This window comes from Bombus vancouverensis, chromosome 17 (assembly GCF_051014615.1).
Source record: "Bombus vancouverensis nearcticus chromosome 17, iyBomVanc1_principal, whole genome shotgun sequence".
NCBI classification, from domain to species: Eukaryota; Metazoa; Arthropoda; class Insecta; order Hymenoptera; family Apidae; genus Bombus; species Bombus vancouverensis.
The window spans coordinates 7,698,302-7,842,480 of NC_134927.1; the positions used below are offsets into that span (position 1 = coordinate 7,698,302).

The 144,179-nt window shown below is 38.6% G+C and overlaps 8 protein-coding genes and 1 pseudogene across 9 annotated transcripts; 3 read left to right on the top strand and 6 right to left on the bottom strand.

The window, feature by feature from the left end:
- Window positions 1–6,266: 6,266 nt before the first annotated feature.
- On the bottom strand, window positions 6,267–112,652 carry LOC117159300 (phospholipase B1, membrane-associated-like; annotated as a pseudogene).
- LOC117159289 (putative fatty acyl-CoA reductase CG5065) lies at window positions 13,758–18,096 on the bottom strand. The gene is made up of 8 exons (XM_033339008.2): window positions 17,951–18,096; window positions 16,202–16,486; window positions 15,782–16,098; window positions 15,428–15,675; window positions 15,008–15,191; window positions 14,551–14,733; window positions 14,203–14,457; window positions 13,758–14,131 (listed from the first exon to the last, which is right to left on the bottom strand). Exons 2-8 carry the CDS (start codon window positions 16,445–16,447, stop codon window positions 14,053–14,055), a joined length of 1,512 nt encoding a protein of 503 aa, XP_033194899.1. The 5' UTR covers window positions 16,448–16,486; window positions 17,951–18,096; the 3' UTR covers window positions 13,758–14,052.
- On the bottom strand, window positions 31,207–32,598 carry LOC143303926 (uncharacterized). Its single transcript, XM_076626134.1, has one exon. It carries the CDS (start codon window positions 32,596–32,598, stop codon window positions 31,207–31,209), a length of 1,392 nt encoding a protein of 463 aa, XP_076482249.1.
- LOC117159287 (fatty acyl-CoA reductase 1-like) lies at window positions 47,769–53,034 on the top strand. Of its 2 annotated transcripts, XM_033339003.2 has the most exons (9): window positions 47,769–47,917; window positions 48,675–49,006; window positions 49,097–49,413; window positions 49,513–49,760; window positions 49,987–50,170; window positions 50,444–50,629; window positions 50,721–50,975; window positions 51,047–51,081; window positions 52,433–53,034. In XM_033339003.2, the coding sequence occupies exons 2-9, from the start codon at window positions 48,761–48,763 to the stop codon at window positions 52,558–52,560; spliced, it is 1,599 nt and encodes a 532-aa protein (XP_033194894.1). In that variant the 5' UTR covers window positions 47,769–47,917; window positions 48,675–48,760; the 3' UTR covers window positions 52,561–53,034. The 2 variants fall into 2 exon arrangements, with proteins under 2 accessions (XP_033194894.1, XP_076482291.1); XM_076626176.1 differs by lacking the exon at window positions 51,047–51,081 and having other exon boundaries at window positions 52,433–52,568.
- On the bottom strand, window positions 66,614–70,933 carry LOC117159288 (putative fatty acyl-CoA reductase CG5065). The gene is made up of 8 exons (XM_033339007.2): window positions 70,872–70,933; window positions 68,798–69,086; window positions 68,393–68,709; window positions 68,046–68,293; window positions 67,631–67,814; window positions 67,172–67,357; window positions 66,823–67,077; window positions 66,614–66,751 (listed from the first exon to the last, which is right to left on the bottom strand). Exons 2-8 carry the CDS (start codon window positions 69,041–69,043, stop codon window positions 66,673–66,675), a joined length of 1,515 nt encoding a protein of 504 aa, XP_033194898.2. The 5' UTR covers window positions 69,044–69,086; window positions 70,872–70,933; the 3' UTR covers window positions 66,614–66,672.
- On the bottom strand, window positions 71,070–72,878 carry LOC143303957 (uncharacterized). The gene is made up of 2 exons (XM_076626177.1): window positions 72,057–72,878; window positions 71,070–71,915 (listed from the first exon to the last, which is right to left on the bottom strand). Exons 1-2 carry the CDS (start codon window positions 72,397–72,399, stop codon window positions 71,905–71,907), a joined length of 354 nt encoding a protein of 117 aa, XP_076482292.1. The 5' UTR covers window positions 72,400–72,878; the 3' UTR covers window positions 71,070–71,904.
- Window positions 85,275–87,065, top strand: LOC143303958 (uncharacterized). Its single transcript, XM_076626178.1, has 2 exons — window positions 85,275–86,097; window positions 86,239–87,065. Exons 1-2 carry the CDS (start codon window positions 85,755–85,757, stop codon window positions 86,247–86,249), a joined length of 354 nt encoding a protein of 117 aa, XP_076482293.1. The 5' UTR covers window positions 85,275–85,754; the 3' UTR covers window positions 86,250–87,065.
- LOC117159302 (putative fatty acyl-CoA reductase CG5065) lies at window positions 87,194–91,540 on the top strand. Its single transcript, XM_033339018.2, has 8 exons — window positions 87,194–87,280; window positions 89,035–89,356; window positions 89,445–89,761; window positions 89,861–90,108; window positions 90,340–90,523; window positions 90,798–90,983; window positions 91,077–91,331; window positions 91,403–91,540. Exons 2-8 carry the CDS (start codon window positions 89,111–89,113, stop codon window positions 91,479–91,481), a joined length of 1,515 nt encoding a protein of 504 aa, XP_033194909.1. The 5' UTR covers window positions 87,194–87,280; window positions 89,035–89,110; the 3' UTR covers window positions 91,482–91,540.
- Window positions 112,653–130,513: 17,861 nt separating the features above from the next.
- On the bottom strand, window positions 130,514–133,189 carry LOC117159290 (putative fatty acyl-CoA reductase CG5065). Its single transcript, XM_033339009.2, has 7 exons — window positions 132,917–133,189; window positions 132,512–132,828; window positions 132,165–132,412; window positions 131,750–131,933; window positions 131,290–131,475; window positions 130,942–131,196; window positions 130,514–130,870 (listed from the first exon to the last, which is right to left on the bottom strand). Exons 1-7 carry the CDS (start codon window positions 133,172–133,174, stop codon window positions 130,792–130,794), a joined length of 1,527 nt encoding a protein of 508 aa, XP_033194900.1. The 5' UTR covers window positions 133,175–133,189; the 3' UTR covers window positions 130,514–130,791.
- Between the last annotated feature and the right edge of the window lie 10,990 nt (window positions 133,190–144,179).

A 144,179-nucleotide genomic window follows, 5' to 3' on the forward strand; every position in this document is an offset into this window, starting at 1 on the left:
CAACAAACGTAGCAATAGAAGACTGTCATGGCACAATCACCACCTCAGCAGTATACTGCCCTCCCAGACACTCCATTGCCAAAGAAGACTTTGATAACTTCCTGGACACCCTGGACGATAGATTCATTGCTGGAGGAGACTATAACGCCAAGCACATCCAATGGGGCAGGAGACTGGTTACAGCAAGAGGCAAAAACCTCTTAAACAGCATAATAAACAACAACCTCAATTACCACACCACATACGAACCCACATGCTGGCCCACTGACACCAACAAAATACCCGACCTTCTCGACTTCTTCGTAACTAAAAATATCTCATCAAGACACGTCCAAATCAACTCCTCGGCTGATCTCTCCTCTGATCATTCCCCCGTAATAGCAACAGTCAGTTCAACAATCATCGAGAATACACCTAATGGCTCCATTCACAACCAACACACCAACTGGCAGCTCTTTAGAGAAGTCTTTACACACTCAACTTCAGCCTTAACTCCACTAAAAACAAAGGAAGAAATCGAAGCAGCCACGGAATACTTAAACACGAGCATAAGAAACGCAATCCGCCTCTCCACACCGACAAAGCCATCTAACAGCAAACAAGAATATCTCCAATACATACTAAAAAAAAATAGCAGAAAAACGTAGACTAAGAAGAGTATGGCAGACCCATAGAACACCGGATGACAAACGCAAACTAAACAACGCAACTAGAAAGCTATCCAAAACCTTAAAAAATTATAAAAACGACTGTTTCCATAAATACCTCGCCAGCATATCCCCCACAGCCGACTCCAACTACTCACTATGGAAGGCGTCCAGGAAACTCACACGCCCCCCACAAATAATCCCACCTATCCGCCGTCCGCAAGGTGGGTGGGCGCGAAGCCCTATAGAAAAAGCCGACCTGTTTGCTAAATACTTGTCAAAAGTATTCAAACCCCATTCCCCCAAAGCCGCCGCGGACGTTACTGAATACTTGCACACCCCCTTCCAAATGTCCCCTCCTATCGAACCCTTCACTTCTGCAGAGACTATAGAAACAATCAGTCGCCTAAACCCCAAGAAAGCAGCAGGACACGACCTAATAGGCAATAAAGCAATCAAGGAACTTCCCATAAAAGGGATAGCACTCATCACATCGATTTTTAATGCTATCCTTCGCCTGGAACACTATCCTAAGGCCTGAAAAATCTCATTGATTACCCTCATCCCTAAACCCGGTAAACCGATATACGAAACCAGCTCCCATCGCCCAATCAGTCTTTTACCTACCCTGTCCAAACTATTCGAGAAGATGCTCACGAACCGACTCCTTCCAATCCTAGAGAACTTGAAAACACTCCCAGATCACCAATTCGGCTTCCGAAAACATCATTCAACAGTAGAGCAAATCCACCGCATAACCCATACGATCAGCCAAACACTCGAAAAGAAGAAATATTGCTCAGTGGTGTTCCTAGATATCCAACAGGCATTCGACAAAGTATGGCATGAAGGGCTACTATACAAGCTTAAAAAGATCCTACCTCACCCCTACTATTCCATCCTAAAATCCTACCTAACCAATAGACAATTCATGGGTAAATGCTTAGACGCCACTTCCGCAACATTCCCAATAGAATCCGGCATACCCCAAGGTAGTGTCCTCGGACCCCTACTGTACTCCATCTACACTGCCGACCTACCTATATCAAACGATATAACAATAGCGACATTTGCAGACGACACAGCGCTATTAGCTACCCACGCAGACCCGGTAATAGCCTCATCCACTCTCCAGCGAAGTCTCGACTCCATGGAAAAGTGGTTTCACAAATGGGGCTTCAAAATGAACGAAAAGTAATCCTCACATGTAACATTCACGTTCCGAAAACAAACCTGCCCCCAGGTCACCATCAACAATGCAACAGTTCCTAGCAGGGACACAGTCCGATACCTGGGCATGACCCTGGACAGGAGACTAACGTGGAAGAAACACATCTCAGATAAAACGAAGCAACTAAATGATAAACTAAAAAAACTCTATTGCCTCACGGGCCGACGCTCCAAACTAAACATACAGAATAAAATTACCCTCTACAAGACCGTAATAAAACCTGTCTGGACCTACGGAATCCAACTATGGGGAACAGCAAGTAACTCCAACATCGAAATACTACAACGATTCCAATCGAAAACGCTAAGATCCTTAATAGACGCACCTTGGTATGTTACCAACGAAACCATCCATCGCGACCTCAAGATACCCACAGTCAAAGAGGAAATAGCAAAATACAGCGACAGATATAGCAAAAGGGTCAACAAACACCGAAACCCCCTAATCACTGGACTACTTGACACGACGGACCAGATTCGCAGGCTGAAGAGGCACTACCCGCTAGACCTAAATGCTAGATTCATTTAGTTATCCAAACTAAGCATATGCACTTACCTATAATACCTACAAATCTTACTCGAAGAATAGGGTCTGCGTGTGGCGAGCTACGGGACAGAGACCGTTGGAATGTTTATTGTCGAGTGTTGCAGTTATTTCCTTTTTAAGGAGAGCTATAGAATTACTCCATGCCTTTGTTAGACAAAGCGTTCATCGCTTGACCGCGGCTACGTTGGGCGACAGATTGTCGCCTCGAGCCAAAGCTCACTATCACTAATCTCGAACAATTACAATCGGATTGAATATCTACGATTGTTTAATTACAGCTATAGTAGACTCTAGATTACAATGTTAGGGGATTATCCCGAAGTTTCAAAGGGGAGGATTCGATGCCCTTTCATCTCCGACATATTCAAGAATATGGGTTTTTCAAGACCTAGCGCGTTTTATTTTTGTCTGATATTCCAGTCGCGCTACAAGTGCCATAATTAATCTTTAGACTTTCACACTTGTTAGTTTGTATCATTACGTACAATTTTTATGTTTTAATATATGGTTATTTAGAATATCGAGAAAATTAGGAAATTATAAATAAAAAATATATTGCACAATGCTGCAATGCGCGATATATGATGTTGCGAATTGCTTGTAATAATTAATAAATAATACCCCCATTGGAAATCTGTGTGCGTCAGTGTAAGCTTATTTTCCTGGAAACGTCAAGGAGGAAATGTAATGTGTAAACTATTCAAATAGGCTCTCGTCATGAATGTTTTTACATTTTTTGTGCACTGAAATGTTAAATCACGTTAGTTTCTTATTTTACAATTCTGAGGAAGAATAAAGTGTTCTGATTATGAATGGAAAAGAAAAATTATAAATGGTGTTTTGTATTGCATTTTGTGGAAAATTGAACCAATACGTCAGAAAAAAACTTTGCTCGTTGCTAAAGATAATAAACGATAAAAAGCATGGTTTCACTAGAAGAGATATTTCTTTTGCTACGAAGATAATTATATTGTGTGTTTTGCAAGTGTATAAATCATTCATGTATAATGTATGATACAAATCATACCATGGGTTGAAATAGATCAATTGCTGAAATATAATTAAAACCTATTAAATAATAACATTACCATAAACCTATTAAACCAATAACCTATTAAATAATTAAAACATGCCCAGTGTATTTCATGCTTCATTAAGAAAATTAAAATATAGCAACATACATCAAGATTAATATTAGTATTTTATCGAAACAAATAATGTGAACATCTTCTCATACAGCTGCTTTTGTACTTCGGACACAGTGATGAGGTGGGATGTGTCGTGGTAGGGTCGGAAGGAAAACTCAGATTTATTGAACGATAAATGTTTATTCACTGTAATGTCAATGAGTACACTTGGAGCAGGACACGCGATTATAATCGGTTCGCGAATGCGCGGTTATAAGTTAGAGCTTGGATAGCTACGATTCGAGATACGCTGCGAGTGCGGACAATGATTGCACGAGATGTCGAGAGCTTAGATAATTATTCGACTCGAACCGTGTAAGTATAACGATCGTGGTATGTTGACTCGCTGTAATAGACTGACTTTTTTGTCGCGATGCTGCTGCGGAGGAAGACTGCGTTGGGATATGTCTAAGGATGCGAAGGCATCGGATTCGTTGAGAAAAGCTTTGGTTCGGAAAGTGAGGGAAATGAAATGTACGTTAATGTTTATTGGCTAATTCGTGTTGGTCGTTGGAAAAGGATGCTAGCTGCCCTTGAGAGGATGTCGCTAGCGGGAAGCATCGTACGTGAGAGATAGCAGATTTCTCGTGTGTCCCCGTGGTAGGTGGTCGACTTCGAGACTGATAAACAAAGACTGTTTGTCTCTTTGGAAGACCTTTGCTAAAATAAATCCTAAGATTTATAGCGGTCCTTAGGCTAGCTGGAAATATTCGGTACGAATGTATCGACATCTGGCAATCATCTTGTCCGCAGGTATAGGGTCTTTGTGTCGTGCGTCACGCGACGTAAACTGTTGGGAAGTTTACTGTCAAGTGCCGCCACAGTGACATAATCAGGCTTGGACAGATATGGAAAAACAGTGAATATAGGGAGCAAGGAAAGATCTCGTTCCGCGATATAACATAGATATGAAATTATGTAAGGAAAAAGTACGAGTGTGCCCAAAATTATTTGTAAACTATATAAATGTGGGAAAGTATAGTGATAGTAGGTTTGGTAACGCTATGATTTGTTTCGATATCGTTCACTTCAACACGAAATCAAGTATGATGCTCCGTCAGTCTATATGCACGCAGTCACCATTCGTCACTCGTCACTCACTACCCTCGTTACAACGGTTCCAACGCACTTTTTCACGCTGACCGCACTCCTTGACAACGCTGACAACATTCCTTGATAACTGACTAATGGCTACCTCTTATACCATGGCTCCGGTATACCCGGCACGCACATATTCCACAAACGTGGATGACCCATGGTTAAGTAGACCTTCTTAAACCCAGGGTTTTCGCCGATACTACACGAATCTGAGTAATTCCGCTAAAATGAAGGTCGAATTAGCTCCACAAATATGCTATGGCTTTTATTCATACCGATGGATTTTAATACCATCAGAAGTTATATTTATTTTATATATTTATATATATTATATTTATATATATTTTATATATTATATATATATATTTTATATATTTATTTACATAGCTATTTAGCACGTCTGAGGCACCTAGATTTGTAACATGAAAACAGCTATATTGTATAGGATTACCAAATGAATTATATGTTCGTTGCCCTGAATAGAAAAAATTAATCTGAAGGAGTTTTTAGTTATCTGTCTGTAGTAATCCAGCAGTCTGTAGACATCTTTAGAGAAGAAACTATTTAGAAAAAGTTTCCAAACTGTTTTTAATCCTAACTAGTTGAGAAAATAGTCCTTGGCAGAAAACACGTAGTGTTTTGCTGTCATGCTACCATTGTCTGTCTATCATGAGTCGTAAGTGGCCTAATCACAATCATACAAACAGGTCTTGACTTTTGCGAGGTAAATACGTCCGCAAACTGAGTTGTGAAAAATCAACATAGAAGACAACAATGTTCTCGTTCTGGTGAAACTACAGAACCGTTACATCCTCTCCGATTTTGATGATTTTTGAACACGTTGCCAGGTACGTGATTTTTAACAACCTGTGGTGGATGGTGTAGAGGATTAATAAAACGGGAACGAGAGATTGCTGTTGCAGCCCGTCAAATATATTTGAAATAAATTAAATAAATTAATGAAATTAATTAAATAAGCTCGAGCAGCGAAAAATGCGTTTTTGTAAGCGCGCTTACATGACCGTTCCAGAAATTGGGTGGTGTGTTGGACATGAGGTGTGCGGAAAAGACCCATAGGTACAAGACTTGAGCCATATTCAAATTAACGGAGAAAAAGAAAATTTATCCTACTCGAATCTCGAACACGAGATTTACATTACTGTATATAGGACATGACTGTATGTAGATTCGTCTAGTAAAATAAAGCAACATTAAATCTGGTACTGCAGCTTGTTATGTTTTTCTAGAAAATCTATTTAAAAACTATTTGCTCGTTTTATTTGATACTATTTGAAATTGGAATAAATAGTTTGGATGGTTCAAAAGCAATAAAAAATCTCAGAATCTTTCTGCGACTGTAAAACTATGTCATACAGAAAGATAACTCTATGGAATTATGGTACAAGAACAAAGAAATGTAGAAAAACAACTTTCTTTTTATTCATTATACATAGTTATACCGTATTGATACACACAAATTGCTTATACTTTTAATTGAATTGCAAGATAAATATACATCCTACTTACAGAAACTGTTTTTAATTTCTCTAACTGTCCTTAAATTTCGTTGTTCTGTGAATTTCTATACGTCATCAAGAACGGTTATTTCGAAGTAGGACATTTTATAAATAGCTTAATGTAAGCTCTACTCTTGTTACCAACTGGTTTCAACAAATTATTCCACAGATTATTTGCATCTTGGTAAACACAAAACATTTCCGATTAATAACATAATGCTCATTAATTAATTGTATAGTTTCATTTGTTATACTCTCATAGTGCTTGTAGTTTTTGACTCCAGTAAAAGCAATCAGAATTCAGATATAAGAGATGGGCGAATCCATCCTCGGCCAGAGGTGCATTTTTCAGAATCGGTAAAATTTCTACAGTGAAGTCATTCCTGTGAAATTCTGGATAATCAGCAACTTCTTCGTCTATCTCTTACCATTTAAAAAGACGAAGGAAAATGGCATATTCTTCACATACATCTTAGAATCGATATCAAACGGTACCTGAAATTTGTTGGGAAATGATATTGCATAAATGTGAAGTTATAAAAGTAGGCTGATTGTGGGGCGAAATGTTGCACCGAGGAGACGCCGCGTCGCACAGCGCTGAGACAGAGGTAGAATTTCTTTTGCTAGTTACCAAAGTTTTGCAGTTTTTCGGTATAAGTATATCACATTTTGCCTTCGAAATTATATTTCGTGATTGTCTGGATTATCATTATAGTGGACTCTAAACGTGTTGGTTTATACAATAACGAAACGAGTTGATACTTGTGTCGTGAAATGTATTTAAAAATATTTTTAAATATATAATACAGAATACAGAGTCAATTGTCGTTCGCTCAAAGTCACTAGCTATAAGAATACTTGCTACTCGTACGCTAGGTAATGTTTACGTTCGCTTGATACTAACTATTCTAAAGATCGCGTTCGTTTATTCATACTGGTCGGAGGAGTACCGGAAAGTTTAAGTTCGACTTCAGTTGACGGTGGCACGTAGCGGTGATATTGTTTTGTCCGGAATTTGTTTATTGCTACGTTTTGTACGTTAAAACGATGTCAATGTTCCGAGGCAAGACAACAACATGAGTCGCTCTCGATTCGCATCGTCCTCTGACTCATGTGCCGCTACATCATAGTAACTTTAAAGTTTGTAGTTTTTCATAGTATAATTTTTGTTACACATGAGCAGATTATGCGGGGTAACCCACTGCCAAAATTAACGATTTTTGATACACGACATGATAATGGAAAGATTCTCTCCAAGGTATTTGGGATACATGCCGCATTCCTAATCGAAATAGGCGACATATTGATTTATTAAGACCAGAGGCGAATTTAAACCGTTTCACACCGAAGGAGCACTGTCGATGATTCTTCTATGGTAAAAATGAAAGATGAAAGCAGGGGTATTTACACCATTTCGACACGACATTTTTACGGAATCGGGCGACAGCCGCATTGCTATCTCCGCGTTCACGCATCGTTCGAGTAACGGTAGCGCTGATCTTCGTAATAAGAGAAACGAAATGTTAGAGCTCCTGCATAATACCAAGCACCCGGTTAATCAGTGCGAAGATCTCATTGTGTATATTATTACGTGTAACCTCTATTGGCAAATTCGCGCTGAGTTCGAGATCTCATTAGGCGCTTTCTTGGTGTCCTGTGTTAGGTGACGACATTTAGCATACCTGCGTACGGGACGATTTTTTATTATTATAATTTAATTTGTACTTTACAATATGTCCAGCTGGACATTTGATAACTTTTTCTAGCTTAATTGCTAAATAACATGTGGATGGCTAGCTCCAGCGGGCTACCATCTTCGAGTTTGTCTATTTTATTTTTTTAGTGAGGTCAGTGTAGTGTTTTCTCTTTAGTCTTCTTTTTATGAGAGTTTTGCCCGCTTCAGCAGCCAGCTGGATTGGATATGTTGCCGTTCTTGTGTTCTCATTATGCGCGTCACTTACTCCGCCATCGAATCGTTCCGCTCGACTACCGATCGAGGCGACCACATTTGGCATACCTGCGTACGCGACGATTAGAGAAAACATTATTCCTCTTTACTCGAAAATTTAATGAGACGGTTTTCGGTATGCTGTTACGGATTGTTTTGCGTAAGCAAATTTAATGTCTAATCTATGACTTTTCTTACAGAACATCGCGCAGGATGGTTTACGTTCTCGAATGCCATAATCTTTTTCTCTACGACTTGTATGAGGTAAACTGCTAACCTACTTTCGTTCCTGTAAAAAAGAAAGCGCGATTTTTTTATTCTCGAGTTTCATCCTATTTTAGCTTTAAGAATCTGTATCGAAACTTACGTGCCCGATCAGACGAGTATCGATATTTTCGTAATGTTTCAAGTTCAGTACTAGTTTGGTATCGATTAAAAAGAAATCAATATCGATAACCGATAAGGATACCTTTGCCTTTGATATGTATCCACAAGAGATTGAAATTCGTAGATAGATATCGGTAGCATCGATACCTGTATCGGCCACATCGCTGAATATATGTTCTAGAAATACGAACTGGACGTCCGAATAAGCATTCAAAATATACGTTTATAAATATATTAACTACTTATCAGTGTCTTTCCATCCAAATCTTAGCCCGGCTTGTCAATAAAATCTTAATGTCAATTGAATTCATAGATGATCAATCTACATCGGTCTCCAATAACTTTTTCAATAAAGTTACTCACCAATATATTACAAGAATGAAATACGCTTAAATATAAAATAAATAATCATTGCCTTGCATAATAGTGCATTGAATCTTACCTATGATTGCTTATCTGCTGTTTCTATAAACACATCATAGCTGCTGTTCGGGATTTGGAGTGGCTGTCAGTTTATGACTCGGACAACACATATCCCTTTTTTGAGAAAGTCCAAATTGCCTATCTCCCCAAGCTGTAAACCTTATGGGGCTGAACTTATTAAGAAGCCAAAAAACACCTTAAGTGCCCGATGGAACAGGGCAAAGATAAACAAATGGCAATACTAGAGGATATGCGCCCACGAGAGGACAATAACCATGGACAACCTGAGGCGGAAGTCCTCGTCAGCCTCAGTCTTCATCAGAGCGTCGTATCTACTAACCGGATGCAGCCTCATCAAGATCGTACAACCGTCGTGATCAAAACGTCAAACTATTCGTGTATGTGATTTTCTTCGTTTTTCTTAATTTTTGACGCGACACAACCGCAGCGTGTTTTGTCAAACTGCTTCGTATTTATATGTTAATTGACGTAGGTTTGGGGTTGATAATTAATCGATTCACACAAATCCGATTTTTCTCTCTATATTTCTCCGCCTCGTACAACACGCCTTAACACACAGGATACACTTAGTCAATTAACACATGGTCGTCTTCTAAGACAAAAGAGCGTCGTTAGTCGAAGTCGTACCAACTTCTAGTAACTAGCGATCATGTCAACTTAACTTTTCTCCCCATTGATCGTAGTTTCTACAAGCTCCATAGATTTGGTAAAATACTGAGTCTTAACTCTATTTAAGCCTTTGGTGAGTATGTCAGCAATATTCTCGGGACTAGTTGTATATGTATAATCTTATATTGCCTTCGACACGCAGTTCTTAACATAAAAATAATGTACCTGGGCATGCTTAGAACTTTCAGTAACTACATTATCTTCGGACCATGAAATAGCCCCGATGTCAACACAAAAAATCTGGCAAGGAAGATATGATAATTGACCCAGCTCCCTTAACAGTAAGGAAACCCACGCAGTTTCCCTTGCTGCTTCTTGCATCGCCACAAACTCCGCTTCGCACGTCGATTGAGCTATAATTGGTTGTTTCTTAGACAACCAAGATATTGCACCACCTGCGAGTATGAAACATACCCGCTCCTAGATTTCCTATCTACCGTACAGCCCGCAAAATCTGAATCACAAAACACCTTCAAAGATTGTCCTGTCCTTTGTTACACTAGTTTCAAGTCCTTGGTTTTTGGCAGGTACTTAAAAATCCGCCTCACTGCTTTCGAATCGGATACAGTGGGATTTGCGCATCTTTGGCTTAATTTCCCTATTGCACACGCGACATCAGGACGACTCCCAGTTGCGACATACATTATATACCCCACAGCTTGTTCGTAAAACTTATTATCGAAGGGGTGTTGACACTCCAACCTCATGAGCAGTGTCAAACAGATCCAGCATTTGACCTATCTGTACGCATTAATCAAATACGACAGTGGTACTATTTGGCTTACTCAGGTGGATGGATAAAAATTGAGTATCTGCACCTAGCATTCTAACGTCTAATTTGTCCTTAATTCTAGATATGAACAATTCGATCTTATCCTTCGTTCCAAACACGAGAATGTCATCCACATACACAGCTACAATCAGATCCCTGGACGCATTCACATACACACACTTATCACTCATACATGGGTTCAGACTCATACCTTTCAAAATACTGTTGATGTACCTAAACCACATTCTCCCGGCTTGCTCCAGTCCATACAGGCTCCTTTTGAATTTGCACACAAATTGAGTCCTGTCTTTTCCTGGAACTCTAAAAAATTCTGGTTGCTCCATATATATATATATCCTAACCTGAGATTACTGTTGAGATATGCACACTCCACATCGATCCGCTCGTAAACCCACTCATTCTCCGCATACAGAGCAAGCAAAATTCGTAGTTCTGCGTTTTACTATTCGACTGAAAGTTTCTGAGTAATCTACTCCAGGTCTCTGCCAGAATCCCCGAGCTACAAGCCTAGCCTTAGATCTATCAGGGTCTCTCTTTATGACAATCAGCTTCTTACAGTCTATAACATTTCTGTTCAAAGGTCTTTGCACAATGTCCCACACATCTTTATCTGTTAGATTGTCTAACTCCTTCATTATTGCATCATTCCACTTTTCAGCATCTGGCCCCCTCAGGGCTTCGTACACATTCACAGATACCCACATGCTTTGAGTTTTGCAAACGGTTGCAACATGAGCGCAACTATCACACGTCTTTGGTTTATGTAATCTTGCCGACCTCTTGGACACAGTCGGTACACTCACAACCTCCCCCCGATTATTCTCACTCGTCAAATTGCCCATGAAATGGTCATTCTCCCCTTCATCGTTTTCATCGTCAACTCCCATTACAAGTTCAAAATCTTCTACGTCCCACATCATTCTGAGGATCTCCTTTGTATATTGCGCGTGTCCATATTAACACTCTTGTAGGGGAACGTATTCTCTTCGAACTTGACATGACAAGATATTATCACCTTCTTGGTCTTTGGCAGGTAAATCCTATAGCCTTTGACCTGTCTGTCGTATCCGACAAATATCTCCTCATTTGTCCTGCTATCGAATTTTCCACCGCTTGGACTTCTCAGGTGCCAGACTCTGCACCCAAATACTCTCAGTCTGTTGATCTCCCCTTGGATGTCAGATCCCTCACCTTTCCATAATTCCAGTGGGATCTTGTCTCCGATAGCAGCGGATGGGCATAAGTTTCTTATGTGACCCGCAGTGTTCACAGCTTCTCCCTACAGATAGTCAGGGAGCGCTGATTGGATGAGTAAACACCTAGACATCTCAACCAGGGTTCTATTTGCTCGTTCGGAAACCGCATTTTGCTCAGAGTTCCTAAGGACGGTCTTCCTGTCCTAAGATGCCTTTCTCTTTCAGGTAATTCTCAAAATTTTATCCTGTGTACTCACCTCCGTTATCAGTTTGGAGGGCACTTATTTTGGACTGGTGTAAAGCCTCCACTTCCATCTGGTATTCTTTGAAACACTTAAGTACTTCGTTCTTCCTACTGATGATCCTAACGTACATGAAACGAGAGAAATCGTCAATGAAGGTCACAAAATTATTACCCACGCCTAGCGACTTGCATTGAGTTCTGCCACTAACGTCGCTGTGAACAATCTCTAAGGGGCGCTGAGACATGTGGTGAGCTGTCCTCGGAAATGGTACTTTGGTCATTTTTCCTTTCACGCAGACTCCACATAGCTCCTCATGTTTCCTCGAGTTCTCCTTCACGCTCATTACAGGGATCTTTCTCATTGCATTTCCATGCAGGTGACCTAATCTCTCGTGCCACGATACAATACTCTTGTATGCCTTTGCTTCAATGACCTCAATGCCTCCGTCATCTTTCCCAGGCACCTCCTGATCGCTTTCCACGTAGATGTTTGCTACGTGCCCTTCAGATGGTATTGTCTCGAGGTAGTATACATTGTCTCCTACCCTTGAGTCGAATACAACGTCTCCATCATCAAGTGTTCCAACGGCCTCATCTCTCGTACACACTGTGGTGACACCCTTCATTGCCAATTGCCCGATCGAGATTAGATTCACATCTAGCTCAGGCACCCATAGAGCGTTCGAAAAGGATAGGGTCCAACCGCCACAGTCATCTTTACAACGATCGTTTCCTTTCGCTAAACCTTCAGGTATCCCTTGCCAATCCTGATCTGCCCGGTTGCAGGCGCGAAGTCCACGAACCGATGCCTGTCCGGAGTCATGTGATTCGAGGCACCCGAGTCAAGGTAACTGATCCTATCTCTTTCCATGAGGCTGATGGACGATGGCTGATGGCTGAGGCTGATGGCTAACGTAGAGAAAAGATCCTTGGACCTCGATTTGTCTCCTGATTCTCTCTCCTTTTTGCTGTCTTCTTCTTGTCTCCTTTTCTCTCTTTGGTTTTGCTCCTCCTTATCTCCCTTCCCTTCTTGGAACTGGTACGAAATGCGGCCCCGTTTTCCATATTTGTAGCACTTCTGGTCCTTTGGGTCTCTGTGCTTTGGCCTCGCGCCATCTTTGTTCTGTTGAGGCTTGGGCCTCCATTGTTTCCAGGCCGCCATTGCGCTGTTATTCTTAGCCGAGTCCGCAGCCGCATCGATCTTTCTTTCTTCGAGTAGAAGATCGGATTCACGACCCTCGCGGTTAGATCCATATTGATCCTTGTTGCTCTCATGTACGTCGCGCAATTTGGATCCTCCACGAGGTCTGCCAAAAGAAAGCATGCCATAACATGGTCCTCAATTTTTATACCTACACTGGACAACTTATCGCACAGGTCCTGCATCCTTCCGCAGTACGTGGAGATATCCATGCTGGGGTTTTCTCGATAGTTCCCAGTTCCCGCATGCATAGAACGATGTCCATTGACGTGGATCTCGGGGCGAACATGCCGGAGAATGTACGCACGTGCTTTGTTGTCCATTTTCATGCAGTCTGGTCTCAACCTTTCTGCTGCCATAAATCCTGGTTCTACTGCATCCCAGCAGCCCAGGAAAACTAACGAGGCTTCCGTCATTGTGTTTCAATATTCATAATTGCCCTTTCTCAGGATCGGGTTCATATCCTTGTCCACATCATTCCATGTCCCATTCCCTCCTGGTCGATCATGGCGTGGTCTCTTCTCGGATAGTCTCAGAATACGCAAAAACTCAAAAATAGTTCTCCTTATTATCGCAGCTTACTGCCGTGGGCCCATAACCTGTTAACTGTTGTAGGTTTCGGGTTGATAATTAATCGATTAAACACAGATTCGATTTTTCTCTCTATATTTCTCCATCTCGTACAACACGTCTTAACACACAGGATACACTTAGTCAATTAACACGTGGTCGACTTCTATGACAAAAGAGCGTCGTTAGAAGTCGTACCAACTTAGCTTGTAGTTACTAGCGGTCATGGTAACTTAACTTTTCTCAACAAAATATAAATTTATTTAGAAATGAGACGAGTGAAATGACAAAATGAACCGGATTATGAGTCCCTTCTTCATAAAATTGTATTTATATTGTTTTTTGTTAAAAGAGAAAATGTAACTTTTATATAGTCAGTACACAAAATATAATATTATCCATAGTAAAATTATTATACCGGATATTTTGGTGACCTGATGTATCCAGTATAACCTGAAATAACCGAAATTATATGTATTTATATTAGTTCCTATTTTTTTATATTAAGATATTTTTATACGCACCTTGCTAACCGTTGTCGAGCTATTGACTTAAACTCTTGTTTTAGAATAAATTTCCTAATTCCCATCAGGTAAATTGCAACATACTTCTCCCAATCCATATCCCGTAAATCTAGTTTGACCATACCGCTGTCGTTCAACATTTTTACTTTCCTCGCTAAGTCGGAACAGTTATCTCTTTGGAAAGTCCATTCGTGCGTGGTGAAATATGTTACCGATGTGAACAGCTTATGACCATTTTTGAGAAGTTTCATCATTCTGAAATATCATTTTTAATTATTATTATAGATGAAGACAGAGATTATCCCAGAAAGATTGTTCTCGTTGTTCGAGGATCGCGAGAATACTCACGTTGGTTTACTGCGCCAAAGTCTTAAAAAGATATCAATGACGAATGCAGGCAAAACATACATTACACTCAGGACGTTGTAAATATATCTGTTAGCTATCATTGGACAACCCGGGTACCATAGCGTATCGTTCAGTGGCGTTTCTATGCTACACTTCACCACGGCATCTTTTAACTGACCCCATCTTGTCAATTGAAACATTTACATTTGTATACTTGTTGGAATTATACTTAATGCAAAGTTTATTATCATCCGAGTACCTCGGGAAATATTATGGAATTGATATAAATATTATTTTATATCACTACTGTTCTAAATTGAAGTATTGAGAGCAAAAGTGGACTTTTGTTTTCTACGTTTGTTTGTGCATTATCTACATTACTTAAATAAACTGAATTTTTTGGAATATTGTAACAATCGAATTACATGAGTTGAAAAAGATTCGTAATAAACTTTACTTAAAAGGGTTAGCGTTACTCGTGCAGTTGTAAACTTTAACTTCGTGATCACGACGTAGCGTGACATGCCATGCTGTACATATTATCGTGTCAACTACGAAATCGACAGGCACTACATCCAATCTTGCATCTTTTCTAGCCAGTATTGCTGTTGCACATCCTTTACTGACTAGCAGAAGGATACCTGGTAACATTAAATTGGTTTAGAAATTATTTGTGATTTTCTATTTCCAGATATGTAGCGCTTATTAGATTGGAAAGAATTCTCGTAATTGTGAGCAACAACAAACTTGAACTATAATACTTATGATCTAGTGGAAATCCCTCATTTTACTTCCCACAAATCCAAAGATTAACTTCACTTTTCTGAAATCTGCGGGGTATTGAACATTTATCATTGTAAAGGATTTCTGAAAACACCTGTTATTGCAGAAATATTCTCTAGCCAACCAGGACATGGTTCTTCCAATGAGGCACCAATTATGCTTGGCCGCACTATCGCAACTGGCAGATCTTTGCACTTGCTTGCTACAATCTGCTCTGCCAAATTCTTACTGAATGTGTATGTGTTTGGATGAGTTTTTAAGATCCTTTCCTCTATTTGGTTGATCAACATTTTGTCGAATTTGTCACACGTATCGATCACCTCTGAAGGTTTCAAGCTCGTGCTGCGGAGATAATAATATGTGAACATATTCTTCACGCTATAATTACAAATATTATATCCCATGTTGTTCCACTGTGGAACAACGTTTGCTCATAACTTATTCTTACGTATAAACTTTCTCCCCGATCTCATGTAGATTCACGTTACTAAAAGCTGTGCTAACGTGGACGAAGCTAATAGGATGCCTCAGTTCGTTCCAAAGTTCGATGACACGAGCAGTACCTTTCGTATTCACATTAATAGCCACGTGTAACGGCTCGTTGAATCTCACAGTGGCCGCGGCGTGAAATACTATGTTTACTTTTTCTAACAACAGATTTCTATCTTCTCGCGAAAGACCCAAATCTGGCAGACTCACGTCACCTTTCACGGGGTAAACTCGGCTCAAAACTGATGGGTTCTTTGCTTTCACGCCATCGTAAATCTGCAGACGAAAAGATACAAGCTCAATTCCAGAAAAGAAAGTTAGCCAGTTTGGTTGCTGACAGGCTGAAGCATTGAAAGAAACAAGAATTGTATTTACGAACGGGATCATCTATCAGCTTCTTAAATCGTTGTTCTAGCGCTTCGTTCGTTTTTGGACGAATTAGTATAAAGATAGCAGTGATGCGCGGACACACGCGCATCAGTTTTTCCAGAAGACCTATTCCCACGAACCCGGTTGCTCCAGTCACAAGAATCCCATTACCGGCGTAGAATTCCTCGAGAGTATTCATTTTATTCAACCTTTTGTTGATCCAATTTTCATTCGATTCTTTATTGATTGTATCCATGTTCCAGAATCGTCACACTTTCAGTCCCAATATTTGCCACTGAATTATCAAATAGGAAGTGGAAAAATTTTTAAAATAATGTAGAAAATTTATTATGGTTAATATCTCAAGCTTAAACAACCTTTTTGTAATTTCCTTTGACTTCTTTATTTTTTGTTTTATTTATATATGTGTGAATATTGTAATATACAGTGATCGGTGATTTGTGTGGAAAATGTGTGTGGTGCATGCGAGACAGTGTTCGACCAAATTTAGTAGTACTTCAAGAATAAGTAGTGCATATGTGATTTTCTTGTGTCATCCGTGAACGAGATGATTGCGGTGCACATGTGAAATATGTATAAACATTGTTTATATGTGCTCTTATTTATTCATTATTTATGGACGCAAAAGGACTCATACTTCCGATATGCCGTCACAGGTTTTAATGAGTGAACAGGTTTAATCTATAATCGATGATTTTTTTTAGAAAATATCGCGCAGAATGGTTTATGTCTCCGAACGTCATAGTCTTCTTCTTTATGACTTGGACGAGATAAGCTGCTGCCCACCGATCGTTCGTATAAGAAACAAGGCGCACTCTTTTTGTGCTCCATTTGCATCTTACTTAGCTCCAGGAATGTGCAATAATTTTATATTATCCTTTTTGTGTATATTATAGTGCATCAATTTCTACGTTATTTAGTTTTGTAACTTTCTGTTTGATCTTTACAATACCAAGCCTTTTATTGTACAAGTTGTGTTATAGTGATTTAATATGTTAATACATGTATATAGTATACAAGTGTAGAAAATTATTATAATTAACTAACTACAATTTTGTAAAAACATTGAACATAAAGCCATTTTAACTCTTGAATTTCTATGAAAGGATGTTTATATTCAATGGAATGTTCAAATATTCAAAAGGATGTCCTTATTCAAAGAGATATTTTGATACAGCATCTAAATAATTAACAAATATATTTCTAAAGAAAGTGATAAATAAAATAAGAAATGTATTTTATCACGATGTAGGATATTTTACTTCAACTTACTAATGTAATTGCGTAAATATATAATCTTTCCATTACCATTTCATAGTTTTTTTATATGTAATCTAAAAACAAGAGATTTTACCATTTAAGATGTAAAATGATTAAAATATCTCGCACGGTTGTTGTAGTCACCGCAAAGCGTATTTTCATCTTTCATAAACCCGAAAAGTCGAAGACAGCCCTAACAATAATTTATGAAAAATCGATCATAAACTCAAGTTTTGTCAAAATTACGATTACATCTACTGATTGGCTGTAAATTATTGAATTATCACAATAATAAACCATTTTGCTGCGTAAAATGTAAAATACAAAATAAATATTTGAGAACTCAGAAACTTCGTTTAAACTTTTGTAATAACTAATAACTCGATGATAGTTTTTGATATATATGATATTGGTAATAATGAATGACAGTTAGTGAAGGACACAATTTAATACAGAATAACAAGGAATTGCCTGTTACCTGATAGTATTTTCACTGTGTATTGTTTCCCAAAGATCGAACAAAAATGCGACTTCACGATAGTAGATACCGATACGTCCGTCACAGTACTGTAACGATATTCTATGTGTCGCTCCTCTAAATACTCATACTTGTAATAACATCGCCCTACTACTGCAACTGGACAATGCTATGCAAGAATCATTTGATTAATATATTTATCTCAAAAATCAAACAAGAAGTAGGCTTGAGTGGTTTTTGATCGTAATAGGTCAACAGGAATTGATTTTTTGTCACTGATTGCTGCTACAGCTTGCATTTTAATGACATTTGCATTACATACAACTTCTTATTGGTCAGGATGAAGGAAAAAATATTTGCATTACAAATTCCATTTCTGATAATTACGGATTATTTTTTCTGGTGGAGTTGAAAAACAATAACGCAGAAGCAGTGTAAAAACTATTTATATAGTGCATAATCTTAACAAAATTGTAATATAACATCGTTTATTACAAAATTTTTTGCGAATGAAAGATATATACATATTCTTACAAATCCTCAAAGTAATTTTAAAAAAAGTATTGGATAATCTATTCGTATTATGAAAATATTAATAAATATCTGGTTAATGGTACACATATATGTGTAATACATATTTGTCGAGTTAGCGCTTCATAGAATGAAACGTACATAAATGTAAAAAAAAATAATCTGCATCAAAGCCTAAAAAAATGGGTTTAAAGACAATTTCTTCCTGATGCAAGGTAACTATCCAACGCCCAATGATACACGATACACAATGTTATACAATACAATGCTAATCCACGAGCGTTGATCTTGTATCGTGTTTGGAAACGTTTATAAACAGCTCCGTAATATAAACATTATTGAAAATATATGGGAAAATCATTTAAAGAAGGCTTTCTTTTAAAAATGGAAAAATATTTCAAGTAGAACACTCATCAATTTGATAACGCCATTTGATTTGATTCAACGCCACGAGAGTTTCAGACCATAATAAAATTAGAAGCAAACTTCGCTAACAAAAAAGGCTGCGAACAGTCAGACTCAGTCATAATAGACTTAAAAGTCTATTATGAAAACAATTATGATGAGGTTATTAGATGTATGAACAGAGGAACGCGTGGATAAATTGTAAAGTAGGAAATATATTTTAATACAGAAGTGTACAAATAGAAATATAATTTGAGCTGGTCCCGATCCGCACGCTAGCAGTGTTACCCTATAACTGAAAGCCCCGAAGCCATCGTCGCCTGTCTACTGTCTATGGTCTGCCTTCGTCCCAGTTTATTGTTTATACGCTGTCGATGACTTCAGTGCTTGAGAAAACTACAAAGACCAGATGTAGAGTTTTTTTTAGAAGTGGTGACCACTTCAACAAATTAAAAATAGACAAAAATATGCTAATAAAAATTTTAACATATAGGGAAAAAATACTACATTAAATAAGCAATTGTTTGAAGAGATTACGTCAGTCATGTATATTCATATCTATCTATTACGTCAATATTACCATCGCCAACGATCGACGCTAAAAGCACCTTACTAGATGAGTCGACAATAGCCGTCAATGCTCTGAGAGTGTTTATTCAAACTAATAAGCATTTGATATTTATACATTTACATTTTTGCTGATTTGACTACAGATCATACCATTATATATACAAGGTGTTCGACTACAGATGTGAAAAAATTTAATTGGTGATTCTTGAAGTAAGAATAAAATGAAAATCAGGAAAAAAATATTACGTTTTAGACTTTATCCTTGAGTTTTTGGCAATTAAAGATTCGTCGAAACATTCCTGTGCGCGCACTAACCTCCTTACACAAAGGAAAATAGATCAGCCTAAGCAGCGGGGTGCACAGGGTGCTCAAATCGAACGACACATGGGTACTAGTTTACCTCCACAAAGCGTAGAGAACAAGATTATGACATTCGAAGTCATAAAACACCCTGCGTGACGTGTTATTTTTTATAATCTATGATTTTTTTTTACATCATAGATTAAACATTATACTTGCCTCCTTATTAACATCAATAACAGCATATCGAAAACCGCCTCATGGAATTGTAGAGTAGAGATCCTTACTGTTTACTTTCATTCTTTGTCTCCATAAGTAATTAATAAATAATAGTATTTAATAATATAAGTAAAATAAATAATATATAATTAATAATATAAAAATAACAAATAATATAATATAAATAAATAAAATATCATAATAGTAGTATTAGTAAATAATAAATAATACAAATGTTTAGACAAATTTGATACACGCACCGCGATCGTCCCGTCCGCGGGTATTCGCAAAAAATCACATACGCATCAAGTATTCTTGAGATACTGATACTGCATATTTAAATATTCGCATACATACACATGAAATAAAAAATAAAAGAACCAAAGGAAACTACGGAAGAGATTGTTTAAGCTTATACTCGAAGGATTAATGAAGGTATTGTTTTATGAAGTAATATGTAATTTGGGACCTTTTAGTTTTTAATTCTTTGAACACTGCAACTCTTTTTTATTTTTGTATTCTTTGTTCTTTTTTAAATCTTTCTTATTTAATTCCAATGCGAGTGATTTTGGTGTGTAGTGTGTGTAGTGTATACAGTGTGTTGCATGTATCGTGCTTACTGTGTACTTTGTTTGTAAGAAAACAGAGGTTACATTGAACATTTACTGTAATATAGTACGATTACTATTTTCGTTACGATTTTTCTGTGAACAACATATTTAATGTTGAATCAATAATTTTTCTTAAAACACATCGCATAGAATGCTTTACGTCTCTATTTGGTTGAAATACAAAAGTGTTGCCAAAAAATCGACCTTAGCCTTGAAATTCAGGATCAAAAGGTAAAATTTTTCTGCTTGCGTCGTATTCTCCTGAGCACAGGGACCAACTTTGCGAAAACAACTATCAACCACACTCGTCCATTCGCATGGAAAATGATGTTAAAGTTTCTTATAAAAGTCAGCACAAAGTGGGAGTGATTTTCTGATCGTGAATCTAAACGAGAAATTATAAATGGTGTTTTGTATTGAAATGTGAAGAAAACGGAATCAATACATCAGAGAAAAACTTTGCTCGCTGCTAAAGGTAATAAACGACGGAAAGCATGGATTTATGACACTAAAAAAGATATTTCTTTTGCTATGGAGGTAAATCACTCATGCATAATGTATAATACAAATCATACCACAAGTTGTAATAGATCAACTGGTGAAATATAATATAAGCATAACCTATTAAACAATTAAAACATGTCCAGTTTATTTCATATTTCATTAAGAAAATTAAAATATAGAATAATACATCAAGTTTAATATTAGTATTTTGTCGAAACAAATAATGTGAACATCTTATGCAGCTGCTTTTGTACTTCGGACACAGTGACATAAACAGGTCTGGACAGATCTGGAAAAAATGAATAGAGCGAGCAAGGAAATATACAGGGTGGTTGATAACTGGTGGTACAAGCGGAAAGGGGGTTATTCTACGCGAAAAAAGAAGTCGAAAATATAGAATAAAAATTTTTTGTTTGAGGCTTTGTTTTCAAGAAAATCGACTTTGAATTTTCGCTCGGTACGCGTGCGGTACGTTATAATGGATCTCACTGTAGGAAAAATTAAAAAAAAAATTTTTTTTATTCTATATTTTCGACTTCTTTTTTCGCGTAGAATCACCTCCTTTTCGCTTGTACCACCAGTTACCAACCACCCTGTATAAATCTGAACAATTTCGCTAAAACAAAGGTCTAATTAGCTACACAAGCATGCTAGGGCTTTTATTCATACCGATGAATTCTAGTACTATCAGCAGTTAATATTTATCTTATAATATTTATTTGCATAGCTATTTAATATGTCTAAGGCACCTGAATTCGAAACATGTAAACAGTCATATTATATAGAATTACATGATACTGAAACACCCAAAATATTTTGGGTTCAAAAGAATTACATGTTTGGTGCCCTGAATACGGAAAATTCATTTCAAGGAGTTTTATTCAGCTGTCTGTAGACATCTCTAAACAAGAAACTGTTTAACGGAAGTTTGCGAACTGTTTTTAGTCCTAACAGGTTGAGAAAAATAGTCATTGGCAGAATGTGCGTAGTGTTTTGCTGACATGCAGCTGTGACAGCGACCATACCCAAATCACGTCATTCCACTACCAGGCAATGAACTGTTAGACTTTGACCTTGCCTTTGTACATGGCCCAACACCAAATTTTCCCCATTATGTAGGGCACTCAGTATCCTCTCCTTGCCCCTCAACTCCTATAAACTCAACATATAAATACTGCGAGCATTCGACCACGAGACTAGTTTTGGAACAGTCTTAGCCGCGATTTGAACAACTATTTTAATACTTTGTAACTTCGCTACTTCATTGTAATATTGTATTTAATCATTTTTGTGAATAAAAGCATATAAAAATATAAAGGGACAGTCAAGTTAAGCTATTGCTCAGCTCTTCCTTTTTTATCACGAATTTTACGTGACACGGCCATTGTCTGTTTCGCCCTCGTTCTTACGAGGCAGGTGAAAGCGGATAAAGTACCAATTTCTCTGCCTGTGACGTTCATAGCATGCCACGCATATGTATAATGCCCTTCTTGTCTTCCATGTTCTTTTATCACAACTCAACTTGCGGCCGATTTCTTCTACGCTTTCGGTATTTGCGTGTCAAGAACTGTTTACATAACCGTGGTCCTGATTACACGTAATCGATATCAATAGTATCGTTCATTCGGGCGCATAGTTTCAATATATATAGTTTATAACCTATATTTTGCATAACGTTTTAACCTATATTTGCAAATACAGGATAAATTATTTCGTTCTAATCTCTTATGTTTTTGTCTTCCTCATTAACATCTAAACGTTGGTAATGAAAAAAGTTAATACGCATATATATATATCATTAATTTGCACACATACGCAATTTATTATATGTCGTAGAAGTTTAGTAGTATTCCGTGTAGATACATCTTCTGACGATAATCTGCTCGAGGATTACAAAGGTCTATTCTAACTAGTTTGTAGCGGCACATGAGTCTTAGGACGAGGCGAATCGAGAGTGACTCATGTTGTTGTTTTGCCTCGGGGTATTGACGTCATCTTGACGTACGAAACATAATGATAAACAAATTCCGGACAAAATAATATAGCCGCTACGTGCAACCGTCAACTGGAGACGATTTTAAAGTTTCTAGCACTTCCCCGACCAGTATAAATAAACGAACACTCTCTCTAGGACAGTTAATATCGAGCGAACGTAAGCGTGACCTAATATACGTATGTAGCGGATCGGTATCAACAGGACGCCGACAGGTCGAGGCATCAACGCGGCGCAACACCTCCCGGGCGATCCGAGGGTACCAACCGCCAACACCAGAGGGCTACGACGACAACGAGTCTGTCTATCTCGCTAGCAGTCGAATATACGGGCACACGATACAAATACCGCACCAAGCGAGACTCCCTCTACATCTAAGGCAGGGACTACCGGGCATAGCCTTACTGACGAGTCCACCGGTAGTCGCGGGACGAAACGCTCATTCCCTTTTCACCTAGCTCGAACCACCCAACCTCCTACACGTATATCGAGTGTCATTGAGTGAGCGACGATTAACTCTGTACTTGGAATAATTTTAAGTACATTTGACGATATCAAATATCAATTTGTCTTGACATCAACACGTTAAATCATCCACTCAAAAATTTTATGTAATGTATAGCAAAGTATATTAAATAAATATTTAAAATGGATTTAAATATATAAAAGTATTTATTCTAAACAATTTACAGTCCTATAAAATTTGACATTTTCGCATCTTTTTCATACTGTTATAAGATATCAATAAGCAAAAATAATAAAGTTTTGTCCATAATTTGTATTATTTTCAAATGTCAAGTAAAAGATATGAACGATTAAAATGAGTAATAGATGAAGAGAAGAAAAGAAAGAAAAACGCTGAAATGGAATTAAATCGATTAGAAAGAGAAACATCTCAAGTTGCAAAACATTTAATCAAAGAAAATGTACGTAATGTTTTGAAAAACGCATTCGCTCAAAAACAAATAGATGTTCTAATGAGTGATAAAAAATAGAATCAAGTGGAGTGTTAAAATGTGTACTGCCATACTACTAAGCAGCGTAAGCCCAAGAACCTATCAGGTTTTGAGGAAAAATCGGTATTCATTTCCAGCTTTATCTACGCTTAGAAAATGGGCAATTTAGGTGGAATTTGGCCAAGGTATTCGACGTTTAATTTCCGAGAGGAAATGTTTCGACGAAGCATACATTTGTGAGAAGATGGAAATAGACGAAAACAACGAACAAGTCGTCGGGTCTCACAAAACTGTAAAACTTGGTATTGTCAAAGGTCTATTAGACAATTGAAGGCGAATTATTTTCTATCATTGTGACAAATTTCTCGCCAGAGGTATGGTAAATGACGATATATTTCAATTGTACAAAGCATCGCGACGTTGTTGTTACATTTTACCTGCAACGTAGACCAACTAACAGTAAAGTTTTAAATAAATTGAGTGTTGAGACAGAGAAATCTCAAAATTCTTATTTTGTACATCCATCTGGTAACGACATATAATTTTTGTTTTTAATGATGCGTCTCATTTGTTAAAACCTAGAACAAACTCCGTACATGGGAAAATAATTTCTTAGGTCGTGATTTTTTCTAAATGGGGAACATATTGCAAAGGACTGTATTGATTTGAACGTTATTTTCAAAATTAATTAATAGCACTTAGATGTCTGTGACTCAAATTAGGCAAAAAGTACCCACTGTTGTTAATCCTTTTTAGGAGATAACTGTCGGAGATGCGGCAAGCAAGGTTTTTTGATTCAAAACAATAACGGTTGTTTGGTTCCATTCCAAAAAAGAATTATTTTAAAAAACATTTCTCTTCGTGAGTTGCTACCGCATCCATAGAACAGCTTAATTCAACTACTTTGAAAATGTGTTTAATTCTAATAAATCTATTGACACAGGATTGCTCAGAGAATATTTTTTTGACATTTATGAAGTATGGAAGTTATGGTACATGTCAGGGAAACATTTCGGTGATTCCGGTTATTGTTTAACAGGGCAAACACTGAAAAAGATGATGATTTGATCTTAACTGATGTAAGCGATAGATCTGATATAACAATGAGCTACACTTTGGAATTTGACAGAGAAAGTCTTTAGCTAGACGTTGACGAAGACGAAGACTAAGAAGATTCAGTGAATCAAGAGATAAACCATAAGAATAGGTAGAAACAAGGAAAAGTTTTATGTGAGAAGATTCAAATTCATTCTGCACCATAACAATACATTTGTCGGAGATGAAAGGACACCGGAACCTTTCCTTTGGGACTTTGGGAAAACCCCATAATACTGTAATCTAGATTTCACTATAGCCGTTATAAAGCAATTGTCGTCATTCAATCCGATTGTATTTGTTCGATACTTGTGATAATGAGCTTGGGCTCGAGGCGACAACCACTCGCCGAACGTAGCCGCGGTCAAGGGATGAACGTTTTGTCTAACAAAGGTATGGAGTGTAGGCTGTGTTGTTGCTGCCAGGAGAAAAGAGGGTTTGCGTTTCGTCCCGGGACTACCAGTGGACTCGTCAGTAAGGCTATGCCCGGTAGTCCCTACCTTAGACGTAGAGGGAGTCTCGCTAGGTGCAGTATTTGTACCGTGTTATATATCGTGTGGTATTGTTATCGTGGTCGTATATTCGACCGCTAACGAGACAGACAGACTCGTTGTCGTCGTAGCCCTCTGGTGTTCGCGGTTGGTACCCGCGGATCGCCCGGGAGGTGTTGCGCCGCGTTCCAACACTCCAAAGGTCTCTGTCCCGTAGCTCGCCACACGCAGACCCTATTCTTCGAGTAAGATGATTGCCAGATGTCGATGCGTCTCCGCAGTACATGTTCAGCTAGCCTGAGTGCCCGTTATAAATCTTAAGATTTAGCTAACCAAAGTCCTTCAAACAGACAAACAGTCTTTGTCCCAACTACGAGAAGATAGAGGAGACTTATTTTTTCAACGGACGACGTCTCCCACTAGCAACTTCCCGTCGAGGGCGACTAGCATCTTTTTCTAGCCACCGATATGGAGATTGACCAATTAGCAGCAACGCCAATTTCCCTTACTTTCTGAACGCAGGCTATCCTCGACGAATCCAATGATTTCGTGTCCTTGGACACACCCCATTATAGTTTTGCCCTATGGCATCATCGGGACGGTCATTCGGGAAAGTCATTCTGTCTCGCGATCCCGTCGACTAAAGAGTAACGTCTTTACTATCAGCAATTATTTCACGTTTTACCAACAAAGAGTCAGACTTAGATTTTGTGAGAACTTCCACCTATCATCCCGTTGACCGCGGATTCGTTATCGAACCTGAGACCATTGTCACTAGTGTCGCGAGCGCCTTATCGCCGTGGTTAATTGTAAATCTGTGTTATCCATACTTGTGTTAATAAACCATACCTTTGTTATACCGCAACGGTGGCTAACTTCAATGAATATTCATCAAACACCCACAACACTATCCTCAACGCCATCCCGACATATATATGACAACTGCATGAGGCGTATGATTTAATATTCGCGTAAAGGTCATTAATTAAAAATACATGTACAAATACGAAACAACTACCAAATATACATAACCAGTTGCTGCATTTCTGATTGTATGCTGATAAGAAAGACAGTTATTGTTGGGTAGATGATACATTTACACTGTACATGTGAATGTGTGTGTAAGCGTTAGAGGGCGTCCAGGCTTAGTAGAGACAAAAAACTGTTGTTAGATGTTAGAAGAATGTGGAAGAGTCGGTTAACAACAAGCGTGCGTGCAAGAAGGTTATCGAGATCTTCAGAGTGTAAGGTATATGTATAGCTGTTGTGTGTGAAATAAAGTAAATGTTTTGTATTTCCGAATTCTTTCTTTATCTTAACAGTTATATATGTCGGAGATGAAAGGAAAGCCGAAGCCTTCCCTTGGAAATTTTGGAAACATCCTCTAGTACTTTAGTCTAGATTTTATTATAGCTGTAATTGTTTAAAATTTGTGATAGCGAGATAGGGTTCGAGGTGACAATTGGTCGCCGAACGTAGCCACGGTCACGAGATAAACGTTTTGCCTAACGGAGGTCTGGAGTGGTTGTATGGGTTTTCCGAGAAGTGTGATTGTGGCGGCATGCGGCCTCTTGAGCGGGCCTAGCCACGTGTGAGGTTACCTCGGAGGTGTCGAGACAATGGAACATACATTGTATCAATAACCAAACGCCAGGCAGAAACTGCTTAGCAACAGCGTTCTTGCAGACGAGGCTGGTGTCACGTAAAATAACAAAATAAAAAAGGAATTTGAGGTGAAAAATAAAAAAAGAAAACTTTATTTTGTTTTCTAACATCAATACACTTTACAATCTACTTCCGAACTCTAGGCGTGACTTTCTGATTGACTCTTATGATTTTTCTTTCGATCGGATCCGATTACTTTCTTTTGTCATCCCTCAACATCCCCACCGTCCATGCATTTGCTAGGCGTCCGCGATCGTTGCCACGTGCTCTTTCTTCTAGAACCTTCGGTGGAAGGACCGTTGGGATGTTGATGGCTCATTGGGCACTTCAGCGATATACGTTGTCGCCGAGTGCTTTATCTCTATCGTCAGTCCGTCGAATTTGAAGTATGCCGGTCGTGACATACCCCCCTGGTTAGATTGATCTTGGTCCTCTAAGATCGTAGTAGAATGGAGTTATTTAAATGTAGATCAAAGGATATGTTTACGCTTTTTTTTCAGGGATCGCTATGAATTGATTTTCTGCATGTGATGGTACAAAAGTTATTTCGTTAATCTTAAATATAGCAATTTTACAATATTTGTTAGTTAGCTAATAATTTCAGAGGTGTAATCATGTTGTAGTTTTCGATCGTGAATTAGTTGGGTTTGTTTACAAAGCGTAATTCCTATCCCGTGAATTTAAGGCAACTAATTAAGGGTATTGTTACTAGTGCTAGGCATTATCCCGAAAAAAGTACGCTTTCAATCGGTTACCATGTATCTTTTTGTTAGCATTGTCGATAGAAATAATGTAATAAGGAGTTTTCACATCGTTAATCCTGTAGGGTCCTAACCATTCAATGTCCAACTTATCTCTTTTATGGTCGTTGTGAATTAAAACAAAGTCTCCTTTCCTAAACACAGTCTGAGTTTTAACAATCTTTCTTTCTTGGTCTCGCTTGTATCGTTGCTTATTCTGAATAAGTGTTTTGTGAGCTGTTTCCCAATATTTATTCAACTGTTTTTGCCAAAGTGAGTACATATCATCATAGGTAAGTGTGGGAAATTTGGATATTGCGGAAGGTAAGTTAGCTTTTCGCCCAAAGGTCAATTCAAAGGGAGAGAATCCTGTTTCTTCATGTTTCGCGGTGTTGTACCCTAAACAAATGAAATTAAGTACTTCATCCCATTCTTTGTCATTGTCGTGTAATGCAGTACGAATTAAATCTTTAACTGAGGCATGCGTTCTTTCGAGGGATCCGTTACTTTGTGGGTGAAATGAAGTTGTTTTGATGTGTTTGATTTTAAAAGCTTCTTCAAATTTCGTCATTAAATCACTAACAAAATTTTGTCCCTGATCTGTTAGGATCGTTTTTGGTGCCGAAAATATGTAAATATAGTGTTCAATGAGCGCGTTAATTATGGATTCAGTTCGTTGCGTTTTAAGGGGAACTAGTATCAGATATTTCGTAAGTTCATCGTGTATTGAAAGTATGTATTGGTTTCCGCGTTTGGTTTTCGTCATCGGTCCTATGATGTCCATAGCGATTTTGTCGTTAGGGTTAAGTGGCGTGTCTGAGATTTGTGGGGATTCTTTGGGTCTGATACGTGTTAGTTTCTCCTTTTGACGTGAGTCGCATGTTTTCACAAAGTTTTCTACTCTTTTTAAAAGTCCGGAAATTTTGAATTTATCCTTGATCCGTTGATACGTTTTCTGTATCCCTAAATGTCCTACGGTGTCGTTATGGTTTTCCTTTATTGCTTGTATTATTTCGTTTTCGTCTAGTTTTAAGATGGGATTAGGTGCATAAGTAATTTTCTTGTACGTGTCGTTAAAATATATTAGCATGAGTTTAATCTGTGTTTTCTCTAATTCAGTGAAATCGTTATTTCCTATACCGATTTTTGTTGTATCTTTAAGAATTTTGTAAAGTCTTCTGATCCAAAGTGCCTCGTCGTATTCTCCCAAGTCGTTTCGAGTTAATTGGTAAAATGTTTGGTCATTCGGTTTAATTTCTAAGAGTTTCGGATTCTCGTTGTTGTCTTTCCATGCGTTGAATGAATTAGTGTGAGCAATTACTAGGTCGAGGTAAACTACTTCGTCGCGAGTTACTGCGTGAAATCTAGATAAAGCGTCTGCAGCTGTGTTATCTTTACCCTTTGTATATTCGATTTCATAGTCATATTCTTCGAGTCTAAGTCTCCAACGAATCAGTCTGCTAGAAGGGTCTTTGCAATTGTGTAGCCACTTAAGAGCTTGGTGGTCGGTTCGAATAATGAAGCGTCGTCCTAACAAATATTGTCTTAATCTTTTCACGGCCCATACGATGGCTAAGAGTTCCTTTTCTGTCGTGGTATAGTTTCGTTCGGGTGGATTCAGTGTTCTTGAAATGTAACAACAAGGATGACCGTCTTGCGACAGTATTGCTCCTAGTCCTTCGTTACTTGCGTCGGTAGTTAAGGTAAAGGTTTTGTTAAAGTCTGGATAAGCTAATATTGGGAAATTACAGAGTTTGTCTTTTAAAGTATCAAAGCTAATCTGGTGTTTGTCGGTCCAATGGAATGGTGTGTCCTTTTTTTGTTAAGTCTGTAAGGCTTTTCGCGATTTTGGATAAGTTACGAATAAATTTGCGGTAATAAGCTGCTAAACCTAAGAATGATTTCACGTCCGTGGCATTGCGGGGTAATCGAAAGTTTTTTACAGCGTCTAATTTCTTGGGGTTGGGTTTGACTCCTTCGGATGAAACTACATGGCCTAAGTATTCTAATTCCGGTTTTACGAATTCACATTTGCCCGTTGCAATTTAAGTCCTAATTCTCTGAGTCTCTGAAATACTATCGTGAGGTTTTCGTTATGTTCTTGAATCGTTTCTCCGAATATCACTATGTCATCCAAATAAACAAAGCAGTATTTTCCTACAAGTCCAGTTAAGGCTCTGTCCATGAATCTTTGAAAGGTAGCGGGTGCGTTTTTAAGTCCGAATGGCATTCGATTGAAATGAAAATGCCCTTGCGGTGTCGAAAAAGCGGTATATTTTTTAGATTTCTCGTTCATTGGAATTTGATGGAATCCTGAGGATAAATCAAGTGCCGAAAAGAATTTTGCGTTTCCTAGTGTGTTAAAATGTCGTCTATATCAGGTAAAGGTCAAGCGTCTTGTTCTGTGAGTTTATTTAGTTTCCTGAAATCGATAACTATCCTCCATTTCTGTTTTCCTGAGGCGTCTAATTTTTTCGGAACTACCCATACCGGAGAGTTATAAGGGGATTCGGATTCTTCTATAATATTTTTCTTCAACATGTCTCCTATTTGTCGCGAAATCTCGTCACGGTGACATTCCGGTGGTCTATACGATCGTGTGCTAATAATTTTGTCTTTGGTTAACGAAATTGTGTGCTGAGTTAAATTAGTACAGGGTAAAAGATCGGTTTCTAAATTAAAGATGTCAATATAATGGAGGATAATCTTTTCGATGGATTCACGGATTGGTTTTTCAATGTGATCTGTTCTCACTAGGCTTTTTAGTTTTGATACGTTGGAAAAGTCATGAGAATTTTGAATATTGCTAGAAATTTCAATGTTTTGCTCACCAGTGTTCATAAAACATACTTTAGTTGGTTTGCCTTCCAAATAGATTGTTTGAACTCTGTTTTCTCCAGGAGTCAAATGTATTGGTTTCTGAAATAAAATGGTTTTGTCGTTTAATCGGATTTTGTCATTGAATATTGAATAGTTATACTTCTCTAAACATGGTAGCCCAATTATTCCGTCTTCGATAATAGGGAAATTGTTCGGTACTATGTGAAAAATGTGATTTTGTCCAAAAATTCGTTTCGTTACGTATTCGTTAGTTTCGTATTTGTCTCGTCCCATAGAAAATTTTTGTTTAGGCTCTATTTGTATCGCGTTGACAGTTTTGTTACGTTTCACCAGGTTTATCCCTGCTCCTGTGTCGACCAGAAATACTCGCTCTTCGGTTCGGGTTGACAAAGGTATTGCGAGTAGTCTCTCCGTGGCGATGTTGACTCGTATGTCTCGTACGGTTCGTCCACCTCCTGGTTCGATATTGTTTCTTGTATTTCGTCCCATTCCTGGACTGCCTGAATCCTTGCGGGTGGTCGATCGCGCTGGCTCGGTGGTAGAAAATTTTGACACTTGTTGGCAATGTGTCCCAGCTTTCCGCACTTGAAGCACTTCATCTGCGCGCGTTCAGCAGGTGATCTATTTTCTACTTGGTTAAATGTAGCAGGTTTCTGAGCTACTGGCGTGTTAGGCGATCTTGATGGTGCATTAGATCGTCTTACCTGCATATGCTGGTTGTCGGGGCGATTACTAACCGAAGGTAAGCGATTACATGACCAATTAGGTTGTCGTTCTTCTCGCAAGTAGCGTTCTACATCGGCTGCCTTTTTTTCAGCTTCCGGAAGATTCAAGGGTTCACTGCTTAATAGTATTCGCCCTATGTCGCGTCTGAGTCCCTTTAGGTACACACGAACAGTCTTCTTCGTGACTTCTTCAGTCATAATTTTACGTGTTAGTGGTTGTGGGTACTCATTGGTTACTGCGTACAGCAAACGGTTGAGTATTCTTCTAAACCGAATATTAAAACTTTGCACTGATTCCTCGCGTCCCTGTCTCAACTCTCGTAATTGTTCTTGGTACTCATCCGAAGTCACTTGTGCTGCTAAGTTATTTCTCAGTGCGTCGTACAGATCACTGTAACACTCAATAGGAATGTTGCGAATACTTTGGGCTGCTTTCCCCACGATTTTTTCCACTTTTATTGCTTTTAGCCATAGATCTTGCTCCGTACAGCGATCCTTCATACTTCTCCCTTCTTTGATGAAGTCTTCAACTCCTACATCATCATCTCCGTTGAGCGTTGGGATGTAGCGTATTGCATCCTTAGCTCGTAGAGTGGGAGGAGCGGGCGGAAAATAGCCTCTTTCTTTCACCTCGGGTTGTTCGATGTCGAGGTGGACAGGTGGGGTGTCTGGAGCTGCTAACCCTGACAATTTGCGTGCTTTTGCCATATTCACGGTGCGATTGATTGCTGTCGACGCACTTTCATTGTCTTCGGTGATAATGGAAGCAAATTCATCGGTCGCAGGGGATCCGAACCCAGTCCGTAGCGCTGCGACGGTTTTCCCGAGATTCTCGATTTCTGCTGCCCTGTTTCTGTTCTCTTCGTCATTTTGCATAGACAAACGTAACATTTCCTCTCGTAAAAGGGCAATGTTCTCGTTCTGTTTTTGAATACTGTCCCATATTGCTCGCAACATTGGGTCAGTTGAGGTTGAAGTTTGAGATTCGTTTGCCTTAGACATTATTGCGCTGATTTATAATTTTCAGACGAAGACGAGTCTTGGCTACTGAAGCTAAATTTTCTTTCACGGTAACGTACAATGGAATTCAGTTTACCTTTTATTGTTACTTCACTTGGTTCGTGATAGTTACTTTGTTGTTGCGGATGACCGTAGTCCCAAATAATTCGATCTTCCGTAGATGATGAATGTCTTTTGGTTTCCGAACAAACACTTTTCACTATCCTGGCAGGATCGCCAAAATGTCACGTAAAGTAACAAAATAAAAAAGGAATTTGAGATAAAAAATAAAAAAGAAAACTATTTTTTTTTCTAACATCAATACACTTTACAATCTACTTCCGAACTCTAGGCGTGACTTTCTAAGACTGACTCTTATGATTTTACTTTCGATCGGATCCGATTACTTTCTTTCGTCATCCCTCAACATCCCCACCGTCCAAGCATTTGCTAGGCGTCCGCGATCGTTGCCACGTGCTCTTTCTTCTAGAAACTTCGGTGGAAGGACCGTTGGGATGTTAATGGTTCATTAGGCACTTCAGCGATATACATTGTCGCCGAGTGCCGCCACATCTTTATCTCTATCGTCAGTCCGTCGAATTTGAAGTATGCCGGTCGTGACACTGGCATTCTTGCGATTGCCTTGGAAAGTGACACATCGAACATTTCTCGTCAATCGTATTTTGCGCCTAAGATTATTTTTTACGCTTAGTAAAGAGTTATCTCGTTGGCCGTGGATTCGTTTGAACCAACAAAAGCATTGTTAATAGTGTACATAAATTCATTATTCGTAAATCATATTATTCATTAATTTCATTGTTCATCAAATTTATCATTCATTAGACTTAATTATTTGTTAAGCTTAGTAATAATCTTGTATATACGTATACATATAATCGATGAAACGATGGCTAGTCCACGCGAAGAGTTGTCACGCTCCCAAAATTCCGATCTTAACCCGACATATATATGTGGACTTGAAAATTCGGATCGACGGGCGCGAATTGAAAAAAAGATGTACTATTGATTGAAAACAATTCTAGTGATAATTTACATAACAATATATCGTTAACTTGAATCAGTTATGACTGTATAAATATTGATTTACAATAATTGGGTCTTTTGAGTTCGCAATGAAAGTAAACTCATGCCCGAAAAAGAGTCCGCAGAACAATATTTCCTGCGACAGAAACACGAGTTGATGCTTATAGTGACAACTGCAATTTTAAAGCGTTCGGTCCGATTGCTGCTTTGATGTCACCTCGATATCAGCCCAATAACTATAATCAGTCCTACTGCAGAGCAATTATTAAACACATATAAATGAAATTGCCAAACAAATTCTTTACAATAACACTAGTTAATAATGAACTTTGCAAGAACGATCGTACCTGTAGAAGACACAAAAGATTTCATTCCGATAGCTCCATGCAATCCTTAGTAACTGACATACATACATGAAAATTGAATTTTTGCAAAAAAGTTTTTAGAAAAAACAAATGAAAGAAAATTGTCTAAGCGATACAACGACAGAACATTCCCTGCAAGATGCAAAAAATCCCGATTGGTCAAGTAGTTTTGAAGCAATCGGCAAACATACATTTAAAAAAAAGGGAAACTACGTCGATTGTGTCGAATTGGTACATCTTTTCTCTTTTCCCAAGTCGGCATAAAAATATAACACACCTTTACCAGTTGTTGGTTCCAGCGAAGCGAATATTTTCTTTGCCGACTGTAACGAATACACCAAATTCAAACGTTTGAAAGACGAATAGTTTTAAACGTAACTAAGAAGTACGACTAACTTAATTAGAAATCAACGACAAGAAGTTTGCAACTTTTTCATCGTATAAAATAAAAAGGAAAAGACAAAGTGGAAAAGCATTTATTGTTTTCCAATTTAATCCAAAGAAGAAATGATAAGACATTATGTGTCTCGAATATCGTCTAAATATCTTTTCTATAAACACATAATTTTATTCTCATTTAGAAATGAAATTGTATATGTATTTATTATTTCATACGTAAGAGAAATTTTGCTCAACACTACCGTGGGGTGACGAAACTCCCTGCTCGTACTAGTGAATTTAAATTAAGGGGGGGTAAGGTTATTTCGTACAAAAAAAGGCATGTTTTTGTGAATTTTTTCTGACGATACAGTTAAAACTTCTTCTTTAAAACCAATAGTACATTAAAGTATGACATTCGAAGAATATTGTATACAATTTTCACGGAGAAATATTAAAAAAATACGGCAATGGCAGCAATTATTGTTGTAAATTCGACCAATTGCGGGGAGACGTAATCGCGAGGAGAGACGTCAACGGGAGTCGTAAATTCCCGTTACGATTATAACAATCGACACCACGAATTGATCGATCCCCTGATTTCCGTTGAGATAATAGGGGTGATTGAGTTTGTATAACACTGTGATTCATAGAATTATAAATTATATATTTCCAACACTTAGATTACACTGTCGAAGAGAAATAAATAGTTAACAACTTGTCGCACGAAGATGCGATAGATATGTACGCTAGAGCAGGGCTCTTATAATGGAAATTAATGTATTAATGGACTTAGCACTATAATATATTTAGGAGAGGAGATGTATATTCGACAGCACCGAGAACCGACAAAAGATTTGCGTGAAGTATGCGACTCTCGCGCTATGTGTAGACTGCCGCGTTAGGCGTTAGTTTTTAGACTGACTGTCGCTCTTTTTTTAATACGGTCGAAAAGTTCGATGTGGGTGTGCCCCTGTGTCTAAAGAACGCGGATTCGTTGTTCCCACTTTCGTTAGGAAAAGTGAGGGTAACGAACCGCGGTGTTGATTGGTAATGACCTGCCCTACTGCTCGAAGGGATGAGTAGGAAGTCTCCTACCATCGTCGTGGATAGATGACCGTATTCGTGAAGAAAACCCAGCTTGTTTTATTAGAAGGCTATTCGGATTTTCCTAATGGGCGCATACCCGCTTTCTCCGTGTTTTAAGTGCGCCTAATAAACCCAAGGACCTTTCTAAAAACCGACTGTGTTTCGAGAATATTTTTAGGCTTTAAAAATTCTTCCAGACAAACGGATTGAAGACACATGGTGAAACAATACAGGGAAGTGAAAGTTATGGTGGGTCCTTAGGTTTATTGAGGGTCGAAGTGACGTTACGCAGGCCGGTTGTTGTCCTGTCGCGCGGGCTGGCGTGCAGATGTTTTAGGCGGCGTAACAATTGTTTCGGAAACAAGTATAATTGCGGTGCCCCTCAGAACTTGGTGCTGGATCATCAGAAATCAAAAAGTTAAAGTTCATTCGTTAGGCAACAGTTTTCCCCAGCTAACGCTGCGAAGATTTTTTCGAAATTTCAATTTTTCACTTTTTTTAAACACTTTGAAGGGAAAAACGCGATTTTGTGCGAAAATTTGCGACTAATTTGTTATTTTAAAATAAAAATAATTAACAAATTTGAAAAAGCTCTACAGCGTTACCTCGTAAATTATATACAGAAATAGTCTTCAAAATCTCAAAAGGATCGGTGCAGTAGTTTTGAAGTAATTGAGATTGAGGGCACCGACTTTGAAAACCTGAGTTGTGGAGAAGACGCTTTAAAGTTTTGAATGCTAAAAAGTCTGGTATAAAACGTTCACAAGCGAATTTTATCGGTTTACCTCTTCACTAGCGTAACAATTGTTGAAAAGACTAATAAAAAATCAATTATCACTTTTATTTTTTTAGCTAACGCGCTATTTGTTGAAGTGCCTTCGTATTTACGTTTATGCGGAGGTACAATTTTTCTAGGTCAGATCTAGTAACTTTTTTAGGCATTTTAGTAATAATTTAACACAGAACTTAATGAAAATGGAATATTTACTCCTACACTAAATTTTTTACTTTACACTGACAAAATATACAGTACAGGTATAAGATTTGTACTTAAGTTGTTAAGTACTATAAATAGATCTGGTGGTAAGATTAGGTATTATTTAGAGAAAAAAACGTCTGCGAAGTAAGAATAGCACGCTCGGGCCGGGTAGGTAATATCATCCGACATGTATAAAAATACTCGTAACTTCGTCAATTTTGCTCCAATCGACTTGAAATTTTGACACAATATTCTTAAGATATTATGCATTCAATTAAAAAAATAAAAAAATGCAAAAAGAAATTTTAAAACCTCCCCCCCCAGGGGGTATTCTGGTCTAGAAATTTGAAACAATCGAAAAATTTGTTTTCATATTTCCAAAGTTTAGACATTCAAGAATATGCACTTAACAGGATTTTTCAAAATTTTAATTATTTTATGAGTTACTGCCATTTTTGTGACGCGGCATCTGCTCCGGTCCGACCGGGACAAATGAGCAATAGACGGTAGACGCTGCCCGAGTACCTCATATGAAAACCCTCATAAAATTTTTATTGTAGTTTATCCCTTCTTTAAGGTATTTTTACTTCAAGGCCATAGAAAGGTATTTTGTCGGAATCTTTTCGTCTTAGTATTTATTTCAAGTTAGTTTTGAGCCAGCCTTCAAGCAACGTGCACGTACTAACTCTGACAACGTTTTATAAATATTTAAAGTAGAAATTGTTTTATATATTGAGATTTTAAAGTAAAATGGATAAAAAACATTCAAAATTCAGCTCTAAACGGGCATGCAGACCGAAGAAGAGAAGATTTTCCAGTAATCAATTTACCGTAGAAGAAGAAACCAATTTCACTAATGCATTTGCAGCAAAATTGAGAAGTTCGCAAGATGAAGAAGTTTTAATTAATAACAATTAAAACGAAAAAATAAAAACGAATAAAACGTTAATATGAACTTTTATTCCGAAGCACATCCACGCAGGAACGCAGACAATTCAAATTTCCACTTTCCTCGCAGTATGTATTTTTAATGAAGCTTTTATACCCATATTAAAAATCTTAAGTATCATGGGAATCACAATTGGCCCAGAAGCTCCTGCGTTCGCAGTCAGGCGAGGCGAAGTTCTCATCAAGCTCTCTGAACTCCGAGCTTCAGAGGCATCAAAGGAAGTATTATCAGTCTTTGGTAACGGGTGCCTTCCTCGGCGTCTATTTATCGCCACACAGTACCCGGGCACACCTAGGGCCATAGGGGCTGAGATTCCGCCCAACCATCGCGCAAGGCAACCAGTGCCTTGCTACCTCGATTAGCTAAGCCCGCAGGGGCTGTCGCGCGTCTCAGGTCGAACGGGGCACATTCTAAGCCCTACCGCCCCTCCAGGACGGTTCCGCAGCAGGTGGGACGCTGCTCACCCGCCGAAGGCCATTCGGGGCGAGCCATTATCTCTTAAATCGGCCCTCTTGCCAGCATCTTGGCCATCAACCACTGCCACCACGAGTCCAAACCCATAATTGGCCGAGCAGAGGGGTCGCTACTCCTTTCGGCCTTACACTCAGCCGCCCGTAGTACCATCCTAAGTCATTGGTGGGACTATCGTGTGGATGTACCGTCACGTCACTGCCGGCCGGCGACCTGCGCACCGTACTCGACAGATCCAGATAGGACTCACGTAAGCGGGGCCTCAAGGCACAAAGTGCCCGGGAACGTATCTCGACGGTCCTATCCTTGGCATCAGGATCGTGGGTGCGCTACTACCCAAGGCCACGTAGAGCGAGCATAGACGAGCCACTCGCCTACACTCCAGGCGACCTTCCTTGCGGCGTACATAGAGGCCTCACGTAAGCGGGACGCTTGTCCCGACGGTCCTATCCTTGGCATCAGGATCGTGGGTTGGGGTTAGGTTAGATTTACATACATAGACTTACATAAACAAGTCCTCTTGCGGGATCTGGGCGCTAGCACTCAAAAGGAGATACTCCCACCGGAGAGTATCTGGGAGAAGATCCGACCGAGCAGGCGGCTCCAAACGACATAGGAACCGCTGAGGAGGATACGTGGGACCAGTGGCGATCGCAGCTGATCGACGAGGGGTGCGAACATCGGGGCGCGGAGGCGGTCCTCCCAAACTGGGTGGCATAGAGAAGCCGCCACGGCCTCGCGCTCAGATACAGAATGACCCAGGTGCTCATCGGACACGGCACGTTCGGCGAGTCCCTGAAGAGAATCGGACGAGAGACGAGAGACATCTGCCACTACTGCGGAGAGGGCAAGGACACGGCGCAGCATACCCTGGAGCTCTGTCCGGCGTAGGAGCTGCCCCGCTACACTCTGCGACACGCCATAGGAGGAACATTGACCCCCCTTCCCCCGCGATTGTAGAGGCGATGTTGAGAGGGGCACAGGAATACGAGGCCGTCCGCCTCTTCTGCGAGCGAGTTATGCTCGCGAAGGAGCGAGCGGAAAGGGAGAGAAAGAAAAACTCTCACCTTTGCAGGATAAGACGATGGAGAAGGATGGCAGTCAGACGACCTAGAGCCGCTCCACCGCCATCCCAACGGACCACGCCTGGAAGGAGCGACATCGCTAGGGGCAATGACCCCCCCTCCCCCTAGCTCCAATTCAATAGTCAGGAGGTACTAGGATTGGCTCGAACAAGAGGACGCGAGAAGGGGGTGCAACAGAAGTTAATTCATAAGAGGTTCCTGGAGCACCCCTGTCACACGCTTAGGATGGCCATCATGGAGTTTTAGTCGGTAGGAGTACGACACTACTCTGCTGTTACGCGATTACTGCAGCAGCGGAGTGTCCATGAGGATTTCTCCACGTATAAAAAAAAAGTATATAAAGTATAATATATAAAATAATTGCGAAAATGCATAATCTCTCCATTACATAATATTACTTATAAATACTTTAGTTTATTTGCCTATGTTTCAGTTTATTTTACTAAATGCAAGGAGTCATTGCTATTTCAAGCGTAAAATGACTAAAATATCTCGCATGTTTAATTTAGTCGCCCCGGTGTGTTGTTTACACTTTCATGAACACGAAAGGTTTTCGAGATGAATATATTATTCGAATCAGCAACGCATAACATTACCCGGTTTCAGTGGTAGGGTGACGTTATTAAAAGTAGGAGTATCTAGAATAGCGACACATCGAATATCGTTACAGTACAGTGAAAGACGTGTCTGGGAAACAGTAGCAGGTAACAGACGATTTCTTGTTATTCTGTATTCAATTGTGTCTGCCATTAGCTGTCATTCATCATTACCGATGTCATATAGATCAAAACTATCATCGAGTTATTAATTACTACAATAGTTTAAATGAAGTTTTTGAATTCTGAAATTTTTATTTTGTATTTTACATTTTACGCAGTAAAATGGTTCGTTATTGTGATTTTTCAATAATTTACAATCAGTCAGTAGAGGTAATCGGAACATTCGCCTTCGTGTCATAGTTGCATGAGACACTGGCTATTTTTTGGCAAATATTGAGTTTAGTATCGTTTTTCACAAGTTATTGTTAGAATTTACTTCGACTTTTCGGGTTTATGAAAGGAGGAAATACGCTCCGCGGTGACTATATTAATCATGTGAGATATTTTAGTCATTTTATAATTTAAATAGTGAATGTTTGTAGTAAATTAAATTGAAACAAACGCAAATGAACTGAAATATACATATGTAATATTGATTCTATATAAAAGAAACTATGAAATGGTAGTGGGGAGATTATGTATTACGCAATTATATTATTAAGTTCAAGTAAAATATCCTACATTGTGATATCATATATTTCCCCTATTTTATTTATCACTTTCTTTATAAATATAGTTGTTAATTATTTACATGCGACAGAATATCCCTTCGGATTACAACGTAAACATCTTTTCATAGACATTCAAGTATTAAAAAGGCTTTATTTTCAATGCTTTTATAAATTGTTATTAGTTATTACTTAATAATAATAATTTTCTTCACTTGTATACTATGTATATGTGTGTACAATATTTAACGTATCAACTTTCTATAAAACAGCAACTTCTGAAACAAAAGGCTTGATATTGTAAAGATCAAGCAGAAAACAAATTACGAAAACTAAATAACGTAGAACGTAATGCAATGTAATATACACAATCATAACAATATAAAGAAAAACTCTCACCCTTGCAGGATAAGACGATGGAGAAGGATGGCAGTCAGACGACCTGGAGCCGCTCCACCGCCGTCCCAACGGACCACGCCTGGAAGGAGAGACATCGCTAGGGGCAATGACCCCCCCCCCCTCCCGTGGATATTATCCGCGGAAAGACCGACATACTGGCCGACAGACCTGAGCAAAATACCTGACCTACTAGATTTTGCAGTTACAAAGGGACTAAACGCAAATAAACTGAACATAGCAGCCAACCTCGAGCTTACCTCTGATCATACACCCATAATAATTGCATACAGAAACAAACCAATATTTTATAACAATTCAGAGACACTATGTAATAAAACCACCAAATGGCAAGCATTTAAAGAAATAATTGAGAGCAAAATTAACTGCACCATTGAAAACACCTGAACACATCGAACAAGCAGTAACAACATTTACAGAAACTATTCAGGAAGCAGCATGGGCAACCACCATACCTGAAATAATCAACAGACAAACAAAAACAGTTCCACCAGACATCCTCGAAGAAATTATAGAAAAAAGAAAAGCAAAATGGCAAAAACATAGATCAAAAGAAAACAAAAAAACACCTAAATAAACTTGCAAAGGAAATAAAAAACAAAATGAAAGAACACAATAATAACGAGTTCACAAAGTTCGTTGAGTCACTATCTGCACACGAGGACTACAACTATGGAAAGCAACAAGAAAAATAAAGAAGACAATAAAACAGGTACCAACAATCAGAAGAGCAGATAACACATGGCCAAGAGGCAACAGAGAGCAAGCTGAAGAATTATCCAACCACCTATGCAGCACATTTACCCCACATAATATCAACAACAGCAACCACAATAATCATACGGACGAGGATGCGCTAACCACTAGTACACCAACTGACAATCACTACACCATACCCAGAGCAACAGCACAAGAAATCGGAAACATAATTGTGAAAACAAAAAAATAATAAAGCACCAGGAATGGACCTAATTAACGAAACCAAAGAGCTATGCGCCTTGGTTTTATTTTGCGTCGGGGCGTATTAATTTAACCATGATGACTGTTAGTAGCGATAGCAAATTATTTATTTGCTCTGACTGTTTCTCTATTAGCTTTTCAAGCCTAGAGAAGTTGTCTGTGTTAGGTAAGTTGGGGACGCTATTTTGGGAAAGATCCCTTTGGCTATTCGGATTATTTTGGATGCCTTGTACTGCTTGGGCATAGGAGGTTGAGGTAGTGATGAAATTAGTAGGACTGGGTGTTTGGTTGGTTACCACTTTTGCTCTGAGTTTAGGGTACCTGTTTGTGTACAGGGTTTTGTAGGCTGAGCAGCCTTTATAGTTGACAGGATGGTCACCTTGACAGTGGATGCACATCGCTGGGGTTTCCGGTGATTTAGTGCACTGGTCGGTGGAGTGTGTGCCTGCACATTTAACGCAGCGGAAGGTATGATTGCAGTATTTCTGCGTATGACCATACCTTTGGCACCTTTTGCATTGCACTATCTCTTTTTTCACAAGCGGTGGTTCGAACTTTACTTTCGAGTTCATTAGACGACTGATGTTGTAAATTTCCTTATTGTTAGGCTTTTGTTTTATATCTATGAAAAATAAGGATAACGGGTCTTTCGAGACTCTATGCCTTATATTACTTACGTTGATGACTTCGTGGCCGAGTTTTGAGAGTTCGTATTTGAGTTCGTCTATGTCTGCTGAGTGGTGGATGTTGCGTAGGACCACTCGGAAAGGTATTTCTTGTTTGAGTTGGTACGTGTGGAAGTTGGCGTTCAATGTCTTAAGCAGTTTGGTGATTTTCTGTATGCGTCGGGGGTTGTCGGCAGAATTTTTACTTTGTTGTTGTAGATCTTCAGGTTGTAGTCGTCCTTGGAGATATCTCTCTCTAAGGACTTGATCACTGTTTGTATGCCGATGACATCATCCACAAATATTGGTGGGGAGGGGGCATTCTCTGTGCTTGTTGGTTTGGCGGCGGGTCTGCGATTTCCATGGAGTCGTTAGTGGATTGCAATACGGCGAACCTGTTCTGGGTATTTATTTGTATCGTTGGTTGTTCGTTCCGGGTGTCGATCGTGTTTGGTTTTGATATTTCTATTGTAATATTAGCATCGTTGGTGCGGAGGGTTCTGCTGCACGTCTGCCACGGAGGAGGTAGCGCGGGGTAGTTGTGAGTTCAGGAGAGCCTGGTCGCGATTGCTGGGCCATCATCGAGCTAGTCAATTCAAAATGAACAACTAGTCGTGAGGCTATGAGGCTAGTATTCGGGTTGGGGTTAGGTGCGTGGGATTTTCTTCTCCCTAAGGGGTAGGAAATACTTGGCTGTGTTCACTTTCGACGGTTGGGCGATACGTGTTGTTTTCGGACTTCACTGGGCACTAGAGACACGTCTGCACGCTTCGGCACTCAACAGCAAACTGTATGTGGAGGTTAATGATATAAATATGCGCATTAAATTTTTTCGTTGCTATCATTTATATATTAATGAGGAAGTACAAAACACATCTCAGATAAAACGAACAACTAAAGGACAAACTAAAAAAATTCTATTGGCTCACGGGCCGACGCTCCAAACTAAACATACAGAATAAAATTACCCTGTACAAGACCGTAATAAAACCTGTCTGGACCTACGGAATCCAACTATGGGGAACAGCAAGTAACTCCAACATTGAAATACTTCAACGCTTCCAATCGAAAACGCTAAGATCCTTAATAGATGCACCTTGGTATGTTACCCACAGTCAAAGAGGAAACAGCAAAATATAGCGACAGATATAGCAAAAGAGTCAATAAACACCGAAACCCCCTAATCACCGAACTACTTGATACGACGGACCAGATTCGCAGGCTGAAGAGGCACTACCCGCTAGACCTAAACGCTAGATTCATTTAGTTATCCAAATTAAGCACATTCACTTACTTATAATACTTATAAATTATACTTATCTATAATAAGTATTAACTTATTATAAATAAACAGCCATGTCACTGCGCCACGCCAGAAAAATTACTGAAAATTCTCAACGCGAGAATTGATTGTAATTTCAACAAATAAATAAAAAAAAAAGCTACACACACTACACACCCGAATCACTCGCGTTGGAACTAAATAAAACATTTTTTATATAACAAAGAATACAATAATAAAGGAAAGAAGTTCAAGGAACTAAAAATAAAGAAGCCTAAAAATACGTACAGCGAAATAACTTAAATCTATACTACAATTACGATTAACTTCAATTTTACGTTTATACAGTCCTCTTAACCCCTTCCCGTACTTTAGCGAGTCAGACTCGCGATGAAGATTTTGGCCCAAACATGAATATCGCGAGTCTGACTAGATACTTGGGTCAAACGTAAACATAACAAGCCGAGCTCGCGGATTGTTTTTTGCCCGTTACGATCGTGACTGAATGTTAGTTCCTGTTTACGAGCATCAGTCTGGTCTGTTTCGTCGAGCTAAATGGCACGGGAAGGGGTTAACGTCTCTCTTCGACGATGTCGAAATGAATTAGCCCTTCCAAAACTGTTCTATCCTCTTTCTAAAAGAAAGAGGTTGGGCTCTGCCCAAATTTCTAAAGTCACTAAAACATGTTACATAACAAGGTAATAGTGGAGAGTTCTTGCAGAAAGAAAAATGTACAATATTCTTGGCCAACCCGTTTACTTCTTTTGTATGATTTTTTCGAAATTGGTCAGGAATAGACACGTTAACTGAGGTGTTTCTTTGGGTATGTCTATTGAAAAAACGTATAAGCTGCTCACCAGATGTGTTTAAAAATGGTTAGAACTGCCTTCCAAGGATAGTATCATCTCGGCAACAAAAGCGAAAATTTTAAAAGAGCTATTTAATGCGATACATATAATTTTTCAATTGACATTTATTATTACTCGTTACTGCATAAAACGATACCTTAATTAATTCTTCGAGTATAAGTTTAAATCATTTTTTTGCAGTTTTTTCCGTGTTTCCTGATTTCTTATTTCATGTGCATGTGTGTGGATATTGTAATATTTAGTGATCAGTAGTTTGTATGGAAATCGTTTCTGATTTATGCAAAACAGCGTACGGCTACGTTCAGTAGTAGCTCAAGAATACTTAATTCATATGTAGTTTTTTCTGTGAACATTGCTATTTTCATTACGATTTTCTTGTCAGCAGTGCGCACACTCGAGGTACGTGTGCGATTTCCCAACGTGTGTGAATTTTCTACAAATATTGTCTATATGTGTTTTTGTTTATTAATTATTTATCGAGACAAAGAATTAATGGAGACACTAATCCTCTCTATTCGAAAATAAAGCGGTTTACGATATGCTGCTATGGATTTTAATGAGTAAGCATAATCGATGATTTTTCTTAAAAAACTTTACGCAGGATGGTCTACGTCTCCGAATGTCATAGTTTGTAGTACAAAATAAACTGCTGCCCATCTATCGTTCGATTTGATGATCATCGTGTACCCCACTGCTTGAGCTGACCTACTTTCGTTCGTGTAAGGAGATTTACTCGCGCACAGTGATATTTCGGCCGATTTTTAATTGTCAATAATTCAAAAATAAATCCGAAAACGCAATTTTTTTTCTTTTTGATTTCCGTCTTATTTTACCTTCAAGAATCAGCCTTTATGTTGTTTTATATTGAACATCCTGTATATACTATAAACAAAAGATGGTCGGGCAACAAATAACAGCGCGTACGCTGTCGCGGATGCACAATTGTATATAATTATATACATTATACATTGGTAGAATTCATTGGACTGGCATCGATAATTTTTTCTGAATATCTCAGAAATTATAGCCGTCTAACAGTTACATGTACAGGAAATGGTTGTTTAGAGTCGTATTCCCGATAATGTGTTCAAAAGTCATCGAAATCATAGAGGATGTAGCTATTCTACAGTTCCAAGTTATTCGTTTCAGGAAAAGGCGGATGAATTTCTCGAAATGCTATTTCACGGATATGAAAATGATTTTTTAAATCATTTTGTTACGACGTATGTATAACAAGAAAAGTAATTTAAGAGGACGGGACAATGACAGTGATTTTGAATAAAATAACATATTGTTGACGTTAGAGCGAGCGTGTATCTGTAATTAGGTTTGTGATTATTAAATAGGAATGGGACTATGCTTCATTTTCAGACCACCGCGACGTAAGGTGGCCGATTATGCGCAAGTAGAAACTAACGTCGAATGAATGCATTGATTATTTGCAATATGATTCGTGAGTATGTCGACGCTTTTTCCTGTTATTTTTTTCTGTTATTCGTACGACATAATAGAGTGATTAAATAAAATATCGCTTCTGCCCGCCTTTCGCCCTCTTGCTGCTCGCTTTCCATCAGCTTAACATTTTCCACGCTCTACCAGCGCATTCAATGCTGCGCTCGCTCAGATTTTGTCATTCATAAAATTTATTAAAAAATTGCGAAACAGAGCAACACATCCCGTAATATTTAATACATATTTATGTTGTACAGGGTGTACAGAGAGTAAAGTGTAAAGAGAATCTATCGTATAGTAATTTTACACTTTCGGATCGGTGAAGATTTGTAAAAAATAATTTGTTCAAAAACGATCTTGACCATGAAATTCGAAGTCTAACGTTTTTATTGCCATAGCATATACTCCGTTCGTCACGAGGAACAAGAGTCTCAAAAGAATCATGGGTCGCAAATGACCCCTTCTCTGAGGAACAAATGTTAAAGTGCATATTGACATTTACTTTTATTGAGAAAAATATCCTACTATCCATGAAGCAGCAGAAAATTGTAGGTGTATCAGAATACAGGTATAACAGAAGACTTTTACATGCAAAAAAGGCTGAACAACACAACGATTTTCAGCGACAAAGTGAACTACTTGGTGATCAAGAAATTATTATTATGTTATTTAAATCCATATCAAAGATCAAATCCGCTACACGTTCCTAAAGTAGGACAGATTAATCGTCCCCTTCGATCATGCATATTTGCCAATGTGTTTATATAAAATATGTTGTTCAATCAATCATCGGTGAATAGAAGACAAAACTTGCAATTATATAAAATTTGTCGTGCTCCTGCATTCCAAATATGTATGCAACACGGTAAAATTGTTGCCATTGGATGCTACCTAAGTTGCAATTATGCTTTTGGACTATGTGAAAAATGCAGTACCACCTTATCAATAAATGCCAGGAATTGAACTCTCGAAAAACCAGATGCAATAATGCAAAAGATTTAATCCAGAATGGAATTATGTGCCACCATCAATACATGTGCATTATATTTGCTAATTTTACGTTTACGTCTCAAGTTTTATTAAAATCGGAGTCTGCCCAACCACGACTTTTCCTGCTAGTAAAGTCTTCTTTTGATTCCTTTATGTCTTACAAATATGGTGACACTGAATTGATCAAATTGATGAGTGCTCTATTTAAGTTATTTTTCCATTTTTTAAAGAGTGCCTTCTATAAATGATTTCTGTTCTTACGTGTTCTTACTCCTCTTACGTGTTTCCAAACATGATACAAAACCCACGCTAATGTATTAGTAGTATTGTGCTTTGGATTTGCTTACATCAGGATGAAATTGCGTTTCAAATACATCTTATACTATGAAGCACTAATTGCACGAATATATGTTACACATATAATTTTTAACATTAGCTAGATATTAATATTTTCACAACAGGAGCTGGTATCGAATCTTTTTCTTCTTCTTTTCTTGAAAATTTGTTTGCAGATTTTAAGAATATGTATATATTTTTCATTTGCTAAAAATATCCTACTAAACGACGTTCTATTATAATTCTAATTTTTGTTATAGTTAAGTACTGTATGAATATCTTCTTCGCTGATTGTGTGTTGGTGTTTTTTTACCTCAGCAAAAAAGATCGTTCGTTATATGAGATGGAGTTTGCAATTCAATTATTTTCACCTTCAGCTTAACCTATAAAACGTTATGTGCAATGAAAATGTCATTAAAATGCAAATGTATGAGCAATCAGTGATAAAAAGTCAGCTGTGATCGATATTTCATGTTTAAAGACCATTCAAGACTCCTTCTTCCTTGGTTTTGGAGATAAAAAGCGTTAATCGAATCATTCATGCATAACATTATCCACTTTCAGTAGTAGGGTGATGTTATTAAAAGAGTCAGTATCTTGAAGTGTATCACATCGAATATCGTTACAGTACTGTGACAGACGTATCGGTATCTGCTATCGCCAAGTCGCATTTTCGTACGATATTTGGTAAACATTACGCGGTGGAAATAGCATCAGGTAACAGGTGATGCCTTGTTATTCTGTATTCAATTGTGTCTTTCATTTATGTCTTTGATTATTATCAATATCATATGTATCAAAAATATCATCGGGACATTAACTACTACAATAGTTTAAATGAAGTTTTTGAATACTCAAATATTTTGTATTTTACATTCTACACACTAAAATGGCTCATTATTTTAATTTTGCAATAATTTATCACCAGTCAGTAGAGGTAATCGGAACATTCGCCTTCGTAACCTACTTGCACGAGAGACATTATTTTCTGGCAAAAGTTGTATTTAGGATCGGGTTTTCATCACTTATTATTAGGATTTGCTTCGAGTCTCGCGTTTATGAAAATTGTAATACGCTCCGCGGTGACAACATTAACCGTGCGATATATTTTATGCATTTTACATTTTAAATAGTAAGTTCACTTGTTTTTAGTAAACAAAGTGAAGTATACATACGTAATAGTAATTACATATAAAACAAACGATGTAGTAGTAGAGGGAGTATGTATTTACGCAATTATTTTATTAAATCTAAGCAAAATACTCTACATCATGATAAAATATATTTCTCTTGTTACATTTATTACATTCCTTATAATTATACTTGTTAGTTATTTAGATGCAGCGTCCAAATATCTCTTCGAATAACAACATAAACTAAGATTAAGATTAAGAGTGATTGACAGTTCCTTTAAATATTTACGGATTTCATATCCTCTGGGCTGTTGGGTCACATAATTCTTTTACTTTTTCCAAATACAGTTTGTCTGCAATCTATGGCAAATATGATATCTATAAAATCTAATCTATGGCAAATATTAGAACTGAAAGTGTGAAGACCCTGAAACATGGATACAATCAATCAAGAAACGAATGAAAATGGGACCAATGAAGGATTGAATAAGACGAATTCGCTCGAGGAATTCTACGCTGGTAGTGGGATCCTTGTGACAGGAGCGACCGGATTCCTGGGAGTAGCTCTACTGGAAAAACTGATGCGCGTGTGTCCATGCATCGCTGCCATTTTTGTACTAATTCGCCCAAAAACTAACGAAACGATAGAACAACGATTTAAGAAGCTTATAGATGATTCCGTTCGTAAATATAATACTTGTTTCCTTCAAAGTTTAAGCCTGTCAGGAGCCAAATTGATTGACTGTCATTTCTGGAATTCTCGTTTTCAGGTTTACGATAACATTAAAGCGAAACATCCCTCAGTTTTGAGCAAAGTTTACCCCGTGAAAGGTGACGTGAGTCTGCCAGATTTAGGTCTTTCGCGAGAAGATAGAAGTCTGTTGTTAGAGAAAGTAAACATAGTGTTTCACTCCGCGGCCACTGTGAGATTCAACGAACCGTTACACGTGGCTGTTAATGTGAATACAAAAGGTACCGCTCGTGTCATCGAGCTTTGGAGCGAACTAAAGCATCCGCTTAGCTTCGTCCACGTCAGCACAGCTTTTAGTAATGCGAATCTACATGAGATTGAGGAAAAAGTTTATACGTAAGAATAAGTTATATGAAAACGTTGTTCCACGGTTTACGAATATTATATTTGTAATTATAGCTCGAAGAATATGTTCACTTATTATTAATTTTGCAGCACGAGTTTGAAAGCTTCAGAGGTGATCGATATGTGTGACAAATTCGACGAAAGGTCGATTAATGAAATAGAAAATAGGATTTTAAAAACATATCCAAACACATACACATTCAGTAAGAATTTAGCAGAGCAGCTTGTAGCAAGCAAGTGCAAAGATCTGCCAGTTGCAATAGTGAGGCCAAGCATAGTTGGTGCCTCTTTGGAAGAACCATGTCCTGGTTGGATACAGGGTACTTCTGCATTTACAGGTACTTCCATAGATATTTTTCAATAGTAATTGTTCAATACTCGTCATATTTCGGAAAAGTGTAGTTAATCTATTGTTAATCTAAAATGAGAGGATTTCCACCAGATCATCATTATTATAGTTCAAGTTTGTTGTTGTTCACAATTATGAGAATTCATTCCAATCTATTTAGTGCTATATTTCTGATAACCGAAACTCACAAATAATTTCTAAACCAATGTTACCAGGTCTTTTTCTGCTGGTGAGCAGAGGATGTGCAACAACAATACCGGCTAGGAAAGATGCAAGATTGGATGTAGTGCCTGTCGATTTCGTAGTTGACACGATAATATGTACTGCATGGCATGTCACGCTACATCGTAATCTTAAAGTTAAAGTTTACAACTGCACGAGTAACGCTAATCCTCTTAAGTAAAATTTATTACGAATCTTTTTTAACACATGTAATTCCATTGTTACAGTATTCCAAAAATTCAGTTTATTTAAGTAATGTGGAGAGTTCGTAAACAAACGTAGAATACAAAAGTTCACTTTTGCTCTCAATACTTCAATTTAGAAAAGTAATGATGCAATATAATATTTATTTCAATTTCATAATATTTTCCGAGATACTCGTATGACAATAAACTGTGCTTTAAGTATAATTTTAGAATCAATAATAATGCAAGTGTTTCAATTGACAAGGTGGGGTCCGATGATAGATGCTGTGGTAAAATATAGCATAGAAATGCCACTGAACGATACACTATGGTATCCAGGTTGTTCAGTCGTAGCTAATAGATATATTTACAACGTTCGGAGTGTAATTCCGCATGTTTTGCGTGCATTTGTCATAGATGTCATTTTAAGACTCCGAGGTAGTAAACCAGTGTGAGTATTCTACTCATCCACGAACAACTAACTATCTTTCGGGGATAATCTCTGACTTCGTCTATAATAATAATTAAAAATGATATTTCAGAATGATGAAACTACTCAGAAATGGCAATAAGCTGTTCACATTCATAGGACATTTCTCCTTGCTCGAATGGACTTTTCAACAGGATAACTGTTCCGACTTGGCCAGGAAGGTGAAAATGTTGAATGACAGCGATATGGTCAAACTAGATTTACGGGATATGAATTGGGAGAAGTATTTTGCAACTTACCTGATGGGAATTAGGAAATTTATTCTAAAACAAGAATTTATGTCAACAGCACGACAAAGATTATCAAGGTGCGTATAAAAGTATCTTGGTATAAAAAAATAGGAACTTCTATAAATACATATATTTTCTGTTATTTCAGGTTGTACTGGATACATCAGATCACCGAAGTATCCGGTATAATAATTTTGATATGGATAATACTATGTTTAGTGCACTGACTATTTGAACATTACTTTTTTCTCTTTGAACCAAGAACAATATAAATAGAATTTTATAAATGACGGAATCATCATTCCTTTCATTTTGTCTTTTCACTCGTTTCAATTCTAAATAAATTCATTTATGACATTGCTTAATAAGGATGTATGTATTTGTCGGGTTTACATTAGACTTAGAGTTAGGGGCGTGAAACGAATCTTCGTTTGGATTACACGTCGTCGTTATGCAATAGAGAAGACATTGACTAGTGCAAATACGATTATTATAGAACTGGACAAGTAACCGTGGTAATTAGATACTCGAGAAACTAATGACAATGATCTTAGGTTCAATAACGAATCCGCGGTCGACGGGATGATAGATGAACGTGCTCACAAAATCTAAGTCAAACGCGTAATATTCACTGTTACTCTTTTCGTCGATGAGATCGCAAGTGAGAATGAATTTCCGTCCCCATGATGCCACAGAGGAAAACTATATGGGGTGTGTCTAAAACTATATGGGATTCGTCGAGGAAAGCTTTCATTCAGAAAATAAGGGAAATTGGCGTTGCTGCTAATTGGTCAATCTCTATATCGATGGTGAGAAAAAGATGCTAGCCGACCTTGAGGGAAAGTTGCTAGTGGGAGACGTCGTTCGTTGAAAAAAATAGATCTCCCCTATCTTATTGTAGTTGGGGCAAAGACTGTTTGTTTGAAGGACTTTAGTTAGCCAAACCTTAAGATTTATAACGGGCCCTCGAGCTAGCTGAACATGTACTGCGGAGACGCATCGACATCTGGCAATCATCTTACTCGAAGAATAGGATGTGCGTGTGGCGAGCCGCGGGACAGAAGCCGTTGGAATGTTTACTGTCGCGTGTCGCCACGAATATTTCTTTTAAGGAGAGCTATAGGATTACTCCATACCTTTGTTAGACAAAGCGTTCATCCCGTGACCGCGGCTACGTTCGGCGACTGACTGTCGCCTCGAGCCCAAGCTCATTATCACAACTCTTGAACAATTACAATCGGATTGAATAACTACAATTGTTCAATTACAGCTATAGTAGACTCTAGGTTAGAATGTTGCGGGATTATCCAAAATTCCAAAGGCTCCGGTGTTCTTTCATCTCCGACATATATTTTTAAAGTTTGAACTATGATTTAATTATAGTCTGAATTTAAACTTTGCCCTGTGCATTGGTACTCGTATAAATAATATCTTTAATACTGAGGAATTTCAATGCAGTTATTATATATTTGCCTTATGCATTGCTTCAATTTTTATTCTAATATGTTATATCGACCTTTTTATTATATCGTAGGTAAAACAAACCGGCATGATGGACACCAAAGAAAATTGTTGGAAATTTTTCATCAATCGAGTTCGAAATTTGTTAAAATGCATTCTTTGCTTTTCTCCCGTTGGTGCAACATTATGAAACAGGGCTAGACAGTTTCCAGCAATCGTAAACAACACTTCGATCAATTGGTTTCAAAGCTAGCCACAGGATGCTTTGAGATCCGTTTCCACCAGATTCTAAGAAGTAAGACAATTTAGCACATTCTTTATAAAGCTTAATAAGTCATTTAGTTAATTTAATTTATGTTAAGACATCAGTGTGAATGAAAACAGATATTATATTTTACATTTTATTAGATTATTTATTACATTGAAATGTTTATAAAATCAATTTATCAAGGGTATCTCTATATCGCATCTCCGATATTTGTATTGTATTATTTTTTGGAAAAGACGATAGAAGGTGATTTTTGGAAAAGGTATAAACATAAAACTATTATTAATTTCGTAACATTTTATATGTAATAATAATTTACGAGTACATTACTGAATCGCATTTAAACAACTTGTTCACATTCGCACGCGCAATACTATGTGAAATAAATAGGATAGAATTCCATTCTCTATCATTTGTTTGTCATTATTGATACCATGGCCGTTTGGACAGTCTATAGATTACAACAAATAGACTTACACTACTTTCAAAATAAATCATTATTAATTTTAATAATTTTAAAATCTAAATTTAAAAAAGTTAACAAATTTCTTAACCTACATTTTTAATAATTTTTAAATTTAAAATTTAAAAATTTTTTAAATCTAAATTATAAATTACTTATAAATAAGAAAAATCACACTAAAGTATATGTAAATTTGTCGTTTCCCTAACTTTTCCCAAAAATGGACTTACACCACTTTCAAAATAAACGGTTCGTAATCGCTTCATTCGATTATTACTTATGAATAAACTTAATCTGTCTTCCTGATATTATTTTATTTTCATCTACTAAGTTTATCATTGTGATATTTACTGATTGCAGGAATTAGAAGACCTTCTAAAAAAATACAAGCCATCAACTTCTTTGTTCATGTCATACGTGCATACTAGCGTTAATGATATATCTTCGCTTTATTTACAAAACGAGAGAAGATAAAACTATACGACTCCAAAAACGTTTTTGGAGTAATAACCTAATTATTATATATATAATACACAACAAACTTTGGATAAGTGCCTGTAAATACCTGGTTGTTATCTCCAGCGCTAAGGAGAATTCCTTCCAAGGTGTCTTCCAATATCTCGTGAAACTCAGTAGCATAATTTAATCCGAATCCGAAAGTTTTTCAGATACTACTAATTCAGTGATGAAACACTCTAACATTTGACTTTTTATAAATTGTAAGATTTTTCTGTTTAAAATAGGCGTAAACACGATATATCTATTTCGGATCGCATTTAATAGGCAAAACAAAATAAGTTGGAGTCCTTAAGTAAGCAAATTGCGTTGCCTCTATTTTGGTTATATGGCTCATTGCTGCTGTTCCCCATAGTGCTGTTCCGTACGTCCAGATTGGTGTTATGACCATTCTATATATTTTTAGTTTGTCTTCTATGCTTAGTTTGGATTTTCGACTTGTTAGCCAGTACATTTGTCTCCTTGCCATCTGTATTTTGTCTATTGTTGCTTTAATATGCTGTTTCCATGTGAGTCGTGAATCTAAGTGGAGTCCTAGGTATTTGACTTGCCTTGTTTGTATTATGTGTGTGCCATTTAGTACAATGTTTGGTTGTTTCTGTTTTCGCAGGGTGAATGTAATGTGTTTGCATTTTTCGGGGTTTGCTTTGATTTGTTTTGCTTGAAGCTACTTTTCTATTTTTGTGATATGTTCTTGTAGTAGTGTAACTGCTGTTGCAGGGTTAGTGTGCCTGACTAGTACAGCTGTGTCATCCGTGAATGTCAGTATTTTCCTGTTGTTAGTTGTTGGTATGTTGGCCGTGTATAATGTGTATAGAATTGGTCCTAGGACGCTTCCTTGCGGAACTCCTGCCTTGATTTCTTTAGCTTCCGAGTGTGTGTTTTTGATTTTTATTGTGAAGCTTCTGCTGCTTAGGTATGATTTGATTAGTTGGTATATCTGCCCCGGGAACTGTTTCCTGATTGATTGTAGTAGGCTAGTGTGGTTTATTTCATCGAATGCTTTTTCGATGTCCACAAAGAGTGCCGTGCAGTATTGTTTTGTTTCCAGCGCCTGTAGGATTTCATTGACGAGTCTGTGCGTTTGTTCTATTGTGGAGTGTTTGTTTCTGAATCCGAATTGGTGATCCGGTATTAGTTGATTCTTCTCTATTCTTGGTTTTATCCGGTCGTAGATTATTTTCTCTAGTATCTTAGAGAACACCGGAAGTAGTGAGATTGGTCGATAGGACTTGGTTTCGTGTGGGTCCTTGCCTGGTTTGGGTATTATTATGATTTGTGCCAGTTTCCAGGCTTTTGGAAAGTATTGTGTTCTTAGTATTGCGTTTACTATTATTGTGATTTGTCTTATCGCTTTTGGCGGAAGGTTTTTCAAGATTTTGCGTTAATTATGTCGATTCCTGGTGCTTTATTGTTTTTTGTTTTCTCAATTATGTTTCTGATTTCTTGTGCTGTTGCTTTGGGTATGGTGTAGTGATTGTCAGTAGGTGCACTAGTGGTTAGCGCATCCTCGTCCGTATGAATATTGTGGTTGCTGTTGTTGATTTTATGTGGGGTAAATGTGCTGCACAGGTGGTTGGAAAATTCTTCAGCTTGCTCTTCGTTGCTTCTTGCCCATGTGTTGTCTGCTCTTCTGATTGCTGGTACAATTTTTGTTGTCTTCTTTATTCGTTTTGTGGCTTTCCATAGGGAGTAGTTGTAGTTCTCGTGAGCAGATAGTGGCTCGATGAACTTTGTGAACTCGTTGTTTTTGTGCTCTTTTATTTTGTTTTTTGTTTCTTTTGTGAGTTTGTTTAGGTGTTTTTTGTTTTCTTTTGTTCTGTGTTTTGGCCATTTTGCTTTCGCTTTTCTTTTTTCTCTAATTATTTCGAGGATGTCTAGTGGAACTGTTTTTGTTTGTCTGTTGGTTGTTTCAGGTATAGTGGTTGCCCTTGCTGCTTCTTGGATAGTTTCTGTGAGTGTTGTTACTGCTTGATCGATGTGTTCAGGTGTTTTCAGTGGGATGTTGCAGCTGATTTTGCTCTCTATTATTTCTTTGAATGTTTGCATGTTTGAATGTTTCTTTGAATTTGGTGGTTTTATTGCATAGCTTCTCTGTGCTGCTATAAAGTATTGGTTTGTTTCTGTATGTAATTATTATGGGCGTATGGTCGGAGCTGAGCTCGAGGCTGGATGCTATGTTTAGTTTATTTGCGTTTAGTCCCTTTGTACCTGCAAATTCTGGCAGGTCAGGTATTTTGCTCAGGTCTGTCGGCCAGTATGTCGGTCTTCCTGTGGATAATATATTGAGGTTGTTATTTCTAATGTATTTTTCCAAGGTTCTGCCTCGAGGTGTGGTGATTCTTGATCCCTATAGTGTGTGCTTTGAGTTATAGTCTCCCGCTGCAATATACTTGTCACCTAAGTGTCGGAAGTAGTCTTCCCACATTTGCGTTGTGATTTTGTGTCGCGGCGGTACCTATACTGCTGACAACTGCAGTTGGTTGCTGTTAGTGTGTACGGTAACGGTAGTTGCTTGTATATGTTCCTTACTGACCTGGCTGTATAGGTGATGTTTAATATCGTTTTTTATTACTACTGCCGTCCCTCCGTGTGCTTTCCCTGAGGGATGCTTGGTGTCGTATATGGTGTAGTGCGGTATTTTTATGTAGATTTTTATTGTGAGGTGTGTTTCTAAGACGAGTAGTGTATCGATGTTATTGCTATACAGGAATGTTTTAGTTTCTAGGGCCCTTTGTTGTAGCCCGTTAGAGTTCCAGGCTGCTATTTTAAGCGTGTCTATTTTTATTTTTTGCTCATCATGTTAGTAAGTAATTGTAACATGACTGTTATCTGCTGTGTTTGCTGTCTGAGGAGTTCGTTTTGTTCGCTTATCATTTTTATGAGTATTTCGGTGTTTTTTATGGAATGTTTTATTAACTCTTTGATTTCTGTAGTGTCGTTGCTGTGGTTGTTCTGTTCTTGATTGTCTAAGGGTGACGACCGGTTGACTACTTGCGCGTAGCTTCAGTTTCTAGCGGTGTTGATGTTAGTGTGGTTATTGTCCCTTGCGTGCTGTGTTTTTGGTGTTGACGTAGGTTCTGTGTTGTCCTGTTGCGTGTGGAGATTGTTGTGTGTCCTGTTACGAAGCGGCGGAAAAAGTTTGCCTTGAAGTTGCTTTCTTACTAGACAGCCTTTGTAACTCGCTGGGTGATTTCCACCGCAATTGTAGCATTTTACGTCGTTTATTTTTCCCATGTGTGGGCAGTTCGCTGTTAGGTGCTTTTCTGCGCACTTGACACACGCCGGGTTGCAGGGTTCCTGTTGCAGTAATTTTTAGTGTGTCCATATTGTTGACACCTCATGCATTGTGGTGTGTCTTTTTTTGCCTGGGTGGCTTGACTGTGATTAGTGTGTTTAAGATTTTTTTTAATATCGAAAATTTCCTTGTTGTTATTTTTAGGTTCTAATTCTATTAAGAATAGCGGTAGTGGTTGCTTCGTATCGTACCTTGTAATATTGTTTATAGTTCTTGTTTGGTGGCCCATCAGTGCTAATTCGTCACTTAGTTTTTTTGTGTTAATTTTTGGGTGCAGTCCTCTTATAACTACTTTGTAGCACCTTTCCGTTTTGAGCTGGTACGTGTGGTATATGGCATTTTTTCCCCTTAATTCTTTTATAACTTTTCTGTAATTTTCTGGTGTGTTTGTTTGGATTTTTATTTGTTCTAGTTTTGTTTGTTTTATTGTGTAACTATCCTTTCCAACAATGTTGTTAAGTTGATCGATAAGCGGGTCTATTATTTGCGCCTCAACAAATATTGGTGGAGGTTTTGTAATGTGTGTTGATTGAGTTGTGGTATTGCTTGTTGGGTCGTCGTCTAATTCTTCTGTTAGCGAGCTGAAGGAGTTTCTTAGCGGTAATTCTTGCAGCCATCGCTGGTGTTCCATATCTGGGTTGGCTGTTATTTTTCTTTTTTTGTTATAGCTGGTTACCTTTCAGCTTTCGTCCTGTTGAGTTGTTGCTTTGTTGTTTTCCATGTCAACTTCTATTGTGGCTGAGCAGTCCTGTCCTTGGTTTGTTGGTTGACGTGTTTTTAATGTATCTGCTGTTTTGTGTATGTAATATTGTTCTTGTTTGTTTATAATTCTTATCGGTGGAATATTTCCCATAGTTGGTTTGTGTTACGACCGTTCGCGGAGAGACGCGGACGCGAGGAAAACGCGTCAGCGAGAGGCGTAAATTCTCGCTACGATTCGGTGAATCGACGCCGCGAAGTAGTCGTTCCCCTGTTTCGGTTAAGATAACAGAGGTGGTTGATTGAATATGACACAGTAGTAAGTTATATTTCACCGTTTATTCCACAACTTATAACGAGGATAGTTACACTGGTGCGTGTGTACGAGATGATTGAGTGACTGATCTGCGGGTGTGTCTACCCGCTCGAAGGATGTTGACCGTTCGAAGGATGTAAAATCAGTACCGTCTTGGGAGACGATGATGTGTCGGAGGAAAGCTAGGGATGGGTGTGTCTAGCGCACGGGACCATCGGATTTGTTGGTGCCGATGTTATTTAGGAGAGTGAGGGAATAGGCTTCGTTTTTAATTGGTTAAACGAAGGGTCTTAACCGCCCTCGAGAGAAAGTAGTTAGTGGGAGGAAAGTTGCAGCGTGCGTGAGAAAAACCAACTTTCCCTTGTCCAGCCGTGGTAGACAATAGTCTTTAGAAATTCCTCGGAACCAGATGTTTGTTTGAAGGACCTTAGCAGGCAAGTGACTCGGGTTTATGACGGATGCTTAAGGCTATTGAGGGTACGCCGTACGGAAGAGCGGACATCTGGTGTCCGTCTGGCCCGCGGTGTGTGACCTGGGCCAGGCAGAGAGTCGCCCGGCGTAACAGTTTGCTAGCCTTCTTGATATAGGACACGGGTTTCCACCGTTTGGCTATAGGCGTAACCGTTCGTAGTTTTCTCTTTCCCACTTGCCGCACTTTCTCCGGAGCACTGTTTCACACGCCCATTTAGCTCGGCCGCTCGGGCAGAACTGCGCGATAAGTTGACGTCGAGGGAAGCACCCGTAAACTAAGACTGACAATTATAATATAATCTTTGTTTTCGTCGATTCTACATAAATAGAGTCATCAAGCATGTGTTACGCACCTGAGAAAACCCCTTTATCATCTGAACATGAACCATTAAAATCACAAAGTTTTTAGAACGAATACTCTACTCTTTCAATTATAAGACTATAAAAGCCATTTCCAATCTCCAGAAACCAATTCTTCTTGTATTATTCCTCAAAGAGTGAAATTTATTTTATTTTGCGGAATAATTACAATCCTTAACACTTTACAATTAAAATACTGATATTTTCTACAAAGTTAAGCGAAATTTATCCTACGTAGTAAACACTTTCGAACTACCTTTGAGATATCAAAACTTATTTAAAAAAGAAAGACGAAAATCTCCGTAAGATTTATGACGTGGCACATGCATGGCCGTAAAAATTGTAAACATTCTCGTAGAATATGATGTTCTATGATTTTACATGATTATAATTCATAGCGGTTTACCACAGACGATTTATAATAGTTATTTACGATTTCTTTTTCTACAGGCAAAGGTGAAGAACACCGACGCCGCGGGCGTTCGAACTTTACATTTTCTTACATGGAATGCTCCGGAAGGTCATTAAAAACGAAATGTATGTCTTTGAAACTTGTGAGAAGTTGGATGTCATTGCTAAAATGTACGGAGGTACGAAAAGCAGGTTTTTCGCATATGGAAAGAAATATAATGGTTTTACAGAAAAATGTTTAGATTTACACATGCGGACTTTGGAAAGTCTACAAAATAATAAATAAAAGGATAGTGTTACATCCTGTGACTCTCTACACGAACCAGGCCCCACGCCGCGGGCAAGATGTCTGCCAGATGTCTACACACTCTTATTGCATACCCTCAATAATTTTAAGGACCTACCATAAATCTTAGCATTTTCATAGTTCAGGTCCTTCAGACCAAACAAGTGTCTTTTCACTTCAAGTGTTACTTAAATTTATGGTTTACTCCGTGAAGGTACGGGAAATTTGGTTTTTCTCACGTACGGTGTCTCCCGCTAGCAATTTTCTCTTGGGGGAGACTAGAACCCTTCCTTGTCCACCAACCTTTTTCTTATCCAATTAGAAGTAACGACTATTGCCCTCGCTTTCCTAGCCAAAATTACAATCCACCAAACTAATGGTCCCGTGCGCTAGACACATCCATCAATAGCTTTCCTCCACCACATTATCAAATCGACTGATTTTCCATCTCTAGATAAGTGAACATCCCTTGAATGCTTTTCCACCCTTAGATCCGTCATCTATTTAACTTATATCCATATGCACCGTGCGTAAATGTCTATGTCTATAAAGTTGTTGGAATAATGTGTATATTGTAACCTGTTACTTCAGTGTTATAATCAGTTCAACCACTTCTATTACCCTAAACGAAACAGGGGATCGAACACTACGTGGCGTCGATTATCCAATCGTAACGGGAATTTACGACTCCCGTTGGCACACTTCCTCGCGAACGCGTCTCTCCGCGGGCGGTCGAACAGATAGAAATCATTAAACTGTCTTTTCTCACCCCTTTGTTATTCGACATTCGTAATGATAAAAGAAGCGCGCTAACGAATTCGTGCTAACGCATTTCGAAATTTCGTGAAACTGTTCGCCTAGAAATTATGTAAATTACTACTTGGTTACGTGATAAGCTGACTGTGAGCAGTAATATTAAGTACTATATCAAGAAGAATCTCGACAGAAGAAGTCGGAATACAACGATAAATACAAGAATATTATTATTCAACACGTATATATCACATGGTGACCCCTTATATATGTAACCAGTGTCGAGAAGACACGTTCTTTCTATCAAAAATAGTTTCTTAATAATTTTATAACGAACTGTTAAGGAAATGATACATTTACACTGTACATGAGAGTGTGTGTGTAAGGGTTAGAGGGCGTCAAGGACTCAGTGGAGACAAAAGACTGTTGCCAGATGTTAGAAGAATCTAGGCTAGTCGGTTGGCAACCAGCGTGCGTGCAAGACGTTCTTAGAGAGGAATATAGGTGTATAACTGTTGTATGAGAAATATAGTCAATAATTTGTATTCCCAAATCCTCGAATTTCCTTAACATGGTAGCAGAGCGTGGTTACTAGTTTTGCAAGATATTTAGTGCGTGGTTACGATCTTGCGAGTGAGTTTTCAGTAAAGAAAAAAAACTTTCAGAAAAAAATATACTTCGAGCACGTAGGAACGCTTGAGTAAGAAAAGAAAAAAAGAAGAATCAATTAAAATGGAGAGATCGGAAATCATGATACCTATATTCGATGGTGAGGATTATGGAATGTGGAAGCAAAGAATCACGATGTTTCTCAAATATAAGGAATGCGAGGTTGTTACAACTAGAATGAAGAACGAAAGAGACGATGAAGACTGGGACAAAAAGGATTTGAAGGCGATTAATATAATTTATAGTGCAATATCGAACAGACAATTGGAGTATGTTAGGGAAGGAAAAACGGCGTATGATATAATAAAAAGGTTCGATGAAATGTACTTGAAAGAGTCGACGGCACTGCAGATCGTATGCAGAAGGAGATTGGAAAACATAAGACTGGAGAACTACAGTGATTCAGCATCATTCTTTAACGATTTCGAAAAATTAATCAATGAATTAAAAAGTGCGGGCGCACAAGTAAGTGAGAGGGAAAAGCTGAATTACATGCTGAATACGTTACCCGAAGAATACAGCTACATAGCGGACATAATAGACGCATTGAAAGAAGAGGATCAAACGGTAGCGTATGTAAAAAATAAAATAGAGGTAGCAGAGAAGAAAAATAAATCCAATCGAGGAGAAAGGCAAACCAACGCCTTTTCTGCAAAAAAGGAAGGATGCTTCAGATGTGGAAGATTAGGACACTTTGCGAGAGAGTGTCAAAATGGCGTCCAAGCGGAAAGCAGCAACGGCTATTGGCATGGGCCAACACGTGGTCGAAACAGAGGAAGAGGGAACAAAGGCAATACGAGCAGAGGACGTGGAAACTTTCATCGTCAATCAACAACCGGCACGGGCGAGCATGGAAACTCAAGAGCAGGCATATGGATAGCAACGGCGCACACAGCAAACAGCAGTGAGGCGAATGAGATAAGTAAGAACGAAATAGTGTGGCTATTAGATAGCGGTTGTACTGATCACATAATTAATGATATAAATTATTTCGATAAATCTATCGACCTAAAAGAACCGGTAAATATATATTTAGGCGATAATAGACCGATGAAAGCGACAAAAGTTGGGAATGTTATAAGTTATTTTGAAGCATTCGGAAAACAAAATGAAATAAATATGAGGAAAGTATTTTACGCGAAAGAAATGTCCGCAAATTTGATTAGTTTAGGTAAACTAACAGACAATAAGAATACGGTTATTTCCAAAGGAAATATTGCGAAAATAATAGATGAGGATAATAAACTTACAGCTGTAGCGTTCAAAGAAAATGGGACATATAGAATAAAAAGTATATTGAAAGGGAAGAAGCACTTAGTAAACAGCGCCGAACGTAGTGGTATGAGTAAAAAGGAAAGATGGCATAGGATGCTAGGACACGTAAATTTTAAATATTTAGAGATTTTGGGTAAAGAGCAGCTAGTGACTGGCATACCGAATGAATTTGAAAAGGAATTTTTGAAATGTAGGGTGTGTATAGAAAGCAAAATGCATAACTTACCTTTCAAAAATAATCGAACTAAGGCTAGGGAAATAATGGAAATTATTCATACGGACGTATGTGGTCCCTTTAAGACCACCGGATTCAATGGAGAAAAATATTTCATTTCATTTATCGATGATTATAGTAAAATAGCTAGGATCTATTGTATAAAATCAAAAGATGAGGTCTTTGATTCTTTCGTACAGTTCGTAAATGAAGCCGAAAATTTAACGGGCAAGAGGTTAAAAATATTAAGATGCGATAATGGTAAAGAATATTTAAATAATCGAATTTATAAATTTGCTAGGGATAAAGGTATAAGAATAAATAATTGCCCAACATACGTACATGAATTAAACGGGACAGCGGAAAGGTATAATAGAACAGTGATGGACATGGCGCGTTGCTTGTTAGCGGAAGCGAAAGTACATAAAAGGTACTGGCCGGAAATAGTTTGTACAGCGGCATACTTGAAAAATCGAATATTAGCGAATACTATAGAAAGAAAGACACCTTTTGAAATATTCTTCGGGAGAAAACCAAGTGTTAAAAATCTACATCTATATGGAAGTAAAGTTTTTGTAAGAAGGCCAGAACAAAAAAGAGCTTCCAAATGGGACAAGAAGGCAGATATGGGAATTCTATTAGGATATAGTGAAGTAGGATACAGAGTCTTATTAGGTGGGAAAATAACAATAGCTAGACATGTAGAGGTCATTGAGACAGACACTAAATGTATCGGTTTTGAGGAAAATTCATTAGAGGCAGATAGAAATGATAGCGAAGATAACTTTCATTGGATGGTATGGATAAGGAAGAGTTAGAAGGTAGGAAAGATGAAAATAATAGTAGTATTGAAAGCTCAAACACTCCTAGGAGATCTACACGTATTAAGAAAACTCCAGTAAGGTATCCAGAAAAGGAAAATATTTGCGAGATTCATGCAAATTATTGTAAAGTAGATATCCCTCGTACATTTGAGGAGGCGATTTGTTGCGAAAATAATGAAGTTTGGAAACAGGCTATGGATAAGGAAATAGAATGTCTCTATAAGAATAAAACTTGGAAATTGGTAGAAAGGGTAAAAGGCAAAGAAGTATTAGATGTAAAATGGGTTTACACGAAAAAATCAGAGGACAGGTATAAGGCTAGATTAGTGGTAAGGGGATTTCAACAAAGAAACGTAGCCTATGACATATATTCTCCAGTGGCGAGTAATCAGACCTTTAAGATATTGCTATCATATTGTTGTCAAAATGGATTAATAATTGAGCAAATGGATGTAGAAACTGCCTTTTTAAATGGTGAAGTAACCTCGGAGGTATATGTAAATCAACCAAAGGGATATGCGGACGGAACGAATGGAGTTTGTAAATTATCGAAAGCGCTTTATGGGTTAAAAGAAAGTCCGAGGGACTGGTATGAGTGTTTTGATAAGTATGTGACGAGATTAGGTTTTAAAAAGAACAATATAGAGCTGTGCCTATATACTTATGGAGAGGGAGAAAATGTTGTTTATTTGTTAATATACGTAGACGATTTGTTGATTTGTAGTAAAAACAAAGGGAAGATACAAAGTGTAAAAAATTATTAACTGATAAATTTGAAATGAAAGATTTAGGTGAAGTAAAAGAATATCTTGGAATAAATATAGAGTATGATTATTTAAAAAATGAAATGAGATTAAGCCAAAAGAAATACATAGAATCATTAGCAAACAAATATAAATTACATAACAGCAAATTGTACTGCACACCTATGGAGACCAACTTAAAAATTGGAAAAGCTGAGATAAATAGAGAGGACATTGGATACAAGAATTTAATTGGCGCATTGCTGTATATTAGTGTAAATACCAGACCCGATATAAGTTATAGTGTGAATTATCTGAGTAGATTTCAAGATTGTTGTAACGAGACACATTTTAAATATGCCTTGCGAATATTGAAATATTTGTACCGGACTAGAGATTTAGGGCTACATTATAAAAGAAATGAAAAATGCGAAACGATAGATTGTTATGTGGACGCTGATTGGGCAGGAGATCATATAGATAGGAAATCGACTTCTGGGTATGTAATTAGATTGTATGGAAATGTAATTGAATGGAAGTCTAAAAAACAAAGGTGTGTGACAAAAGCCTCGACGTATGCAGAGTATGTAGCTCTATCGGAAGCGGTGAGCGAAGTAATGACTATCAGAGAACTAATGAAAATCTTCGATGTAAATGTAGACGATAACCCTGTAAAAATCTATGAGGATAACTCTGGAGTAATGAGTATAGCAAAATACGGAACTTTTACAAAAAATTCTAAACACATCGAAGTTCATTACCACTACGTTTACGAGTACGTAAAGGAAAATAAGATAAACATAATAAAAGTAAGTACAGAAGAAAACACTGCGGATATTTTTACGAAGGCACTGTGTAGAGAGAAATTTGAAAGGTTTAGGTCATGGATGAATGTAAAATAAGAGAAATGTAAAGAAAGCGATAAATGTCAAATATTTTGTTAATTCGACAAGTATGTAAATAAAATTAAGTGTACAGTATAAATGTAAGGAGGCGTGTTAGGGAAGTGATACATTTACACTGTACATGAGAGTGTGTGTGTAAGGGTTAGAGGGCGTCAAGGACTCAGTGGAGACAAAAGACTGTTGCCAGATGTTAGAAGAATCTAGGCTAGTCGGTTGGCAACCAGCGTGCGTGCAAGACGTTCTTAGAGAGGAATATAGGTGTATAACTGTTGTATGAGAAATATAGTCAATAATTTGTATTCCCAAATCCTCGAATTTCCTTAACACGAACAACGAGCGAAGGCTAATACATGATGAATGAATGATAACCTCGATAACATAGGTGAATGACAAGGTTATTGGAGGTGAGTGCCCCGAACATCAATTCCTACGTATACTATTTGCGACTTGTTATGTAAAGTAACATTTTGTCCAGTTCTCACTGCCACGTCTGTTTCCTATTTCGTCGATGGTGTTATATATTTTAACGCCGACTGCTCAAAGAACTACAAGGTTTGTGAACAAACAATTCAGAAACGAAAGTGGGCATTTAGAACTATCTTATTGTAAAAGATATTTATTTGCTATCATCATTTTTTAAATCTCAAAGGAATTTTCAATGATGAATTATTGTTGTTATAGTATAATTATGTCTTAACTTTTGTTTGGTGGAAAAAGAAAGAAATTTTAATCATTATACGGAAAAATATTTATTTTCAGTGAACTGATTTAATATAGAAATTATTAGTAGTTGTTACGTCGCGTAACACGCCACATGGCCGAGGCCACGCCCCGGGCAATGTGGCAACCAGATGTCTTCGGGTACTCGCAGCGTATCCTCCATAGTTTTAAACACCGTCCATCAATCTCATAGATTTCCTAGAAAAGGTCCTTGAAACAAAACAAATATCTGGTTCCGAAGAATTTCTAAACACTAATGTCAACCACGGCTGGACAAGGGAAAGCTGGTTTTTCTCACGCACGCTGCAACTTTCCTCCCACTAACCACTTTCTCTCGAGGGCGGTTAAGACCCTTCGTTTAACCAATTAAAAACGAAGCCTATTCCCTCACTCTCCTAAATAACATCGGCACCAACAAATCCGATGGTCCCGTGCGCTAGACACACCCATCCTTAGTTTTCCTCCGACACATCATCGTCTCCCAAGACTTTACTGTTTTCGCATCCTTCGAACGATCAACATCCTTCGAGCGGGTTATTCACCAATCTCGTACATACGCACCAGTGTAACTATCCTCGTTATAAGTTGTGGAATAAACGGTGAAATATAACTTACTATTGTGTCATATTCAATCAACCACCTCTGTTATCCTAACCGAAACAGGGGAACGACTACTTCGCGGCGTCGATTCACCGAATCGTAGCGAGAATTTACGCCTCTCGCTGACGCGTTTTCCTCGCGACCGCGTCTCTCCGCGATCGGTCGTAACAGCAGTAAATATTACTATTTTTCTCTATATAATCATTTTGTTGTTTAGCATAACGTAAAGACACGCCTCAGAATTTTTATGTAGAAATCATCTTTAAACAAACACTTAAAGGTGATGTATTAACGTTCGCAGATGTTATTGTACTAGAAACATCGAGGAGTAAAGGTGTTGTCATGTATGATAAATCAGAAACCGTGTGTATATAAATACATACATCCTTATTAAGCAATGTCATAAATGAATTTATTTAGAAATGAAACGAGTGGAAAGACAAAATGAAAGGAATGATGAATCTCTCATTTATAAAATTCTATTTATATTGTTCTTGGTTCGAAGAGAAAACAGTAAAATAGTCAGTACACTAAACATAGTATTATCCTTAGCAAAATTATTATACCGGATGTTTTGGTGATCTGATGTACCCAGTACAACCTGAAATAACCGAAAATATATGTATTTATAGAAGTTCCTATTTTTTTATACCAAGATACTTTTATACGCACCTTGATAATCGTTGTCGGGCTGTTGACTTAAACTCTTGTTTTAGAATAAATTTCCTAATTCCCATCAGGTAAGTTGCAACATACTTCTCCCAATTCATATCCCGTAAATCTAGTTTGACCATATCGCTGTCATTCAACATTTTCACCTTCTTGGCCAAGTCGGAACAGTTATCCTGTTGAAAAGTCCATTCGTTCAAGGTGAAATGCACTACCGATGTGAACAGTTTGTTGCCATTTTTTAGAAGTTTCATCATTCTAAAATATTATTTTTAATTATTATTGTAGATGAACACAAAGATTGTCCCAGAAAGATTGTCCTCGTTATTCAAGGATCGATAGGTTTACTCACATTGGTTTACTACCTCGGAGTCTTAAAAAGATATCTATGATGAACGCAGGCAAAATATACGGAATTACACTCAGAACGTTGTAAATATATCTATTAGTTATTATTGAACAACCCGGGTACCATAGCGTATCGTTCATCGGAGTTTCTATGCCACATTTCACCACGGCATCTTTCATCTGACCCCATCTTGCGAATTGAAATAATTACATTTGTACAATTAATCGAATTACGCTTAAAGTAAAGTTTATTACTATCCGAGTATCTCAGGAAATATTATGCAATTAAATAAGTATTACATTACATCACTATCTTCCTAAATTATCGTATTGTGATCACAAATGGACTTTTATTTTCTACGTTTGTTTGCGCATTGTCTACATTCCTTAATAAACTGAATTTTTTTGGAATACTGTAACAATCGAATTACATTAGTTAAAATATATTCGTAAGAAATATTACTTAAAAGGGTATGCGTTGCTGGTGCAGTTGTAAACTTTAACTTCATGATCAGGATGTAGCGTGACATGCCATGCAGTACATATTATCGTGTCGACTACGAAATCGACAGGCACTACATCCAATCTTGCATCTCTCCTACCTCGTATCGCTGTTGCACATCCTTTACTTACTAGCAGAATGACACCTGGTAACATTAAATTGGTTTAGAAATTATTTGTGATTTTCGATTATCAGAAATGTAGCACTAAATAGATTGGAATGAATTCTCATAATTGTGAACAACAACAAACTTGAACTATAATAAGTATGATCTGGTGGAAATCCTCTCATTTTAGATTAACAATAGATTAACTATACTTTTCCCAAATATGACGAGTATTGAACAATTATCATTGAGAAATATTTATAAAAATACCTGTTAATGCAGAAATATTGTGTATCCAACCAGGACATGGTTCTTCCAAAGAGGCACCAACTATGCTTGGCCTCACTATTGCAACTGGCAGATCTTTGCACTTGCTTGCTACAACCTGCTCTGCTAAATTCTTACTGAATGTGTATGTGTTTGGATATGTTTTTAAAATCCTATTTTCTATTTCATTAATCGACCTTTCGTCGAATTTGTCACACATATCGATCACATCTGAAGCTTTCAAACTCGTGCTGCAAAATTAATAATAAGTGAACATATTCTTCGAGCTATAATTACAAATATAATATTCATAAACCGTGGAACAATGTTTTCATATAACTTATTCTTACGTATAAACTTTTTCCTCAATCTCATGTAGATTCGCATTACTAAAAGCTGTGCTGACGTGGACGAAGCTAATCGGATGCTTTAGTTCGCTCCAAAGCTCGATGACACGGGCGGTGCCTTTTGTATTCACATTAACAGCCACGTGTAACGGTTCGTTGAATCTTACAGTGGCCGCGGAGTGAAACACTATGTTTACTTTCTCTAACAACAGATTTCTATCTTCTCGCGAAAGACCTAAATCTGGCAGACTCACGTCTCCTTTGACGGGGTAAACTTTGCTCAAAACTGAGGGATGTTTCGCTTTAATGTTATCGTATATCTGAAAACGAGAATTCCAGAAATGACAGTCAATCAATTTGGCTCCTGACAGGCTTAAACATTGAAGGAAACAAGTATTATATACGAACGGGATCATCTATGATCTTTTTAAATCGTTGTTCTATCGTTTCGTTAGTTTTTGGGCGGATTAGTATAAAAATGGCAGCGATGCCTGGACACACGCGCATCAGTTTTTCCAGTAGACCTATTCCCACGAATCCGGTTGCTCCAGTCACAAGGATCCCACTACCAGAGTAGAATTCCTCGAGCGAATTCGTCTTATTCAATCCTTCATTGGTCCCATTTTCATTCGTTTCTTTATTGATTGTATCCATGTCTCAGGATCTTCACACTTTCAATTCCAATATTTACCATAGACTGGCATTCCCGACAGACAGTAAGTGGAAACGTTTTGTAAATAATATACCATATTAGTTATAATTGGGATTTTGTTATATATTACCTTCTAAAGAAATCTACGTAATTCAACAATTATGGTTTCCTTATGCATGAATCAAGTAATTGCGTTAAGTTAATGATCCAGTGTAATGTACAAATATATTTCTATGTGGGGAAGTCGTTCATCAAATAAAGAGAAAAGTTAAAAGAGCTATGCGACGCTGCAAATACAATTTTTCATGCGACTGTACATTAATCTGTATTATTGCATATTACTCCATAAAACGATATCTTAGTTGATGCTTTATTAATACTTAATCTTTATGTAGTTTTCTTTCACGTCTGCATTTTTTATTTTATGTGTATGCTTGTGAGTATTATAATATACCGTGATCAGAATTTGTGTGGAAAATGTGTGTGGTTCATGGGAGACAGTATTCGCCCACATTTAGTAGCACCATGAAAATATGTAGTACGTGTGATTTTTCTGTCACAACCCGTGAATGCGTGCGTATTTGAAATCTGTGTAAACATATTTTATATGTGCTCTGCATTCATTATTTATTCAGGAAGACAAAAAGAGAAAAATTTCCGATATGCTGTTATAGATTTCAATGAGTAAACAGGTTTAATCTATAATCGATGATTTTTTTTAGAAAATGTTACGCAAGATGGTTTACATCACCGAACGCCATGGTCTTCTCCTTTACGACTTGCACGAGGTAAGCTGTTGCGAACCTATCGTTCGTGTAAAAAAGAGCGCAGTTTCTATATTCTCTATTTTCATCTTATTTTAACTTCAGGAATGTACAATACTTTTATATTGTTATGATTGTGTATATTACATTGCATTACGTTCTACGTTATTTAGTTTTCGTAATTTGTTTTCTGCTTGATCTTTACAATATCAAGCCTTTTGTTTCAGAAGTTGCTGTTTTATAGAAAGTTGATACGTTAAATATTGTACACACATATACATAGTATACAAGTGAAGAAAATTATTATTATTAAGTAATAACTAATAACAATTTATAAAAACATTGAAAATAAACTTTTTAATACTTGAATGTCTATGAAAAGATGTTTACGTTGTAATCCGAAGGGATATTCTGTCGCATGTAAATAATTAACAACTATATTTATAAAGAAAGTGATAAATAAAATAGGGGAAATATATGATATCACAATGTAGGATATTTTACTTGAACTTAATAATATAATTGCGTAATACATAATCTCCCCACTACCATTTCATAGTTTCTTTTATATAGAATCAATATTACATATGTATATTTCAGTTCATTTGCGTTTGTTTCAATTTAATTTACTACAAACATTTACTATTTAAATTATAAAATGACTAAAATATCTCATATGATTAATATAGTCACCGCGGAGCGTATTTCCTCCTTTCATAAACCCGAAAAGTCGAAGTAAATTCTAACAATAACTTGTGAAAAACGATACTAAACTCAATATTTGCCAAAAAATAGCCAGTGTCTCATGCAACTATGACACGAAGGCGAATGTTCCGATTACCTCTACTGACTGATTGTAAATTATTGAAAAATCACAATAACGAACCATTTTACTGCGTAAAATGTAAAATACAAAATAAAAATTTCAGAATTCAAAAACTTCATTTAAACTATTGTAGTAATTAATAACTCGATGATAGTTTTGATCTATATGACATCGGTAATGATGAATGACAGCTAATGGCAGACACAATTGAATACAGAATAACAAGAAATCGTCTGTTACCTGCTACTGTTTCCCAGACACGTCTTTCACTGTACTGTAACGATATTCGATGTGTCGCTATTCTAGATACTCCTACTTTTAATAACGTCACCCTACCACTGAAACCGGGTAATGTTATGCGTTGCTGATTCGAATAATATATTCATCTCGAAAACCTTTCGTGTTCATGAAAGTGTAAACAACACACAGGGCGACTAAATTAAACATGCGAGATATTTTAGTCATTTTACGCTTGAAATAGCAATGACTCCTTGCATTTAGTAAAATAAACTGAAACATAGGCAAATAAACTAAAGTATTTATAAGTAATATTATGTAATGGAGAGATTATGCATTTTCGCAATTATTTTATATATTATACTTTATATACTTTTTTTTATACGTGGAGAAATCCTCATGGACACTCCGCTGCTGCAGTAATCGCGTAACAGCAGAGTAGTGTCGTACTCCTACCGACTAAAACTCCATGATGGCCATCCTAAGCGTGTGACAGGGGTGCTCCAGGAACCTCTTATGAATTAACTTCTGTTGCACCCCCTTCTCGCGTCCTCTTGTTCGAGCCAATTCTAGTACCTCCTGACTATTGAATTGGAGTTAGGGGGGAGGGGGGGTGTCATTGCCCCTAGCCATGTCGCTCCTTTCAGGCGTGGTCCGTTGGGACGGCGGTGGAGCGGCTCTAGGTCGTCTGACTACCATCCTTCTCCATCGTCTTATCCTTCAAGGGTGAGAGTTTTCCTTTCTCTCCCTTTCCGCTCGCTCCTTCGCGAGCATAACTCGCTCGCAGAAGAGGCGGACGGCCTCGTATTCCTGTGGCCCTCTCAACATCGCCTCTACAATCGCGGGGGAAGGGAGGTCAATGTTCCTCCTATGGCGTGTCGCAGAGTGTAGCGGGGCAGCTCCCAAACCGGACAGAGCTCCAGGGTGTGCTGCGCCGTGTCCTTGCCCTCTCCGCAGTAGTGGCAGATGTCTCTCGTCTCTCGTCCGATTCTCTTCAGGAACTCGCCGAGCATGCCGTGTCCGGTGAGCACCTGGGTCATTCTGTATCTGTAACAGGCCGCACATGGCATTAGCAGCCACCGACACTTTCAGGATCAGGGAGTCGAAGTGTGGCTCGAACGTCCACTGGCTGTCCATGACGAGACCCAGATATTTCATCTGCGATCCCACTTGGACGGTTTCGCCTACCATGTTTATGCATAGGCCGGGCAAGACCAGCCTCGCCGTCCGCCATATCCGGGGGTAAGCTCCCTCTTTCAGGCATCTTGTGTAGAGGCGCCGAAGTCTGGGGACCATGACTCCCATCACTTCTGCCCAGATCCGACCAGAGATTCCGTCCGGGCCCGGCGCCACGTCGCGGGAGGCCATTCTTCTGGTCGCCTCCCATATCTCTTCCTCTGTGACTTCCCAGTCGTCCCTCCGTCCATTCCAACGTCCGTGTCGTTTCCCGCGGCCGTTCTGCCGCCCTGTCTTCTTGCGGGGGGAAAAGCGTCGCGATGATCCGCAGCAGCAGCGCAGGTTCCATATCCATCGTTGCCAGCGGGCCCTTCCACCAGCTCCGCTTCGCCCCCTCCTCTGACGATTACCCCTAACTCCTTATCTTGCGCCACTGTTGCGTCTTTTTTCGCCATTGGGCGCAAAAATGGCCACTTCTTCCGCACTTGCTATTCCACCAGTCGCTGTCACTTTCGAATGGCCCGCGCGGCGCTTTGACGCGCATGCCAATATAACTGCGTCCGTGTAGTTCCTCGGGTAGCCCGTGTAGCGGCGCTGTTGTCACGCGTCCTAATATGGCTACCCCACCGTCATAACCTCGCACTCGGTTTATCTTCGCCTTTAGCGCCATTCCACGCCAGATTTCATGGGTTCCTACACCCGCTTTACTTTCACGGGCGTTAATCCTTCACTCTGGTTACTTTCCTTGCCTGAATTCTCCAGTTTTCCGGAGATTGCGAGTACGCTCACGGCTCCGTCCTCCCTACGTCTGCTCCGCCACACAGTTACCACGAAAAACCTGCTTCTTGTCATACTTTATATACCAAGATTATATTATCAAGTTTATCAAGCTGTGTCTTCGCCCTCGCTCGTTGTTCGTTATAAAATAGTAAACAAAATATTTTTCATAGAAGGGACGTATCTTTTCGACACTGGATGATACATATTGAAGGGACCACCACGTGATATATACGTGTTGAATATTAAGAATCTTGCATTCATCGTTGTATCCTGATTTCTTCTGTCGAGCTTCTTCTTCATATCTTATCTAACATTACTACTCACAGTCAGTTTATCGTGCTATCAAGTAATAACTTACATATCTTCTAGACGAACAGTGTCATGAAATTTCGAAATACATTAGCACGAATTCGTTAACGCACTATTTTTATTATTACGAATGTCGAATAACAAAAAAGTTAGAAAAGGCATATTTTAACGGTTTCTATATTTTTGCAAATCATCGTATGAAAGGTTCCTTACCTTATACGTCTTATTTTGCAGATATTTTCAAAGATTACATTTGTCAATCTAAACATTTTTCATCATTATAAAATCATTAATTCAAAATTATTATATTTTTTTCCATATGCAAAAGAATGCTTCTCGTACCTCCGTGTCTCTTCTTAGCAATGACATCCAACTTTTTTTCATTATTCGGAGAAAAACTAGATATACAACGTGTTATTATCACTTAAAATCATAGAATATCACAAACTACGAGAATGTCTACAATTTTTACGGTTACACATGTTCCACTTCATAAATCTTACGGACCTGTTTGTCTTTCTTCTTTAACCCTTTCGCTTCGACAGTCCAGTCCGCCGAAGTACTGTCACTGAACAGAAACGCGCGCCAGAAATGCCCACAGTGTGTGTGGTTGCTGTATAAACGTTTTCCTAAACCTTAAATAACAACAATTCTTGTAAGAATCGTATATAGCAGTTCACTGTTGAGTGCCGAAGCGTGCAGACGATTGTCTAGCGCTCTGTGAAGTTCGTAAACCAACACGTGTCGCCCATCCGTTGAAAGTGAACACAGCTAAGTGTTTCCTATTCTTTAGAGAAAAAGATCCTACGCTCCTAAACTCTACCCGAATACTAGCCTCATAGCCTCACGACTAGTTATTCATTTTGAATTAATTAGCTCGATGATGGTCCAGGAATCACGACCAGGCAGGAGCAACTCCATAATTGCTCCGCGCTACCTCCTCCGTGGCAAAAGTGCAACAGATCCCCCTCGTACTAATGGCGCCAAAAACTCCAAAAAGCGAAAAATAGAAGCATCAAAAATAAACACAAACGCCACTCAGAACGAACAGTCAACAAACCAAGTAACCACATACAATCGATACGCCATATTGGAATCCACAAACAACGCCATGGAAATTGCAGACCCACCAACAAACCAACACACCCAAAGAAATTCCCCCCCCCCCCCACCAATACTTGATGATGATGTCATCGACATACAAACGATGATTAATTCGATAGAGAGATATATCTTCAAAGAGGACTACAACCTAAAAACAAATGTAATATCGTAGAATAGCTTTGATTGGAGATCGGCTGAAATTAGAAAACACCGTGTACGCCGTCTTTTTGTGGTTTGTTTACATCCAAGAGCGCCTAGTAACAGTGACGCGAGAAAAGATAAGCAGCGTCAAAACAGAAGTACGGTTTCATATTTCAAGGAGTGGCAATCGAGAGGCCAGAGTATGGCAGCCGAAAAGTGTGTGTATGTGTGTATGTGTGTATGGGTGTGCGTGTGCGTGTGCGTGTGTGTGTGCGTGCGTGCGTGTGTGCGTGCGTGCGTGTGTGTGTGTGCAGGACCGAGCAGGAATACATTGGCGAGGGTCAGAGTTGATCGAGACGTCGAAGCATAGAGTCGTTAGAATTGAGTTGCGAGTGGTGTCGAGTGTTAGAGTTGCTAGTGAGAGAGAGAGAGAGAGAGAGAGAGAGAGAGTTACCAAATAGTTGTCAAGTTATTTGTTGTAAATACGAGCGTTGCATTTAGTTTTCCTGTTAATCAAACATCGTTTCTCTGTCTAACTAATATCTGTATTTTCAATCCATTATTAATAAATTATAATTAATCGGACAAAATTACACCTTTAATATATTCCGATATTACACAAATGATAACAAAGTAAAAATCCTGCCGACAAACCCTGATGCATATAGAAGGCTCACCAAACTATTAAAGACCATGAACGCCAATTTCCATACATACCAGCTCAAACTCGAAAAACCTCTCCGAGTGGTTCTACGCAACATCCACCACTCAGCAAACATAGATGAACTCAAATTTGAAATCTTAAAACACGGTAACGAATTTATCAACGTTAGTAACATAAGGCACAGAGTCTCGAAAGACCCGTTATCCTTATTTTTTATCGACATAAAACAAAAGCCTAACAATAAGGAAATTTACAACATCAGTCGTCTAATGAACTCGATAGTAAAATTCGAACCACCGCTTGTTAAAAAAGAGATAGTGCAATGTAAAAGGCGCCAAAGGTACGATCACGCGAAGAAATACTGCAACCATACCTTCCGCAGCGTTAAATGTGCAGGTACACACCCCACTGATCAGTGCACTAAATCACCGGAAACCCCAGCGAAGTGCATCCACTGTCAAGGTGACCATTCTACTAACTACAAAGGCTGCTCAAAATAAAAAAAACCTTATATATATGTCGGGTTATCATTAGGATTTAAGGCGCGTAATGATTCTTCGTTTGAATTAGCCATTGTTTTACAAAACAGAGAATATATTTACGCGAATAAACAAGATTTTACAAAATATTATGAATAATGAGTTTCATAAATGATAAGATTAACAAACGATAAGTTTAATTAATAATTAGATTAAAGAATAATAAGTTTAACGAACAATAAGAGGAACGAATAATATGTCTTACGAATAATGAATTTAACGAATAATGAGATTAACGATTGATAGGTTTTACGAATAATGAATTTAATTTACGCTATTAACAATGTTCCGGGGTTCAAACGAATCCACGGTCAACGGGATAACTCTTTACTATGCGTAGAATAGTTTTAAACACAATAATACGATTGCTGAGACACTTGGCAAATTGCTCGATGTATCACTTTCCAAGGCGATCACACGAATGAATAGCTGATGAAAATCTTTTTCGCTATACGACTGCATTTGTTTGTTATATGCTCGCTGGAGACATCGAGAAGGTTCCAATCGTTGTTGCTAGGCAATTTCTGTCAAAAGTTTGTTGTATTCTCTTTGGAAACATCGAGAAAGATCCAAACACCGATACTAGGCAGTTTCTGTCTGGAGATTGATTCCTAATACAACGTGTGTCCCATTATATCGGCATCTCTAAAGTACAATTCTATGTGATTTCTAGGGAAAACAATACAACCGATCCACACCTTCGTCAGGCAAAACGTTTATCCCGTGACCGTGGCTACGTTCGGCGACCAGTTGTCACCTCGAACCCACTTTCGCTTTCACAAATATCAAACAATTACAAATGACAATTGCTTAATTACAGTTATGATAAAATCTAGGCTAAAGCATTAGAAGGCTTTCTCAAAATTCCAAAGGGAAGGCTCCGGTTTTCCTTCCATCTCCGACACGGCTACTCTGACTATCACACGTCCTCGTGTGCAGCTAAAATACAGAGTTTTTTTTTTAACATTAGAGTCGGTGTAACTGATATTATTTACCATTCGATTAGATGTTCCATATAAGTCAATGGTCCAGTTCAACAACAAAGCTCTGTTCTAAGATTTGGCAAGCAAGGAAATGAAAGAGAACTCAAATTAGTGTTATAGTTTGTATTCAAAGTGCCAGTTGCACTCCGTAAGTCACCAGTCAGACCGCAATGACACGACAGATCATTTTCGATTCCGCACAAAGATCTCAATTTGTTGGATCATATCACCACGTTGGGTGCATTACGAAAGGCACCAGATACCACACTGGGCGTATTACAAAAGGCGCAGGGCACCAGTGAGCGTATTATAGAAGGCGCAGGGCACCAGTGAGCGTATTATAGAAGGCGCAAGACACTACACTGGGAGTATTACAGAAGGCGCATGCACTACACTGGGAGCATTACAGAAGGCGCATGCACTACACTGGGAGCATTACAGAAGGCGCATGCACTACACTGGGAGTATTACAAAAGGCGCATGCACTACACTGGGTGTATTACTATGACCACAATACGGTGTTAATGATTCCCAGAGATCAATGTGCTGGCATCGTTATTATCACTGTCGCTGTCATCACCGCAGACGTCCAACTCAGCAGGAATGCAACCATCTGGCATCTTTCTCAACTTGTCGTGTCTATCCTTATATGACCGTTTGCCATCTAGAGTTTTTAAAGTATATCTATCCTCCTCTAAAACTTCCGTTATCACGAATGGACCCTTGAATTTCGGATCTAGCTTCGTTTGGTTTCTCTCCTAGTTCTTACGTAACACAAAGTCACCGAGATTAAACCTAACTATCTTCGCTTTCGTTTTGTCAAACCTGTCTTTATCATAACTGGCGCAAGTCTCTATGTTCTGTATCGCCTGTTGCCTTACATTGGAGATGTCTACTTCCTTTTCCTCAATATTATCAGGCAACGATAAGCCGTAGGGCCTTTCTGCCTTCCCAATTAATAATTCCAGAGGACTTGATTTGGTTACACGATTGGTGGTGCAATTCAAAGCTAGTTGTATCTCGCCAATCGCGTCTTGCCAAGATCGCCCGGTCGTTTCCACCGTCGTTAACATATTTTTCAGCGTACTCATAATACGCTCTACCTGTCCATTGGCCCTACTCGCACCGGTTGCTATTAAATGGAGTCTAATGTGTCTATTCTGGCAGAAATTTTGGAAATCTTTACCCGTAAAACATCTTCCTTTGTCCGCTATTACCCGGCAGGGATTGCCGAATAAAAATATAGCGGACTTAAGTGCTGTAATGGTGTTAAAGGAATCTAATTTACGGGAATGATTTACAGGTATACAAATTTTGTAAAAGCGTCGACCAAAACAATGATATACTCCTTCGAGTCACTCTTACCGCTTAGTTTACCCGTTATGTCCACGTGAAGTGTATGCCAAGGTATACTGGTCTTAGGTATAGGATGTAATTCAGCTTGTATTTTACCTGAACTGGCCTTCGAAACTTGACAAGCGTGACAGTTCTCTACGAATTTGCGAACATACTCCGCCATTCCTTCGAACCAGTAACGCTCGCACAGTTTCTCAAGCGTTTTATCCCAACCTAAGTGCATAATTGACTGTTGCACATGGGTAATAACAGACCATCTAAAACCTCTGGGGACAATGGACAAGCAGAGAGTTCTGCCTTTTCTCTGTATTTTACGATGAAGGGTACCGGACCGTAATTCATACGTATTCGCGATATCTCCCGTGAGCTCCTCGTTCTGCAATTTATTGACGATCCCAGAAATTTGGGAGTCGCGACGTTATTCCACTAATAGCCAGTCTTCGGAGATTTCGGTCAGATTGATTTCCTTCTCTATGACTTCGTTGATCGTAAGGTGATCCAAGTCTACGGGATTTCGCGAGACAAAATTTACGTGGGCCATTCGTTTACCCTCCCGGAACAGAATGTCAATAGTAAAAGTTTGTAAGTAAGCCCACAACCTGTAAACCCTGTCATTCAAATTTACCTTACTACTGGATGCCTTCAAAGGATTACAATCGGAGACGACAAGAAATTCTCGTCCGTGGAGATAATGACGGAAATGCTTGACGGCGTTCACAACTGCTAACGTTTATAGTTCGTAAGAATGATACCTAGATTCCGCAGGGCTACTTCTTATATTGTAATATTCTATTACTTTATTTTTACCTTCAATCTTGTGCATTAAAATAACTTCATATCCATCCGAACTAGCGTCGATACGAAGTTCTATCGGATAGTTCGGGTCGAATACCATTAACACCGGCGCGTCGGTCAGGGCGGAAATTACCTTCTGCCTTGTTTTTCCATGCCTATCTGTCCAAATCATGTTTTTATTATCGGAAGTAAGCGCATACAAGGGTTTCATTACCCGTGAAAATTTAGAGACGAATTTTCGGAAATAAAGGGCTAAACCTATGAACTACCTGAGCTGTGTGACGGTCGTTGACGCAGGTAAAGAACTCAAAGCGTGCATTTTACCCTGATTGGGACGAACTTCTCCGTCGTAAATTACATATTCCAGATAGAGTACCGATGCCTTTAGAAAAGAACATTTTGAAAAGTTAAAGGAGAATCCGGCTTTTACAAGGGTATCTATTACGGTGTGCAATCCTGTTAGAGCTTGATCTATCGAGTCGGCAATCATTAGGACATCATCCAAATAGACGGCAACGTACGAATGGCACGTTGGCTGTTACACGTGTTTTCAAAGGAATCTCAAGAATGATCTCTCGTTTCGCCTGCTCGCATCATCGAAATCAGCAGCCGCTGCTGAATACAATGAAGGAAAGTGTAGTACAGATCACTGCGACCAAATGATTCCCCATGTCACCACAATTAAAAAGGGTCGAATGCTACAGAAGACTTGGCATGCGACTACTCCTGAGGATTTCCGCAGCAAACGCTTTTATGGCTTACAAAATTGTAGCAAGGAAGAACATAAATATTAGAATATTTAGACAAGTATTAGTTGCAAAATTATTAGGGTTGTCCGAAAATATAAGAATCCCCATTTTCGACGGAGTCAGCATAGTATCGCCGTCCGGAAAATGACTTCCGGAAGAAACATTAAACGCGCACGCACTTATGTTATGCAAATAAAGGACATCGAATGGATCGGACAAAGGCACAAAAGAATTCGAAGAAAACAACAACTTATTATCCAAATTGTTCCTCGAGGGTAATCAATGCTGTATACTTCCTAGAAATAGGATGAATAGGGGTTTGGAGAAACCCACCGGCCATGTCCAGAATAATAAAATATCTCGCTTTTGCAATCTCGCGACTTGATCCGCAATGAGGGGTAAAGGATACCGATCCGCGACCGTATATTTATTTAGTTCTCGAAAATCTACCTATCATCTATCTGAACCATCGTTCGTCTTCACGAGTAACACAGGGCTCGCGAACGGTGAATTACTAGGCTTTATGATTTTTGGCTGTAATTAAATCGCTTGTTCTCTCACGTACTATTCCGCGCTCGCGAAGTTTATTAGGACTCCTTGTACGGCGATGTTAGGATCAATTAATTGTACTTCTAACTGGCCTGTATTTTTTTGTACGAGTACGTAGGGAACCCGTAACGGATGAATCCCTGAATTTTCGAAAAGAAAGATTAATCTACCTTTACCACTACCACGTACCTCATTGTCAACTTCATTAACATCGATCCCGTTTTCGGCGGTTTTAGTACAGGCATTAATTATTTCGTTTTGCACATAGCGAGGCTATTTTGTGTAATATTACGTCAAAATCTTGGCTTAAAATTGAACGAGCAATCGCGATATCGTATTGTTAAATAACTTAAGCGAGAACGTGAAAAGTTTATCTCTACCCGCCGACACCTGCAACGGACAAGATTTGAGCGATACGTTTAGTACCAATATTTCTTATTCCTCGCATTACTACTATATCAATCGTTCTTTTGCCAGAGATTCTCAAGACTACGGATTCTTTAATTAGCGAACACTCGGCTCCGAAATCGGGGTAAAATGGAAACGACTCACCCGGATGGCTTGATCTACCAGTTGGCGCCTCCACTACGTAGAAGTCGATTCGACACTCGGTATTGAAATTATATTCAGGGCACAGCTTTGTAGAGGATTTTCCTCCATAATCAGATTGGTAGCTGCGCACCATGCAGCGGAGTCGAAAAATTGTTAGGTTCCACACTCGATTTTTGCACTAGCGACGGAATTAACTCGCGCACGATGGTCGTAAGCTCTTGCACTGTTATAACCGGCATTTATCCCACTTCTGATGTCGGGTTTACATTAGAATTAGGGTTAGGGGCGTAAAGCGAATCTTCGTTTGGATTACACGTCGTCGTTATGCAATAGAGAAGACATTGGCTAGTGCAAATACTATTACCATAGAACCGGACAAGTAACCGTGGTAATTAGATACTCGAGAAACTAATGACAATGATCCTAGGTTCAATAACGAATCCGCGGACAACGGGACGGTAGCCGTACGCACTCGCAAAGATCTAAGTCGGATTCTGTGTTAATAGTCGCTGGCGTTAATCTCTTTTCTTTTCGATGAGACCGCAAGTGAGAATGACTTTCCGTCCCGGTGACACCCCAGAGGAAAACTATGACGGGGTGTGTCTAAGGACACAAGATCACCGGATTCGTCAGGGACATCCTACGTTCGGAAAGTAAGTAACTGTGTATCTGTTGAGGGATTTTAGATAACTAGATATTAGTGCTTATAACGGTCGTCGGGCTAGCCGATCACGTACTGCGGAGACGCGTCGGCATCTGGTAAACATCCTGCACGGAGAATAGGATCTGCGTGTGGCGAGCTACGGGACAGAAACCGTTGGAATGTTTACTGTCACGTGTCACTACAAATCTTTCTTTTAAGGAGAGCTATAGGGTTACTCAATGCCTTTGTTAGATGGAGAGTTCGTCCCGTTGACCGCGGCTACGTTGGGCGACAGACTGTCACCTCGAGCCAAAGCTCACCGTCACTAATCTCGAACAATTACAATCGGATTGAATAACTACAATAGTTTAGTTACAGTTATAGTAGACTTTAGATTGCAATGTTGCGGGGCTATCCGAAGGTTCCGGTGTCCTTTCATCTCCTACATATATATATATATATATATGTCAGAGATGAAAGGAAAACCGGAGCCTTCCCTTTGGAATTTTGAGAAAGCCTTCTAATGCTTTAGCCTAGATTTTATCATAACTGTAATTAAGCAATTGTCATTTGTAATTGTTTGATATTTGTGAAAGCGAAAGTGACAACTGGTCGCCGAACGTAGCCACGGTCACGGGATAAACGTTTTGCCTGACGAAGGTGTGGATCGGTTGTATTGTTTTCCCTAAAAATCACATAGAATTGTACTTTAGAGATGCCGATATAATGGGACACACGTTGTATTAGGAATCAATCTCCAGACAGAAACTGCCTAGTATCGGCGTTTGGATCTTTCTCGATGTTTCCAAAGAGAATACAACAAACTTTTGACAGAAATTGCCTAGCAAAAACGATTGGAACCTTCTCGATGTCTCCAGCGAGCATATAACAAACAAATGCAGTCGTATAGCGAAAAAGATTTTCATCAGCTATTCATTCGTGTGATCGCCTTGGAAAGTGATACATCGAGCTATTTGCCAAGTGTCTCAGCAATCGTATTATTGTGTTTAAAACTATTCTACGCATAGTAAAGAGTTATCCCGTTGACCGTGGATTCGTTTGAACCCCGGAACATTGTTAATAGCGTAAATTAAATTCATTATTCGTAAAACCTATCAATCGTTAATCTCATTATTCGTTAAATTCATTATTCGTAAGACATATTATTCGTTCCTCTTATTGTTCGTTAAACTTATTATTCTTTAATCTAATTATTAATTAAACTTATCGTTTGTTAATCTTATCATTTATGAAACTCATTATTCATAATATTTTGTAAAATCTTGTTTATTCGCGTAAATGTATTCTCTGTTTTGTAAAACAATGGCTAATTCAAACGAAGAATCATTACGCGCCTTAAATCCTAATGATAACCCGACATATATATAAGGTTTTTTTTATTTTGAGCAGCCTTTGTAGTTAGTAGAATGGTCACCTTGACAGTGGATGCACTTCGCTGGGGTTTCCGGTGATTTAGTGCACTGATCAGTGGGGTGTGTACCTGCACATTTAACGCTGCGGAAGGTATGGTTGCAGTATTTCTTCGCGTGATCGTACCTTTGGCGCCTTTTACATTGCACTATCTCTTTTTTAACAAGCGGTGGTTCGAATTTTACTATCGAGTTCATTAGACGACTGATGTTGTAAATTTCCTTATTGTTAGGCTTTTGTTTTATGTCGATAAAAAATAAGGATAACGGGTCTTTCGAGACTCTGTGCCTTATGTTACTAACGTTGATAAATTCGTTACCGTGTTTTAAGATTTCAAATTTGAGTTCATCTATGTTTGCTGAGTGGTGGATGTTGCGTAGAACCACTCGGAGAGGTTTTTCGAGTTTGAGCTGGTATGTATGGAAATTGGCGTTCATGGTCTTTAATAGTTTGGTGAGCCTTCTATATGCATCAGGGTTTGTCGGCAGGATTTTTACTTTGTTATCATTTGTGTAATATCGGAATATATTAAAGGTGTAATTTTGTCCGATTAATTATAATTTATTAATAATGGATTGAAAATACAGATATTAGTTAGACAGAGAAACGATGTTTGATTAACAGGAAAACTAAATGCAACGCTCGTATTTACAACAAATAACTTGACAACTATTTGGTAACTCTCTCTCTCTCTCTCTCTCTCTCTCTCACTAGCAACTCTAACACTCGACACCACTCGCAACTCAATTCTAACGACTCTATGCTTCGACGTCTCGATCAACTCTGACCCTCGCCAATGTATTCCTGCTCGGTCCTGCACACACACACACGCACGCACGCACACACGCACGCACGCACACACACACGCACACGCACACGCACACCCATACACACATACACACATACACACATACACACACTTTTCGGCTGCCATACTCTGGCCTCTCGATTGCCACTCCTTGAAATATGAAACCGTACTTCTGTTTTGACGCTGCTTATCTTTTCTCGCGTCACTGTTACTAGGCGCTCTTGGATGTAAACAAACCACAAAAAGACGGCGTACACGGTGTTTTCTAATTTCAGCCGATCTCCAATCAAAGCTATTCTACGATATTACATTTGTTTTTAGGTTGTAGTCCTCTTTGAAGATATATCTCTCTATCGAATTAATCATCGTTTGTATGTCGATGACATCATCATCAAGTATTGGTGGGGGGGGGGGGGAATTTCTTTGGGTGTGTTGGTTTGTTGGTGGGTCTGCAATTTCCATGGCGTTGTTTGTGGATTCCAATATGGCGTATCGATTGTATGTGGTTACTTGGTTTGTTGACTGTTCGTTCTGAGTGGCGTTTGTGTTTATTTTTGATGCTTCTATTTTTCGCTTTTTGGAGTTTTTGGCGCCATTAGTACGAGGGGGATCTGTTGCACTTTTGCCACGGAGGAGGTAGCGCGGAGCAATTATGGAGTTGCTCCTGCCTGGTCGTGATTCCTGGACCATCATCGAGCTAATTAATTCAAAATGAATAACTAGTCGTGAGGCTATGAGGCTAGTATTCGGGTAGAGTTTAGGAGCGTAGGATCTTTTTCTCTAAAGAATAGGAAACACTTAGCTGTGTTCACTTTCAACGGATGGGCGACACGTGTTGGTTTACGAACTTCACAGAGCGCTAGACAATCGTCTGCACGCTTCGGCACTCAACAGTGAACTGCTATATACGATTCTTACAAGAATTGTTGTTATTTAAGGCTTAGGAAAACGTTTATACAGCAACCACACACACTGTGGGCATTTCTGGCGCGCGTTTCTGTTCAGTGACAGTACTTCGGCGGACTGGACTGTCGAAGCGAAAGGGTTAAAGAAGAAAGACAAACAGGTCCGTAAGATTTATGAAGTGGAACATGTGTAACCGTAAAAATTGTAGACATTCTCGTAGTTTGTGATATTCTATGATTTTAAGTGATAATAACACGTTGTATATCTAGTTTTTCTCCGAATAATGAAAAAAAGTTGGATGTCATTGCTAAGAAGAGACACGGAGGTACGAGAAGCATTCTTTTGCATATGGAAAAAAATATAATAATTTTGAATTAATGATTTTATAATGATGAAAAATGTTTAGATTGACAAATGTAATCTTTGAAAATATCTGCAAAATAAGACGTATAAGGTAAGGAACCTTTCATACGATGATTTGCAAAAATATAGAAACCGTTAAAATATGCCTTTTCTAACTTTTTTGTTATTCGACATTCGTAATAATAAAAATAGTGCGTTAACGAATTCGTGCTAATGTATTTCGAAATTTCATGACACTGTTCGTCTAGAAGATATGTAAGTTATTACTTGATAGCACGATAAACTGACTGTGAGTAGTAATGTTAGATAAGATATGAAGAAGAAGCTCGACAGAAGAAATCAGGATACAACGATGAATGCAAGATTCTTAATATTCAACACGTATATATCACGTGGTGGTCCCTTCAATATGTATCATCCAGTGTCGAAAAGATACGTCCCTTCTATGAAAAATATTTTGTTTACTATTTTATAACGAACAACGAGCGAGGGCGAAGACACAGCTTGATAAACTTGATAATATAATCTTGGTATATAAAGTATGACAAGAAGCAGGTTTTTCGTGGTAACTGTGTGGCGGAGCAGACGTAGGGAGGACGGAGCCGTGAGCGTACTCGCAATCTCCGGAAAACTGGAGAATTCAGGCAAGGAAAGTAACCAGAGTGAAGGATTAACGCCCGTGAAAGTAAAGCGGGTGTAGGAACCCATGAAATCTGGCGTGGAATGGCGCTAAAGGCGAAGATAAACCGAGTGCGAGGTTATGACGGTGGGGTAGCCATATTAGGACGCGTGACAACAGCGCCGCTACACGGGCTACCCGAGGAACTACACGGACGCAGTTATATTGGCATGCGCGTCAAAGCGCCGCGCGGGCCATTCGAAAGTGACAGCGACTGGTGGAATAGCAAGTGCGGAAGAAGTGGCCATTTTTGCGCCCAATGGCGAAAAAAGACGCAACAGTGGCGCAAGATAAGGAGTTAGGGGTAATCGTCAGAGGAGGGGGCGAAGCGGAGCTGGTGGAAGGGCCCGCTGGCAACGATGGATATGGAACCTGCGCTGCTGCTGCGGATCATCGCGACGCTTTTCCCCCCGCAAGAAGACAGGGCGGCAGAACGGCCGCGGGAAACGACACGGACGTTGGAATGGACGGAGGGACGACTGGGAAGTCACAGAGGAAGAGATATGGGAGGCGACCAGAAGAATGGCCTCCCGCGACGTGGCGCCGGGCCCGGACGGAATCTCTGGTCGGATCTGGGCAGAAGTGATGGGAGTCATGGTCCCCAGACTTCGGCGCCTCTACACAAGATGCCTGAAAGAGGGAGCTTACCCCCGGATATGGCGGACGGCGAGGCTGGTCTTGCCCGGCCTATGCATAAACATGGTAGGCGAAACCGTCCAAGTGGGATCGCAGATGAAATATCTGGGTCTCGTCATGGACAGCCAGTGGACGTTCGAGCCACACTTCGACTCCCTGATCCTGAAAGTGTCGGTGGCTGCTAATGCCATGTGCGGCCTGTTACAGATACAGAATGACCCAGGTGCTCACCGGACACGGCATGCTCGGCGAGTTCCTGAAGAGAATCGGACGAGAGACGAGAGACATCTGCCACTACTGCGGAGAGGGCAAGGACACGGCGCAGCACACTCTGGAGCTCTGTCCGGTGTGGGAGCTGCCCCGCTGCACTCTGCGACACGCCATAGGAGGAACATTGACCCCCCCCCCCCCGCGATTGTAGAGGCGATGTTGAGAGGGCCACAGGAATACGAGGCCATCCGCCTCTTCTGCGAGCGAGTTGTGCTCGCGAAGGAGCGAGCGGAAAGGGAGAGAAAGAAAAACTCTCACCCTTGAATGATAAGACGATGGAGAAGGATGGTAGTCAGACGACCTAGAGCCGCTCCACGGCCGTCCCAACGGACCACGCCTGAAAGGAGCGACATCGCTAGGGGCAATGACCCCCCCCTCTCCAACTCCAATTCAATAGTCAGGAGGTACTAGGATTGGCTCGAACAAGAGGACGCGAGAAGGGGTTGCAACAGAAGTTAATTCATAAGAGGTTCCTGGAGCACCCCTGTCACACGCTTAGGATGGCCATCATGGAGTTTTAGTCGGTAGGAGTACGACACTACTCTGCTGTTACTCGATTACTGCAGCAGCGGAGTGTCCATGAGGATTTCTCCACGTATAAAAAAAAAGTATATAAAGTATAATATATAAAATAATTGCGAAAATGCATAATCTCTCCATTACATAATATTACTTATAAATACTTTAGTTTATTTGCCTATGTTTCAGTTTGTTTTACTAAATGCAAGGAGTCATTGCTATTTCAAGCGTAAAATGACTAAAATATCTCGCATGTTTAATTTAGTCGCCCCGGTGTGTTGTTTACACTTTCATGAACACGAAAGGTTTTCGAGATGAATATATTATTCGAATCAGCAACGCATAACATTACCCGGTTTCAGTGGTAGGGTGACGTTATTAAAAGTAGGAGTATCTAGAATAGCGACACATCGAATATCGTTACAGTACAGTGAAAGACGTGTCTGGGAAACAGTAGCAGGTAACAGACGATTTCTTGTTATTCTGTATTCAATTGTGTCTGCCATTAGCTGTCATTCATCATTACCGATGTCATATAGATCAAAACTATCATCGAGTTATTAATTACTACAATAGTTTAAATGAAGTTTTTGAATTCTGAAATTTTTATTTTGTATTTTACATTTTACGCAGTAAAATGGTTCGTTATTGTGATTTTTCAATAATTTACAATCAGTCAGTAGAGGTAATCGGAACATTCGCCTTCGTGTCATAGTTGCATGAGACACTGGCTATTTTTTGGCAAATATTGAGTTTAGTATCGTTTTTCACAAGTTATTGTTAGAATTTACTTCGACTTTTCGGGTTTATGAAAGGAGGAAATACGCTCCGCGGTGACTATATTAATCATATGAGATATTTTAGTCATTTTATAATTTAAATAGTGAATGTTTGTAGTAAATTAAATTGAAACAAACGCAAATGAACTGAAATATACATATGTAATATTGATTCTATATAAAAGAAACTATGAAATGGTAGTGGGGAGATTATGTATTACGCAATTATATTATTAAGTTCAAGTAAAATATCCTACATTGTGATATCATATATTTCCCCTATTTTATTTATCACTTTCTTTATAAATATAGTTGTTAATTATTTACATGCGACAGAATATCCCTTCGGATTACAACGTAAACATCTTTTCATAGACATTCAAGTATTAAAAAGGCTTTATTTTCAATGCTTTTATAAATTGTTATTAGTTATTACTTAATAATAATAATTTTCTTCACTTGTATACTATGTATATGTGTGTACAATATTTAACGTATCAAATTTCTATAAAACAGTAACTTCTGAAACAAAAGGCTTGATATTGTAAAGATCAAGCAGAAAACAAATTACAAAAACTAAATAACGTAGAACGTAATGCAATGTAATATACACAATCATAACAATATAAAAATATTGTACATTCCTGAAGTTAAAATAAGATGAAAATAGAGAATATAAAAACTGCGCTCTTGTTTACACGAACGATAGGTTCGCAACAGCTTACCTCGTGCAAGTCGTAAAGGAGAAGACCATGGCGTTCGGTGACGTAAACCATCTTGCGTAACATTTTCTAAAAAAAATCATCGATTATAGATTAAACCTGTTTACTCATTGAAATCTATAACAGCATATCGGAAATTTTTCTCTTTTTGTCTTCCTGAATAAATAATGAATGCAGAGCACATATAAAATATGTTTACACAGATTTCAAATACGCACGCATTCACGGGTTGTGACAGAAAAATCACACGTACTACATATTTTCATGGTGCTACTAAATGTGGGCGAATACTGTCTCCCATGAACCACACACATTTTCCACACAAATTCTGATCACGGTATATTATAATACTCACAAGCATACACATAAAATAAAAAATGCAGACGTGAAACAAAACTACATAAAGATTAAGTATTAATAAAGCATCAACTAAGATATCGTTTTATGGAGTAATATGCAATAATACAGATTAATGTACAGCCGCATGAAAAATTGTATTTGCAGCGTCGCATAGCTCTTTTAACTTTTCTCTTTATTTGATGAACGACTTCCCCACATAGAAATATATTTGTACATTACACTGGATCATTAACTTAACGCAATTACTTTATTCATGCATAAGGAAACCATAATTGTTGAATTACGTAGATTTCTTTAGAAGGTAATATATAACAAAATCCCAATTATAACTAATATGGTATATTATTTACAAGACGTTTCCACTTACTGTTTGTCGGGAATGCCAGTCTATGGTAAATATTGGAACTGAAAGTGTGAAGATCCTGAGACATGGATACAATCAATAAAGAAACGAATAAAAATGGGACCAATGAAGGATTGAATAAGACGAATTCGCTCGAGGAATTCTACGCTGGTAGTGGGATCCTTGTGACTGGAGCAACCGGATTCGTGGGAATAGGTATACTGGAAAAACTGATGCGCGTGTGTCCAGGCATCGCTGCCATTTTTATACTAATTCGCCCAAAAACTAACGAAACGATAGAACAACGATTTAAAAAGATCATAGATGATCCCGTTCGTATATAATACTTGTTTCCTTCAATGTTTAAGCCTGTCAGGAGCCAAATTGATTGACTGTCATTTCTGGAATTCTCGTTTTCAGATATACGATAACATTAAAGCGAAACATCCCTCAGTTTTGAGCAAAGTTTACCCCGTCAAAGGAGACGTGAGTCTGCCAGATTTAGGTCTTTCGCGAGAAGATAGAAATCTGTTGTTAGAGAAAGTAAACATAGTGTTTCACTCCGCGGCCACTGTGAGATTCAACGAACCGTTACACGTGGCTGTTAATGTGAATACAAAGGGCACCGCCCGTGTCATCGAGCTTTGGAGCGAACTAAAGCATCCGATTAGCTTCGTCCACGTCAGCACAGCTTTTAGTAATGCGAATCTACATGAGATTGAGGAAAAAGTTTATACGTAAGAATAAGTTATATGAAAACGTTGTTCCACGGTTTACGAATATTATATTTGTAATTATAGCTCGAAGAATATGTTCACTTATTATTAATTTTGCAGCACGAGTTTGAAAGCTTCAGAGGTGATCGATATGTGTGACAAATTCGACGAAAGGTCGATTAATGAAATAGAAAATAGGATTTTAAAAACATATCCAAACACATACACATTCAGTAAGAATTTAGCAGAGCAGGTTGTAGCAAGCAAGTGCAAAGATCTGCCAGTTGCAATAGTGAGGCCAAGCATAGTTGGTGCATCTTTGGACGAACCATGTCCTGGTTGGATACACAATATTTCTGCATTAACAGGTACTTCCATAGATATTTTTCAATAGTAACTGTTCAATACTCGTCACATTTCGGAAAAGTGGAGTTAATCTGTTGTTAATCTAAAATGAATGGATTTCCACCAGATCATCATTATTATAGTTCAAGTTTGTTGTTGTTCACAATTATGAGAATTCATTCCAATCTATTTAGTGCTACATTTCTGATAACCGAAACTCACAAATAATTTCTAAACCAATTTAATGTTACCAGGTATTTTTCTGCTAATCAGTAAAGGATGTGCAACAGCAATACTGGCTAGGAAAGATGCAAAATTGGATGTAGTGCCTATCGATTTCGTAGTTGACACGATAATATGTACTGCATGGCATGTCACGCTACAACGTGGTCACGAAGTTAAAGTTTACAACTGCACGAGTAACGCTAACCCTTATAAGTAAAATTTATTACGAATCTTTTTCAACTCATGTAATTCGATTGTTACAGTATTCCAAAAAAATCAATTTACTTAACTAGTGTAGACAATTCGCAAACAAACGTAGAAAACAAAAATTCACTTTTGCTCTCAATACTTCAATTTAGAAAAGTAGTGATACAAAATAATATTTATATCAATTCCATAATATTTCCCGAGGTACTCGGATGATAATAAACTTTGCATTAAGTATAATTCCAACAAATATACAAATATAATTATTTCAATTCGCAAGATGGGGTCAGATGAAAGATACCATGGTGAAATGCAGCATAGAGACGCCACTGAACGACACGCTATGGTACCCAGGTTGCCCAATGATAGCTAATAGATATATTTACAATGTTCGGAGTGTAATTCCGTATGTTTTGCTTGCATTCGTCATTGATATCTTTTTAAGACTCCGATGTAGTAAACCAATGTGAGTATTCTCGCGATCCTCGAACAACGATGACAATTTTTCTGGGATAATCTCTGTCTTCATCTATAATAATAATTAAAAATGATATTTCAGAATGATGAAACTTCTCAAAAATGGTCATAAGCTGTTCACATCGGTAACATATTTCACCACGCACGAATGGACTTTCCAAAGAGATAACTGTTCCGACTTAGCGAGGAAAGTAAAAATGTTGAACGACAGCGGTATGGTCAAACTAGATTTACGGGATATGGATTGGGAGAAGTATGTTGCAATTTACCTGATGGGAATTAGGAAATTTATTCTAAAACAAGAGTTTAAGTCAACAGCCCGACAACGATTATCAAGGTGCGTATAAAAGTATCTTCGTATAAAAAAATAGGAACTTTTATAAATAGATATATTTTCGGTTATTTCAGGTTGTACTGGGTACATCAGATCACCAAAACATCCGGTATAATAATTTTGCTAAGGATAATACTATGTTTAGTGTACTGACTATTTTACTGTTTTCTCTTCGAACCAAGAACAATATAAATAGAATTTTATAAATGAGAGATTCATCATTCCTTTCATTTTGTCTTTCCACTCGTTTCATTTCTAAATAAATTCATTTATGACATTGCTTAATAAGGATGTATGTATTTATATACACACGGTTTCTGATTTATCATACATGACAACACCTTTACTCCTCGATGTTTCTAGTACAATAACATCTGCGAACGTTAATACATCACCTTTAAGTGTTTGTTTAAAGATGATTTCTACATAAAAATTCTGAGGCGTGTCTTTACGTTATGCTAAACAACAAAATGATTATATAGAGAAAAATAGTAATATTTACTACTAATAATTTCTATATTAAATCAGTTCACTGAAAATAAATATTTTTCCGTATAATGATTAAAATTTCTTTCTTTTTCCACCAAACAAAAGTTAAGAGATAATTATACTATAACAACAATAATTCATCATTGAAAATTCCTTTGAGATTTAAAAAATGATGATAGCAAATAAATATCTTTTACAATAAGATAGTTCTAAATGCCCACTTTCGTTTCTGAATTGTTTGTTCACAAACCTTGTAGTTCTTTGAGCAGTCGGCGTTAAAATATATAACACCATCGACGAAATAGGAAACAGACGTGGCAGTGAGAACTGGACAAAATGTTACTTTACATAACAAGTCGCAAATAGTATACGTAGGAATTGATGTTCGGGGCACTCACCTCCAATAACCTTGTCATTCACCTATGTTATCGAGGTTATCATTCATTCATCATGTATTAGCCTTCGCTCGTTGTTCGTTATAAAATTATTAAGAAACTATTTTTGATAGAAAGAACGTGTCTTCTCGACACTGGTTACATATATAAGGGGTCACCATGTGATATATACGTGTTGAATAATAATATTCTTGTATTTATCGTTGTATTCCGACTTCTTCTGTCGAGATTCTTCTTGATATAGTACTTAATAGTACTGCTCACAGTCAGCTTATCACGTAACCAAGTAGTAATTTACATAATTTCTAGGCGAACAGTTTCACGAAATTTCGAAATGCGTTAGCACGAATTCGTTAGCGCGCTTCTTTTATCATTACGAATGTCGAATAACAAAGGGGTGAGAAAAGACAGTTTAATGATTTCTATCTGTTCGACCGCCCGCGGAGAGACGCGTTCGCGAGGAAGTGTGCCAACGGGAGTCGTAAATTCCCGTTACGATTGGATAATCGACGCCACGTAGTGTTCGATCCCCTGTTTCGTTTAGGGTAATAGAAGTGGTTGAACTGATTATAACACTGAAGTAACAGGTTACAATATACACATTATTCCAACAACTTTATAGACATAGACATTTACGCACGGTGCATATGGATATAAGTTAAATAGATGACGGATCTAAGGGTGGAAAAGCATTCAAGGGATGTTCACTTATCTAGAGATGGAAAATCAGTCGATTTGATAATGTGGTGGAGGAAAGCTATTGATGGATGTGTCTAGCGCACGGGACCATTAGTTTGGTGGATTGTAATTTTGGCTAGGAAAGCGAGGGCAATAGTCGTTACTTCTAATTGGATAAGAAAAAGGTTGGTGGACAAGGAAGGGTTCTAGTCTCCCCCAAGAGAAAATTGTTAGCGGGAGACACCGTACGTGAGAAAAACCAAATTTCCCGTACCTTCACGGAGTAAACCATAAATTTAAGTAACACTTGAAGTGAAAAGACACTTGTTTGGTCTGAAGGACCTGAACTATGAAAATGCTAAGATTTATGGTAGGTCCTTAAAATTATTGAGGGTATGCAATAAGAGTGTGTAGACATCTGGCAGACATCTTGCCCGCGGCGTGGGGCCTGGTTCGTGTAGAGAGTCACAGGATGTAACACTATCCTTTTATTTATTATTTTGTAGACTTTCCAAAGTCCACATGTGTAAATCTAAACATTTTTCTGTAAAACCATTATATTTCTTTCCATATGCGAAAAACCTGCTTTTCGTACCTCCGTACATTTTAGCAATGACATCCAACTTCTCACAAGTTTCAAAGACATACATTTCGTTTTTAATGACCTTCCGGAGCATTCCATGTAAGAAAATGTAAAGTTCGAACGCCCGCGGCGTCGGTGTTCTTCACCTTTGCCTGTAGAAAAAGAAATCGTAAATAACTATTATAAATCGTCTGTGGTAAACCGCTATGAATTATAATCATGTAAAATCATAGAACATCATATTCTACGAGAATGTTTACAATTTTTACGGCCATGCATGTGCCACGTCATAAATCTTACGGAGATTTTCGTCTTTCTTTTTTAAATAAGTTTTGATATCTCAAAGGTAGTTCGAAAGTGTTTACTACGTAGGATAAATTTCGCTTAACTTTGTAGAAAATATCAGTATTTTAATTGTAAAGTGTTAAGGATTGTAATTATTCCGCAAAATAAAATAAATTTCACTCTTTGAGGAATAATACAAGAAGAATTGGTTTCTGGAGATTGGAAATGGCTTTTATAGTCTTATAATTGAAAGAGTAGAGTATTCGTTCTAAAAACTTTGTGATTTTAATGGTTCATGTTCAGATGATAAAGGGGTTTTCTCAGGTGCGTAACACATGCTTGATGACTCTATTTATGTAGAATCGACGAAAACAAAGATTATATTATAATTGTCAGTCTTAGTTTACGGGTGCTTCCCTCGACGTCAACTTATCGCGCAGTTCTGCCCGAGCGGCCGAGCTAAATGGGCGTGTGAAACAGTGCTCCGGAGAAAGTGCGGCAAGTGGGAAAGAGAAAACTACGAACGGTTACGCCTATAGCCAAACGGTGGAAACCCGTGTCCTATATCAAGAAGGCTAGCAAACTGTTACGCCGGGCGACTCTCTGCCTGGCCCAGGTCACACACCGCGGGCCAGACGGACACCAGATGTCCGCTCTTCCGTACGGCGTACCCTCAATAGCCTTAAGCATCCGTCATAAACCAGAGTCACTTGCCTGCTAAGGTCCTTCAAACAAACATCTGGTTCCGAGGAATTTCTAAAGACTATTGTCTACCACGGCTGGACAAGGGAAAGTTGGTTTTTCTCACGCACGCTGCAACTTTCCTCCCACTAACTACTTTCTCTCGAGGGCGGTTAAGACCCTTCGTTTAACCAATTAAAAACGAAGCCTATTCCCTCACTCTCCTAAATAACATCGGCACCAACAAATCCGATGGTCCCGTGCGCTAGACACACCCATCCCTAGCTTTCCTCCGACACATCATCGTCTCCCAAGACGGTACTGATTTTACATCCTTCGAACGGTCAACATCCTTCGAGCGGGTAGACACACCCGCAGATCAGTCACTCAATCATCTCGTACACACGCACCAGTGTAACTATCCTCGTTATAAGTTGTGGAATAAACGGTGAAATATAACTTACTACTGTGTCATATTCAATCAACCACCTCTGTTATCTTAACCGAAACAGGGGAACGACTACTTCGCGGCGTCGATTCACCGAATCGTAGCGAGAATTTACGCCTCTCGCTGACGCGTTTTCCTCGCGTCCGCGTCTCTCCGCGAACGGTCGTAACACAAACCAACTATGGGAAATATTCCACCGATAAGAATTATAAACAAACAAGAACAATATTACATACACAAAACAGCAGATACATTAAAAACACGTCAACCAACAAACCAAGGACAGGACTGCTCAGCCACAATAGAAGTTGACATGGAAAACAACAAAGCAACAACTCAACAGGACGAAAGCTGAAAGGTAACCAGCTATAACAAAAAAAGAAAAATAACAGCCAACCCAGATATGGAACACCAGCGATGGCTGCAAGAATTACCGCTAAGAAACTCCTTCAGCTCGCTAACAGAAGAATTAGACGACGACCCAACAAGCAATACCACAACTCAATCAACACACATTACAAAACCTCCACCAATATTTGTTGAGGCGCAAATAATAGACCCGCTTATCGATCAACTTAACAACATTGTTGGAAAGGATAGTTACACAATAAAACAAACAAAACTAGAACAAATAAAAATCCAAACAAACACACCAGAAAATTACAGAAAAGTTATAAAAGAATTAAGGGGAAAAAATGCCATATACCACACGTACCAGCTCAAAACGGAAAGGTGCTACAAAGTAGTTATAAGAGGACTGCACCCAAAAATTAACACAAAAAAACTAAGTGACGAATTAGCACTGATGGGCCACCAAACAAGAACTATAAACAATATTACAAGGTACGATACGAAGCAACCACTACCGCTATTCTTAATAGAATTAGAACCTAAAAATAACAACAAGGAAATTTTCGATATTAAAAAAAATCTTAAACACACTAATCACAGTCAAGCCACCCAGGCAAAAAAAGACACACCACAATGCATGAGGTGTCAACAATATGGACACACTAAAAATTACTGCAACAGGAACCCGGCGTGTGTCAAGTGCGCAGAAAAGCACCTAACAGCGAACTGCCCACACATGGGAAAAATAAACGACGTAAAATGCTACAATTGCGGTGGAAATCACCCAGCGAGTTACAAAGGCTGTCTAGTAAGAAAGCAACTTCAAGGCAAACTTTTTCCGCCGCTTCGTAACAGGACACACAACAATCTCCACACGCAACAGGACAACACAGAACCTACGTCAACACCAAAAACACAGCACGCAAGGAACAATAACCACACTAACATCAACACCGCTAGAAACTGAAGCTACGCGCAAGTAGTCAACCGGTCGTCACCCTTAGACAATCAAGAACAGAACAACCACAGCAACGACACTACAGAAATCAAAGAGTTAATAAAACATTCCATAAAAAACACCGAAATACTCATAAAAATGATAAGCGAACAAAACGAACTCCTCAGACAGCAAACACAGCAGATAACAGTCATGTTACAATTACTTACTAACATGATGAGCAAAAAATAAAAATAGACACGCTTAAAATAGCAGCCTGGAACTCTAACGGGCTACAACAAAGGGCCCTAGAAACTAAAACATTCCTGTATAGCAATAACATCGATACACTACTCGTCTTAGAAACACACCTCACAATAAAAATCTACATAAAAATACCGCACTACACCATATACGACACCAAGCATCCCTCAGGGAAAGCACACGGAGGGACGGCAGTAGTAATAAAAAACGATATTAAACATCACCTACACAGCCAGGTCAGTAAGGAACATATACAAGCAACTACCGTTACCGTACACACTAACAGCAACCAACTGCAGTTGTCAGCAGTATAGGTACCGCCGCGACACAAAATCACAACGCAAATGTGGGAAGACTACTTCCGACACTTAGGTGACAAGTATATTGCAGCGGGAGACTATAACTCAAAGCACACACTATAGGGATCAAGAATCACCACACCTCGAGGCAGAACCTTGGAAAAATACATTAGAAATAACAACCTCAATATATTATCCACAGGAAGACCGACATACTGGCCGACAGACCTGAGCAAAATACCTGACCTGCCAGAATTTGCAGTTACAAAGGGACTAAACGCAAATAAACTAAACATAGCATCCAGCCTCGAGCTCAGCTCCGACCATACGCCCATAATAATTACATACAGAAACAAACCAATACTTTATAGCAGCACAGAGAAGCTATGCAATAAAACCACCAAATTCAAAGAAACATTCAAACATGCAAACATTCAAAGAAATAATAGAGAGCAAAATCAGCTGCAACATCCCACTGAAAACACCTGAACACATCGATCAAGCAGTAACAACACTCACAGAAACTATCCAAGAAGCAGCAAGGGCAACCACTATACCTGAAACAACCAACAGACAAACAAAAACAGTTCCACTAGACATCCTCGAAATAATTAGAGAAAAAAGAAAAGCGAAAGCAAAATGGCCAAAACACAGAACAAAAGAAAACAAAAAACACCTAAACAAACTCACAAAAGAAACAAAAAACAAAATAAAAGAGCACAAAAACAACGAGTTCACAAAGTTCATCGAGCCACTATCTGCTCACGAGAACTACAACTACTCCCTATGGAAAGCCACAAAACGAATAAAGAAGACAACAAAAATTGTACCAGCAATCAGAAGAGCAGACAACACATGGGCAAGAAGCAACGAAGAGCAAGCTGAAGAATTTTCCAACCACCTGTGCAGCACATTTACCCCACATAAAATCAACAACAGCAACCACAATATTCATACGGACGAGGATGCGCTAACCACTAGTGCACCTACTGACAATCACTACACCATACCCAAAGCAACAGCACAAGAAATCAGAAACATAATTGAGAAAACAAAAAACAATAAAGCACCAGGAATCGACATAATTAACGCAAAATCTTGAAAAACCTTCCGCCAAAAGCGATAAGACAAATCACAATAATAGTAAACGCAATACTAAGAACACAATACTTTCCAAAAGCCTGGAAACTGGCACAAATCATAATAATACCCAAACCAGGCAAGGACCCACACGAAACCAAGTCCTATCGACCAATCTCACTACTTCCGGTGTTCTCTAAGATACTAGAGAAAATAATCTACGACCGGATAAAACCAAGAATAGAGAAGAATCAACTAATACCGGATCACCAATTCGGATTCAGAAACAAACACTCCACAATAGAACAAACGCACAGACTCGTCAATGAAATCCTACAGGCGCTGGAAACAAAACAATACTGCACGGCACTCTTTGTGGACATCGAAAAAGCATTCGATGAAATAAACCACACTAGCCTACTACAATCAATCAGGAAACAGTTCCCGGGGCAGATATACCAACTAATCAAATCATACCTAAGCAGCAGAAGCTTCACAATAAAAATCAAAAACACACACTCGGAAGCTAAAGAAATCAAGGCAGGAGTTCCGCAAGGAAGCGTCCTAGGACCAATTCTATACACATTATACACGGCCAACATACCAACAACTAACAACAGGAAAATACTGACATTCACGGATGACACAGCTGTACTAGTCAGGCACACTAACCCTGCAACAGCAGTTACACTACTACAAGAACATATCACAAAAATAGAAAAGTGTCTGCAAAACAAACAAATAAAAGCGAACACTAGTAAGTGCAATCACATACCATTTACACTTAGAAAAGGAAAAACACCAGATATCCAACTGAACGGCGCCCGCATAGGGCAAACAAAGCAAATCAAATATTTAGGAATACATTTAGACACACACCTTACATGGAAGCATCACATATAATCAATAATAAACAGTATACGTGAAAAAAAGGAAGCAGATGTACTGCTTAACCAATAGAAAATTTAAATTAAGCATAATGAACAAACTAGGTATATACAAAACAATAATCAAACCAATCTGGACATGCGGAGTGCCACTATGGGGGACGGCAGCAATGAGTCACATAAATAAAGTAGAAACAGAGCAAGCAAAAATTTTAAGGACAATAGCTAAAGCTCCATGGTACGTCACAAATGAAGACTTACGAAAAGATTTAAAAATTCCAACAGTCAAAGAGGAAATCGCTAGATATGCAAAAAAGTATAAAGAAAGACTTGTAAGACATCCAAACCAGCTGGTTGCTGAAACGAATAAAACCATAATAGTAAGAAGACTGAAGAAGAAGCATCCCACAAACCTCACAATAGAAATAAAATAAACAACTTGGAAGATAGAACCCCGCTGGTGTATCCATCCACATGTTATGTTATTATACCACTAAGCTATAATATTTTACCAAATGTCCTACTGGACAAATTGTAAAATTTAAATAAATAAATAAAAAAAAAAGGAAAAAAAGGTCGCGACGAAGCGTATGTACCGACAGGCCTAATGAGACATCGATATCTCTACGATCTTTCCGCCGAATAGTTGGAACGCGTGCGTAGTGGAGGTAATGAGAAGCGACAAGAAAGAAACAAAATGGATCAAGAGGATAGTTCAGTTGTGATCGAGAAGCGAGATTGGTCAGTCGAAATCGAGAGTAATACGTAAAAAGTCGGAAACAAGAATCATGAATAAATTATCGCCCGTACAAGTCGCGTGTCGAGTCTTATAAGGAAGTCATTAAACGAGTTAATGATATACCGTTAAGCAGTATGCCTAATATTTCTTTGGCACTCTACACGGCCTACTAAATCACCTCATTATATTCAGTTGCCAGAATTATCAGCGAATAACAGTTAAATTGTTGGCATTCTAATAAATATCGGGTCCTTTCTTATATTTCGTTCAGTAATTTTTATTTTCAATGAATTGACGTCATTCCGACCCTCAATAAACCTAAGGACCCACCATAACTTTTCACTTTTCACTTTCCTCTATTCAGCATCCTCTAGTGCTATGTCCACTAACATATTAAATTCAATTATAAGAGCCTTGCTCTAGTGTGCATATCTATCTCATCTTCGTGCGACAAGTTGTTATCTACGATTTATACCTACTCAACAGTGTAACTTAAGTGTTGAAAATATATAACTTATAATTCTGTGAATCACAGTGTTATACTAACTGAATCACTCCTATTATCTTAACGGAAATCAGGGAATCGATCAACTCGTGGTGTCCATTATCATAATCGTAACGGGAATTTACGACTCCCTTTGACATCTCTCCTCGCTATTACGTCTCCCCGCGATTGGTCAAAAATACATATATGTCTAAGAGATCGTTTTTCATTTTCGAAGTAGTTTTAGGTTAGTAAAAGAAAGAAATAAATATTGAAATGCTTGTGCGTTATAGAGACTGCTGATCGCCGTGATGTGTTTATAGAAGCAGTAAGTAAGCAGACGCACCATGCAGATACAACGTTGCCATGGGCATGCGGGTGCAGGCAAGATTCAAAGTAATAGTAGCAGCAATTATTTCTAAATATCTCGGAACCTAAGGCCGAGCGGCGGTTATATGTATAGGAAAATGTTGCTCGGAATGTTGAGTTTTATAATAAATTTAAATATCAGCAAATTCGGCCGTGCAGCCTTGCTTCTGAACATTTACAGAGTATCATTAAAAAGCTGCAAATTTTTCTAATTTGTTTGCGTAAGCAACGCCATACGTCATTCTTCATTTTATAATCCATTATTTGTTATATATTCCATTTTCGTTCCTATAGTTCAACAATATTAGAAAAATGTTTTCAGCTGGAGAACGATTTCCGTACGTTACTTTACTACATACAGTATGATAATTATGCTATAAAATGTCGTTACGTATACCAACTTATACTTACAAATACAGGATAAATTATTCTGTTCTAGACTCTGTTTTGTTTTTTACTTCCTCATTAATATATGAATGACAATAACGAAAAAATTTAATACGTATATTTATATCTTTAACCTCCACATACACATATCATGTAGCTAATGTTAGAAAAGGTATAACATTTATGACGTAGAAGTGCAGTAGTATTAGGCGTGTAGAAATATGAGAACTAATTAAGTTTGTGCTGCAGTAGAATTAGATTCTATGTTTATTAAGTGAATACACATATTTAAAGAGATATTGCATCCTGCAACCGTACGCATCAAACAAATCGCAAACATTTTTTAATTTATTTGCGTAGGCGAGAAATGCCATCGGCAAGGGGTAATGAAAACAAGCTATGTTCTTTATATCGTATATTATTTTGTATATTCGACCGTGGTTCTTTAGAAGGTAACAAATTTCTGCGTAGATGTGGCAATTGATCCAAGTGAGCACCATGTGAGCAGTATATTGAATATACAGGACATTGAAATAGTGTTGGAGTTCGAACTGAATAATGTAGTATAGACTGCGTGAAAACCGGGAACGGGGAAAGTGGACTAGGAAAAAGAGTGTGATCAGAGTGTGCTGCGAATTCTCAACTAATTGGCGATCAGTCAGGTTGCAACTGATCTGTTGCTATCGCGAACCTTGAACGAGAGTAACGCTCAAGGTGGAGGTAAATTAAAGATTCCGAGTAATAGTATGTTTAGTTTAATTATATGCATTCTTTAGTATACACGAAGAAAGTCACTAGCAAGTTAAGATACAAAAGAATGAAGATGTTTATTTAATACGGTTTAGTATAACACAGAGTTTATGACGCTTCGATGAGGACTATTTTAAGACTGCCTCAAGGAGGTTCGCCTGGTCCTTATATATTAACTCTCGCGCCCCGGCTTTTCCTTGTCACCATAGATTGTATGGAATGGGGATCTGTTCCTTTCAATCTTGTAATTGTGTAACTTCGTGGACGCATATTCTCTGATGATGCTGATTGATACCTGATGTTTATTTTTGGGCGGATCCTTCGGGCACTTAGGGTGCTTATTATCCTCTTGGTGAGGTCCGCATCGTAAGGTTTACAACTTGGGAGGTAGGAAATTCGGACATTTCCAAAAAAGGCAGTTGTGCTGTCCATGTTATAAAGGGACGGAACGCTCCGAATCCCGTACATATACCACTGCCAAGATTAACGATTTTCCTTGCACGACGTGGTAATAGAAGGATGTAATATCTTTCCAAGATGCTTGGAATAAATGTCGCATTCCTAATCGGGATAGACGCCATATTGATTCAATAAGGGCTAAAGGCGAATTTAAGCTGTTTCACACTGAAAGGGCACTGTTGATGATTCCTCTACGGTAAAAATGAAGGATGAAGGCAGGTATATTTACACCATTTCGATACGACATTTTCACGGAATCGGTCGATAACGTCATTGCGTTCCGATCATCTCTGTGTTCACGCGTCGTTCGAGTAACAGTCTCGCCGATCTTTGTGATAAAAAAAAACGAAATGTTAGAGCTCCTGTGTAACACCAAGCACTCAGTTGATCAGTGTGAGGACCTCATCGTGTATATCGTTGCGCGTAAATCCGATCGGCAAACTCGCGCGGACCACAAGATCTCACTGGGCGTTTTCTTGGCGCAAATCACTTACTTCACAATCGAATCGTTCCGCGCGGCTCCTGTGCATGCTCTCAAATTGGCGGAAGTGCTGAGTTCTGTGTTAGCGATCGAGACGACCATAATTAGATCACGGTGCGTGTACCAACTTTGATTAAACATTGTTTATATGCTTTATCATATATTAATTACTTATGGAAACATAAATCCTCTCTACTCGAAAATTTAATGAGACGTTTTCCGATATGCTGTTATGGATTTTAATCCGTAAGCAGTTTTAATGTCTAATCTATGATTTTTCTTACAAAACATCGCGCAAGATGGTTTACGTTCTCGAATGCCATAATCATCTTCCCTACGACTTTTACGAGGTAAGCTGCTGACCTACTTTTGTTCGTATAAGCAACAAAGCGCAATTTTTTAGTTCCCGAGTTTCATCTTATTTTAGCATTAAGAATCTGTATCGAAACTTATGTACGTTATCAGACGAGTATCGATATTTTCGTGGTGATTCAAGTACTGTAATTGTTTAGTATGGATTAGAAAAGAACCAATAACGATAACTGATACCTTTGCATTTGATATGTGGCTCATGAAAGTATTCGAACGCTTACATGTGCAAACTTGAATGCCCGAAATAATGTATATTAAAGTAATTTTCTTAGACAGGCAGATGTCAAAAGGAAGATGGAATTCTTAAGATTATGTCAGTAAAATTTGAAAAGGATTCAACAACGTAGGTGGGAGTATGATACATTTATTAGAAACACGCATTGTAAGTGACTTACAAAAGTATTTGAACTCTACATATATTATTAAGTTATTTAATATTAATATTTTGTTGAACTACCTTTAGCAGCAATAGTATGTTTTAATCGACGTTCCATATTGCAAACCAATGATTTTGTAAAGCTACACTCAACGGAGTTCCATATTTCTACAATTTTATTTTTCAATACTTGCTTTAAGATTACCTAAAATTTATTTAACCTTTTTCCGATTTCAGCCCATAAATTTTTAATCGGATATATGTCTGGACTTTGTGATAGAGTAATTAACATGTGTGATGTGTTATGTACGGTCCATTCTCTCACAATTCTAGCAGTATGCTTAGGATCATTATCTTGTTGGAACTGGAAAACTTCCAGTAATCCTAGTTCACGGGCACTTTCTTTGAGGTTATTCTTTGATATATTTTAATACTTATATTTATCAAGTATTCCAGCAATAAATATCAGATTTCCGGTGCCACTGGCAACCATGCAACCCCACACCATGATCGATCCATCTCCGTGTTTCACTGTTTGATGTAAATGTCGAATTTCTAATTCCGTATTTGGTTTTCTGCACACATAATTTTGACCATCTGAGCCAAAAATGTTAAACTTTGACTCGTCCGAAAAGATGACTGTGTCCCAAAATGAGTTATCTTTATTAATATAGGTTTTTGCAAAAGTCAATCTTTTCTTATGATTTACCGCATTAATATGTGCCTTCTTTCGCGGTACTCTGCCATGGATATCATTGTTTCGTAAGATTCGTCGATATAATTCCGGGTGAACTTCTTTATGAAACATCAGCTACCATACTTGCGAGTTGAGGAGCGGATGTAGTAGGATTTTTTTTTAATTCGCGAATGATAACTTTCTCCTCTCTTAAAGTCGATTTCTTTTGTCGACCTGATCAAGCTTCGTTTGCAAGTATTCCCTGAATCATTGATTTTTTTACGATTTAATGTATTGTGGACTTACTTCTGTTCACAATTTCGGCAATCTCGTTATATGATATGCCGTCCTCATGTAGTCGGAATATCATTTCTCTTTCACACTTTTGTTTCAGACCTTTTGGTATACATTTTAAATACTATTCTTTTTTTTTTTATTTATTTGTTGAAATTACAATCAATTCTCGCGTTGAGAATTTTCAGTAATTTTTCTGGCGTGGCGCAGTGACATGGCTGTTTATTTACAATAAGTTAATACTTATTATAGATAGGTATAATTTATAAGTATTATAAGTAAGTGCATATGCTTAATATGGATAACTAAATGAATCTAACGTTTAGGTCTAGCAGGTAGTGCCTCTTCAGCCTGCGAATCTGGTCCGTCGTATCAAGTAGTAAAGTGATTAGGGGGTTTCGGTGTTTGTTGACTCTTTTGCTATATCTGTCGCTATATTTTGCTATTTCCTCTTTGACTGTGGGTATCTTGAGGTCGCGATGGATGGTTTCGTTGGTAACATACCAAGGTGCGCCTATTAAGGATCTTAGCGTTTTCGATTGGAAGCGTTGAAGTATTTCAATGTTGGAGTTACTTGCTGTTCCCCATAGTTGGATTCCGTAGGTCCAGACAGGTTTTATTACGGTCTTGTAGAGGGTCATTTTATTCTGTATGTTTAGTTTGGAGCGTTGGCCCGTGAGCCAATAGAGTTATTTTAGTTTGTCCTTTCGTTGCTTCGTTTTATCTGAGATGTGTTTCTTCCACGTTGTCTCCTGTCCAGGGTCATGCCCAGGTATCGGACTGAGTCCCTGCTAGGAACTGTTGCATTGTTGATGGCGACCTGGGGGCAGGTTTGTTTTCGGAGCGTGAAGGTGACATGTGAGGATTTCTTTTCGTTAATTTTGAAGCCCCATTTATGAAACCATTTTTCCATGGAGTCGAGACTTCGCTGGAGAGTGGATGAGGCTATTACCGGGTCTGCGTGGGTAGCTAATAGCGCTGTGTCGTCTGCAAATGTCGCTATTGTTATCTCGCTTGATATAGGTATGTCGGCAGTGTAGATGGAGTACAGTAGGGGTCCGAGGACACTACCTTGGTGTATGCCGGATTCTATTGGGAATGTTGCGGAAGTGGCGTTTAGGCATTTAACCATGAAATGTCTATTGTTTAGGTAGGATTTTAGGATGGAGTTTAGGGGTGAGGTAGGATCTTTTTAAGCTTGTATAGTAGCCCTTCATGCCATACTTTGTCGAATGCCTGTTGGATGTCTAGGAAAACCGCTGAGCAATATTTTTTCTTTCCGAGTGTTTGGCTGATCGTATGGGTTATGCGGTGGATTTGCTCTACTGTTGAATGTTGTTTTTGGAAGCCGAATTGGTGATCTGGGAGTGTTTTCAAGTTCTCTAGGAGTGGAAGGAGTCGATTCGTGAGCATCTTCTCGAATAGTTTAGACAGGGTAGGTAAAAGACTGATTGGGCGATAGGAGCTGGTTTCATATATCGGTAGTCGTCGAACGGAAAACCGAACACATGGCCACCAGAAACGACTGGTTTCCCCCAAAAACGAAGTCACCCCGTTCCACGCTGGTGGGAAACTTCCCCATGTCCTTCTTCATTAGCAAGGGTCATAACCAATCAGCATCGCGTATGTTTACCCTCACCTCCTTAACGAAAAGTGTGAGCAACGAATCCGTGTTCTTCACCCTAAGAGCACAACCACACCAAGCTTTCCTCCGGTAAAACACAAGGGCGAAAAGCTCAGTCTCAATCAAGCATCTCGTCAAGCAGGCAACAATCCGAATACAGTGAGTCGACAAATCCATCAATATACGCGATAATCCGTCTAGAGACTCAGGTCGCACTCATTCGTAGTCATCTCATAGCAAATATTCATTTTGTGTTGCACCGAAGTTGTTGGTTTGTGAAAATATATAATAACCTGTTAGCAGCAGCGTTATCTTTCATTTAACTACCCTTATTATCCCAAAAGAAATAAGGGATCGAACGATTCGCAGCGTCGATTAGCAAATCGTAACGGGAATTTACGACTCCCGTTGGTGCGCTTCTCCGAGATCGTGTCTCCCCGCGAACGTGCGAAAACACTTCTATTGCTACGTTCGTTGCTTGGAGGTAGTCTTTCTGGAATGATAGAAGGGCTTAATACTTGTTTTGATTATGATTCCGGTGCCACCGTGGGCCTTTCCGCTGGGGTGTTGGGTATGGTAGAATTTGTAACCATTTATTTTCAGGTAGTTTTTGTCGGTGAAGTGAGTTTCCGATACGAACATTACGTCGATTTGCTGGTGTTTTAGGAAGAGTTCTAGTTCAAGTTTGTGTTGCGCTAGACCGTTGGCGTTCCAAAGAGCTATGCGCCTTGGTTTTATTTTGCGTCGAGGCGTATTAATTTATCCATGATGAGTGTTAGTAGCGATAGCAAATTATTTATTTGCTCTGATTGTTTCTCTATTAGCTTTTCAAGCCTAGAGAAGTTGTCTGTGTTAGGCAAGTTGGGGACACTATTTTGGGAAAGATCCCTTTGGCTATTCGGGTTATTTTGGATGCCTTGTACTGCTTGGGCATAGGAGGTTGAGGTAGTGATGAATTTAGTAGGACTGGGTGTTTGGTTGGTTACTTCTTTTGCTCTGAGTTTAGGGTACCTGTTTGTGTACAGGGTTTTGTAGGCTGAGCAGCCTTTATAGTTGACAGGATGGTCACCTTGACAGTGGATGCATTTCGCTGGGGTTTCCGGTGATTTAGCGCACTGGTCAGTGGAGTGAGTGCCTGCACAACGCAGCGGAAGGTATGGTTGCAGTATTTCTGCGTATGACCGTACCTTTGGCACCTTTTGCATTGCACTATTTCTTTTTTCATAAGCGGTGGTTCGAATTTTACTATTGCGTTCATTAGGCGACTGATATTGTAGATTTCCTTATTGTTAGGCTTTTGTTTTATATCTATGAAAAATAAGGATAACGGGTCTTTCGAGACTCTATGCCTTATATTACTTACGTTGATGACTTCGTGGCCGAGATTTGAGAGTTCGTATTTGAGTTCGTCTATGTCTGCTGAGTGGTGGATGTTTTGTAGGACCACCCGGAAAGGCCTTTCCTGTTTGAGTTGGTAGGTGTGGAAGTTGGCGTTCAGGGTCTTAAGTATCTTGGTGAGTTTTCTGTAAGCTTCTGGGTTCCTCGGCAGTATTTTTATTTTATTCTTATTTATCTTTAAGTTGTAGTCCTCCTTGGAGGTATCTCTCTCTAAGACTTGATCATTGTTTGTATGTCGATGACGTCATCCACAAATATTGGTGGGGGAGGGGGATTCTCTGTGCTTGTGGGTTTGGCGGCGGGTCTGCGATTTCCATGGCGTCGTTCGTGGATTGCTATACGGCGAACCTGTTGTGGGTGTTTATTTGTATCGTTGATTGTTCGTTCCGGGTGTCGTTCATGTCTGGTTTTGATGTTTCTATTTTCCGTTTCTTTGTAATATTAGCGTCGTTGGTGCGGAGAGTTCTGCTACACTTCTGCCACGGAGGAGGTAGCGCGGGGTAGTTGCGAGTCTGCTCCGGAGAGCCTGATCGCGATTGCTGGGCCATCATCGAGCTAGTTAATTCAAAATGAATAACTAGTCGTGAAGCTATGAGGCTAGTATTCGGGTTCGGGTTAGGTGCGTGGAATTGTCTTCTCCCTAAAGGGTAGAAAACACTTGGCTGTGTTTACTTTCGACGGTTGGGCGACACGTGTTGTTTTCGGACAACACTGGGCACTAGAGACACGTCTGCACGCTTCGGCACTCCACAGCGAACTGTAAATATTATTGTGCTCATTTTTACGTTACTGTTACTGAAACGATATCCTAACATTAAGTGAACCTATCAATATTTTCATTTAGTAAATATTTTTACATTCGGTGCAAAGAAAGATGAAAAACTATCATTTTATTACAGCGTTCGAATATATTTGTAAGACACTTATCATGAATGTTTCTAATAAATGTATCATAACTCTTGTCTATATTATTGAATCGCTTCAAAATTTTGTTGATATAATATTGAGACTTTCCCGTCACTATAGATACCAAATTGTTATAACCAATTAATTTAGTACACCTCATTTTGTTAATTGAAATTTGTAAATGGAAGCGTTCGAATACTTTCGCGAGCCACTATATATCGATAAGAGATTGAAATTTGTAGATAGATATCGATAGCATCGATGCAGTATCGGTCACATCGTTAAATATGTGTTATAGAAATACGAACTGGTGGTTCGAATACGCATTCATAATATACGTTTACAAATATATTAAATATTTATCAGTGTCTTTTCATCCAAAGTTGAGTCGTCACTAAGATCTTAATGTGAATTGAATTCAATAGTGATGAATCTATATCGTTCTCTAATAACTGTTTTCAATAAAGTTGTCACGACCAGTACACTTCAAAACCGATGGGCTGAAGACGGAGACCCACCAGATGGCAAAGGAGTCCACGCGACAGCAGGAGGTCCAGAATCCAGACCCGACAGACCATCCCTACTTCATAAGATAACCACTTGTGTGGGTATGCGACCAAGTTGTAAGAGCTCCGGTCTTGGAAAGTCACTGCTGGAGCTCGGAACTAAACTGTCATTAGTGTAATCAAGGTGTTAGTAAATAAAATCTCTTTTTCTTATTTTCATCTTCGATTTTTTACGTGACAGCATCAGCGTGATGCCATCGCTTATCTGCTGTTTCTATAAACACATCATAGCTGGCGTGAAATGATCTACAGAACGGATGAACTCGTGAAAAAGCGGAGAAGTTTGTCAAAACACGTAACGACGAAAATGGCACTCAATGTCGCAGGCTAATGGCCTCGCGCGTTTAGCGGTTCCATTCTGCAGAGTGGCAGGCGAGGCACTCGCCAACATTAAGTGCCATTACCGTTGTCACGCGCTCAGAAGCAGTAACAGGGTAGACAAGAACTCCTGCATGCCACACCTATCGAAATAATAACCAGATAGTAACGGAATACTATAAAAACCCTACCAAATTAGCGCTCGATACCTCTTTTGTTATAACACTCTGAACCGACACTCTGTTGGATTCGTACAATAAATTTTACTACCATATCTAAAGTACAAATTCCTTTTTACCTCATTTGTGAAACGTTTGAACTACGCCGCGAGGAGACACCGGCGATCTGTCAATTTCATGATTTCTTGTGTCTCCAAAGTGACCGTTTTGTCAAACCGTCTAGCATTTACATTGAAAACAAAACATGATTTTCCAGCTTTTTCGATGTTTGCTTAGCAAAGGTGTCTGTTCTATCGCGTACTGGTGTTATATATTCTCAGTGTTATATTTTCTACACCTTTAATTTTTGAAATAAATTGGCAAATCTAACCAAAAAGCGTTCTAATCGTCCTTAAATCATTATCTATACACATTTAAATATTTATTATCAATAACAATATATATCATTTTATTCAAGAGAGTCCACAGAATTTTTTGTCCAAAATGCAACTTGATCGCTGCTACTATAATAGCACAAAATATCTGCGAAGTTAAGAATTTGAATTTTTCTCACATTTTTTCTCAAAATTGAGTTATTCAAATTCTGCGAGTTCAGCAAAAAAATGGTTTTTAGATTCGTATTTAGCTCAGAAACATGCATAAGACTCAGTTATTGAAGATTGTAAAACTAGATACGTGTTCAACAGTGTATTCATATTGAATTTAGATTATTCTTTCAATTCGGCCGTCATTAAAGTCCGATGGCATCAGCCTCCTCAAGGTGCGATGTCCGGATTGATCAGTATTATTATTTTTCAGGAACAGGGTTCGGCTTTATGTAGTTTTTAACACCCACCAATATGTGTAAGACTTGTGCGTTCAAAAGATTTTTTTACATTTTCCAGCTAGTTTTGGGTTAGTAAAAAAAGGAAAAAAAACGAAGTCAGTATTAAACAGTTCGCCCGTTATAGAGATAGTTCGCAGGTCGCAGCTATGTGTTATACACACACAACAACAGTAGATGAGTGGTCACACCATGCTGACGCATGCGTTGTCTTATAGGCCAGATTTAATATTGTAGTAATGGCAATTTTCTATAAATGTTTCGGAAACTTAGTGAGTTTACCACTCATATATATAGGAAAAATATTGAGTTTCACAACATACTTAACTTTCCTAAAATCAGGAGGGCAGCCCGTTTTATCCACAATCATTAAGATTAAATATAAAGTATGATATAACAAAATCCTTAATTAATTACCTATTTAAGCACAAAATATTGAGAATAATTCTTAAATTCAGTAACTTATAGAAACCTCTCAATTATATTAGAATATTCCGCTATTTGATCTTTAAATTCTAAAGGAAAAATACATGAACATTGAATCATGGATGACAAATAGCACGGCAATTATTCTCTTCTTTCGTGTGCAGCAACGAGTCTCTTTAAGTGACGTGGTGGTATAAGAGCAACGAAAGTTCTTGGTAAATTGTTTCTTAATATTCTAGGAGTATGAATTAAATCTATCTTGTGATCATTTAACATAGAGTATTAATGCAAAAATCATTAGCCCCAATCATCAACGAGATCAACCGGAAAACATAAAAACGTATATTCTATTGTATAAACGATTAAACAATAAATGAAATTATAAATTTTGTCAAAAAGGAAAGAATTTGTACAATTTCATACTTGCATCCAATCATTTTTAATTGTAGTTATAATTTTTAATTACATTTGAAGTGTGTTTTTAGTAAATAAATGGTAATGTAATCAACACTTAAAAATAGTTCACCAGAACGGCAGCGAAATACTTCTCGAATTATAATGCCAATAATTTCATTATGACATTCATTCCTTATTAATGAACATATAAAGGCCTTCGGTAATTTTTATTTTAATATTTGAACATAAATGGTAAACAATTTAGATTTTATGTGAATTTATTTTCTATTAATCTTTTGTTAATTTCAATGAATATATGCATATTAGAACACCACCTCCCATACAGTGTTATTATGTGAAATTAAATATGTATTATATATAATATGTCGGAGAAGGAAGGACAGCGGGATTTCCCGTCTGGAATGTTGGGAAAACCCCCAATACCCTAGTACAGACTTTTACTATAGCTACATTTAAGCAATAAAAAAAATAAGAAATAGTTTTAATGTTCCAACCTGGTTTTATGACGATAGGTTCGGGTTTAAGGTGACATAGCGGGTCACTAGACGTAGCCACGGTCACGGGAGGGACGTGTACCTGACAGAGGTATGGAATGATTATATGGCTCTCCTTAAAAGCAAAGATTGACCCGAGAAGTGGGGACAGGAGTATATAAGGGCAGTTTCATTTGGATTACGAGTTAGTTAGTTAGTTAGTTGTTGGATGAATTGCTGATTGAGTTATCGAGAAAGTTACTCGAACCGTGTATTATGTTCGTACTCGTCATCGATTAATTGTCTGAACTGTAACCAATTCCATTATTGTAATAAACTACACCTGTGTTATACTACATTAATGGCTGCGTCCCGTGAAGAATCATCTGACGCCCGCAACCTTGCTCCCAGCGTTACTCCGACATATATAATAACTTTGTTTGTTAATTACGAACATACGAATTTTCCAATGTTTGTTTATATCTCTCCTCGGCGCATCCTTTATTTTATTGACCAGATATGTCGTCATGAAAGTCATATCTTTAGATACAACTCCACTTTCGGCGACGTTTAACTGCGCAGCTGAATCAGTACTTATAGCGTCCCCAAGCGAATAACCTACTAATTTAGGATTGAATTCCTGTATATAGGAAAATTCATCTATGAAAGAAGTACTTGCATTCATAGCAATAACACAAATCAAAACAATGTAGATATAAGAAATGTAGAACCTTTAAGAACATTAGGGAGAGTCAGACACTGTCGCCAAGTTCCTTGACTTGCCTTCTATGCCTCTATTTTCAATGTTCATGTATAAATATAACGTATAAATTGAAGTAGCTCCGGGGTCGATTGTTAAAGAATCATCCATTGCGGCAATGACATCTATGTCTCCGGGTATTAAACGATGAACCGACTCGGGAACTTTCGAACACCTTCCGCCTAAACAAATTAAAATAAAGACATTAGAATACACACGAACTTCGAAAGATAAGCATCAATTTTACTATTCTTCAACTACAGTTGGGTGAGGAGCTTGTAGTATTACATATCTATCTTCAAAAGTGATATTAATAAAACAAGAATATGAATGGACTGGAAATCACTTTGAAATTCTTGTAGTCACTACAAACCATAAAGAACAGCGTTCTTCACTGAAATTTCCTGCTACAGAAATTTACGGATTATTTCCTAAGATAAATTATACATATTATTAGAAATAAAAGAAATCTGTGATTTAAATTGAATAATAATTTGAATGAATAAATACGACAATATATTTACATATATTTATATATTTACGAGTGATAGCATGAAATATTTGATAACAATAATCATAAATTTGGTTAAATACCTGTTACGTTTTACGGAAAAGGGACGTCTGTTGGAACTTCATCTTGAAATTTATTTTCATGCCATAATTCAGACATCGTTCATCATCATCATTTTTTGTAGCTACAAAATAGTCTTTTTAAAACGTTTTACGAAAATATTTTTACGGATAATGTTTATGCGAAAATTTCAAAATTCCGATCATGTAATGCAAAAGATATGTGAAAGTCTCATCGTGTTCGAACCGCTCGCATATCAGACAAAACTTCAATCCATGTGAATTAGCGTCAGCGTCAGCGTAATCAGATTTAATATTGTGTAAATTAGAAGGAGAATTGAATGGGTTATGGGTTGAGCCAGAGTAGTGCAATAACACTACCGTGAAATAATTTTCAGTGAACCTATTGATATACAACATGTTGCACTATGTCGTACCTGTTTCTCCGCAACGTACACACTTGATAGCTTCAACGCAACTTCGTACGGTTACAAAGGCAAATAACCCGCGGCTATTGAGTCTTACGTTAATTTCTGCGTGAGACGAAGACTCAGTAAGGACCTCGATAGGACGCTTGAACTAAGTCGATAGCAGGCGAATCGAAATCACTCAACCATGAGATGTCGATGGCATAATGTCAAAGAATAAATAATAGAACATAGGGACATTGTTTAAGGGATCTAGCCACGGTGTGATTGTCAGAGACCGCACACCACTTAACACAAAATTTTGTAGCCTCAAAGAACCAACAAAAATTCGTTTTCTTTTGTCGCATATAAGTGATAGTAACTGTAATTTAACGAGTAGAGAAAATAGAATCTCATGCAACCGTTTATCACACTTAGCCAACGGAATAGGCAGATCTGCCCTCTGTGAAAAACATCGTTTCTTCTTTTCCTTTATTGTTATTATCAGTTATTGTTTACCTGGGATGGTTCCCAATTAATTGCACTACTTTGTCTGCTTTTAAAAAGTACGGTATATAATAAAACATACCAATTTAGTAGTGTTAAAATTAATCCAAAAGTTAAACTATCAGTTATGACTAAATAAAGTTATAATCGAACGGTACCACATTGTAAAAGAATATTAAAATGGATTATAAATTTTTAACTTCACCTTCAAGTCGTGCTATTTATCTTTAGTCATCTTTGATGTTTTTAATTTTACCTATATTTTTTTATACCTTTATTACATACTTTTAATTTGATTTTTTGTATAAAAAATATGTGAAATTGTTAAATAAAATCATTACCGCAAAATATACTTAACCATATAAATAATTTTTAGACTTCTTTCTTTTTTAAATAGTGAATATTAATCCTCGAATTTGCGCGGAAAATGCGCGGTGGAAACGTATAGCTCGCTCTGGCGCGCACTGTTGGCTAAGTGTTTAGGAAAATTAACGATATGATAACAGACAAATGAAGCCAGTTTCGAGTTTCCACAGTGACTTTTTTATCTTTGTCCGATTATAAAGATAAAGAAATATAAATACTTGCAAGGACTGCTAATTGCTATGCGTATTATCATGGGCCTTGAGAGCACCGCATTCAGTCTAAACTGTTATTATTTGGCGATCGTTACTCGTAAAAGATTTGAAACTATTATGTCACATGATCATAATGTGAGATAAGATATGTACATTGATCTGATACTCCCATCTCAGTTATCTTATTTACATATGTATTTGCATTTACTTCGTCAATAGGATCAAGAAAGTTAATGAATTAATATAGGCAAAACTTGAGCAACATGATTTACATAATATATACCTATATAACTATATATAACTATATTGTATATACTACCTTTCATTCTTACTATACTTCAAGCATACTATAGAAATTGTATAAAAAGAAGATCTGAATTCTGATTTTTCCCAAGAAAAATATTAAAGACTTTTAAATGCGTCGAAAAGAGAAAAATAACTTTTATTGTATTCATAAAAATTCAGTAAAAAGTTTGAAATAGTTTCTATTTCTATACCAGCTCCAGAAAAGAAAAAAGGTACCTCAATATGACAGTATTTTACCTTTTTCTTTATGTATGTCGGCCTGTTTCTTGGAAATGACTTGACCAAACGGAACTTTTGGAATCGTAAAGAGAATGCTCTCCCGTTCGTCCCATTAGAAAAGTGTTTTGCAAGTACGTTTTGTAAATTATTTTTTATTGCAAAAGTTCATTGTTAACTATTGTAATTGTAATTTATTGTTTACAAATTTCATTTATGTGTATTTAGTAATTGCTCTGCAGCTGTTGGATTGATAGCAAAACAGCAACCTGACAGAGTGCTTTGAATATGTGTTACGCCACGAGGCTCACCATAGACCGTGTCTCTTGTAACGTCAACAAATATCTCCAACCGACTCAGAAAACTTGAACCGCCTTGCATACGACTCCAACTCACAAAACAAAGGATTATGATTTCGGCACGTAGGCATAAGATAAACGAACATCTAGAAAGGTCTTGATCGAGGGTTCAGTCTTTCGGTAACGGTCTAGTCGTAAACTTGTACTCTACCAGTGCAATTTTAGACTTAGTGCAGAGACAGAACGAAAAATTTCGACAACAATTTAACGTAATAAAAAATGCATTAAGATTAGCCAACGAATAAAATACAAAACGCGTTGACGAAATAGAAATATTAGGTAGAAACCTCTCTCGTGTTAAACTATCACAAATAGACGTAAAATCAAGTGGATTCGGTTCTGTGATGACTAACGATGACATATCAGTATTAAAACACGATACTAATCCATCTCCACCTATGTCACAAAGACCATCAACATACATCCAACCGTCCAATCCAACAACTACAAACTTTGGAAATCTAAACGCTGAAATTGCATTAAAATGTATTCCGATACTAAACGAAAAAGATGATATAGGTGTAGAAGATTTTATTCGTGAAATAAAAGAAATGAGAATGATGTGTAGCGAACAAACGTTATTATTAGAAATTATCAAAATAGAGAAAATTCTAGGAAAATGGCAATTCGCAATATCCACATTAACGAATTCGAAACTCTGTACGAAGCATTAAGACGTAACGTAGCTACTCAAGCATCAGTAAGAGAACACCAAGATCAATTAAGAGAAAAAGGGAAGGATTAACCGAAAGCGTGCAAAATTATAACATTAGATTTCGACGTGCTTTTAACAAACTTCAATACAGCATTAACAATGAATATAAAGACGAACTAACTCGACGAGCGATGAACGATCGACTATACGTGCGCTCTGTGACTGACTATGTAAGAGGCCTTCGTTCAAAAATAGGACAAGTGCTATTGGCTAATCCCCCCCCCCCAAACATCATCGACGCAGAAAAAAAGCAATGGACGTGAATGAAAAAAGCAAAGCAAAAGATACTTTCGCGAAAACAACGCCCGCAGACGGATGACACGACAAACAACCGCTCCGCCATTTTATCGTAACCAGAAGTCGCGTCCAGTAGGTAACCGCTTCACGATTACAAGTAACATGAATAACAAAATTCCACCCACACAAAACATTCAACCAAGAATGAATAATTTTACAAAGCTTGAGAACCGACCATTAAACGAAAGTTCTCTCATGTGTAATTCTATGTGTAAGTTATGTGTAATTCTACATGTCGAATCTGCTGTTCCTCGAATTATATCTAAATCAAAACGGTAGTTACCGACTCCAGAAATAAATTGTTTCGATTATTTCGAATTTCGTTCGTTAATTTTTGAAACAAGACAGACGATGTTGTGGAATAGTTGCAGAAACTTGTCGTACCTTTCTACAGCGCGGCATTATTTTGAATATATCAATATGTCGTGTTCCTGATATGTTTACGACGACTGAGTAGAATAAATTTGGAAATTTGTTGTGTCCAATTCAACACAACACTATTTTTAGATTCTAAAGTGCTGTATCCTTGATGTTTTGATTCGTTAATATAACCGTATAGCTACCGTTAACTAGCGTATCAATAGAATTGATAAATAAAATTTCAAAATCAGCTTCGCCGTTATATGCAAGAGTAATAGCACGGAGAGGATTAAAGTTTTCTTGGAAAATATAGTAATTCTCAATATCATCTTGATTGTTGGCAATAATAGTTAATAAATAATATTACTCTAGTAAATGTGGTGCAAGACCGAAATCGCAAAAAAAGTGTTACAATGTTTAGCTTCTCACCTTGCTTATATGTGTTGTCGATCGCACTCTTGGACTATCGTACGAAGATAGTGTAGTTGTTAGATGATTAACTATATTAATCGTTGACGATTGGTTTTATTTTTAATGCTTCGTTTTACTTCCTGACTTCCTTACTCAAAGACTATAGTAAAACAATTCACAGGTTCGCAAAGAGTACTGATCTTCTGAACTTCATATTAACTGTCGACCATTGCTGTACTCAACTTGACTGACTCTTGCTTACTTAATGGCTCAACCCTTAACAAATTTTTAACCGAGTGACTCTTACGGAACTGTGTAACTGAACTGAATAATTGTAGTCTTGATAACTGAAGTCTTGACAAATTTTTAACTCGCTGACTACTGTCTCTAAGTGGCTACACTTACTTACAATAAGACTATCATGGGCTAATTGTTACGTGATTAGTCAATACTAGCACGGAGTTTTGGTACGTGATTATTTCTGCGAGCGCTGCATACTTTGGTTCTGCTTGTATCCTTCCAGAAATATTAGGGTTGCAGCTGATGTGGTTTTCCTGGAAGTATTATTTAAGCTTCCCTCTTTCCTTTACTAGCTGTACTCTGCTAAACACGTAGTTACCTTGCTTATACCGGTACTTGATCCTTTGGCGCGTGCTAGTTGTTTGTCGCTGTTGATGCTGTGTGAAAAGGTCATAGCAACTCATCTTTCATTATCTGCCTATTGTATGGTTTATTGTTATGGGGAGAGCGCGTGCAAGGCGGTACATGTCAGTGGACGCCTCATTGTTTCTTGTTTCTATTTCGACATTCTTATATTTTAAATTTGTTCAATAATAATGTTGTGTCTTGGGTTATTGATTTATTGCGATATTTAAGTATTTGAACGCGTCGTATCTCTTATTCCCTTTAAGATTTCTGTTTTTAATTCCATATACCTAGAGTTGTGGCTCGTGCTAATCGCGAGTTACGGCGTAATACGTCACGGCTCGTGTGGAGCGCGAGACCTCAACGAACGAAATCGAACAAATCATGAGCGCCAGCTTACCTTATACAAGTCGTAGCAAAGGAGATTGTGACATTCGAAGTCGCAATCCATCCTGCGTGATGTTTTCTAAGAAAAATTATCGATTATAGATTAAACTTTTTATTTATTGAAATCTATAACGCCGTATCACAAATATGAGTCCTTTTGCTTCGATAAATAATTAATAAATAAGAGCACATATAAACATTGATATACAGATTTCACATACGCACCGCAATCGTCCCGTTCGCGGGTGGCCACAGAAAAATCACATACGAATTAAGTATTCTCGACATCACTACACAGCACCCAAAAAGCAAGCTACCGAAACGTCCTGTTTTGCAACCAAGTTTTCAGGATAGAAAAAAACAAACAAAAACAAAATCACATAGAAGCTCCGCTCCCCCAGGAGCTTAAACCTAAAAATCATATTAAACACGAAAAATGTAAAGCGCCGACACATATTATAGCATGGCTACGTCGTACCGTTGCGTATCGGTATTTTTGCCTAAAACATCACTACAAAAATTCACCGTTTATTGTGAACACCAAAAGGTATTTAAAAATCTGTATCTTGGGTTTAATAAACATCTTTAAATAAAAAATAAAATAAATATTCTCGACATCATTCTTCTACGACATCAGGAGGTTTAACTCAACTTCTTCTACTACATTAGGAAAGTCAACTTCTCCTTCTACGACTAGGAGAGTCAACTCAACTGTTTCTACGACATTAGTTCAGTCTACACTCGAGCAACATCGACATATCTACTCGTACTTGATCTCACCTTCTTTTTTTTTTTTTGTTAACGTAGAGGAAATCCGCACGAACACCAGGTCGCTCCTGGGGAAAAGCGGTGTGGTAGTGCCGGACTCCAACCGACTAAAATCTCCACGATGACCGTCCCGGCTGCGATCGAGAGGGGCCCGGGAACCGGTGTGAGCGATACACCGCCCCCCCCCCCTCGCCCATCATACCGGATGCCCTACCGGACTGCTTTGCGGCCGGGGGCGCTGAGCTGCCAGCGCCTAAGACTTGATCTCACCTACAGATCAGTCTCTCTATTACGTCTTCATCCGTCAAACAATCGTCTACGACATTTATATCACACGTAACGGCGTAACTCTTCATTGTATTAAGTTGTTGGAAATATAGAATTTATAACCTGTTAATTGCAGTGTTATATCACATCAATCACTTCTATTATCCCAAAAGAAATAAGAGGATCGATCTGTTCGTAGCGTCGATTCTTATAATCGTAATGGAAATTTACGATTTCCGTTAATGCGCTTTCTCGCGATCGAGTCTCCCCGCGACTGGACAAAAATACACTATTTGATAATTCAGTGGCAACTATTGGGACTAACAGAGTGAAGATTCTGAAACATGGATACAATCAATAAAGAAGCGAATAAAAATAGGATCTATAAAGACTTGAATTAGACAAATACTCTCAAGAAATTCTACACAGGAAGTGGGATTCGTCTGACTGGTGCAACCGACACCGGCGAAATAGGTCTTCTGGAAAAACTGATGGACGCGTGTCCACGCATCGCTGCCATCTTTATACTAACTCGTCTAAAAGCGAACGAAGCGATAAAACGATCTACGAAGCTCATAAATGATACCGTTTGTAATTATTATCCATGTTCCGTTCAATATTTAAGCTTGTCACGACTCAAATTGATTAACTCTCATTTCTGGAATTTTCGTTTTCAGAATGACGATGACATCAAAGTAAGCACCCCTGAGTTTTGAGTAAAGTTTACCCCGTGAAAGGTGACGGGAGTCCGCCAGATTTATGTCTTTCGCGAGAACATGGAAATCTGCTATTAGAGAATGTAAATATAGTACTCTACGCGGCGGCCACTGTTAGATTCAATGAGCAGTTACATGTGGCTATTAATGTGAATACAAACGGTACTGCTCGTGTCATAGAACTTTGGAACGAACTAAGGCATCCAGTTAGCTTTGCCCACGTTAGCACAGCTTATAGTAGTGCGAATTTACATGAGATCGGGGAAAAAGTTTATACGTAAGAATAAGTTATACGCAGACGTTGTTCTATGGTTTACGACCATAATATTTGTAATTATAGCGTGAAGAATATGTTCACTTATTGTTAATTTTGTAGCACGAGTTTGAAGCCTTCGGAGGTGATCGATATGTGTGACAAATTTGACAAAATGTCTATCAACCAAATAGAAGAAAAAGATTTTAAAAACTTGCCCAAACACATATGCATTCAGTAAGAATGTACATTGTAGCAAGCGAGTGCAAAGATCTGCCAATTGCGATAGTGCGGCCAAGCATAATTGGTGCCTCTTTAGAAGAACCATGCCCTGGCTAGAGAATATTTCTGCAATAACAGGTATTTTCATAAATCTTTTTTAATGATAAATGTTCAACACTCCCCACATTTTAGAAAGTGTAGTTAATCTTTTGATTTTTTTGATGCTAACGTACTGCATAGTATGTCACGCTACATCGTGATCGTGAAGCTAAAGTTTACAATTGCACGAGTAACGCTTGTCCTTTTAAGTAATATTTATTACGAATTTCTTTCAACTAATGTAATTCGATTGTTAGAGTATCTCAAAAGATTCAGATTATTTAAGTGACGTGCACAATGTAAGAGCAAACAAATGTAGAAGATTTCAATATGTTATTAGTTTAGAAAAATAGCGATACAATATAATATTTATTTCAATTCCATAATATTTCTCGAGAAAATTTTATGCTAATAAACCTTGCTTTAAGTATGATTCTAATAAGTGTAATAGTTTAAATGTAGCATAGAAAGCAAAATGGCAAAAACATAGAACACGTAAAAACAAAAAACAAATACAAAACAAATACAAAAACAAAAAAGAAATAAAAAGTAAAATAAAAGATCATAATAATAACAAATTATCAAAATTCATAGTGACACTCTCTGCGTACGAGAATGTCAACTAGTCTCTGTGGAAAACCACGAACAAAATGAAGAAGTCAGTAAAACTAATGCCAGCAATCAGGAAAACAGACAACACATGGACCAATAGCAAGGAAGAACAAGCTGAGGAATTCTACAGTCACCTTTGTAACACATTTTCTCCATACAATATTAACAACAGTAAATCCAAATGTCATTCAGACGAAGATGCGCAAAATACTTGTGGTGGACGGTGAGACATGTTGTTGGTTGAAATAATAACGAGACGTGTTAATTCAATCAACTATATTTATAGATATGTTAAAATGTAGAATACAAAGTTAATAATAACGCGTTGCTCGCTTGATGATATTCGTTATGAGATTGCGCGATACTGCGGTACTGATACTAATTGTTATGCTGATTCTTTAGACTGATTTGTTATACTTTTTCGCTTGACTGACTGTCTCGATGACTCGATACTGATATTCATTTGCACGACTAACTCATGGAGAACATGGTCGTCTATTTATACTGGTCGAGGGGAGGTTGCGGAAGGTTTAAACCTGTCGCCGTTTGGTGATTTCACGTAGCAGCGTTATTGCCTTGTCCAGAGTTTGTTTATTGCATTTTGTGCGCCGTAACTATGTTAATCTTCTGTGGCAAGACAACTACATGAGGTGTTATGCCTTGAGACTTACTATAGGCCGTATTCCTAACCACCGCTCGTGGTACTACAGTGTCGCAGACAGATCGTTTTATAGGGAGGGCGAAATATACACAATGTAGCGACAAGCGCATAGTTGTCATCAAGCAGCGAGTTCTAGAAACATCGATTCGCCTTCGGTCCTTCATTTCATCTACACAAAGAAGGTGACATACGTGATCATAGGCGCGAACGGTGGCGTGACCCGAGCGTAGTGGGGTCGTCGCCCAGAGAAGACAAAGAAAAAATCGAAGGGGCAATCAGTATCATTTGAGGATTCAAACGTAATGCATCGAGAGGTTCAGACGAATAAAATCAAAGTCGCTTATTGAAACGAATATGTCGAGGAATATCATAAAGTCTAGACGAATTCTAATAATAAACTAATTGTATCATCTTTAAATCATTTATAACGTGTTTCTTATAATTTTAAATATTGTTAAAAATAGATGATTATATTAACCCTGTTAATTTAGTGTTGCAATCATTTGAACTACCTCTGTTATCGTAATCGAAACAGGGGAACGACTGATTCGCGGTGTCGATTATCAGAATCGTAGCGTGAATTTATGCCTCTCGCTGAAGCGTCTTCTTCGCGATCGCGTCTCTCCATGAACGGTTGTAACAACTGTTATAAAGACCAAAGAAACCACTGTAAAGAGAGTCGTTGTGCCAAAAGCTAAACACTTGAGAAATTGTAGAGATTTCCTAGTAGTAAGACTCACTTCAACATTCTTTGACGGCTGTCATGAAGAATCTTTCGTAGGGACAAAAAGACACAATGAACAAAGAAGGAAACAGTGCAGGTAGCTATCGTTGAGGTCTAAAGATGCAAGCAGAAGGAAGACCACGTCATGAAAGAGCTAATTATCCTCAGAGATAATGAAAAGTCGTTATATATCTTGGAATCGCCGTTTCCATGGTTGAACCTCGACGCGAAAAGCAGACATCAGTACGTGTGGCTCACGAAGTATCATCATGAACTGGCATTTCGGAGACGTTACATACAGGAATCCAAATTTCCGTTGACATCTATGTTTCAACCAACTGGCCAAATTTCAACTAGAGGAACGAAATAAAAGAAATGGTTAGAAAAGATGCTGGGTATTTCGATGTGAATCATCAGAGAGGAGAAGGCGAATCTTGTCTCACAAATTCCAAGATTACAACAGTTGGATGTATGTGATTATGAATATGTTATATGGTTCATGATACCTACGATAGCACGTTTTGTAAAGACAGGGTCTGCGCTCGCAGATATATATTCAAAATACGCAATTGGTTGAAAACGGGTAAAGGTTATTATATCTGAAGTTTACGATTGATTAAAAGATAATTGAAACAGATGTGTACAACCATGTATTTCAGACGAAATACCTTATAAAGAAAAGTGTATAGAATACATACGTCTATCTCAGTTATCCGCCATTATGTAACAAAAACTAGCAAGGACATTGATGAGGGGGAGGAACGTAAATCTGGAGAGAGGTCTTGTATAAGGGAAAGTTAGTTTTCAAAGTATTCGCTGATCTCCAAAGATCAGACAGCACTCGGAAACACGAACAACGAGCGGCGGTTCCCTAACCACCACTCTTCACCTATATTATTTACGATTTATTATATGAAATAATATACAGGGTGGTTGGTAACTGATGGTACAAGCGGAAAGGGGGCGATTCTATGCGAAAAAAGAAGTCGAAAATATAGAATAAAAACTTTTCGTTTGAGGCTTTGTTTTCGAGAAAATCGACTTTGAATTTTCGCTCGGTACGCGTGCACTTTACCACGTCTCGTTATAACGGATTTCACTGTAGATCGTTGTCTCGATAGAAAAATTAAAAAAAGAAAGATTAAAAAAGAAAAAATTTTTATTCTATATTTTCGACTTCTTTTTTCGCGTAGAATCATTCCCTTACCGCTTGTACCACCAGTTACCATCCACCCTGTATATAAAAGTTATATATAAAAACATACACAGTATGTAGATATATTGGAATAGGAAGAATTACAAAAGTTTGCAACTACAAATTACAAACATTTTAGAAAATTGTAAAAAGTAGTGAGGTGGATTATAATACATGTCGGTTTATTAAAGAGTCGAGTGATAAAATTGTAATAGTCAATGTATATTAAAATCAATTTCAGTACAAGTACGGAAAGTGTATGCCGGTCGTAATCGTCGCTCGCTCAATGCTACTGTTCAGCTCTACGCTATTCGACTGTATGACTCGCTATAATGATTCGCTATAATGATTGACCTAGAGAGCACATTCGTGTATTTGTATCGACGGTGGTATTGTAAAAAGTTCAAATGTAATTCCGCTTGACGATTACAAATAACGCCGATATTTTTTTGTCCGAAGTTCGTTTATCTTTGAAAGTAGCAAACCAAAACAAAACAACGTTGGTATTCCAAGGCACGAGTTTCCCCCGTTTCAAATCTTCCGTTGAGTCACGTGCCGCTACAGTAGTAAGAATTAAACAGAGATTACCAAATTATTCACTATTTATTTTTCCTTGTCATTTTTTTATTCACGCAGACTCCACATAGTTTCTCATATTTCATCGAGTTCTCCTTCACGCTGCTTACAGGGATTTTTCTCATTGAATTTCCATGCAGGTGACCTAATCTGTCGTGCCACGATACAATACTTATGTATGCCTTTGCCTCAATGACCTCAATGTCTTCGTCATATTTCCCAGGCACCTCCTGATCGTTCTCCACGGAGACGTTTGCTACGTCCCTTTCAGATGGTATTATCTCTAGGTAGTACACATTGTCTCCTACCCTTGAGTTGAATATAACTTCCCCATCATCATGTGTTCCAACAGCCGCATTCCTCGTACACACTGTGGCGACACCCTTCATTGCCAGTTGCCTGATCGAGATTGGATTCACATGTAATTCAGGCACCCATAGAGCGTCCGACAAGGATAGGGTCCAACCGCCACAGGCCTCAGTCATCTTCACAACGATCGCTCCCTTTCTCTTAACCTCCAGATATCCCTTACCAATCCTTACCTGTCTGATTGCAGGCGCGAAGTCCACGAACCGATGCCTGTCCGGAGTCATGTGATTCGAGGCACCCGAGTCAAGGTAACTGATCCTATCTCTTTCCATGAGGCTGATGGACGATGGCTGATGGCTGAGGCTGATGGCTAACGTAGAGAAAAGATCCTTGGACCTCGATTTGTCTTCTGATTCTCTCTCCTTTTTGCTGTCTTCTTCTTGTCTCCTTTTCTCTTGAGGTGATATGGTGATAGGTGCGTAAGGAACTACTCTTGGTGTTTTTAACGAACAATAGTTTATTTAGAACTAATCAACAATCAGAGTTAACAATTAACAATTAACAATTATACTTAACAGACAACTGGTAACAACTAACAAATAACGATAGACACCGAGAGATCATTCGACGCGTTGCTATGCAAATAGTACCGAGGAGTTACACATTTAATGGCGCAAGACAGACTGACTCTGCTTTTGTTTCGGATCGCGCAGATTCTTCCCTTCGTAGCCCATCGATATCCCCCACTAGCGTGCATTCATTAGATGTGCCGCCAGTGCTGGCACGTGTATGCTCTTCCGAGAATTCGGCGGAAAGAGTGTGAAGATATCGATGGTACATTGGGCACGTCGGTGTTGCGCTTTGGCGGCGTCGGGCTTTGCATCCGGAGCCGTTGAAAAGTTCCGTGGCCCGTGCCACCACAGTACCCCCTTACCAGTGATAACGCTATATAAATGAAAAATATATAAATGTTACAGGCAAGGGTGCACGTTCGCCGGCTCCTAACGCCTATCCGAGACCCGCCTGAAACCAATCAGGAAATCGAACTCTCCTGCCCGCGTGTGTGGTGTGATGAACTCTTGAGTCCCCTTCGCTTTGTTCGTTTCGGGCACCAGGCGGTATTGTTACATTGCGCTTTTCCGTGCTATGGTGTTCAATATTATCGATAAATAGAAATGCGGGTTTCAATCGGTCTATGGACACTATTACGTTCTTATTATTTATTTTAATAGTGAAGGTCTCTTTTCCTCGCTCTATAACCTGATACGGCCCGTCATAGGGTGGTTGTAAGGGGTCTCCGATGGCGTCGCGACGCAGAAATACATAAGGCGATGTTTCGAGGTCGCGGAACACGAAGGTTCTCTTTTCGCCGTGTCGCGTAATTGGATGAGGCCTGATTTTCCCTATTCGGTCTTTTAGGCGACTTGCGAATTCCGAATTGGCCTGTTGTTTAGTCGGTATAAAAAATGCTGCCGGCAATCGCATGCCGGTGCCATAAACCATTTCGGCTGCCGTCGCGTTTAGGTCCTCTTTAATAGCTGTTCGTATGCCGAATAGAACTATCGGCAAGATATCCACCCAGTTGCTCGTATCGTGGCATTTGATTGCTGCTTTTAATTGTTGGTGCAGGCGCTCTACCATCCCGTTGGATGCGGGGTGATAGGCTGTCGTGCGCAAATGTCTGATGCCGAGCAACCGGCATAGTTCGTTAAATAGGTTCGACTCGAACTGGCGTCCTTGATCGGTCGTTATTTTTAAAGGCACACCGAAACGAGATATCCACGTGGAAAGGAGAGCCGAAGCGACGGTTGCCGCCTCCATGTCGGTGATGGGAATGGCTTCGGGCCAACGCGAAAAACGGTCGATACACGTTAGACAATATCGGTAGCCTTTTGAATATGGCATCACGATAATGTCTATGTGTAAGTGTTTGAAACGGCCCGCTAATTCTCCGAATGTTCCGACGGGTGAGGATACGTGCCTGGTGACTTTACATTGTTGACACGGGATACATTGTCGTGTCCAATTTCGGGAGTCCTTGTTTATGGACGGCCAGACGAAACGCGTCGTCACCAGGTTTTGAGTGGCACGTATCCCTGGATGGGAAAGTCCATGGAGCGAATTAAATACGTCGCGCCGCAAGGATTTCGGTACGTACGGTCGTACAAAGTCACCCGATACGTCGCAATATATTTCTACGTCGTGATCGGGGAAACGTATTTTCTTTAACCGTAGCGCGGATGTACCGGAGTTGACGATGTTGCTTAGTTCTTTGTCGGCTTCTTGCGCGGCGGCGAGAGCTCGATGGTCCACAGACTTTCCTATCGCTTCGATGCGTGACAGAGCGTCGGCAACGTTATTGTCTAACCCCTTGATATATCTTATGTCGGTGGTGAATTGTCCGATGTAATCTAGTTGCCGGAATTGTCGCGGCGAACACTTATCAGGATCTTTGTTGAACGCATATGTAAGGGGTTTATGATCGGTGAAAATTATAAAATTTCTCCCTTCTATGGCGTGTCGAAATCGCTTTACCGCAGTGTACATAGCGAGTAATTCGCGGTCGTACGCGCTGTACTTTCGCTGCGCGGAGTTCAACGGTTTGGTAAGAAAACCTAACGGCTGCCAAGAGTCGTTGACGCCTTGCTGGAGGACCGCTCCTATTGCATAGTCGGATGCGTCTACCGCGAGGCTAACAGGTGCGCCAGGTATCGGATGCGCTAACATCGTGGCGTTAGTGAGGGCGCGTTTCGACTCGCGGTAGCTAGCTTCGGATTGCTCTGTCCATTTGATGGGCGCGTTGCCCTTTTTTCCTCCTTTTAATAGGTCGTTTAGGGGTTGAAAAATTTTTGCGGCCCCCGGTATGAAACGTCGGTAGAAATTAATCATACCGAGGTACCTGCGTAGTGCTTTAACGGTCCCGGGGAGCGGTACTTCTACAATAGCGTCAACGCGTTCGGCTAGCGGCTTTATCCCGTCGGCGTTTACGGTGTGTCCCATGAATGTGATTTCGTTCACACCGAATTCGCACTTTACTGGGTTGATGACTACGCCATACTCGTTTAAGCGTTCAAACAAAATCCGAAGGTGTTCGCGATGTTGTTCTTCGGTTTCGGATGCGATTAAGAAATCGTCTATGTAAGCGAACACGAAGTCTAGACCACGGGTAATTTCGTCAACGAATCATTGACACGTTTGCGCGGCGTTTCGAAGCCCAAACATCATGTTGGTTGCTTCGAAAAGTCCGAAAGGTGTCGTGATCGCGGTTTTCTTAACGTCTTCTGGCGCGATCGGGATTTGGTGGTAAGCGTGGACAAGGTCGATTTTTGAGTAGACACGCTTACCGTACAGATGTTGCGCGAAATCTTCGATATGTGGTGGGGAGTACCTGTCGGGTATGGTGCGAGCGTTCAACGCACGATAGTCGCCGCATGGTCGTAGACTTCCGTCCTTCTTTGGGACGACATGCAGGGGTGATGCCCTTGGACTCTTCGATGGCCGCATCACTCCTTGCTCGATCATTGCTGCAAAATCTGCCTTGACTTGCTTGAGACGATCCGGTGCGAGACGTCGAGGTTTACTGTAGACGGGTGGCCCGGGTGTGGTTTCAATGTGGTGTACCACACTGTGTCGGATTTTCTCTCGTCCGAAGGCCGGTCGACGAGTTAGATCCGGAAACTCCGCCAAAAGTCGATGGTAGACTGATTCGCCGATTACGGTTTTGATGGATATTTCTTCCGTCGTGGCAGCATATCCCCTTGATGATAATTGGGTTGTCGTGTCGAGGAGTCGTTTGTTTCGCGGGTCCACGAGCAACCCATAATGGCTTAAAAAATCTACGCCTATGATAGGCGTTTGAACGTCAGCAATTACGAAGTTCCACTTGAAGGCTCGTCTTAGGGACAGGTTAAGGCCAATCGCAGTGGTACCATACGTTGTGATGCGCGTCCCGTTGGCCGCGAATAGTTCGTACGCGTTTTTCTTGACGTGCCTATGGATTTTACTGCGGGGGTATACGCTGATGTCGGCGCCGGTGTCTAAGAGGAAAGAGATCTTCGTTCCCTTGTCCGTGACGAAGATGCGGCAGGATCTCAGGCCGTCGTCGTCTGCCGCGTCTACGGACGGCTGGTCTCGTTTCCCGACTTCCACGTGCATGGGAAACGACAGCTCCTCGCGCGTTCTCCGAACTTTGCATGATAGAAACACAGACAGTCTTGCCGTGGCCGACCTCGCGAGCGCGAGCGTCGGTGGTATCGCGAACGCGAGCGTGATCGTGATCGTGGTCGACGATGATTAATGATGCTCAACGCGTTCATCTGTGCCTGCAACTGTGATATTCGCTCGCTCAACACGTTGATTGCGGCGGCCATTGGTTCGTATACTCCAGCGTTTTGCGCTGGTGGGTCCATTACTGCCGTTACTCGGGCGGTGCGCTGAAAATCCTCCGTGAATTCTTCAGCGATCAGGTCCGCCTGCCGCAATAACATTTCTGGGTCCGAATCGTCGACTGCCTCGAGGATACGCCCGATGCGGGCGGGTAATCGGTTCCTTCACAGCGTGAGGGTAAAATCATCGGGCGTGGAGGGGCTGGAGAGTTTTTTTAAATGCTGATAAAACTGGGATGGCTTTCTATATCCCATCTCCTCGCTTTCCACCAACTTCTTTATCCGGGTCGCGTCCGTATCGGATAATTTGCGAATGAGCGCATGTTTTAATTTCTCGTAGCGTCCGATGTCTGGAGAGTTCGTCATCAGGTCTTCGACGTCCTGGAGCTGTTGATCGTTGAGGCATTTTGCCAGCGTCACGTACTTAATGGTGTCTTCCGTAATTCGCGCTGCCTCGAATTGTCTCTCCAGAAGGGCAAACCATGCCGCCGTGTTCGTGGGCAGCAGTGGAGACATGCTGATCACCTGGCTGGCTATGGTTCCCTGTGTATTATTTTCCATCGTCGCGGTGCACTCAAAATCGGTGGTTAAAAACGATAGCACTATCACGGTCACCTCTTTCACTAAATATCACGTTAAATCACGTCGGTAGTCACCAGTTTGAGGTGGTATGGTGATAGGTGCGTAAGGAACTACTCTTGGTGTTTTTAACGAACAATAGTGTATTTAGAACTAATCAACAATCAGAGTTAACAATTAACAATTAACAATTACACTTAACAGACAACTGGTAACAACTAACAAATAACGATAGACACCGAGAGATCATTCGACGCGTTGCTATGCAAATAGTACCGAGGAGTTACACATTTAATGGCGTAAGACAGACTGACTGCCATTTTGTTTCGGATCGCGCAGATTCTTCCCTTCGTAGCCCATCGATATCCCCCACTAGCGTGCATTCATTAGATGTGCCGCCAGTGCTGGCACGTGTATGCTCTTCCGAGAATTCGGCGGAAAGAGTGTGAAGATATCGATGGTACATTGGGCACGTCGGTGTTGCGCTTTGGCGGCGTCGCGCTTTGCATCCGGGGCCGTTGAAAAGTTCCGTGGCCCGTGCTGCCACACTCTCTTTGGTTTTGCTCCTCCTTATCTCCCTTTCCTTCTTGGAACTGCTACGAAATGCGTCCCCGTTTTCCATATTTGTAGCACTTCTGGTCCTTTGGGTCTCTGTGCTTTGGCCTCGCGCCATCTTAGTTCTGTTGAGGCTTGGGCCTCCATTGTTTCCAGGCCGCCATTGCGCTGTTATTCTTAGCCGAGTCCGCAGCCGCATCGATCTTTCTTTCTTCGAGTAGAAGATCGGATTCACGACCCTCGCGGTTAGATCCATATTGATCCTTGTTGCTCTCATGTACGTCGCGTAATTTGGATCCTCCACGAGGTCTGCCAAAAGAAAGCATGCCATAACATGGTCCTCAATTTTTATACCTACACTGGACAACATATCGCACAGGTCCTGCATCCTTCCGCAGTACGTGGAGATATCCATGCTGGGGTTTTCTCGATAGTTCCCAGTTCCCGCATGCATAGAACGATGTCCATTGACGTGGACCTCGGGGCGAACATACCGGAGAATGTACGCACGTGCTTTGTTGTCCATTTTCATGCAGTCTGGTCTCAACCTTTCTGCTGCCATAAATCCTGGTTCTACTGCATCCCAGCAGCCCAGGAAAACTAACGAGGCTTCCGTCATTGTGTTCCAATATTCATAATTGCCCTTTCTCAGGATCGGGTTCATATCCTTGTCCACATCCCTCCATGTCCCATTCCCTCCTGGTCGATCATGGCGTGGTCTCTTCTCGGATAGTCTCAGAATACGCAAAAACTCAAAAATAGTTCTCCTTATTATCGCAGCTTACTGCCGTGGGCCCATAACCTGTTAACTGTTGTAGGTTTCGGGTTGATAATTAATCGATTAAACACAGATTCGATTTTTCTCTCTATATTTCTCCATCTCGTACATCACGTCTTAACACACAGGATACACTTAGTCAATTAACACGTGGTCGACTTCTATGACAAATGAGCGTCGTTAGCTTGTAGTTACTAGCGGTCATGGTAACTTAACTTTTCTCAACAAAATATAAATTTATTTAGAAATGAGACGAGTGAAAAGACAAAATGAGCCGGATTATGAGTCCCTTCTTCATAAAATTGTATTTATATTGTTTTTTGTTAAAAGAGAAAATGTAACGTTTATATAGTCAGTACACAAAATATAATATTATCCATAGTAAAATTATTATACCGGATATTTTGGTGACCTGATGTATCCAGTATAACCTGAAATAACCGAAATTATATGTATTTGTATTAGTTCCTATTTTTTTATACTAAGATATTTTTATACGCACCTTGCTAACCGTTGTCGGGCTATTGACTTAAACTCTTGTTTTAGAATAAATTTCCTAATTCCCATCAGGTAAATTGCAACATACTTCTCCCAATCCATATCCCGTAAATCTAGTTTGACCATACCGCTGTCGTTCAACATTTTTACTTTCCTCGCTAAGTCGGAACAGTTATCTCTTTGGAAAGTCCATTCGTGCGTGGTGAAATATGTTACCGATGTGAACAGCTTATGACCATTTTTGAGAAGTTTCATCATTCTGAAATATCATTTTTAATTATTATTATAGATGAAGACAGAGATTATCCCAGAAAGATTGTCATCGTTGTTCGAGGATCGCGAGAATACTCACATTGGTTTACTACATCGGAGTCTTAAAAAGATATCAATGACGAATGCAAGCAAAACATACGGAATTACACTCCGAACATTGTAAATATATCTATTGGCTATCATTGGGCAACCTGGGTACCATAGCGTGTCGTTCAGTGGCGTCTCTATGCTGCATTTCACCATTGTATCTTTCATCTGACCCCATCTTGCGAATTGAAATAATTATATTTGTATATTTGTTGGAATTATACTTAATGCAAAGTTTATTATCATCCGAGTACCTCGGGAAATATCATGGAATTGATATAAATATTATTTTGTATCACTACTTTTCTAAATTGAAGTATTGAGAGCAAAAGTGAATTTTTGTTTTCTACGTTCGTTTGCGCATTGTCTACATTCCTTAATAAACTGAATTTTTTTGGAATACTGTAACAATCGAATTACATTAGTTAAAATATATTCGTAAGAAATATTACTTAAAAGGGTATGCGTTGCTAGTGCAGTTGTAAACTTTAACTTCATGATCAGGATGTAGCGTGACATGCCATGCAGTACATATTATCGTGTCGACTACGAAATCGACAGGCACTACATCCAATCTTGCATCTCTCCTACCTCGTATCGCTGTTGCACATCCTTTACTTACTAGCAGAATGACACCTGGTAACATTAAATTGGTTTAGAAATTATTTGTGATTTTCGATTATCAGAAATGTAGCACTAAATAGATCGGAATGAATTCTCATAATTGTGAACAACAACAAACTTGAACTATAATAAGTATGATCTGGTGGAAATCCTCTCATTTTAGATTAACAATAGATTAACTATACTTTTCCGAAATATGACGAGTATTGAACAATTATCATTGAGAAATATTTATAAAAATACCTGTTAATGCAGAAATATTGTGTATCCAACCAGGACATGGTTCTTCCAAAGAGGCACCAACTATGCTTGGCCTCACTATTGCAACTGGCAGATCTTTGCACTTGCTTGCTACAACCTGCTCTGCTAAATTCTTACTGAATGTGTATGTGTTTGGATATGTTTTTAAAATCCTATTTTCTATTTCATTAATCGACCTTTCGTCGAATTTGTCACACATATCGATCACCTCTGAAGCTTTCAAACTCGTGCTGCAAAATTAATAATAAGTGAACATATTCTTCGAGCTATAATTACAAATATAACATTCGTAAACCGTGGAACAATGTTTTCATATTACTTATTCTTACGTATAAACTTTTTCCTCAATCTCATGTAGATTCGCATTACTAAAAGCTGTGCTGACGTGGACGAAGCTAATCGGATGCTTTAGTTCGCTCCAAAGCTCGATGACACGGGCGGTGCCTTTTGTATTCACATTAACAGCCACGTGTAACGGTTCGTTGAATCTTACAGTGGCCGCGGAGTGAAACACTATGTTTACTTTCTCTAACAACAGATTTCTATCTTCTCGCGAAAGACCTAAATCTGGCAGACTCACGTCTCCTTTGACGGGGTAAACTTTGCTCAAAACTGAGGGATGTTTCGCTTTAATGTTATCGTATATCTGAAAACGAGAATTCCAGAAATGACAGTCAATCAATTTGGCTCCTGACAGGCTTAAACATTGAAGGAAACAAGTATTATATACGAACGGGATCATCTATGATCTTTTTAAATCGTTGTTCTATCGTTTCGTTAGTTTTTGGGCGGATTAGTATAAAAATGGCAGCGATGCCTGGACACACGCGCATCAGTTTTTCCAGTAGACCTATTCCCACGAATCCGGTTGCTCCAGTCACAAGGATCCCACTACCAGAGTAGAATTCCTCGAGCGAATTCGTCTTATTCAATCCTTCATTGGTTTCTTCATTGGTTTCATTTTCATTCGTTTCTTTATTGATTGTATCCATGTCTCAGGATCTTTACACTTTCAGTTCCAATATTTACCATAGATTGGCATTCCCGACAAACAGTAAGTGGAAACGTTTTGTAAATAATACACCATATTAGTTATAGTTGAGATCTTGTTATATATTACCTTCTAAAGAAATCTACGTAATTCAACAATTATGGTTTTCCTTATGCATGAATCAAATAATTGCGTTAAGTCAACGATGCTTCCAGTGTAATGTACAAATATATTTCTATGTGGGGAAGTCGTTCATCAAATAAAGAGAAAAGTTGAAAGAGCTATGCGACGCAGTAAATATAATTTCTCATGTGGCTGTACATTAATTTGTATTATTGCACACTACTCCATAAAACGATATTTTAATTAATATTTCGAGTCTAAGTTTAAACAATCCTTATGTAGTTTCATTTGACGTCTTTATTTTTTATTTCATGTGTATGCTTGTGAGTATTGTAATATACCGTGATCAGTGATTTGTGTGGAAAATGCGTGTGTTTCATGCGAGACAGTGTTAGCCCACATTTAGTAGCTCCTCGAGTATTCACTTAATGTGTATGTGTTTTTTTCTGTCATCACTCGTGAACGCGTACGTATGTGAAAACTGTATTGACATATTTTCTATTTTCTCTTCATTCATTAATTATTTATGGAGACAAGGAGGCAAATTTCCGATATGTCGTTGCAGATTTCAGTGAGTAGACAGGTATAATATATAATCGATGATGTTTCTTAGAAAACGTCGCGTTCGTGTAAAAAACAAAGCGTAATTATTTTATTCTCCATTTTCATTTCATTTTAGCATGAAGATTCTGTAACGAAACACCCTGAATAAGTAGACCCCCCCCTCCCAATTTTTTCGAGCATCCATTATCCGATTATCCCGATACCGGATCTATCTATTATCTGAACATAACATTTCCTAATAGCGGATGCCTCTTCTGTTTGAAATATGTACTGCATATATATTTTATTAGCGTTTATATACAATGTGTTCTAATATATTCTTTCCCTTATTCGGTTCAGTGAATTCTGATTATGAAACTGTAGTATGAAACTAATAGTACTCTAGCTATTGAAACAGAACAAATCAAAAACTCGAAAGTGGTGTAAGTGCAATAGAATTAACAAATATACATAGTGTTGGTAGAAGCCACAACAGCAGACGTCAGAAGTACTGATACAATGAACTGGTTTCTCTGTGAAACGGCAAAAGAAATGGTAACGAAGTACCTTGTCATGATGAACCGTGCGTATGCGTATGATGCCCGTAGCTCTTTGCAGTTAATTATGTTGAAGGAATTATGTGACTTAACAGCCAAGAAGATGTAGATTCCATAAATACTTAAGGGAACTGTCAATTAATCTTGATCTTTATTTGAATAAATGAAATTTCATACGAACATGATTGTTCCAATATCCGAATAGTTTTGTCGCCCTGTTAGTTTTGATACCGGAGGCTCTACTGTATTTCAGATTACCTGGTTGAAATTTTATTGTCACAGGAAACTGATGAATGTGATAATGTATATGAGAACAGCGGTCAATGAAATCAACCAGTACACAACATTTTTACATGTTATATGTCATATATTATATCTATATTTTTATTATAATATTCATATATCCTGTAATTTTATTATATACGTATGAATGTATATATTGTTATGTATTATGTCTGTCATTGTGCATATATATATATCTATATTGTTTTGTATGTATGTGTAATATGTTTTTATATTATCATGCTTATGCATGTTATGTTGCATTATGTTCTACGTCATTTAGTTTTGTAATTTGTGTTCTGCTTGATCTTTACAATATCAAGCCTGTTATAGCACAAGTTTTTGTGATATAGAGATTTGATACATTTATGTAGTATCGTGGACGAAAGGCCCAAGAGATATCGGGCGAACCATGAACAATGTCGCGAGAGCCTAGGCGCCGTCGGGTCCATCAATATGTCATCGGTCTTTCCAAGTGCATAGTTTCGTAGAAAAGACCTACGTGAACCTGGCTACGAGCGTCTGCAGAACACGTGTGCCTAGGAAAAGACAACAGAATGCGACAACGGCCAGAGAGTCAGTCGAGAAACAGAGAGTGCAAGTCGAGGAGCGGAGTGCGAGTTGAGCGGAGATAGAGTTTGCGAGTGGCGTTGCCGAGAGAGTGTTGACTGCGTTTTGGTAAAAGTCGAGTCGCTATCTAGTTATTTAGTTGCGCTGTTTTCTGTACGTTTGGTGTGAATAGTTCAGGTTGAACAACAATCGTCTTTTTCTGTCTGATTAACATCTCTATTGTCCACTCCTTATAAATATACTATATCACGATATTACATTTATACATATTATAGAAGTAATTAAGCCCTTTTAACTCACGAATGTCTATGAAACAATGTTTATATTGATAAATAATTAAAAAGTATAATTATAAAGAATGTGATTAATATAACAAGAGAAATATATTTTATCACCATGTAGGGCATTTTACTAAAATTTAATAAAATAATTGCGTAAATACATACTCTCTTTACTACCATTTCATCGTTTCTTTTAAATGTAATTAATATTACGTATGTATACTTCAGTTTGTTTACTAAAAACAAGGGATCTTATTATTTAAAATGTAAAATGCATAAAATATATCCAAGATCGAGAGTCCAAGCAGGTCCTAACAATAACTTACGAAAATCAGTTCCTAAACTCAATTTTTGACAAAAATTATCCGATATCTCGTGCAACTATCTCGTAAAGGCGAATGTTCCGATTACCTCTATTAACTGGTTGTAAAGTATTGAAAAATCACAATAATGATCCAGTTTTACTGTGTAAAATGTAAAATACAAAATATTTGAGTATTCAAAAACTTCATTTAAACTATAATTAAAGACCCGAATGATATTTTTGACATATATGATATTGATGATAATGAAAGACACAATTGAATACGAAATAATAAGGAATCGTCTGTTACCTGATACTATTTCCACTGCGTATTGTTTACCAATGATCGAACAAAAATGCGACTTGGCGATAGTAGATACCGACACGTCTTTCACAGTACTGTAACGATATTCGATGTGTCGCTCCGCTAGATTCTCATACTATTAATAAACTCACCCTACTACTGAAACTGGATAATGATATACGTTAAGGATTCTATTAATTAATTCATCTCCCAAAGCTTTCGCGTTTATGAAAGTGAAATATACGCTCCGCGGGAACTACATCAACCATGCGAGGTATATTTTATATCCCACGGTAGGCAGGACAAAATACAATTTTTTCTTAAAGAAGAAAAAAGCGATCTAGAAGTAAATACCGAAAAATATATTTTGAATATATCAATATGTCGTGTTCCTGATATGTTTACGACAACTGAGTAGAATAAATTTGGAAATTTGTTGTGTCCAATTCAACACAACACTATTTTTAGATTCTAAAGTGCTGTATCCTTGATGTTTTGATTCGTTAATATAACCGTATAGCTACCATTAACTAGCGTATCAATAGAATTGATAAATAAAATTTCAAAATCAGCTTCGCCGTTATATGCAAGAGTAATAGCACGGAGGGGATTAAAGTTTTCTTGGAAAATATAGTAATTCTCAATATCATCTTGATTGTTGGCAATAATAGTCAATAAATAATATTACTCTAGTAAATGTGGTGCAAGACCGAAATCGCAAAAAAAGTGTTACAATGTTTAGCTTCTCTCCTTGCTTATATGTGTTGTCGATCGCACCCTTGAACTATCGTACGAAGATAGTGTAGTTGTTAGATGATTAACTATATTAATCGTTGACGATTGGTTTAATTTTTAATGCTTCGTTTTACTTCCTGACTTCCTTACTCAAAGATTATAGTAAAACAATTCACAGGTTCGCAAAGAGTACTGATCTTCTGAACTTCATATTAACTGTCGACCATTACTGTACTCAACTTGACTGACTCTTACAGACTGAATGGCTCAACCCTTAACAAATTTTTAGCCGAGTGACTCTTACTGAACTGAATAACTGAACTGAATAACCGAAGTCTTGATAACTGAATTTTGAGTAGTTTGAGTAGCACGGAGTTTTGGTACGTGATTACTTACTTTGGTTCTGCTGGTATCCTTCCAGAAATATTAGAAATATTATATTGTAGCATTTTACGTCGTTTATTTTTCCCGCGTGTGGGTAGTTCATTGTTAGGTGCTTTCTTGCGCATTTAACACACACCGGGTTTCTGTCGCAGTAATTTTTTGTGTGTCCATATTGCTGACACCGTATGCATTGCGGTATGTCTTTTTTGTGTCTGGGTGGCTCGACTGTAATTATTGTGTTTAGAACTTTTTTAATTTCGAAAATTTCCTTGTTATTATTTTTAGGTTTAAGTTCAATTAAAAATAGCGGTAATGGTTGTTTAGTATCAAATCTGGTTATATTATTTATTGTTCTTACCTGATGTCCGATTTTGGCTAATTCCTCGCATATGTTACTTGTCTTTGGGTGTAATCCTCTGATTATTGCTTCGTAGCTTTTATCAGTTTTGAGTTGGTAAGTATGATACCCAGCGTCTTTTTCTTTTAGTGCTTCTTGTCACTTTCCTAAAAATTTCTGGGGTATTAGTTTGTACTTTTACCTGATCCAATTTAAGTTGTTTAATGGTGTAATTTTCTTTTCCTGCCGTGCTGTTTAGCAGATCAATGAGGGGGTTTATTATTGTAGATTGGTGGTGGTTTAGGAATGTGTGTTATTGGTTTTTCAGCTGGGTCTGAATCCATCTCTTCTGGCAGAGAGCTGAAGGAGTTTTTTGGAGGAATTTCCTGTAGCTATTGTTGCCTTTTTGTTTCTATAGCCCCCCCAGCATTTGTATTTGAAGTTATTTTTCGTCTTTTGCTGGGAGTTACAGTCTTCCAGCTTTCGTTCTGATGTGGTAGATCATTGTTGATATTATTCTTTTCGCCATTATTTTGTGTAATTTCCATTTCTATTTTATTTATAACTGAACAATCCTGAACTTCGCTTGTTGGTTTAGTTGTGTTTGTTTTATCTGCAGCTCTGTTTATAAAATATGTTTCGCCTTTATTTAGAATTTTTATTGGTGGTATTTTTTGCATGTTTTCCATTATTTAGCGATTGGTTCTATTACACGTCACTTTGTTTTCCCACTTGTCGCACTTACGGAAGCACTGATTCACACGACCGTATAGCTCGATTGCTCGGGCACAACTGACTTCTTATCAACGACATCCAGCTTCTCGCGGGTTTCAAAGGCGTACATTTCCCTTCTAATGACCTTGCGGATCATTTCGGGTAAGAAAATGTAAATTTCGAACGCCTGGGGTGGCCGCCTGTTCTCCTTCATCTTCGCCTGTGGAAGGAGAAGTCGTAGATAACGACTTCTGAGGATTTCAACGCAAGGACAAGAAAGGGTGGTTAGTTACGAAGCGAGGAAAGAGCGAAGCCAACTTGTAAAATAAATGGTACAGAAAAAACGAAACTGCTCGAATGAGAAATTCTGTATGGGAATATGGAAGAAAACGATGTAGGGGATTACAAGGGGATCGGCAAGAAGGACAGTTGAGTAACCGATTATATAATAATACAGCTAATGATAAAACACCAAGTTAGAAGCATCAGAACTAAGGATATAATAGAATCAGACCACTTACCGATGAGGGTGGAGAAAAGTAATACAACCAGCTCGAATATTCAAAGTGAAGAGCAGTGTAAAAATGAAAAGGTATGAATACCAGAAGGGATAGACTACACTTCGAAAACGAGGAAACAAGCGAAATGATGGAAGAAATAATACGAACATAAAAGAGGCGACACTGAAAAGAGTAACAAAGATTAAGAGAATAAAAGTAGGTTTGGAGAAGTAGTGGCAAACAGAAAATGGAAACAAGGAAAGAGAGAAAGCACTGTTCTGGATTTGTACTTATTTTCCACTGACTAGCAGAAAAATTTTATGAAACTACTAGTGGAAGAAGAACGAAGCAGGCAGAAATAAGGGAATGCAGGAATAAGAGGGAACAGGTAGCAAGGAGATACCATAAATGAATAGGAAGTAAGAAGCCAGACAAATAAATTAAAGAAAGGAAAGGTGATAGGAACAGATGACACATCAAATGTGATAAATATGCAGTATATGAGGTATAGTTGCATGGTGGTAGAAAAGCACTAACAGGAATTACAGAGTTGATGAATGAGGGATTACTAGAATGATGAAAAGAAGGTATTATTCGCCCTACATTTGAACCAGGAAACGGAGACAGTACAAAGAATTACGCAGTGATAACATCACTAAGTAAGGCATACAAGATATATGCGATGGCTCTTGAAAAAAGATGGAATACGAAACTGGGACAGAAGAAAATTATGCCAGAGATGCAAGCAGACTCTTGACGCGGAAGAATATTTTTGTCCTGAATTATGTGATAAGTAGAGAAATTAAGAAGAGAGAGGAAAAGCTGTAGACGTTCTCACCGACCTTACAGCGACTTTCGAAAAAGGAAAAGATTTAATGTTAAACGCGAAAAAATCAGAAGTATTGATAGTCACGAAAAAAAGAAGCAAAAGGAAAAGAAGAGAAGGAAATTAGGGCGATGGAGTAAAACTAGAGGAAAAAGTAGAAGAATTTAAGTATTTAGAATACATTCTGCCAAAAAATAAAAAAAAAAGAAAAAATTCAGAGACCCAAGAAAGGCACTTGAGTGAGATGGCAAAGAAGGCCGTGATAGCCATGAAACAGACATGGGGAATAGGGGGAAGATGTATAAAAATAGCCAGTAAAAAAAAATAATGATTTTCGGCAATTGGTGAAAAGCTTCACGTAACAGAAATATGGGAATGGGATGAGTCGGAAGAGTTAGAAAAATTATACACGAAAAACGTAAATAGGGTCTTAAGGAAAGATTTTAACACGTCCTCGCACGTAGTGATGGAAGAAAATAAAGTGGACAAGTTAAGAATCGCAGCGGGCAGAAGAGACGTAAGGTACTAAGAAAAATGAAAGTCAAGCGATGCAAATAATATAATTCCCAAATGCAGGCAAGAGAAAAGGTGAAAATGGAAAGAGGAAAGTGAACGATATTATGCAGAAGAGGACATAAACGGGAGAGAATTAAGCCCTAGTACCGGTGCACAGGGCAGGGCAAAGATAGACACCATATAAAAGAATAATAAAAGAAACGAAAAGTACAAGGGATTAAGGGAGGGAAGCAGAGCACAGTGTCGAAAGAGGAATGTAGAAGAAAGGATGAAGTGGTGACAGCGGGATTCAGATGCGGTAATATAGAAAGAATCAATAACTTTTGGATAAAATTAAAGGAGAAGAACCTGTGTGGTACTAGATTGTTACTAGATTGTTGGGACGAACGGATGAAACGATGCAACACCTTATAAAAAGATGCAGGAATAAGGATGGCCATGCGTGGACAAGAGCAAGGAAAGAAATGTGACGAGAATTTTGAATATTTTAGCATAGTTAACACGTTGTAACATCTTTTACACGTTATATATTTTACGTAACTTGACCTGTCCTGTTCCTTCGTATATTTGATTCCTTTCGAAAAAGAAAAAAAAAAAAAATGGTAGAAGAGCAAGAGGAAGGAATTTACTACAACAAAATTATTCTAATTTTTTATATTTTATTAGTGTGAAAAAAAGAACATTGATATTTACATATTTAACTTATCTTCTTTTTAAGAAATCGTAGAGAAGAAATAAAAGGCATTTAGAAAGAAATAAAAGAAATTTATATAAAATAATTCTTTTTATTTTTGAAATTCTATACGCGAATAGTATAAAATTTATAAACGATAAAACTTAGACTTTAAGTTAATAGCTGAAGTTAGCAGTTCGCGATCTGTCTGGAAGCGTTCTTCGAAAGAGTTCTCATTTCACGTTTCTTGGATGTACAACATGTACAGTCCTACGTATCTGCTTTTTGCACAATTTCTGCGAATTTATCGTATCGTATAGAACACTTTCGAATTGCTGTGGGAATATATGATTCATACAATACTCGAATTTACATATCGTATTCATAACACATTCAGTAACAAATATAGATGTAATATCGTCCGAAATTTTTTTAACTTTTATTTAATCCTGGTAAAAGGATCTCCAATTTTATGATACTGGCAAATTCTACACACCGACCCTCGGCTGACTCGTTGATTGCATCTAATCGTTGAACATGGTTTTTCGATCGCATCAGTTCTTTCTACATGTACATGTTAAAATTCAGATATCAACTATTGGTGATAGAGTGCCGCCACTCCAACCATGGTCAACGACATGACCCACGGAGTACGGTATTTTTGACTCGGACTCATCGGGATCACATTCCCGTACTGCCATCGAATCCCCATTTCTGCACCCAATCTGATCGGTTCGAAGTGGGAGTCAGTTCAGATTAGAGAAAAGAGAAAGAACGAGCAGCGGCTGACGCAGATCTCGAGGGGTTATTAACCCGCGAAGACGCCCCCCTTCCTTTACTCGGGAAAGGTGGACTCTTACTCTCGCATTGCCTTCCTGAAATATCCAATATTACTCCGTTACCCATTACCAAGTCAGTGTTTACCAGGCCCACCGACTTGGACGAGGAATTGGCATTTGGCACAGGTGGGCGTGAGGAGTGCAATGCCACACCAGCACCTTAGAGGCCCAAATGTTAATAAAGACCTAGGCGATTACTAAGGTCTATCCTTTCATGCATTCCTTCTTTCTAATTTTTGGATACTCGAACTTATTTTGTTTGCATTTATATTATCTTTGATTGAAAGGGAAGCAAGTAACGTTCACATAGTCAGTACACAACACATAATATTATTCATAGTAAAATTATTATACAAATATCTGGGTGATCTGATGTAACCAGAACACACTAAAATAACCGAATATGTCAGAGGAGCGTCGATAATAAAGTTGTGGGCATTTGCTAGACCTCCCTTGGAGTTTGCCAGGGTCGTGTTATAACGAAGATACGGCCTGATACAACGGGTATGAACACTACCGATTCGACAATCAACAGCGGCGATTAGGCCCTCGCGACACTTGTGATAGTGGTCTTAGGTTCGATAACGAATCCACGGTCAACGGGAGGATGGATATGCTTGCTATAACTCAAACGTGTACTGATCGTAAGGCGCTATTCCCTTCCTCGATGAGGTCTCAGTCAGGAATGCCTCTTCGTCTCAACGACGCCACCGAGATAACCTCTGGTGGGGTGTCTAAGTACCCAAGATCCTCGGATCGACGTCGCTGTCGATTGGTCAATTTGTGACAGAAGCTGCCTGCCCGTTTGCAAAACATCTTAATTGCCGAAAAACCCAGGTTTTATAGCGGGTCCTCTGGCTGCCGGGACTTGTGCTGTGTACGTGCATCAACCTCAGGTATTACTTGTCCTAAGGAACCGTTAGCATGTTTTACTGTCCGATACCTCTATGGGTAGTTCCTTTAATGAGGGTCATAACACCGCTCCGCACCTTTGTTAGACGGAGCGCCCGTCCCGTTGACCGTGGCTACGTTGGGCGACAGGCTGTCGCCCCGAGCCAAAGCTCACCGTCACTAATCCCGGACGGTTACCATCGGCTTGGATAACTGCGATTGTTTCATTACGGCTATAGTAGTCTCTAGATTACAATGTTAGGAGGTTATCTTGAAGTTCCAGAGGGGCCCCGGCGTCCTTTCGTCCCCGACATATATATATGTCGGGTTTACATTAGAATTAGGGTTGGGGGCGTGAAACGAATCTTCGTTTGGGTTACACGTTGTCGTTATGCAATAGAGAAGACACTGACTAGTGCAAATACGATTATCATAGAACTGGACAAGTAACCGTGGTAATTAGATTCTAGGGAAACTAATGACAATGATCCTAGGTTCAATAACGAATCCGCGGTCGACGGGATGATAGATGAACGTGCTCACAAAATCTAAGTGGGACGCGAAATATTCACTGGTCGTAAGAGATTACTCTTTTCGTCGAAGAGATCGCGAGAGAGAATGACTTTCCCCTTCCCGATGATGCCACAGAGGAAAACTATAATGGGGTGTGTCTAAGGACACGAGATCATCGGATTCGTGGAGAAAAGCCTTCGTTCAGAAAGTAAAGGAAATTGGCGTTGCTGCTAATTGGCCAATCTCCATATCGGTGGTTAGAAAAAGATGCTAGCCGCCCTCGAGGGAAAGTTGCTAGTGGGAGACGCCGCTCGTTGAAAAATACGTCTCCCCTATCTTCTCATAGTTGGGACAAAGACTGTTTGTCTGTTTGAAGGACTTTAGTTGACTAAATCATAAGAATTATAACGGGCCCTCGAGCTAGCCGAACATGTACTGCGGAGGCGCATCGACATCTGGCAATCATCTTACTCGAAGAATAGGGTCTGCGTGTGGCGAGCCACGGGACAGAAACCGTTGGAATGTTTACTGTCGCGTGTCGCCACGAATATTTCTTTTAAGGAGAGTTATAGAATTACTCCATACCTTTGTTAGACAAAGCGCTCATCCCGTGACTGCGGCTACGTTCGGCGACTGACTGTCGCCTCGAGCCCAAGCTCAGTATCACAAATTTCGAATAAATATCGGATTGAATAACGACAATTGCTTAATTACGGCTATGACTAGAATCTAGATTATAATGTAAGCGGATTTTCCCAAAGTTCCAAAGGGGAAGCTTCGGTGTCCTTTCATCTCCGACATATATGTAGTAACTGATGGATTCTTAGAGTAAGGACAAGTAATGATGGTAGGTTCAAAGTTTAATGTATTTTAATAAGTGATATTCGATAACAAAAGGACCGACTACAATATCGTCGCACGTCGACTCACACTCCGTATCCGCTCGAGTCGCACTCTTCTTATCGACTGACTCTCTGGCCGTTGTAGCATTCTATTGTCTTTTGCTAGGCCTACCACACACGTGTTCTGCAGACGCTCGTAGCCAGGGTCACGTAGGTCTTTTCGGCGAAGCTATTTATTTGAAGGACCCGATAACGCATCGATGGTGCCGACA

Bases quoted from the DNA above. Each gene is read 5' to 3' on its own strand.
- LOC117159289 (XM_033339008.2), bottom strand. From the start codon at position 16,447: ATGGATACAATCAATAAAGAATCGAATGAAAATTGGATCAACAAAAGG. The intron at 15,192-15,427 runs GTGTTTTCAGAA...TAATGTTACCAG, and splicing joins GAATATTTCTGCAATAACAG to GTATCCTTCTGCTAGTCAGT. The intron at 14,132-14,202 runs GTGCGTATAAAA...CGGTTATTTCAG, and splicing joins GCTCGACAACGGTTAGCAAG to GTTATACTGGATACATCAGG.
- LOC143303926 (XM_076626134.1), bottom strand. From the start codon at position 32,598: ATGTCTAAGGCAAACGAATCTCAAACTTCAACCTCAACTGACCCAATG.
- LOC117159287 (XM_033339003.2), top strand. From the start codon at position 48,761: ATGGATACAATCAATCAAGAAACGAATGAAAATGGGACCAATGAAGGA. The intron at 49,007-49,096 runs GTTCGTAAATAT...TCTCGTTTTCAG, and splicing joins AGAAGCTTATAGATGATTCC to GTTTACGATAACATTAAAGC. The intron at 49,761-49,986 runs GTACTTCCATAG...CAATGTTACCAG, and splicing joins GGGTACTTCTGCATTTACAG to GTCTTTTTCTGCTGGTGAGC.
- LOC117159288 (XM_033339007.2), bottom strand. From the start codon at position 69,043: ATGGATACAATCAATAAAGAAACGAATGAAAATGGGACCAATGAAGGA. The intron at 67,078-67,171 runs GTGAGTAAACCT...ATAATATTTTAG, and splicing joins CTCCGAGGTAGTAAACCAAT to AATGATGAAACTTCTAAAAA. The intron at 66,752-66,822 runs GTGCGTATAAAA...CGGTTATTTCAG, and splicing joins GCCCGACAACGATTATCAAG to GTTGTACTGGGTACATCAGA.
- LOC143303957 (XM_076626177.1), bottom strand. From the start codon at position 72,399: ATGGATATGGAACCTGCGCTGCTGCTGCGGATCATCGCGACGCTTTTC.
- LOC143303958 (XM_076626178.1), top strand. From the start codon at position 85,755: ATGGATATGGAACCTGCGCTGCTGCTGCGGATCATCGCGACGCTTTTC.
- LOC117159302 (XM_033339018.2), top strand. From the start codon at position 89,111: ATGGATACAATCAATAAAGAAACGAATAAAAATGGGACCAATGAAGGA. The intron at 90,109-90,339 runs GTACTTCCATAG...TAATGTTACCAG, and splicing joins CAATATTTCTGCATTAACAG to GTATTTTTCTGCTAATCAGT. The intron at 90,984-91,076 runs GTGAGTATTCTC...ATGATATTTCAG, and splicing joins CTCCGATGTAGTAAACCAAT to AATGATGAAACTTCTCAAAA.
- LOC117159290 (XM_033339009.2), bottom strand. From the start codon at position 133,174: ATGGATACAATCAATAAAGAAACGAATGAAAATGAAACCAATGAAGAA. The intron at 131,934-132,164 runs GTATTTTTATAA...TAATGTTACCAG, and splicing joins CAATATTTCTGCATTAACAG to GTGTCATTCTGCTAGTAAGT. The intron at 131,476-131,749 runs GTAATATTTCTT...TCAATTCGCAAG, and splicing joins AGCAACGCATACCCTTTTAA to ATGGGGTCAGATGAAAGATA.